Source organism: Prionailurus bengalensis, chromosome B1 (genome assembly GCF_016509475.1).
Source record: "Prionailurus bengalensis isolate Pbe53 chromosome B1, Fcat_Pben_1.1_paternal_pri, whole genome shotgun sequence".
Lineage (NCBI taxonomy): Eukaryota > Metazoa > Chordata > Mammalia > Carnivora > Felidae > Prionailurus > Prionailurus bengalensis.
In genome coordinates this window covers 35,011,815-35,143,993 of record NC_057344.1, presented here as the reverse complement: position 1 = coordinate 35,143,993, position 132,179 = coordinate 35,011,815, and the positions used below count along the sequence as shown (strand labels likewise).

At 44.8% G+C, this 132,179-nt stretch overlaps 2 protein-coding genes and 1 long non-coding RNA gene across 5 annotated transcripts; 2 read left to right on the top strand and 1 right to left on the bottom strand.

Annotated features, from left to right (window-relative positions):
• Window positions 1-28,822: 28,822 nt before the first annotated feature.
• Window positions 28,823-47,624, top strand: RHOBTB2 (Rho related BTB domain containing 2). The gene is made up of 10 exons (XM_043561621.1): window positions 28,823-29,456; window positions 33,495-33,696; window positions 34,385-34,488; window positions 35,006-35,191; window positions 35,820-36,841; window positions 37,154-37,272; window positions 38,930-39,080; window positions 42,561-42,649; window positions 43,469-43,574; window positions 44,880-47,624. Exons 2-10 carry the CDS (start codon window positions 33,505-33,507, stop codon window positions 45,095-45,097), a joined length of 2,187 nt encoding a protein of 728 aa, XP_043417556.1. The 5' UTR covers window positions 28,823-29,456; window positions 33,495-33,504; the 3' UTR covers window positions 45,098-47,624.
• Window positions 47,566-106,381, bottom strand: LOC122472264. Of its 3 annotated transcripts, XR_006294394.1 has the most exons (4): window positions 106,204-106,381; window positions 66,090-66,193; window positions 47,795-48,000; window positions 47,566-47,683 (listed from the first exon to the last, which is right to left on the bottom strand). It is a non-coding gene; the product is annotated as an uncharacterized LOC122472264 (long non-coding RNA). The 3 variants fall into 3 exon arrangements; XR_006294395.1 differs by having other exon boundaries at window positions 47,566-48,000; XR_006294396.1 differs by lacking the exon at window positions 106,204-106,381 and adding an exon at window positions 70,129-70,177 and having other exon boundaries at window positions 47,566-48,000.
• Window positions 106,382-106,441: 60 nt separating this feature from the next.
• Window positions 106,442-119,689, top strand: CHMP7 (charged multivesicular body protein 7). The gene is made up of 10 exons (XM_043561606.1): window positions 106,442-107,010; window positions 109,003-109,174; window positions 114,926-115,111; window positions 115,248-115,381; window positions 116,253-116,301; window positions 116,552-116,671; window positions 116,958-117,056; window positions 117,287-117,347; window positions 117,834-118,013; window positions 118,246-119,689. Exons 1-10 carry the CDS (start codon window positions 106,712-106,714, stop codon window positions 118,296-118,298), a joined length of 1,353 nt encoding a protein of 450 aa, XP_043417541.1. The 5' UTR covers window positions 106,442-106,711; the 3' UTR covers window positions 118,299-119,689.
• Window positions 119,690-132,179: the final 12,490 nt, after the last annotated feature.

The window sequence follows — 132,179 nt, the reverse complement described above, 5'->3', positions numbered from 1 at the left end:
AGGCCTCGTAAGTAAGTTCCCTTGCTTATCAAATCTGCCATCTACTACTCTAGAGTGGTCTGTCTCTTTCTTTCTCTCCTTGCCCTCCCTGTACCAAGGCTGGTTTCAGATTACACCCAGAAAGTTCCTGAGGACGTTGCAGAATAGCAATACTCGAAAGAGATGTAAGCAGGACCTTGAAGACAGGTTTGCACACTCATGTTCATCCAGGATTATCCACAACAGCCCCAGAGTGGAAGCGACCAAAGTGTCTATCCACAGAGGAATGGATGGACAAAATATGATATATATGATATATATTTATGATGAAATATTATTCAGCTTTTAAGAGGAAGGAAATTCTGACACAGGCTACAACATGAATGAACTTTGAAGACATGATGCTAAGTGAAATAAGCCAGTCACAAAAGGATAAATACTTTATGATTCCACTCATATAAGCTACTTAGAATAAGTACTCAAATTCATTGAGATGGAAAGTAGAACAGTGGTTGCCAGGGACTGAAGGGAGGGAAAAATAGAGAGTGTTTAATAGGTAAGGAGTTTCAGTTTCACAAGATGAAAAATGAAAAATATACACATAACTGTATATTTTAAAATGGTTAAGGTAATGGGGCGCCTGGGTGGCTCAGTCGGTGGAGTGTCCGACTTCGGCTCAGGTCATGATCTCATAGCTTGTGAGTTCAAGCCCCACGTCAGGCTCTGTGCTGACAGCTCAGAGCCTGGAGCCTGCTTCCGATCCTGTGTCTCCCTCTCTCTCTGCTCCTAACCCACTCGCATTCTGTCTCTGTCTCTCTCAAAAATAAACATCAAAATAAATAAATAATAAATAAATAAATAAATAAAATAAAATGGTTAAGGTACTAAATTTTGTGATACATATTTTTTACCATAATTTAAATAAATAAAATTTTAAGTTTATTTATTTGTTTATTGAGAGAGACAGAGAGAGCACGTGCATGCACACGAGCAGAGGAGGGAAAGAGAGAATCCCAAGCAGGCTCTGAACTATCAGTATGGAGCCAGACTCAGGGCTCCAACTCATGAACCCTGAGATCATGACCTGAGCCTAAATGAAGAGTCTGAAGCTTAACCAACTGAACCACCCTGGTGCCCCTAAATAAATAATTTTTTAAATTAAACACAAAATCTCTAAAAAACTATAACTATATTGGGGCGCCTGGGTGGCTCAGTCGGTTAAGCATCCAACTTCAGCTCAGGTCACGATCTCACGGTCCTTGAGTTCGAGCCCCACGTCAGGCTCTGGGCTGATGGCTCAGAGCCTGGAGCCTGCTTCCGATTCTGTGTCTCCTTCTCTCTCTGCCCCTCCCCCATTCATGCTCTGTCTCTCTCTGTCTCAAAAATAAATAAAAATGTTAAAAAAAAATTAAAAAGAAAACAAACTACAACTATATCTAGGTCAACCTTTAATAGGAAGCTCTTTCTAAACATATTAAAATAAGATCTACGTCAAACCAACACATACGTGAAGAAAGTTATAAAAATTTAATATGAAGGAAGTTTGGAATTTTTAAAGAAAATTGACTGTGGAGAGATACGTACATATTTAGTTGAAATAGTTTTGTATTTAAAAAATATCCATTACTGGGGAGGCTGGTGGCTCAGTCAGTTAAGCATCTGACTCTTGGTTTCAGCTCAGGTCAGTCATGATCTCATGGTTCGTGAGTTTGAGCCCTAGGTGGGGCTCAGTGCTGCTGGTGCGTAGCCTGCTTGGGATTCTCTCTCCTTCTCTCTCTGCCCCTCCCCTGCTCTCTCTTCCCAAATAAATCAATAAACTTAAAAAAAGATTTAAAAAATATCAATTATCTTCAAATGAATTTATAGATATAAAGTAATTCCAATAAAAATTTGTGAGTGTTTAGTGCAAGTTTAGAAAATGGGTCTAAATTTCTTTTGGAAGAAGTCAATACAGCAGAATTATCAAGAAATTTTTTGAAACAAATGTTAATGGGGTGTGGAAGGGAGAGAGCATGTCTTATTTATTTCTTTCCTGTAAAGCTAGGATAACTAAAACATTATGGTTCTGTTACAAGAATAAACAGCTCCATGAGACAGACATGAAAACCTAGGAGCAAATCTAAGTATGGGTAACTATTTAATACATAATGAAGTTGAGATTTAAATTAGGGAAGTACAGAGGATAGGATAATGGGCTATTCAGAATAAAAATTAATTCCAGACAGTTCAAGTCATTAAACATGAAATATGAAACTATAAAAGAATGAGGAAAAAATAATATAAAATATTTATATGATATTGGGGAGAGAAAGGCCTTGTTATGATTTAAAGCAAAGAATAAAGCCAAAAGCAAGAAATGGACGTCTGTTAAGAGAGAAAACTCTGAAAGTTCTGAAGGCCCATTTACAAGCGTAAAATTATTAAATAAACAAGATAAAAATCAAGCAACAAAGTAGGGGATAATATTTACAACAAATGACAAAAGATTAATACTCTTAATATATAAAGAGTCATTATAAATCAATATGAAAAAAGTACTACTGCCCTGAAAAATGAGTAAAGGTCACAAACAATTAAAAAAAAAAAACAAACCATGACTGGGGCGCCTGGGTGGCTCAGTCAGTTAAACGTCCAACTCACGCCCAGGTTATGATCTCATGGTTCATGAGTTTGAGGCCTGCGTCCAGCTCTGTGATGACAGCTCAGAGCCTGAAGCCTGCCTCAGATCCTGTGTCTCCCTCGCCCTCTGCCCCTCTCCCGCTCATACTCTGTCTCTCTCTCAAAAATAAAGAAACATTTAAAAAAATCATAATAAAAAAAAATAAATAACATGACTGAAACAATGCTCCTGCTCACTGGCAACAAAGATCGCAAAGTCGAAACTAGGTACATTTTGATGCATAATAAATACCAAAAGCCTTAACCCAGAAATTCTACCAGGAATTTACTGAAGGAAATGCAGCATTATTTGTCTTAGCAATAGTGAAACCATATAAGTAAGTTTAAAAGGAGGGCATGAGATTTTTTTTTTAACTAATTGTCTTTCATGTAGAAAATAAGCCATTAAAAATAATGTAAAAAATAGCAAGTGCTATGGAAAGATACACACACTTATATATAGTAGGGTCCCAGGAGGAACTTGAAGGCACACTCAAATTATTTGGGATGAATCAAGGGGGGATTAATAAAGGGGCTACTTAGAAAGGTGAGGGCAGGGTACGAGGGAATCCTAAGGGGTGGGTGGTGAAGTACAGGGCCTAGGAACAGCAAACTAGACCTCAAGGACTTTGGGGAGGGGAGGGTGAGGACTAGAGCAAGCTCAGGGAGGTGCTTAGGAGGCAGGATTCGAGGACACATTCCCCCTCAGGGTCGTGCAAGAGACAGTGAGTGCCTCCTCACATGTTTGTGCCAGAGGCACCGGCCTCACCCTATCCTAGTCCTGGCCCTGGGGGAGGAAGCTATTAAAGGAATCCAGAAGGAAGATCCTGTAGAAAAGTCTGCAAGGAGAGGAGCTGTGACCTTTAACAGGGGGCTGGAGGCAGCCCAAGGTGACCCACAGAGAGGCTGCCTGAGAAAAATACCTGCTCTCACTTTGCTCCCATCGTCTCATCTTCCTGCAAAGCTTCCTTCCTCTCACCAGACCCACCTGGAAGCCAGAGGGCAAGGCTGCTTTATAGTCGGCCTCCTCCGGGACAGACCACAGGACAGAGAAACAGTGGATCCAAGGGGGCACAGAGACTTCCATAGAACAACATAAAGTTAAGCAACACACAGGCAAGTTCCAAAGCACTATCTAAAATCTGATGCCCATTTTTACGTAAATTTTATTTAGTGGGATACCTGGGGTGTAAGATTACATTATGGTTGATTTTTAGATAGTTTTTGCTTTTATATGTATTTGATATTTTTAATGGAATGAATGTCATAAAAAGAAAAAAAGGGAAACATTCCAAAAACCGTATATAGGTTATGGCCTTAAGATGAAGTAAAAAGCCTCGATGAAAAAAGTCAAAATATTTACAGGGGTTGCTTTTGGATTCTGAGTGTGTAAAGAGAGGCATGGCTATTTCTGGGGGGCAAGCATGCAAGTTTTGTTTCTGTGTGTGCATCCTAATCCTTTTCTTTCTTTGAAAATGTCCTGAAGTGAATGTCTTGCTGTCATAAATCCAGAAGCTACACTCAATAAGTAGATCGGAGAGAGGAGAATAGATGGGTAGAAGACGCCAGAGGAGAGAGAAAAGAATCTCCATAAATAGCCACCTGTCCTTCATGTGAGCTGACATCTCAAGCTCACTTATATTTATCTAATGTGTAAAATGATATGATTTCTCCAGGCCCTTTTGCTCTAAAATTCCTTTTAAGGAAGAAACACAACCCTTTTCTAACAGACCTCATAACCTGCGGTCATGAGACAAGGCGGAGCAACCCGCGGCTTAGGAGAGTAGAGTACAGACACGGAGGAGGAGCTGGGAGCGCCACCTCCCTGCAGGCACGGGCATTACAGCTGACGGCTAAGGGTCCTGTTCCTGCTCCAGGACACGCTGTTCTCGGTGTGCCTTCTTCCTGAGGCCGTACGCTGACCGTCGCCGCTTCCTTCCCTGACCACTTAGAATTCCTGCTGACTGTCTTCTACAGTCTCCTGTCTTCTAAAACTACAACGCTTGCCGACAGAACTCCAGCGGAATCCACCTTCTTGCCTTATCTTTCCGTAAAGGTTGTTGAGATATGGTAAGACACAGAGACATGCAGAGGACTGTCCTCAAGGAAGAAGTTTATACTCACAGACCCCTGGAAACAGGAGCAAAGGCGCACCCACCATGCAGGGCCACACGGGGAAGTGCGAGTTTCCATCAGAAGGCAGAGGGAGCAAGGGAGAAATAGGGAGAAATGTGGGCGATAACTTTTACTATGGCTTCGTGGGAAAGGCAGTGCAAGGCCATGAAAGCAGATTGAAGATTGGCTCGTTGAATAATTTTGTGGACTCTAGGGCAGAGGGCTGTCCCTAGTCATCTGGTGCTGGACCCTGAGGCGATTAGGGCAGGGGAAGAATGGCCCTGAGGGAAACAGTCCTTTAAGAGTCTTATTAAGGAGGTGGTTGGGGGTGTGAGCTCTGGATTGGTTGGTTTGCATATGGAAGTGATGCTCGCAGGAAGGTCGTTTTCTATCTCTAGGAGTTAGCTAGACGTGGGAAGGGCTCTCTAGGATCAGCCAGATGTTAAAACATGAGAAAATCCAGCAAATCAAAAGGCATGATTAATACAGGGGTAAAGGCTCCACCCCCCTACCCTTGCCCTGCTTCCGGGAAAGCTCTGAAGGGCCACCCTAGCTCCACAGCTCCCAGAGGGCTCTGCCCAGGCCTTTGCGACCCTGCACCACACTCCAGCTTCTGACTGTACCCAGTCACTGCAATAGCTGTACTGTCTCCTGGAGATATGCTCACCCTATTGCCTCTGGGCCTTTGCACGTGTGTCTTGTTTGCTCTGTCAGGTGCTTCCTCAACACCCTTGACTTCTTCCCCCTGCCTGGCTAGCCCCCTTCTCAGCTTCCTGTCTCTTTTCAAGTCACTTCTTCAGGGAAGTCTTGATCCCCTGTCACCTCCCTTCATAGGCAGCCCTTACTAAATTATCCCTGAGTGAATAGAAAGTGAATAATGGTGGAGGCGCCACTCTTTTCATCATAGAACCCCCTCCTCTCCACTGAGGCAAAGACAGAAAAGCAAAGGAAGAGACCCATGGCGAGTACTGGGCCACACTGGTGGCTCCGGGGAGGACAGTGGGGGAGGGGAAGGCAGGGGTGGGGGGCAGGGTTAGAGAGGCTGCACCTGCGGAAGGAGGGGCGACACGGCAGTTTTTCTCCTCTTTCTTAGCTTCTATTCCTAAACAAAGACAGGCTTGTCCTTCTCTCCGCAGCCTCCTGGCCCACCACTTGGGACAGATGAAACCCACCCCATGCACCAGCTTTGCCTGGGGAGTCACTTCCTCACTCTGGGGCCTCCAGCCAGCTCTGATGGGAGTCATGTGATCACTTTGGTGTGCATGACAGCTCCCCAGAGTGATGCTTTGAGGGGTGACCTTGCTGCCCAGGACAGAACCAGCTCCTTGCGAGCTTGCTGATGTATGTAAGGGTTGGGCTGCTTCCTGGGCCTGGGGGATGGGGTGGGGTGGGGTGGGGCGGGGCGGGGGCAGGGGCACACTCGATTTTTCTCCACAGATATTTGGCCCCAATTTTCAGGCCCAGGTTACATAACACCTGAGGAGAACTACACTCCCCTGTCACCCACACCTTTTCCCTTTCTGTGGAGCATTTCACAAGCGCAGCTGCTTCTCAGAGAAGGTCTATTTTGGGAGCTGTTTTCATTTGACCTATATTAAGCACAGTCACAAGGCAGAGGCAAGTTGCGGGGTGCAGGGTGGCCTGCTTGCTCTTTGTGCTTTTTTAGTGTTACGGGTGAGAAAACCAGACAAGCTGGTGCCCACAGCTCTGGAGCTGAGACTCAAGTGGCCCAAGGATCTCACCACGGCATCAAGCTACAGAAAACTCTAGGCTCAGAGAGTCCACCTGTAATAGTGCAGCCCCATGGGGCTGCGTCCCCAGTTCACAGCTCTGATTTGCGTCCCCCTGAGGCCCTGCTAAAAGATAATACCTTAGTCACTGCAACAGTGGTCAGGGAAAAATTTAGGCTCCCTGCAGGCCCAGAATCTACCAGGCCAGGAAGAGTCCTGGCCTGTGAAGCGCACCCGGTAGAGTTGTAATTGGTCAAGCCCCTCCATAGGGAATTGATACTAATTGAATCACATGACCAGCAGGGGGAGAGAAAGGGCTGCAGGGAGCCATCTGGCCCAGGCACTGCACAAAATAGGTACCGCTTGGCGTCCCCTGCACTTTGAGGGCCTGTGGAGAAAATGACAACAGAAGTGATTAACTCGCTAAGTGCCCCATTTGCCCCTCTTCAATGGGGGTATCTCCTGCACCACCGTTTTCCCCCTTGCACCTCTTTTTGTCTTCCTAGAAGCAGAGGCCCAGTTCCACGGTCTAAAGCTCTGACCACGCTGCGGATCCCCAAACCTGCCTGTCTGGCACCTCCTCTCTCCTGAGGGTCCGGCCCATATCTGCAAACAGTTGTCCCACTGATGCATCACATTCAGAAATGCAAAGCAGAACTGCCCGCCTCCTCCACACTCACGTCAGCCCCCACCCCAGGGAGCTGCTGTCCGCCTGGTCTCCCACGTGCCCCACACGTGTCTGCCTTTGACAGGCAGAATGGACACCGACGGGGACTTCCCTAGCCAGCTGGCGAGATGCTGGTGTTGCATCCCCTCAGGACTGCGGGGAAAGAATCCTGGCTTTGTACTGTGCAGCTGGGCCTGTGCCCACACCCCTTGCAATCCAGTCAGCCAATGGCTCCCCTCAGGATGCCGAGTGGTCGTGCACGCCCTCCTGAGTGATCAGGTGACTCCCCCTAGAGTTGGGAAGCAGCGAAGGAAGTGGGGAGGCCACTCCCCTGGGAGAGCTGGTAGATGGCCTTGGTGAGGAGGGGGAGGGACAGAGAGAGGCTGTGGCAGCCGAGGTGGCTGAGGTGTGAGCCAAGTGCCAAAGTGAAAGGAAATTTTAAAGCTTGAGTTTTTGGCTTTGAGGGGTGGCAAAACTGGGGATGGAGGAGAGAATGGGTAGCACATTCTAGGCAGGGACACAGCCCTGAAAAGGAACAGAGGCAGGGTCAGGCAAAGCCCATCCCTCACACAGGGTACGTGGGATGCTCTGAGAACACAGCAAAGTGGGGGGTGGGAGAAAATGGTGGAGCCAGGTTGAGGAGGCTTGAATCCAAAGTATCCTTCCAGCTGGGTGGCCCCTTTCCTTCCTCTGATCTCTCTTCCCATTCCCTGGGACAGGACAAGTCCTGCCCCCCCCCCCCCATTACCCCAAGGGGCTCCTGGAGTGGGAGTGTGGAGGCAGTAAGACACTTTCTGCAGGCTGAGACAGAGACCGTGGTAGGCAGAGGATTGCGGACCACCCAACGGGTCTCCCAGGGCAAGGTCTCCGCTCTCCAGGGGCAAGGATGCCTGGGAGGTGGGAAAGCCACGACAAAACGACAAAAGGAAAGGACCATGAAAGCACAGCCAAGTAGAGGCAGTGGGGGGATTTGAGAAGAAAAATCCATTTTGCTTCATTAAGGAATAAAGAACAGGCAATATCATTTTCTACTCAATGAAATACTAAAAAGAAAAATAATGGGGTGGGGGGAGGGAGAAATCCCAAGAAGGAATAGTGTCATTTTCAGTTGGGGTAAATGTCAGAAGCATTGTTTCTGTTGATATGGCATTATCAGTAGAACACTTTTTTTTTTTTAAAGAAAAAATACATATCAAGATGCAAGTTCTCACTATTTGATTCAGTTTCTCCTGTTTCTGCTAATTTAGAAATGTTCCAGTGAAGAAATAAAGGCTCCTTTTGCACCAAAAACATGCTACTCAAAGGCAGGAAAATGACTTTTACCCCATAATTCCGGCACTCAAGAAACACTTGTTGAAAGAACAAATTTGCAAAGAAAGAAGGTCCTTGACAGTTATGCGTTAACTCCAGAAGAACTGGTTAATTCCATCATGGTGTATCCATTGGTGATAATATTAGGCAACTGTTAAAAAGGTATGGATTAAAAAAAAAAAAAGCTGTAAAATATATTTGGAGACAATTCAGGAACTATGAGCACCAACTGGGTAGTACATGATATGAAAGAATTTTTGTTAATTTACTTCAAGGTGATGATGGTTTTGTGGTTATTTATGTAGGAGAATGCATGTTAAAGTATTTCAGATTTCAGTATTCAGATTTCATAATGTCTATGTAGGAGCCAAGGACAGCTACCCTAAGATGGGCCCCTTTAGCATGAAGATGATTTTGAGTTAAAAGCAATCAAAACCAGGGGCGCCTAGGTGGCTCAGTCGGTTAGGCATCCAACTTTGGCTCAGGTCATGATCTCACAGTTTGTGAGTTCGAGCCCCGCGTCGGGCTCTGTGCTGACAGCTCAGAGCCTGGAGCCTGCTTCAGATTCTGGGTCTCTCCATCTCTCGGCCCCTCCCCTGCTCATGCTCTGTGTCTCTCTGTCTCTCAATAATAAATAAAAACATTAAAAATTTAAAGAAAAAAGCAATCAAAACTCAACAGATTCAGGAAAATCTCTTTACCTCCCCCTCAACTGCCTAAAAAGAATTTAGGTGGAGGAAGAGAGCTGTCACCATAGAGAACTACATTATGATGTGAACCAAGTGTTCTAGACAGGGAGGAACCTTGGAAGGCCTGTTTGATCAAAGTCCTGTGAGTTGTTTCTGAGTGGCCTAAGTTCCCCCCCAGACCCGCCCCCTCCACCACCCCAGCCAACATTGTTTACCAAACTTTTACTCTTTATCATCTTCCTGTGAATTGCATTCCTTCCCTTTGAAGTCCCAGACCCCTGCCCCTTTTCCTAAATTCAGGTGACAAGTACCTCATTCTGTCTGCCTGTCTTTGAAATTCCGTGTTGGTGTGGATTCCCCAAGCGTATGAAAAAAAAAAAAAAGGGATTTTCTCCTGTTAATCTGTCTCAGGTCAATTTGATCTTAGTCCAGCCTAGAAGGACCTCGAAGATGTTCCTCCCAACACCCACAAGTTATTTTGAAAAGTTTTGGCCAAAAAACCCCCATGAAAAATGTTAACAATCGTTAAATCTTGGTAATGAGAATGAGTATTTATCAAACTACTTCTTTTCAATTTTTCTGTATGTTTGAAAATACGTACAATAAAAAATTTTTAAATATTACGTATACCATACAACATGAGGCTAGAATCAAGAAAAAAATCTAGTATCTTTTAAGACTGATAAAAAAGCAAAACATGTATAAAAAGCAATAACATGGAGATAGAAGAACTGAAAAGAATTGCTACTCTGATGTTGAAATTATGGAAGACATCTTTTTTTGGATTTTTGGTTTTTTGAAGTAGGGTTCACGCCCAGCACAGAGCCCAATGAGAGCTCTGTGAATTCACAACCCTGAGAGCAAGACCTAAGCTGAGATCAAGAGTCAGACTCTTAGCCAACTAAACCACCCAGGAAGATACCTTTTATTTAACTTCCTTTTATGTTTTGTTATCTTTGAAAAGCATGTTTCAAAGCTATTTGCAATAAGCAACTCACTGCCTAACTTCCTGTATCCTTTATTTATTGTCATGATCTATATCCATGTTAGTATGCCTACTTTATTAGCCTTTTATGCACCAAGTTATTTAACACATCAACTTGCAACTTTGTGTTTCAACTTGAGTTACATTACCTTTTCTTTTATCACTGGCCTATGGGATTCAATAAAACAATTAAAATACTGTTTGTACCTTATGAAAAAACTACCCGCATTTATTGCTTTAGTGACATTTTACAGCTGAAGAGAAAGACTTGGCAAAACGTCTCCTTCTTTCTGTGCTACCTTTCCTCCCTCAACATTAACTGATTTGTTTATTATTTTGGTTAATAATTACCTTTTTTTTTTTTTTGCTTCTGCCCCTATCCCCTATAAAAAGTATTAACATACTTATTTTTTAAATCTGGAAAATACTAAAATATACAGAAAGAAAAATTTAAGGCCCTTCATTTCAACATCCAGAAATAACTAGTTTACATTTGGTGATATCTCTTTCCATGCTTTTTCTCATGTATGATTTTTTCTTTATTAGTTGAGATCACGCCGATAAACAACCAGGCATCCTGTGGGGTGTGTGTGTGTGTGTGTGTGTGTGTGTGTATGCAATAAACATTTAATCTTATGAATATATCATCAGTTCTTTAAAACCTCCCCTGTTGTAGGGCACTTAGGGCTCTAGACTGAATGTTTCCCCCACCACCACCCCATTCATATGTTGAAACCCCATTGTCTTTTTTTTCAAAAACATTTTTTAATGTTTATTTATTTTTGAGGTGGGGGAGGGGCAGAGAGAGAAGGAGACACAGAATCTGAAGCAGGTTCCAGGCCCTGAGCTGTCAGCACAGAGCCGGATGCAGGGCTTGAACTCACAACAGTGAGATCATGACCTGAGAGGAGGTCAGACGCTTAACTGATTGAGTGCCCAAAAACCTCATTCTCAATATGATGGTATTTGCTTTGGGAGGTGATTAGGAGCCCTTGGGAATGGCACTTGGGCCCTCTAAAAGAGACTCCAGAGAGATCAACGCCCCCTTTCACTGTTATGAGAACACAGAGAGAAGATGGGTGTTTACAAACCAAAAAACCACGAGACATGGACTTTTACTAGATCATCCTTCACATAAATCTTTTCCTGACTTCTGATTATTTCCCTAGATTTTGTTCTTAGAGTTTCCTTGGATCAAAGTATATGTGTTCTTTTGAGCCTCTTAATACATATGTAAAAGAGGGGAAAGATACTTTCCCTCTGCCTTTTAGGTTTAGTTGCTAAGCCTGCAATTAAACCAACAAAAGGCAGAGTAACAGGGGGAAAGGTTTTTTGGGGTACACGTGGGAACCAACAAATGAAGGGGCTGGCTTGTTAAGTGGTTAAAGTTAAAGGCTTATCTACCTAACTTATTAGGGAAAAGGGAAGGAGGAGAAAAGGCTTTTACAGGAAGAATAAATTTTTTGGTTGTTGTTGTTGTTTGTTTTTTTAAGAAAGACAATGGATTTTCAGAACAATCTCTTTCAGAGATAAGAAAGTTTGTGATGGTGTTTGTCTATCAGGTATGAGTTGCCTTTCTGTCTCCTTCAGGGCCATACAAATCCCCCAGCAAAGAGATTTCGGGTAGGTTTTATTTGATATATTCTGGGAATAGGTCTGCCCTGAAGAAAGAATTTATGGCAGACTTATTTCCCAGAGTCTGGTGCTTTTTGTCAGATAAAGGAAGCTCTGAAAGCCTTCTTTTTTTTTTTTTATTAAATTTTTTTTTAACGTTTATTTATTTTTGAAAGAGAGAGAGACAGAACACTAGAGGGGAAGTGCAGAGAGAGAAGGAGACACAGAATCAGAAGGAGGCTTCAGGTTCTGAGCTGTCAGCACAGAACCTGACACAGGGCTGGAACTCACGAGCCATGAGATCACGACCTGAGCTGAAGTCAGATGCTCAACAGACTGAGCCACCCAGGTGCCCCTGAGAGGCCTTCTTTATTCAACTGTTGCCTCTCAAATGTCTTCATGCATTAAATAATCTTTATTTAAAATAATCTTTAGGGGTGCCTGGGTGGCTCAGTCAGTTAGGCATCCCACTTTTGATCTTGGCTCAGGTCACAATCTCACGGTTCATAGGTTTGAGCCCCACCTCGGACCCTGTGCTAGTAGAGAGGAGCCTGCTTGGGATTCTCTCTCTTCCTCTCTCCCTGCCCCTCCTCTACCTATGCTTTCTCTCCTCCCCACCCCCCAAAATAACCTTAAAATAATCTTTATACCAACTCAGGGGTTCTGAGTGGGCCCTCACATATATAATCTGATTGTTTTTCAGAATTGTACTAACTTACACTTCCATCAAGCAGAGGGAGTTGAGTATTATCATTAAAAAATTCTTACTGATTTGATAGATTAAAAATTTATCTAATTTGTACTTTTTAAAAATAACTGAGGCTAAGCCTTTTTAAAAATGTTTGCTTCCCTATTTATTTCCTTTTAAAAAGGAAATTATATTTGCGTGTGCTTTGCCTATTCTTTTTTTTTTTTTTTTTTTTTTTTTTTGCTAAAATTCTTGCTGGTAAATGAAAATCCTTCTGGTTTTAAATGCTCAGTTGTTACATTAGAATATTTATGAGGACAAACAGTGAAAAAAATTGTGTATTTATCTTACCAGTGTGAAGAGAAATAAGAATTCATTTAATCGTCAAATTCCTTAATAATTCTAAAAAACAGAAGGGTCAGATCATTTCATCAGGACAATTTTGATTGTTATCCTAGCTAGCTTCAAAGTGAAAGTCTGAACTAATGTCCAATACCAAGTTTTTTTAAAAAACAAACTCTGTGGATATTTAAAATCAGAGCTCCAAATTCCAAGGAATCCAATCTTCTAACAGCTTTGTGTGATGTCCCCAAATACTTGAGAAATCCCAAATTACAACTTCGTGCTTCTGCATGATTACATTAAGTGCATCTCATCCCCTAGCTATGACCCCCAGACAACGTATAACATTGGTTCACGTCACCTATTTTTAACTTTCCCTTGTCGCCATAAGTCATCAAAAGAAAACACAGAATTGCTCTCAGCTGCTCCTTCTTCCAAGTGTGATACCTTATCTGCAGAGATTTAAGCCCCCAAACATTGTTCACATTTTAAACCATCTACTGACCTCTGAAATTTAGAAATGTATTTTTCAGAATTTGACTGCAGTAAACACAAAAGGTCTGCTTGGGAGAATACGTTTCTTGGTTACAATCTCATTTCCTATTGTAAAAGCTGATTGTCAGTGCCTGGCACCGTGCCCGCCGTAACTAATACAATAAATGTTTGTTGGCCGGAGCTGATTCAACCACGGATACGAGTGAACCATCTTTTTAACTCTGGTTGTGCTGACACGTACTTTTAACTGGATAGCTCACTAAAAGAAAGAGCGCCACAAGTCTGGCGAGTTACCCTACCGGGAGCTCATTCTCCAGCGGAAGCCTCCTGAGATGCAGTGACCTCCCCACCCCCACCCTCTTCTTTGCTTCCATGGAGCCTTGAGATGCTCTCCTCACTAGGGCTGGCCCTTCGAGATTCTTCCAAGTAGGCTGGTTTTGAGAGCTGAGTCTTTTGCCAGCCCAATTCATTCGAATTAGCCACTGTCCCTGCCAGGAATTCACAGCTGCAGCTGGTGCAGGCTCTTCCTGTAAGGTAGGGGGGCACCAGGGGGGAGCGGGGAGGGGGGAGGCGAGGATGGAAAGGGACCAAAGGTAGGTACCAACGATGCAGCCCCTTTCTCCTCCTACCTGCCGATGAAGCAGTTCTTATCTGCTCTCCAGGGTCTGCAGAACGAGCAGTAGGCATGCTCTGGCTGGCATGTGCTTATAGGAAAGCGCCAGGTTCTCCAGAGGAGTTTAGGGCCCAAGCTTGGCCCTGAGCCCAGTCAGCTGAGCTCCAGCTCCAGCAGCACTGTGCTGCTCAGCCCAGGCAGCCCAAAGTCTGGACCACTTCGTGCTCAGGTACAGCTTACGCTTCTGCCCACTCTCTCAACCCCAGGCCTCCCGACCGGGTTCCCAAAGGCCCCCTTCGAAGGTGATGTCCGTCGTTGGAGAGGCTAATCACTTGAGCCTGCCTGAGCATTTGTGCAGCCGAACTGGAAGAGAGACACCTTCCATTGCTCCCAGTGATCCCCAGCTCTGTTCTCTCAGCATTTCACCTAACCCATATGCGGGAAGAAGTCAGAGGCTGCTGGCTTGCGGCTCTTACCTTCGTTTCCATCATGCGGCCCCAGGGCGGCCCTGGGCAAGATGGCAATGCCTGTTTTGAAACCTCTCCCCGGTCTTCTGGCCTTTCCACCTGTTGGTGCAAGGCTCTGCTCCAGTATCTTCTTTCCAGCCGTCCATTACCCCTTCCTGCCTCTCCTTCATTCTCGAGTCTTTTTGATGTACCAAGGTGGAACTAACTACCTCACAAACTAGACTCTAGATTTTGTGCAAACTCCAGTCCATTGGTACAGGCACCATCTTTCTTGTGGATTGCGAGGCACCTTCTGGCTTCAGTTTAGAAATAATGAGTACCACCAGGGTGCCTGTGTGGCTCAGTCGGTTAAGTGTCCGACTCTTGATTTTGGCTCACAGTTTGTGAGATCCATCCCCGGGTGGGGATCTGTGCTGACAGCCCGGAGCCCTGCTTGGAATTCTTTCTCTCCCTCTCTCTCTGCCCCTCATTGGCTTGTGCTCTCTCTCTCTCAAAATAAACAAACAAACAAACATTGAAAAACAATAATGAGTATGGTGATTGGTTCGACTGATTAGCTCTCCCTGCCCCCTCCGTGGTGGGTATACAGACACCAGGTAGACACGTTGGCACTAATTTGTAGACTACTTTTATACCAACCCAATGAAATAGAGTTCGGATAGCTTTCTTTACAAAGAGCTGAAACTCTGGGGCTGATAATATGGCGATAGTAAAGTATAAGTAAAATGTGGGGGGGAAACAATTGGTGTTGGTGATAGTGATCATAACTATCTTTTTATTTTCTACCTCAAGGAAAAAAGGGTTTTGGTGGAGGCATGACTTATTTATCATCTAATAACTCATTTCACAGGGTTTTTTTTTTTTGGAATTGGAGTGGGCCCGTTTGGAATTCTGTTGGGGCATAGGGGCCCCTTCTTGATATGCTTATTCCAGGGGATGCACATGAGTCTCTTCCTGACCAAAGATGATCACCTGAAGAGTCTGCATGGGCAGGGTCATGGCCATGATCTTGCCAGTGGAGACCTCTGCTCCTGAAGAACCAGGTTGGGTGTTTGGGAGGCACACTGAACAATTTCAGAGGAGTGTGAAACACACACTCATTTTTCTTTATTTATTTTCTACTTCTAAATGTTCTACGAACCTATAAAGTCAGGAAAAATAAGATTTAAAAAAGGATAACGGGGTGCCTGGGTAGCTCAGTCGATTAAGCATCTGACTTCAGCTCAGGTCATGATCTCACAGTATGTGAGTTTATGTCCCGCATCAGGCTCTGTGCTGAGGGCTCAGAGCCTGGAGCCTGCTTCAGATTCTGTGCCTCCCTCTCTCTCTGTCCCTCCCCTGCTCATGTTCTGTCTCTCTCACTCTCAAAAAAATGAATAAATATTAATAAAAAAAATTTTTTAAAGAGGATAATGCTCTATGAATGGTGTTATATACCGATTATGTAGTTTAGATATCTGTATCAATTGGTGGCAAAAAAAATCTAAATTTTTCATATTTTTCAAGTTTTCTGTAATTATTACTATTTATTAATGAGCCCTTGTTAATTATTGTTAATCCAAAGAAATATTTTTAATGTTTAGTTAATTAATTTATTTGTTTTTGAGAGAGAGAAACAGAGCACAAGTGGGGGAGGGGCAGAGAGAAGGAGACACAGAATCGGAAGCAGGCTCCAGGCTCTGAGCTGTTAGCACAGAGCCTGACAAGGGGCTAGAACTCATGAACTGTGAGATCATGACTTGAGCCAAAGTCGGACGCTTAACTGACTGAGCCACCCAAGCGCCCCAAAGAAATATTTTTAAAATAAAGTACTGGGGCTTTTTTCTTAGCAAAAACCCCAACTGATAAATATCAATTACAAGAGAAAGATCTAAACAGGAAAGACAGGCTTAATGTGTTTGAGGAAAAATATAGAAAACTATATTTATCACCTTAGGATAAGGAAGGGTTTGTTAAGACAAAATATACTACCCATGAAAGAAAACTTGATAAACTGCGATATAATTAAAATGTATGTTCATCAAAAGCCACCATAAAGAAAGTCATATAATAAGCCACACTCCTGGAGAAAATATTTGTTGCGTGTATAGCTGAAAAACTAGAAATGTTTTTTGTATATTAAAATACATGATACTTAAAAATATATGTTAATATATAATATATAATATTTTTCATATAACTGAAAAATGTTAGTTCCAGACTGTGTAAATAACTCATACAAATTGCTGATGATAAGAAAATGACAGTGTCAAAAAAATGGGCAAAGGACATGAACAGGCACCTCACAGAAGAAACACAAATGTACCAAAACCAACGAAGATACACACTGGACCTTCTTAGTAATCAGAGAAACACAGAATATTACTGCTGAGATACCATTAGGCACCCCACAGAGAGTCCAAAGTTTAAATCTGAAAAATCAGGTGGAGATGAGAATTAGGAGCGGTTGGAACCCTTCTACACTGCAGGTGTTCTAGCCACTTGGGAAGACACTTCAGTGCAATCGTGTCAAGTTGAGCATGCACGTACCCCATCGCCTACCAATTCCATTTCTAGGTACCTACCCAATGAGAAATATTTGAACATATGAACGTGAACAAGCACGAGAATATTCAAAGGAGTAGTTTTCATAATAGCAAAAAACTGGACAGGAGAATAACATGCCATTGCCCTGGGAATTAACACTGATGTGAAAATGAAGGCATCATGGCCACACACATCAGGGTGACCATATCTTCGTAACATAAAGCTGAGAAAAGTCAAGTCCAACAAGATGATGCACAGACAGTATATCATTTCTCAAGGCTTAAAAACAAGCAAACCAAACAGTATATCTTTAGGGATGTCCACACAACATGATAGGAAATATTTTAAATCTTCAGGGAAATGTCAAACACCAGATGCAGAATAGGGGTCCCCGTGTGGAGAGATTCAAAGTGGGAATGAGGCGTCACACACGTGTGGCTTCAACCGTTCAGTGTTGGGTTAGACTTTTTAAGTCAAGTAAGGGGTTCACAGTTGTTTGGGTCCTTATTATAACCTGGATATGTGTGATTTTTAATGCACCATATATTATATCATTTAAAAATGTTCATGACTATAGAATGTAATATATGGGATATCCAAAACCTGTACGTGGAACTCCTTTGGTTTGAACTCAGTCTGACTTGGGATTCTAAACTCTTAAACTTATCTGGTCATGATGTATTATCTTATTAACAGTGCTTTTAATTTGAAAAAAATATTCTGATTATAATCATCGGTATGGGTATCAAGGTACAGACTTATTTCCTAACCCCACCCTTTACTTCTTCACATCTTCCCAAATGGTCATGGTCCCCCCAGTGTGGCTGAGTAGTGCCAAAAGCATGTTTTTTTAGCGCCCCCTACAAACAAGATTTACCCCAGCAGCGAGAAGGGTGTCCACCAGAACCCTAGGTGACATCTTTGCTGACAGGCCAAACCCCCTTGACCTGGCCCTTGGCTCTTTTCACTGCAGTCACTCTTTGAGGCTCGACAAAGGGGTGAGACCTTTGTTCCCTAAATACATTGAGGGTGTCCCCCAGCCCTGCCCCATGTACAGGCTCCCCGGGGTCAGCTGATCTGATTGGCACAGATCCCTTTACTTCTCAGAAGAGGAGCCGGAAGGGACACAGTGGGACTGTGAATCCTTGAGCCCTGGGCAGCTGTGGAAGATAAGAGATCAAGAACAGTCTGGGGAGGGGATGGGAAAAGCAACCAGCTTCTGGAGGAGTGAGGATATCACACAGAACCCAGGGGACCAAGGTATGCTACCGAGGCTTGCACCAGAGACCCAGAGGCCATGGTGATCCTCTCCCTTTCCTGCTGAGGCATCTGACGGGGACAAGTAGAGGTGATGGCAGACCTGGAAATGAATCCCAGCCCTCTCCACAATCCCAGCCAAAACCCACCCCTCCCATCAAAGTCAAAACAGGAAGATAACAGAGTCCCAGCCATTGTGAGAGCTCCACCAACCGAGTTATAAGGCCATTGTTCTTAGCGTTCAAAGTTAGGGGCTATCAACCTTTAAGACTCACAAAAGGGTAAACTGAGGTCCAGAAACCGATTCCAAGAAGCACGGTGGCCAGTCTAATTGCTCAATCTTCTTTAGTGCCGTGGCTGGCCAGCCGGGTACGTCTGACACTACAAGCTAATAGCTTTTCTGTTGTTTGATCTCTACCTGAGTGCAAATGAGCAGAAGCAGGAAGAAAGGCTTACTGCCCAGCAACACCCCCAACTCCCATCTTGCTTCTCCAGCCTCGCTTCCCTCTATACAGCCTCCAGCTCAGGTTGCCAGAATTAATCACCGGTAGGGTTGAAGCAACAGCGCTGTTCCCTGGCTTTAGGCCAGGCTCCCAGGATGTGCGTCAGAAAAAAACAGTGAGTGAAATTCCAAAGCCAAGTGAGTCACCAGGGAGGAGGAGAAGCCAGGACCATACTCAGAATGAGAGCCCGAGGGCAGATCAAATAAGGGCCCTGGGGGTCCGGGGCTGGGCCCAGATACCAAGAATGCTCGTCTGTCCAAAGATGGGAGTGGGGCCTCCTGCCCAGGTGGCTTATCTCCGGACTCCACACAGACCTGGATGAAGAGGGAAGTGACCGGGAGGCCAGCCTGCTAGTCCCACCCCTGGATACAGTAACCATGACCCTTACCTGGCTCCCCATAGGCTGGGCTTTGGATCCCAGCCCTTAAAATCCGTGTATTGTTTCCTCATGCATTCCCTCCCCCTGACCTGGCCCAGGACACTGCTTCCGGACAGGGAATAGTGATAGGCCAGCTGGGCCCCAGAGCTAAGGCAGCAGGTAAGTCTGTGACTCACGCCCCACCATCCCGAGACCACCCCTGGGCCCTTTTTCTGTGCCTGGGGGAGAGGAACTCCAGCTCTGGCTGCTCCCCCTGTCCTCACCTGGTGCCTTCCAGAACTCAGCACAATGAGCAGTACTCAGAATGGGATCTCCTCAGGAGGAGGGAGATGTGGAGGCAGAGGGAAGGTGGGTTAAGGAATTAGGTGTCTTAACTAGGGGTGTAGCAGCCTCTTGACTGTGGAGCAGCAACCCAAGGCAGCCAGTTCCAAGGCAGAAATTTTGTGTGTGGGGAGGGTGCGATTCCACATGCAGTGGGAGCATCAAGGGGCAGTGTCTACAGGTGCCATGAGCCAGGGCACACTTGGATTTCACTCTCTCCTTGGAACCTAGCCAGGAGGGAAGGGGTGCAGGGGTCTCTCGTCCTCCAAGAGCCCTTTTCATATGACTCCAAGCTGCCAGTGGCCAGGGTGGAGCACAGTAAATAAAGCCTGCGCTTCTGGGGCCACCTCAGCCCTCAAGCACGCTCTACCTCTGCCCCTCTCCAGTCTGAGGGGCCCCTCCCAATACCAGGGATGCTCCCCTGTGCTGGTTTTCCTGCCCCTGGCTTTTCCTCACTACTCACCCCAGGGCCCTGTCCAGCCCCTTGATCTTCCCTCCCCACCCCAGGAGCTGCCTGATCCTTCAGGCAGCGGGATCCATTTCTCCAAAAAGAAATGGAGCAGCATCCTTAACTCTAATCCTCGCCCTCTCTTGCCCTCGGCAGCCCAGTCTGGCCCTTCTTTCTAGTCACACCTGGCCAAGTACTCAGGCTTGCGCAAGGAAGGCCTTCCAGGGCAGCTGAGATCCCCCAGCCAGCCTCCACCTCCTTGCAAAGGAGTGGCCGAGTGAGGGAGCTCCTTTTGCTTTAGGAAGGGACGGGGCTGAGACAGGCTTCTTGGGGCCTGAGGATGTCCTGCTTGGTAACTCAGACAAGGGGCCGATGCTGAGAAGTGGGCGGCCGTGGGCCCTAGGGAAGGTGAACCGCACAGCCCTGGACAGAGCCCGGCCGAGGGGGGCTCTGTGAAGGGACCATTTAAGGCTCCAGCTGCCCCTGTTTACAGGTGACCTTTGCCCTGGGCTCTAATTGTATGTCTCCTCCTTGTGCCTTCACTTCTAGGGCATATTTCTTTCCCTCCAGCTGTGAAGCCCTGTCAGTTTCTCTGACATATATGAAATATATATATATATATATATATTCCATCACTGAGTTAAAAAGCCCATGCCTTGAGGCATGAAACCTTCCCACATTCTCTACTCCCTCTGGGGCAGGGGTTGTGGGGCGAACGTGGGCTGGGAAGGCTCTGAGGCAAGCCTCAGCTGGTCCATTACTGCTCCTCTGCCTTCTGTCTCCCTACAACGATCCTCTCTGATGGCAGAAAACATGTCACCTAATAAGATCACACAGTCAGAATCTCAAAATCGGTGGGGATCATCCACCAGAACCACCTGGTCTCATACACGAGTAAACAGAGGCCCACAGAGACAAAGTCTGAGGAAAGGGTGACAGCACTGAGTCTGACATAACCGTAAACTCCCTGTGTGACTTTGCACAGAGCTGTTTTCTGCTCTGGCTCAGTTTTCCCAACTGTAAGATTGTTATTTTGCTGTGAATTAAGAACAACCTATTAATGCTCTAAAATCAGAGCATCGGGGTGGTGGGGGCTCAGGGGCTGTGCTATCTCCTCCAAGAGGCTCTGGGCCTGCCTGCTTTGCGACCATGGACTGTCACATCGCTTCTTGAAGCTCCAGTTTCTTTCATCTACCAAGTAGGTTTAATAGTACCTCCCCAGTGGGGCGCCCGGGTGGTGCAGTCTATTGAACGTCCAACTTCCGCTCAGGTCATGATCTCCCAGTTCTTGAGTTCGAGCCCCACCTCAGGCTCTGTGATGACAGCTCAGAGCTTGGTGCCTGCTTTGGATTCTGGGTCTCCCTCTGTCTCTGCCCCTCTCCCGCTTACTCTCTCTCTCTCTCTCTCTCAAAAAAAAAAAAAAAAAAAAAAAACCACTAATAGTACCTCCTCAGAGGATTGTTTTGAACTGTAAATGAAGTAGTATGTTAGCCCAATACTGGGCATATAATAAATTTTTGATAAATTCTGATTATTATGATAAGCTTAAGCATCTTGATGGCCAGGATGGCATCATTATCATTTTATCGTCCTCCCAATCGCCAGCATGGCACTAGTAGGAGTTTAACACGCGTGTGATCAACAGAACAAAAGATAAGTGAATGAGTGAGCAGACAAACCTCAGTTTTGCCCCAGAGTCTCAGGGTAAGTAGGCGATGTAACTTGGGTTGCATGAGCCGGTCATGTGCCTTCGGCCTGGCAAGGCTGTTAGTGGCCCATGCCACCTCTGGCTGCAGCGTGGCCACTGGTCGGCCCACACAGAGGCTGAGTGTGGTCGGCACTCTGATCCCTCCTGGGACCACGGCTCCACGGTCCTCAGTTTCACGTGTACAAGATGGATGGTTTGGCTGTGAGCCAAAGTCTGCTCGAGCCGCTTGGCCACCTTAAAGGCTTTCCTGTCGGGGTGTGGAGATGGCAGCACAAGAGTCTCCTTTGGGGGCTGCCTCCAGCCCCAGAATTCCACCCACAGCTCAAGCGCCGGACAGCTCTTAGCACACGTCCTCTAGGAGAAAGAAGAAGGTGGGTTGGGAGAAAGGCAGCGGAAGCGGGGGTGAACTGTCCAAACTACCAGCCTAAGCTGAGGCATGCATTCAGTGGCCTTTCAGGTGCCCTGGACTGTTTCCAGGGGGCTGCATAGCAGCAACCGGCCACACCTTCCCATCTGCCCAGGAACCCATGCCACCGGCTATCTAAAGGACTGAAGCTTCTGTGGGAAGCTTCCAACTCGGAGCACCACCTCCTTCACCCTCTGTCTCTGTGTCAGGCCCCACCCCACCTCACTTCATGCCTTGCCCTGAGGGGCTACTAAACTAGGAATGGTCACACCCTGCGGTGCAATGCTTTGACTGACAGTGGTGACACTGGACTCTGTGACACTGGACTCTGTCCATAGCCACCCCCTTATTCAACCATGACCCTGGAAGGGGCTGCAATTTCCCAGGGTAGCTGGCTACTAACTCTGGCTGGTGGAGCCCGAGAGAAGACTTTTGGGTCCAGAGGAGTCCAGAGACAATGCAGTTGCCCTGCTGGTCCCTCACCACTGTCACCACCTCAGGAAAGCTCTGCCCAGCGTTCCCCAGATGCCTGTTCTGGGGAACCATCCAAAGCTGAATAATGCCCATGAGGGTCCCTGGTGCATTGCCTGTTCGCCAGCTGGCTGTCCTCCTATCTTTGACCTAGCCAGAGCCATGTGAGGATATTTTTATAGAAATTTCTGCCCAGGAGGTGGGGGGAAGGGAGAGGGAAGAATAGGGGAGGCAAAGGAAGGGAAGAACAAGAGGTAAGGAAGAAAGGAGAAGAGAAAGAATGCCATAACGGTGGGTAGGGTAGGTCTTTGGCTGATCCCAGACTTTGTGGAGGACATGGAGCTTTGGGAGCTGGGGGAATTCTCTCCCTCTGGTTACAGGAAGTCAGGGCCAGAGGCTCCTTAGATATCATCCAGGTCAACTACCTGATTTTCCTGAGAACTCCTAGGGGACGGGGACCCAGTTCCAGACTCCATTCCAGTGCCTTTTACACCATTTCCCTTCTTCTGTTGTTGGAGGTTCGAGTAAAAAGAGAAGGCTCCAGGGCTAGGACAGAGGGTGCATGGGTGCTCTGCAAGGTCCGGCCTGGAGCCTTGCAAGGGGAACCCAGAGTGTGGGTGAGGGCCAGGACTCTTCTGGGGAAGCCCCACACAATCCTTTAACCTGGTTCAAAAGCAGCTACGGCCCCCAAACTCCTGTCTGGTTACTGACGTGCTGCCATGCCCAGGGTGGGGTCCAAGTTCAGACTAAGCTGAGAATACTGAGCCTCCTAAGTATTTACTAAACAAACCCTGTCCTCTTCTTAGTTTTTAAGATTCCCTGTTCCATGCCGTGCATTCTTTTGTCTGGAAGCAGTAAATAAACAATAATACACATGCACAGTGGACCACCTCTGCAGGTCAACAGAAATCTTTTCCATCTCTCACATGGATTGTTATCCCTATGAGCTCTAGCAGAATTAGCTACCCAGGGAGAAAAGTGGGTCAGAGGAAAGGAGATAGGGGGCTCCTGGACGCCCATCTCCCCTGGCCTCCCTCTCAGCCTCCTCCCTGCCCCCCTCTAGAACACCGCAGCCACATGGAAACCCATGGGGAACAGTTGGGGCTTTTTATAATCTTTATTTGTTAACAGTTGAGGCTATTTTTTTTCCATGCTTGCAAGAGATGCCAATGCCTCATGAAAAAGTTGTGAAAAGAAACAAGTCTATTTTGGGGTGATCAGCCTCCTCAGAGCTTCTCACTTGCAGCTCTGCGGGGCTCCAGGAACGAGCCTGTCCTCTCTCAGAAGGTCTGCAGCCTGCTTGAAGTGAAGGATCTTGGCCCTTGGATGCACAGGCTAGGGGGTGCATTTTTGCCCCCCACTTCTAACTTTTCTGCCTATGAAACAGGACAGTAGTAACACCATGTAGCTTCTTTCTGCTGGAGGCCTATCTAGTGGTGGCTTCTGGTGTATTGTCCTGAGAAATCAATACCCCAGGAGACTTGGGGTGGATCATGCATTTTCCCAGTGGCATTAGTGGTGGTAGTATTTGCAGCTCTTAAAGCATATAAGCCAACAAGTGCTCAGGTTTCTCTGCTGAGCGAAGAGCTGCTTCAAAGCTGCAGTCTATGCTGCGTGGAGGCCTCAGCCAGCTCTGGCTTCCTAGGAGGCAGGGCTAGGGTGGAGGGGCTTGGGTGAGTGGGCAGAGGGGTGTGCATGCTCAGCTGTCTGCCAGCAGGGGCTGGCTGCAGCCTGGCCAGGCCAGACTGGGAGTAGATTCTTCAGCTCCTGGTTTGAGCATCCCCACCAGCACCCACACAGTGTGGTGTAGGAAGGTTGCAAGGGGCTGGGTGTGCTTTGAAGATCCCAAGCAGAATTCTCACTTGTGTTCCTTTCACTGCCTCACCTGTTTGTTCATTTTCTCAGGAGACCCACTGGGCACCAGGACCAAGGTGGGCATGGGATTTTCCAACCCTGGTAGGTTAGACTGTCAGAATTCCACATCCTCTGTGCTGTCTGATCACCATAGGGGACCTAGGTAGCATAGGCACAAGTGGGGGTTGAGTCCCACTTTATCCCTTCCCATCCCTTCTCTCTCTCTCTCTTTATTTTTAAACTTTAGTTAATATACAATGCAATATTGGCTTCAGAAGTAGAATTTAGTGATTCATCACTCACATACAACACCCAGTGCTCATCACAAGTGCCCCCCTTAATGCCCATCACCCATCTAGCCTATCTCTCACCTACCTCCTGAGTCCCCCTTTACACAGGGATACTGAGCATAAGTCTGTGACGGAGAGCAAGCAGAAATGAAGGAAGAGTTAGAGGGATCACAGAATCTCTAATCTCAGACCTGGAAGGGGCCATGAGAAGATCACCTGGCCATCCCCTGTCTTCTGGCAAGTAACATTATTCCAATGGGAAACTAGAGAGATTAGGTTCCTTGCCCAAAGTCACACAGCCAATTTCTGGTAAAGGGGAGACTAGAACCAAGGTTGGCACAAATTACTGCAATGGCTGCTCCTCTACTTTGGTTTTTTTTTTTATTTGGGACTCTTGGGGATCCTACTGTCCACATCCTTGCCCTTACTGGGCTTGGTGGGGAGCCTTCTCTTGCCTTAGCTTTTACCTTATTGTCCCCTGTCCCTGGAGGGCTGTCACACAGATGCCCCTCCATTACCCTTTAACCTGCTTCCAGAGGTATCCAACTGGCCTCTCCAAGCCCTCCCTAGATTATTCCTTATCTCTCCTAAAATTCTAGAATTTTCTTTGGCTGAACTGGTCCCAAGATTGTGACTGACCATTTAAGGAAGCTGAAAGTGGGAATCTCTGCCTCTTACTATGTTTCCAATTCCTCCCTCCTCGCTCCGCCCCCAAATATTTCCCTCTTCCGTTCTAAGCCTTTGTGGCCATCAGCTGATATTTTGCTGAATCCAATTTGGGTCAGGAGCTTCTTCAGGAAGAAGGATGGCTAATAAAACATAGGTCTTCCATGCTAGGAGCCCTTTTTAGATATCATTGCTGGATGAACCTGACCCAACCCTTGTACATGAGAAAACAGATTCAAAGACAGGAGGGAACTGTCTAACGTCGCATAGCTGTGTGAGGACAGAATCCAGGCCTCCTAGTGGACAACGGACTGTTCTTTTCAAATTACCAAAACCAGTTCAGAATGCACAGCATGGGATGGACCATGAACCCAGTTCTTGTCCCTCAAGGAGCCTCTTGATTCCCTGGGGTGGCCTCTGTCTTGGCCTCCAGGCTGAGTGTCTCAGCCCAGTGGGCCTGAACAGAAGGAGCCATACTCCTGCCCTGAGTAGATCCTCTGTTTTGGGCTGACTGACCTGGGCACTACTTTGGGTAACTTACAGCTATTTATTACTTCTCTCACAGTCTTCCCCTGGGCTGCCCCATTCACTTCTGTCCAGCCCAGCCAGGAGCCCGGAGGGAACACAGAGCAATGGCTACCCAAAGACAAGGCCAGTACAAGCTGTGGAAGACCTCTCTGGACAGCATGTGAGTAGCCACTGGGTGGTGTCAAGTCCCTCCTCATCAGGTTCCCCACCCAAACATTCATTCATCCATCAAGCATTTATTGAGTTCCTATTACATACTAGTTGCCAGACCAGCAAGAAGGAACCTCTTGAACAAGCATGGTCCCTTCTCTAAACAGTTCTCAGTACTCTGAGGGAGAGAGAGAGAGACCCAATGATAGAACATTGTGATTGGTATTATTAGGGGAGCACAGAAGAAGGGGAGGGAACCTTGCAGACTTTTAGGGAGTATTCATGGTAGGCTTTCTGGAAGAAGTGACATCTAGGCTGAGGCTTGAAGGATGAGTAAGCATTATCCAGGTGGAGGGATGGGAAGGAGAACAGTGTTCAGGCTGAGAGAACTGTTTGAGCAAAGGTGCAGAAGGGTTTTGTCTCTTGTGAGTACCTGGTGGTGTCCCCTGAGCCCTGGGCAAGGAGGCTGAGAGACTCTAGACTTTCCAGATTTGGCTCATTCACCCTGACCAGCTCTGCACGTTGAGATGCCTCTGCTTTTGCTCTCAGCTGGTCCCAAACACAGGGTGGCAATGCCATGTGGCCCAGACTGCACACTGCTGGTGAGGGGGCAAACTTTTATGTCAGAAGGGGTCACACAAACACAAACTTTTATGTCAGAAGGCCTGCAGAGGGTTGAGTGTTCCAGGAGAGGGTAGAGAGAAGAGAGACCAGTAGCCTACAAACCGTAGAAAGGCTGGAGCTGCCTGTGAAACAAATGGAACGTGCAGGGTGGAGGAGGACGCACCAAGCAGGGTCTGCAGAGCTTGGGCTGGCACTGAAGAGGCGCCTTCAGAGCCACAGAGAGAGGAGGGCTTGTGGCGTTGGCTGAGAGCCTGCTGCATGGGTGCCTTCTTGAGAACCAAGAAGGAGAGTGTTCTCCCCAGACTGGGCCTCCTGCTCACCAGCTTCAGAAAATGGCAGCTCGTGATGTCCTTGAGGAGGGTGGTTATGGGGCTAGTTGGAGAGGGTGCCTTGTGGGGACAGGCTCAAGGGGTTTACGTCACTGGGAAGGAGGAGTCACAAGAGGGCTTTGGTGAGGGAAGGGATGTTGGAGGAGGCTCTGACTGGGAATGCCGGAGAGGTGATGCTATCAGGGAGGACTCTCATTTCAAGAAAAGCTGAGAAAGAAGATTGTGTGCAAAAAGCAAGACAGGGAATTAAGTTGTTGTCCCTCAGCGGGAGATCCTGGCTCTGCCTGAGGCAGTTTGCCAAATGGGAACAGGGGTGCAATTTCATTTGGCCAGCCTTACACCTTTGAACCCCCACAGGGTAGCCCGGTTGGGCAGAGGCGTTCGCAGGCTCAGCTGGCTCTTTTCCCAAAGAGGGAGGAGGCATTGGCTCCATAGAGGCAGGCCTAGGCACCCATGGTTTTGGGCAGAGGGCAGTTCTGTTTTCCTTCTGTGTTGTGTGAAACGTGAAGCCAACAGGCTGGCGCTCTGGAGCTGGGTGGGGGCAAGCGGGTGTCAGTGGGAGAGGCCATGGCCTCTGTGGCACCCACATAGAGATGTCATGCTAGGCTGTCCTCTGAGGCAGGGACCTCTAGCACACAGCAGATGGGCTGAGGCTCTTCAATGCCAAACATATGGGAAGAACACACCTGTACATGGTTAAGTTTCTTTCCAACGCGTGTATTCCAACCAATACTTTCTGTTCTTATGGAGACTGAATCCTCACTAGAGGGGTCAAGCGGCACCCTCAGTCATTCTTAACCTCTTCTCCAGCTCTGGGTGGATTCAGAAGGAGCAGGGGTAGCATCTCCCACCAATCAGGCACTTATTGAATGAACATGGACCAGGCCAGAAAGCACATTTATCACAAATACCTTAATGGGCAGCTTCCAATTATATGCATTCATGGATGGAAAGCATGCTTCAGAGAATACAAAATTCATGTTTTATTCGGCTTTTTTTTTTTTTTTGGCAATGGATTTCTCTTCCTGATCATATCTTGCATAAACTAGTATTAAAGTGGATTTGCATTCTCAGAGCACAAGCTGGAGGGGGTTAGGTGGGAGGCATGTCAGTCTCGACTTTAAAAATTGTCCAGAGGTTATGACAAGATGGATCAAACTGGACTGAGGTGGCTGCTGTAATTATCAGTAGTCAAGATCATCATAATCAAACCAGCCTTGAACATATAAACTTCCTTTGGGGACTGCTCATATTACAGATGTCACCCCTTATAATCTCTTTGTTTTACAGAGGAGTAAATCGAGATGGAGAACTCAAAGGTGTCTTAGGCACTGTCTCTGGGGCTAGTGTCTTCATGGCATTTCTTTTAAGAGGTCAGAAGATACTGGTAAACTCTAGGTGGCAATAGGATGGGGGTGGGATGGAAGCAGAGACTGCTAAAGAGGAGGAGAAGATCTCGATGGGAAAAGATACAGGCGATACAGTGACCCACTCTAAAACTCATGTGCCACAGCAGTCGGAGGCACAGGCTTTAGCTGCACGGTGGTGATCAAGGGAGGAAGGCCCTCAAGTGCCAGGAAAACTCTCAAGCCAGAGTAGGGCCTGTATGGAAACGCTGTGTTCCTCTCCCCAGGGGCAAGGGGTGGAGGCCTGGGTTTAAGGGACAAGGAAAATATGTCAAGTTCCCCTTCCCTAACCGGCATCCCTTCCAGGGCTAAGATGCGTCTCAGAGTTCTTTGTCAGCCTCCCGGAGGAAAGGGGAAAACCCCGTGGGAGTCCAGCGAGGTATTGCCCCTTGCCAGGTAGAGGGAGGAGACCGCCACCGGTGGTGAGCCGAGACCCTCCCAGCCGCGTGCCTCCGGGCGGGGGGAAGGGAGGGAGGGCGGGAGGGAGAGAGAGGCCCCGCGGGGCGGGGCCGGGGGCGGGGCCGCAGGGCACCCAATCCCCTTCTTTCCCCGCCCCCTCCCCGCCCCCAGACCCCTTTCCACCAACCGAGCTCCGCGGTGGGCGGAGCCTGTCACGGCCGTCGCCCTGGGTGCGATTTTTTTCCCCCTTCTCTTCCTCCCTTTCTTTTTTTTTTTTTTTCCCTTTCCTTTTTTTGTGAATGAAAAAAGGAGGTCGTGAGCGGTCCCCGGGACTGCAGCGCTAGGCGTCTTCGCGGCCGCGCCTTCGGAGCGGGCCGGGCGCGTAGCGGCGGCGGCCTCGCCCCTCTCCTCAACTGCGCGTCGCTTCCAGCCTCCGCAGCCAGAGGACCCGCGGCGGCGGCGCGGCCCAGCCGCCCGAGGTCTGAGCGGCCGCGCACAGCCCACTCCGGCGTGCCTCCATGACATTGGGCGCCCGGGGCGCGGGGAGATGCTGATCCGGAAGAGGCAATGGCTGCAGTGCCGCGCGCGCGGCCGCTCCCGGCCCGCCGTCCGGCCTGGGCTGCTCTGTCAGAGTTTCTGATCTAGCGCGACCCGGGCCCGGAGCCTGTAGCAGCAGCAGCAGCAGCAGCAGCAGCAGCAGCAGCAGCAGCGCGGCGGCGCCGGCATCGTCCTAACTTGCACGCGCGGAGTGACCCCCAGACATTTCACTAAAATGAGCGTGCTTAGCAGGAAGAGATGTGTTCCTTACACTAGAAATTACCCCGTCACATGTAGTGGTGTAAGTAAATGATTAATTTCTGTTATGGCCGGGTTGCCAGCTACCTGGAAACGCGCCGCTTCGCCCTCCTGTGCCCTCCCGGCCCTATCTGCTTCCCTTCTGACATTCCCTCCGCTCCCCTTCTCCGCTTCGGTATAGCTTTGGCTGTTGGGGTCTCGGGGGGCGTGGGACTAACCTTTTCCGGGCTTTTCTAGGGAAAGGCGGATGACTTGATTGCCTTGGCGTGTCGTGGCCTTCCCCTCTCCCCATTTTTAAAATAAATTATTTTTATTTCGTGTGTGTGTGCAGAGCAGCGTGTCAGGAAAAAAGGTCCAGAGTGGTGGAAATGTTTCTGTTAAAAACCAATGGAATTTGGATGTTTTGCTCGCCGTTCCGGACATGTTTCTTTCAACCCAACTCCATTGCAGTCTGTGCATCAGAGTTCTGGCAAACTATGGGAGAGATGCTTAGCGTTGTTTGTTGATGTCTGAGTAGGCTTTTTCTTGTGTTTAGGTTTGCATTTTTTTGTTAATACGATCATTCAAGATCCCTTTGAGTCTTGCTGCCCATTGGATCTGCAGGAGGGATTCATCTCCCCACCTTTCCCAATATTACAATGTCAGCAACCCACTGGCAGCCTCTTTTAATTCCAAGGCCACCCTCTCTGGTCTTCTCTTCCCGATTCTCCCTTCGTAACCATCCTCCTCGATTTTTACCTTCATTTTCAGGATATTCCTCCCTTTTGCATTTTGTAAGATGCAGGATGTGGGATATTGGTTGCTAGGAGACAAGCCAGGCTCCCAGGGAGATTCTGTTGTTTCCTTGACAACCAGACTAGGGCAGCTACAGATGAACAAGCCTCCTATCAGCTGTGGGAGGGAAAGGGGGGCTTTTCTGGGCTCTGCAAAGAGTGTGTGTAGGGGTGTGGGGGTGGGACTGGGAGCCGCTGAGGGTTGTAGCTAATCTGAGCACACCTTGCCTTTTGGCCTGGCCTGAGTACAAAGATCTAGGAGAACAGTGGATAGGAGGCTGTTTGTGGAGAGAGGGACAGGGATCATGGGACAGGGTGGGGAGGGAGTATCTATGTGATTCTGGGATCACTGAAGGAGAGGAATGAATTGGGGGTTGTGATACCCAGGGCTGGATGGCAAGGAAGCCATAGTTTATGGTGGTTAGTCTAGAGGCTCGGAAAGAATGAGGATGTGGAAAAGTCTAGAGTCATTGAAGGAGAGTGCCAGGGAAACGGAAATTGAGAAGCTCATTGAATGGGTTGTATCATCATACATCAGCAATGGTACAGTAAAGTAGCAATATTCTAGAGCAAAAAAATTACATTACTGGTGGCTTTGGCATGCTGTCTCCAGTGCAGGATCCACCTTTAAGACGGGCCTGATTCGACTAAGAGTTTTGTCTGCTGGCTTAATTGGGCCAGTCTGTATCTTAAAAAGAGATAGAATTACATATATAGATATGTAATCTAGCATTATATAATACCAGATTACATAAGAAGACAAATACCTCCTTTCTGCCCAGACTCTCTTGGAACGAATTCACCACGATTTGGGAAACTTTCTTCCAAAGCCCTCATACCCATTTTCCAGAAGGGCAGACTGATGCCTAGAGAAGTGAAGTGATTTGCCCTTTCCTGGGTATGAAGTTTCCTAGAAATGAAGTCCCGCAGTCAGGACAGGGGTGGAGTGGGTGAAAATGGTAAAAATAAGGAGGAGGTCCAAGGACAAGCAGGGGAAGGCTGCAGAGCAGCTGAAGAAGGGATGAGGAGAGGCTGTCCAGCCTGAGTAGCACCCAGCAGGTCTGCTGTCTAAACTCACAGCAGTGTTCCTCTCCTACTTGTTGGTTGGCTGTCCCCTACTTAAACCTCGAGGTGCATGAGGTGTGCAGGGGTATTTTAATCATAAACTCTCTGATTTTGAACTTGCATTGCTCTGCTGGTGTTCTGGCATCCTCCTCGCCTTCCAGATGCTCCTGAATTGAAGAACTGATGCCCCTCTTCCATGCCTCCCCATCCCCCCTTCTGCTTACACACCCACATGCCATTAGAACCTAAATTTGAGAAGGAAGTTCTATGGGCTAGTGGGTTTTAGTCTCCTACAGCTAATCGTATTTGTATTTGGGATTTGGTCAGTTTTGTTCTTCAATTTATAGAACAGAAACTACAGCCCGGATGATTCCTTCCCAGTTGTCTGACTTGAGACCAGGAACCATCAAAGTGGGGTTCCTGGTCCTCAGCTCAGGAGAGAGCAGGGCGGAGGCAAGGTGGTGGTTAGAATAATGGCTGCCCCTGAGGAGGATGAGGTGGGTAGAGGAGGCAGGAGGAATCCTGCTGTGGAGAGCGGGGAGGGACTGCATGGAGACCCCTTGTTGTTTAGAGTCCAGTTCCTGTAAAATTCCAAGAAGGCGGGGGTGCTTGTCTCATTGAAAAGTCCTTGCTGCACTTTTTGCTTAGGTTGCTGAGATGTATCTACTCGCGCAAATCCCAGTTGCCATCGTTACTTGGATATTTCAGTTCTGCATTCCTGCAGGCTGGCATCCAGTTACAGCCCGGCAGGAATGGAGCTGCTTTGTTGCTGCTGGTGGCCTTGCTCTCTTGCTGGATGGCTCAGCAGTGAGGGCACCTGGACTGCCTCCAGGACTCTTATGAGCTCAGCCTTCCTTGGCCTAGGAAGGAGTCCTCCAGTGTGCTCCAGCCCCCGGCTGACTTCGTGCACCCAGGGACTGTGAGCAGGCCAGTGACCTAGGTGAAACTGAGTTTCCTAATAATGCCTGCCTTGCCCAACCCCATCCCCCTCCCCTCTCCCCTTTCCCCTTTCAGGAGAGTAGATACCACTGGGCGACTGCCACCCAAAACCCCCTAAGCCCTCAAGCTGAGGGGCCCTTCCTGGTGACAGCTTTTAAACACTGATATGACACTTCGACTACCAAAGGGCATTCTGTTTGTTAATTTGAGCCATCCCTCTCTGTGGGTGGATAAGCCCTCCCCCTGTGCCCAACACAGAAGGAAACCGAGGCAAGCATTTGCTTGGACATTCCGGTCCAAGTTTCTGGTCCTCTGCGTCTCCCAGCAGTCCCATCACCCATGCAGCCAACTGAGCGAGCACCCTTCCAGGAGCGCCAGCTGTCTGGGGGCTTCCAGCCTGAGAGCCCTCCTCTCTAGGAATGGGAAGTGTGGAAGGGGGCGTATCTCCCTTTCCCTGAGGCTGCCTGCAGGTGCTTTCAGGGCACACCTGAGTACGGGTGGCCAGGCCCCCTGACCATGGAGTATACAGTCACAGGCCCATGTTTATCCCCTCTGCCATCTCAAAACTGGGCCTGCAGCCGTGCGAGCCATCCAGGCAACATGACAGGCCCAGAGGAGGGGACGGGAGGCCCACGGGCTGCCCAGGTGCGTCCAGGAGCCTCTCCAACCCAGAGGGACTGGGAAGAAAAACTCTGGCATCTCCCTGAAAGAGGCTGAGGACTAGCATTGAAGGGGAGCCACAGACAAGCCAGGGTTTGAAAATCTACCACCAGGGAGGGAGACAGGCAAAAGTGGAGGCCAGGAGAGCTGCCACCCAGCTTTGACAAGTCCATTAAATTTTAAAGTGGCCCTACCCTCAGGCATGCTGGGAAGGGGTGGGGACCTGGCCGGGACTCTGCTTCTCTCAGCTGTTTGTTGTTCTGCTGCCTAGAGGAGGAGAGCGGATGATGAGTGCGCTTCCCAGGCGGACTCTCCTCTTCCTGGGAGAGTGGGGACAGGCCCGAGGCAGGTTCTGCCTAGGGTTCTCTCACAGGCCTCCCCCAGCCAGGAGCCCAGTGGGAGGATGGTGGCAACAGGAGGCAGACCAGTGGTTGATGTGGTGGAACCACTCCTCTCGGCCTGAATGGGCCCCCCGTTTCTTAGGCCCCACAGAACTATTGCCCAGATGGCTGCCTGCTCCTTTCTCTCCCTCTCTGCTCAAATGCTGGCATAGGGGCCGGTCCCGGCTGAGGAGAGCCGCTGGCCCTGGCCCTCAGGGGGCTGGTGTGTGGAGCCACCTTGACCACTATGCTCCTGTTCCTCAGGTCCCAATTAATGGATTCTGACATGGATTATGAAAGGCCAAACGTAGAGACCATCAAGTGCGTTGTGGTGGGAGACAACGCGGTGGGCAAGACCAGACTCATCTGTGCCCGGGCCTGCAATGCCACGCTCACCCAGTACCAGCTGCTTGCCACCCATGTGCCCACGGTTTGGGCCATCGACCAGTATCGGGTGTGCCAGGAGGTAAGGCTGCAAGGCCACTTGGCTGGGGGTCCCACCCTGCGTATCTGGGCTTCTTCCCAAACCATGGCTCAGTGTCTCCAAACTCGGCCGGGCCTGTGCTCAGCTCACGGAGGCCCCCGGGGATGGGGTGGAGGCAGCTGAAGAGGAAGGAGCCCCTGGAGAAAGGTCTGAGGTGAGCCCACCCCAGCGAAGGGATCCTTAACCATCTGGGGTTTGCCTGGCCGGGCTGGTGCCTAAGACCCAAGCTTTGCCTGGGACGCAGCATCTTGTATAATCACAGCCCCCAGTAATGGGGAGCACTGAGGGGAGGGAGGCGTTGGAGAGCTGAGGGCAGAGAGGAAGAGAGAAGCTGTCGGCCAAGACCAAAATCAGAGGCTTGTTATTTGCAGGTAAAGCTGGGAACGGGGCAGGCCCCCTGAGCTCCCTTCCACACCATGACAGTCGGCCCTCTTAGAGTCCCTTCCCGGCTGGCCGGCTTAGAGGCCGCTCTTGCCATTGAGTCTGCAGAGGTGGCCCCTGGATATAGTGCTGGGCAGGACACACAGACAGAGGTATTAGCTCTGTCCCTCCACCCCCATTCTGTCTGGGACCCTCAGGGCTGAGTTGGCACCAGCCTGAGCTGACTTGTGGGGGGCCCCTAGAACTATTGCCCTCGATTCCCACTCCTCTCCCCTGGCCCACCCCACAGGTGCTGGAACGCTCCAGAGATGTGGTAGATGATGTCAGCGTCTCCCTCCGCCTCTGGGACACCTTTGGAGACCACCACAAAGACCGCCGCTTTGCTTATGGGAGGTAGGTAAGGCCTCTGGTTGCCTACAGGAAGCCAAGTGGGTAGGTCCCTCTGCTTTCCTAAGGAGGGAGCAACACTGTGGAATTTAACCTGGGAGGAGGGAGCAGAGAAAACAGCATGGCAAACCCTCACAGGGGAGGCAGCCCGGGGTGGTGGAAGGAGCTGGGTTTGGAGTCAGGAGGCCAGGTTAGACTCTAAGCCTGCTACCTATCAGCTCTGTGACTATGAGCAATTAGGGGAGCTGTTCTAAATGATTTTCTCAGCCATGGTTTGTGAAATGGTAATTTCTAAACTGTAAGATAGCTGTGAGGTCAAAACGAGGGTTTTTGAAAGCTTTCAAATGCTACATTAGAAGTGCTGTCATAATGCATTCTGTGTAAAGTCATGTGAGCAGATACATATGACAGATGTGGGACTGTAGCATAGCGGTGGGGTGGGTATGTGTGTTCTCCCTTTTTCCAGGAGCAGGTAACCTACCACTAGCTTTCTCTGCCCATAACCTCACTCTGCCGCCCCCAGATCCGATGTGGTGGTTCTGTGCTTCTCCATTGCCAACCCCAATTCCCTCCACCATGTCAAGACCATGTGGTACCCAGAAATCAAGCACTTCTGCCCCCGAGCACCTGTCATCTTGGTGGGCTGCCAGCTGGACCTGCGCTATGCTGACCTGGAGGCCGTCAATAGGGCCAGGCGACCCTTGGCTAGGTGAGGGGTGTGGGTGCCCAGGGAGGGGGAAGAGGAAGACAGAGGGAGGGGGTGCATCTCCATGGCTCCCTGTTCAGCTCTGATGGAATCCACTCAGCCTCACACCTTACCCTCCGTTTGAAGCAAGCCATACAGGGGGCCAGAAAGAGTTCCCATTCATTCATTCATTCATTCATCCATCCATTCATTTATTCATTCATCTCTTATACCTTGTGTGGGTAATACTGGGCTAAGCACTATGGGAGAGAAGGTGAAAAAGAGGTAGTCTTTGCATGAAAGGGGCTTATGATCATGCTGAGAGATGAACTCGATGTTTGAACATGTTAAAAACCAATGTGGAACATTGTGTGCTCATTGCCAGAAGTTTCTGGCAGCGGGTGGGACGGGGGCTCTGGCAGAAATACGGAAGCCTTCCTGCAAGAAGAGGGGATTGGAAGGGGACTTGAAGGACTAGTAAGATTTGACTAGACAGAGGAGGAAAGGGCAGGAGTGGGGCAGAGACAGATCTTGAGCAGAGAATCTCCAGCCCCCTGGAGAACAGGCAGGCTCTGGAGAGCTGCCTCTCCCTGCCCCGCCCCTCCTCTCTTCCCCCACCAACATGTTTAGTTTTCCTTCTTGAACCTCCCAGGCCCATCAAGCCCAATGAGATCCTTCCCCCAGAGAAGGGTCGGGAGGTAGCCAAGGAGCTGGGCATCCCCTACTACGAGACCAGCGTGGTGGCCCAGTTCGGCATCAAGGACGTCTTTGACAACGCCATCCGCGCCGCACTCATCTCCCGCCGGCACCTGCAGTTCTGGAAATCCCACCTCCGCAATGTGCAGCGGCCTCTGCTGCAGGCGCCCTTCTTGCCTCCCAAGCCGCCTCCCCCCATCATCGTGGTGCCAGATCCCCCCTCCAGCAGCGAGGAGTGCCCCGCCCACCTCCTGGAGGACCCGCTGTGCGCGGATGTCATACTGGTGCTGCAGGAGCGGGTGCGCATCTTTGCCCACAAGATCTACCTCTCCACCTCCTCCTCCAAGTTCTACGACCTGTTCCTCATGGACCTGAGTGAGGGGGAGCTGGGGGGCCCCTCGGGGCCAGGGGGCCCCCGCCCAGAGGACCACCGGGGTCACCCTGATCACCACTACCACCATCACCACCACCACCACCATGGCCGGGACTTTCTGCTTCGGGCGGCCAGCTTTGACGTATGCGAGAGCGTGGAGGAGGGCGGGGGCTCGGGTCCTGCTGGGCTCCGCGCCTCAACCAGCGATGGGATCTTGCGGGGCAATGGAACAGGGTATCTGCCAGGGAGGGGTCGAGTACTGTCTTCCTGGAGCCGAGCTTTTGTGAGCATCCAGGAGGAGATGGCTGAAGATCCTCTGACCTACAAATCCCGGCTGATGGTGGTGGTAAAAATGGACAACTCCATCCAGCCGGGGCCCTTCCGGGCTGTTCTCAAGTACCTGTACACCGGGGAGCTGGATGAGAACGAGCGGGACCTCATGCACATCGCCCACATTGCTGAACTGCTTGAGGTCTTTGATTTACGCATGATGGTGGCCAACATTCTCAACAATGAGGCCTTCATGAACCAAGAGATCACTAAGGCCTTCCATGTCCGTCGGACCAACCGGGTTAAGGAGTGCTTGGCAAAGGGCACCTTCTCAGGTACGGATTGTGCTTAGGAACTGACTGCCAGAAGGCAGGGAAGTTCCCTCCAGTTTGCCTTCTCAAGAGTCCAGGTTGGTCTGATTAGCATTCTGAGTCATTCGTCTCAGCTGCTGATGTCCTGGAGATGTGGTGGCTCTGCTCCTGAAGCCTAGTCCCCCAAGCCTGAGAGCTTAGCCTGGTCACGTAGCACTCCACAGCCGTGGCTTCGGAAGGAAGTGGGTTGTCTGGGCACGGTGGCAATCTTTGGGGTTGGTTGTCCCACATTCTTTCACCACATCCTCACGTGATGCCTCTTCTCCTCCTGGACAGATGTGACTTTCATCCTGGATGATGGCACCATCAGCGCCCATAAGCCCCTGTTGATTTCCAGCTGTGACTGGATGGCTGCCATGTTTGGGGGGCCATTTGTGGAGAGTTCCACCAGGGAGGTAAGGCCAGGATGGGACTGGGTGGGAGGGAGAGCCAGACCTACACACTTTGCACCTGAGGCAGCTGCTATTTATTGGTACTTTCTTCGGCACCGACTGTGTGCTTGCTAACCACTGAGTGACCAACTCCAGAGACGTTTGTGATGAGATGGTTCCCATAGCCAAGGATTTTACGATATATTAGGGAATTATAGTAACATCTTCACTCTATGGTTTAGAAGGCACTTTTGATACATTATCTCCTGTATCACCTCACACATATGGCATAGTGTTCCCACTTTATAGGGAAAGTGAGGCCCTTGAGGAGTTCAGCGTCTGGTACAAAGTTACGTAAGTAGAAAGGAGAGGTTCGGACTTCGAGACTTCCAATTCCTTGGCTCTATACATTGTATTTTGCTTTCTCCCTAACACATGTGAACCAACTGGAAAAAGTTCTGTGTATCCTAAAATGAATCCATTATTTTTTTTAAGGTTTATTTTTTTATTTTTGAGAGAGAAGAGGGAGAGAGCATGTGTGTGAGAGAGCAGGGGAGGGGCAGAGAGAGAGGGGGACAGAGAAACTGAAGCAGGCTCCGTCTTGACAGCAGAGAGCCCATGTGGGGCTCGAACTCACAAACGGTGAGATCATGACCTGAGCCAAAGTTGGACGCTTAACCGACTCAGCCACCCAGGCGCCCCTTCTCTATTTTCTTTAAGCTCCCGTACCGTTAATTGTCCATCACTCAGCCTCGCAGTTAACAAGGTACAAGTTTGTGCAACTGCACAAGGTTCGGAGTATCCACACAGTTTTCTAGACTGGTCTGGGATTTCTTTCAAGTGTGGGGACCGGGTCTTGCACTTGCGCCAAATCGTCCCCACCCCACCCCACCCCCCATCCACACTGGTCCCTCAGTAGAGCTCACCAAACACTTGAGCGAAAGACTGCACTAGGACTAACACAGCATAGCGTCCTGTGACACAGAATAGGAATTTCTTAACATTTCTGGGAAGGAAGCCCTTCCGGAAGGCTAAGTGGAAGGATTGAGATGTGAGTTGGTCTCTGACCCTTGAAGCGTGAGTGGGATTGGCTTCTGTGAGTGTGAGACCAGGCGCTCCCCGGAGCCCCAGGGGCGGCCAGCCCTGCGCACTTCTGGGTACCATAGAAGCAGCTTCAAAGCTCCAGACGATTTGCACGCCGCCTGGGGAGACTTGTGCCTGATGAGAAAGCAGTTTTTGTTGCAGCACTGCTCTGAAGAGATCCCAGGGGCCCAAAGCAGCCTCTTCAGGCAGCCAGAGAGAAGCCGATCCCGCTCGCACTGCCCTCTGCAAGGCCAGGAGGGGCTGGGGTGTGGGTTCAGGTGAAAGGGAGGATTCCTTCAAACACCTTCCAAGCCAGCATGGCTTTGGAAGCATGCCAGTGAGAATCTAGGTCCCGTTAAAAGCTGTCAGAGCTCTGCTCACTGGTGCTGTCAGCACATGGGCTCTGTGCAGGGTTTTGCTCTGGGATGCAGGCCTTTGAGGGCTTCCCGAGTCGGTACAGGGGCAGCAGCGGGATGGCTGGCCAGCCTGGGGGAGCCCGGCCCGTGTGGGCCATGGCCTTTTGAGTTTCTCAGACCTGAGTTCCTCCTTCCCAAAAGCTGGACCTCACTGAGGCTCTCTGTCTTCCTTCCCCCTGCAGGTGGTGTTTCCTTACACGAGCAAGAGCTGCATGAGGGCAGTGCTGGAATACCTCTACACGGGCATGTTCACCTCCAGTCCCGACCTGGACGACATGAAGCTCATCATCTTGGCCAACCGCCTCTGCCTGCCACACTTGGTTGCCCTCACAGGTACGCGAGGATCTCCCTGGGGGAGAAGCCAGGGAAACCCCCAGAAGTCATTATTTTTTCTCTCGCCTGTCTCCTCCCAAGGGACAGGCTGCTAGCACCAAGGGAATGTGTTTACACCCAGTGAAATAAGTCGATGCGTATTGGGGTTTGGAGAGGACACAGATGTAAAGAAGTGAGAGAGACATGCTTGGTGGTGTCACATTGTAGGCTCTCCGCGAAGGGTTTTGGGCCCAACCGTCTTGTCTCCAGCAGATGACAGCGCCTGGTGTTCTCCCAGCTGGGTCTCACTCTGGCAAGCTCAAGTCAAGAGGAATAGAACGCAGTTCCTCACTCCCCATCCCCTCTTGGGTCCTTCTCCTCCTCTGCCTTCTTTCTTTTCTCTTCTCTTCCTTCTTCTCTTCCTCCTCCTTCTCTTCCACCTTCGCTTTCTGGTTCTTCTCCCAGAAACAGACAATAAACATTGACCTGCCTAGTTCCTTGAAAGACCATGAGAGCTCAGCTTTTAGAAAAGGCCAAATGCAGAGGTCCTCGGGATGGAGCAGGGCCTGAGGCAACAGGGACACTGAGCAGCAGGCTGTTGGGGGCCCAGGGGCTGCAGGACAGGAATGGTCCAGATGAAGGGGGTCTGGGGCCAGTGATGCAAGCAGGCAGAAGTCTCCCGTTGAGGTTGGAACTGGCATTTGTGCTGTGTTGGTGTTGGTGCCTGTGCTGGTGTTGATATCGGGGTTCACGTTCTTGGGCAGGTCAGGGGGCAGAGAGCAGGGCCTAAGATATTGAGCTGAGACTAAGGGAAGGACCTAGCATTGGAGCTGCTGGGGCACTGTACAGGTGATGAAGACTGGGACTTACAGATGAGGAAAACGGCAAAACTGTGATGAGAAATTAGTTATAAATAAGATGGGGCTTGGTCGTAGGGAGAAGGAAGAAATCGTCGATCAGAATTGGAATGTTAGGGGCGCCTGGGTGGCTCAGTCGGTTAAGCGTCCGACTTCGGCTCAGGTCATGATCTCGCGGTTCGTGAGTTCGAGCCCCACATCGGGCTCTGTGCTGACAGTTCAGAGCCTAGAGCCTGCTTCAGATTCTGTGTCTCCCTCTCTCTCTGCCCCTCCCCTGCTCATGGTCTGTCTCTCTCTGTCTCTCAATGATAAATAAACGTTAAAAAAAAAAAAAAAAAAGAATTGGAATGTTAGTTGGAAGCCTAGTTGGAGACACAGAGGGCTTTCGGGTGGGGAGCAAGAGAGAGGCTTCTAAAGATCACAGCTGAAACAGTAAGTCCACCAGGACTCCCTGTGAAAAGAGGTGTGGTCTTCACAGAGCACAGACAGCTCCCGAACTCTTGGACCGAGTAATTCAACTTTTTTGAAAGACTATCTCCAAAGAAATGACCCAAAGGCAAAATACGTATAAAGATATTTCTGTAAGTTTGCCTTATCATGGTGGGCAATCAGAAACAAGTGAGCCATCAAAAATGTTACACTGCACTGTCACATGGAAAGGCTTGTAGAAAATACCGTTGAATGACTCGTCCTGGGAAATGGCCCATAAACACTACAAAACATACAAGCATGTGTTGTGTATGTACCTTGTCACGGATTAGCAGCAAGTGTTGAGCGTGGTACAGTTGGTGATGCTTTATGTTTCATGAGGTATGCTTTCTATGAAGTTATTAATTCAAGCTTAAAACTTCTTATTGTTCAGTGTAACATAAATACATGAACTATATGTTTAGCTTCATGAATTATTATAGACTCAAATGACCCATATCAGGAGCTAGGCCCTTGCCAGCCACAGCAGAAGCCCCCTGCCTGTCCACCCGAGTGCCGGGTCCTTCTCCCTCCTCAGGAGTAACACTTTACCTATTAGTCTTTTGTAGGGTATTTTTTATGGCCTCACTGCCTTACTCTTCATAGTTTTATCTTCTAAGTGTGCACCCTTAAACACTATAGCATGGTCTTATTTTTTATATGCCTTTTAAGTTTCTTCTAATCTAAAGGTTCCTTGTCCATGATTTTTTTCCCCCCTTGCAACTTATCTATTGGGAAAAGCCCACTGATGTTCTAGAAAATCTAGATTTCACTGATTGGTCATTGGTTCTAGAGGCTAGATTAGATTCGTATTCAATTTTCTTTTGCTAAAACTACTTCATAGGTTGTTTTTTGTTTTGTTTGTCTGTTTGTTTGTTAAGATTTTATCTTTAAGTAATCTCTACACCCAATGTGGCGTTCGAACTCACAACCCCAAGATCAAGAGTCACATGCTCCACTGACTGAGCCAGCCAGGTGCCCCATTTCTGTTTCTCATCAAGAAGCTTTCTCTCTTTTTGCGATGTTAGCAGCCACTGAGTGTCAATGGGTCCGCTGACTTATTAGGTGTTGTGAAATGGTAATATTCCAATTCAGGCATTCCTTCTTTATCTGTTGGAATCCTTCTAAAAGGAGAGAAGCTTCCCTCCTACTTTTTGTTTACCGAGTAGTATGGTTTCATACAGGAGGGGCAGGTGTATGCTTGACTGTTTCCTCTTCACTGACCAGATTTCAAGATACATTTGGTTCCCATCACCTTTGGAGAGTGCCCCGTTAGTTTTTATTTTTAAGGATTACTACCAACTTTTAGATTTGAATGTACTTGATCGGTTTCAAATAATTGCAGTTACTTTATTAACGCTAAAGTACTGCACCGCACCTTTTGCCAGCAGGGATCTCTTCAAGTTGGCATCGGAGTGAGCTTTCTGGTTATGTGGAATGACAAGATGTTCCAGGTTCGTTTTGTACATTTCCTGCCCTGGACCTGGAATCAGCCATTTCTCTAAGAAGTCTGCTTCTTATAGGAAATGGTATTTCCAGGCTATAATCTGTGCATGAGGGATGCCCATTACCAATGTATCATTTCGAGCTCTTGTTTCTAGGTTTTTTCATGGACTGAGCTGGGAAGTATATTTTAAAGATACCTCATGAGTCTATACTGATACAGTTAAACTTCAGGATTAAGAGTGTTTACTTTTTCAATGTAAATGTTTTAACATAAAATGTAAGGTTAGTACACAATTTGTTCTAAAATCTAAATTAATACAAACACTTAGGTTTAATCCATAGTTCTAATTTGTAGTTCTTGGCAAAAGAGAGAACTCTGAGATTTACTGCCGTCTCCCGTCCGTGTCAATGGCTGGTTCCACTGGGGGCTTTTACCCTACATATATCAGACTACTGGGTGCGACATACGTAGTTTGAACAATTCTCTTACATGATCCTGACATTCACCTTCACTCCCCATCCCCACTGCACTGGGAAAGTCTTGCTGTAATCCCAATTTCCTCACTGGTGGGAGCAGACTTAAATTGGCTATGGCCTTTCTCGGCCTGTTGGGACTTCCACCTGGCCTCATCTCTCTTTGCCCTGCAGTGGGATCCCTGCTGGGGGGTATAAATGAGTACAAATCCATTCATGTGGTTCTTCGGCTAATTCCTGGCTGTGTGTGTCACAGAGCAGTACACAGTGACCGGGCTGATGGAAGCAACTCAGATGATGGTGGACATTGATGGAGATGTCCTTGTGTTCCTCGAACTGGCTCAGGTATGATGGCTGGGGAAGGGATCTCTCCAACATTCTTGACTCTGGGCTCTGTATGCTCATTGGCAGCGACTGGGGAAGCCTGGGAGGCGGTGGGCAGGAAGGGAGCCCATTTTTAGACTTGGTTCCCTGATTCGGCAGAGCCCGTCTCATCCTTCCTGCAAGAGGATACACTCTGACATGCCGAGAGGAGAGGCTGGCCATGGCGGGAAGGGACTGAGGCATCGTGCAACCATAAGGCAGGGGAAGGAAGCCTAGTCTCGCGTGTAGACATGGTTTCAGCCTGCCTTCGGTCATTGAGGACCCTTCCTCTAATATTAGCTGCCCACCTCCTCATCCCCAAGCAAACAAGCGAAATCTCCCACTTCGGCCCTCTGAGTGTAGGAATTCTACCACCAGAAGTTAGTTGATGAAGTTGGAGTTGCGGCTCTGAGGCATTTAGACGCAGCTGGGAAGGTCAGCTCTCTAAGCCTGGGTGTCTACACCTTAGTGCAGACTGCTTTGGTCCCTGACGGGAGGAGGGGGGCATCTCTGGGGTGGGATCTAAGGAGGACGGACACGGTAGGAAGGCACCACACACAGCTGTGGATGTCCTGGATGCTGGGGACAGGACAGAGGTGACGTGATGGTGGTGGTGGTGCCAAAGAGCAAAGTAAATGTTTTCTTACACTTTTGCGTGGGTTTGCCTCTCGAGATGGGCCCTTTACAACTGCAGGGCCATTGCCTGTCTACACCAAAGCTGTGGCTCTGAAGACAGCACTAGGTGTCTGTGCAGACCCTGCCCTGGGGTTCCAGCACAGATGCTCTCCTGTTTGTCCCCAGTTCCACTGTGCGTACCAGTTGGCCGACTGGTGTCTTCACCACATCTGCACCAATTACAACAACGTGTGCCGCAAGTTCCCGCGAGACATGAAGGCCATGTCCCCAGGTGAGCATCTCCCGCAGGACCTTTGCTCCACCCATCTGCTGAAGGGGCTTCAACCTGGGTCCAGATCTCTGACTCGACCTGAGGGCATCTGATGGCTGCCCAAGATCCTTGGGCTGAACTTGACCTTGCAGGTGGGGAGCAGCATGCAAAGGTGTATCCAGCCAAGCAGAGGGAAGCCCAGGCAAAGGGCAGGGCAGCTGGGGACGTCGAGTGATTCACTTAACTTCTCTGGGCTTCTATTTCTCACGAGTACAAAGAGGGTGTTGGACTTTCGGTGGTTTTCAGACTTGGGTTTTTTTGTGTGTTTTTTAGTTGTTTTGGCATTTTGGTATTTCAGACTTGATTTTTTTTTCTTCCAGAGTTGGTATTTTTCAGACAAGACTCCACAATAAGAAATGCATTTTATGTTGGGAGCTGGTACACATATAAAAAACTATACAAATTGTTTTTAAATGCTGCTCATGACCCACCACGTTGATTTCACAACCTAGAAAGGGCACAGCTTAGACAACACAGGTCCTGGTATCCTCTGAGGTCCCTGCGGTCCTACCTCTGCTTAATGAATGTCTCGAAGTCCTGGTGCCCGAAAGGAATTGCCCGAGCCCCGGGGAGAGATGTTTTGGCCTCCCCAGGTTCCTGCCAGCCATTTCTTCAGGTCTCCACGGGGCACCCTCCACGCTGTGGTGCCCTCCTCCCTGCTGCCAGGCTGTCCCTGCACCCTCCCGTCCTCCTACCCTTGGTCTCTCCTTTGCACCCTTGTGGCATTTTCTGTGTAGGGCACAGCTCCAGCCACATCACTGCCCTGGTCTAAACCTTGCATGCCCCCTCACGCCTTCCAGGATCAGTCCGAACCCCTCAGCCTAGCCTTTCCTTTAAAGGCTGACCCTCTTTGTACTCCTGCAGCCCTCCCTCCCGATGCTTCCCTCAGAACCCAGCTCCACCAACTACCTGTGCCATGCCCAGCACCCTGCTGCCCTCCTCCCTCCTCGTGCTCCGTCCCAGCCTAGTTCATTGCCAGGGCATGTGAAGCCCATCTGGGTGTGCCCTCTGCCTTTAAAGTGCAGCATAGTGGAAGGACCTTTTCCCAATGCTGTCGGCCCCACTGCTGGCATTCACTTTCTTCAGGAAGCCCTGCACCTGCACCGGGGGCTCTGAAGGCAGGGCTGATATCCGGATGGGGGCCGCTGCAAGTCCCCATGGCAGTGTGGGGGCCACCGCGGGCATCCCTTGGACACCCTCCATGCCCCAGCCCCCCTCTCTCCCCTTCTCCTGCCCTCTAACTATGGCCCTAATGTTCTGCTCCAGAAAACCAGGAGTATTTTGAGAAGCACCGGTGGCCGCCTGTCTGGTACCTAAAGGAAGAAGATCACTACCAGCGGGCACGGAAGGAACGTGAGAAGGAGGACTATCTCCACCTGAAACGGCAGCCCAAGCGGCGGTGGCTGTTCTGGAACAGTCCGTCCTCACCGTCCTCTTCTGCGGCCTCCTCGTCGTCCCCATCTTCCTCCTCGGCTGTGGTCTGAGATGCTGCCACCCTCTCCTGATCCCGCTGCTGTTCTCCCCACTCGCCTTCGCCCCTCTGCTCTTCTGCATCGCCCCCTCCACCTCCCAGGGACAAGGGGACCCGCATAACCAGGACCCTAAGGGCAGGGCTGTTCTCACCAGCCAACACAGCTCAGCAAGAGAGGAGGGGGGCCTTGTGGATCAGGACAGGGACCCCTGCGGGGGTCCCCAGTTCCAAAGCAGGGCAGGAGGCGGACGATTGCTGGGAGGTGGGGAGCAGGGAAGGAATGGAGAGCTCTGGCATCTGACTCTGGGTTGGAGAACGCTGGCACCCGAGCGAAACTCTCCCGGCCATGAGGCTATGTGTCTTGGTCTGCGGAGGCGGCCCCCTCCCAGGACGCGGCAGCGCGCAGGGAAGGTCCTGTCTCTCTTGGCCACTTTTTTCCATCAATGGACCTGAGGGTTGCAGATGTTTTGTGGGCATTTCCACACGGCGCCTACTCAGATCCTCACTGGAGAAGTCAGGGTAGAAATTAAGCCTCCAGCCCAACTCCAGGCTTCCACATCCTGGGGTGCAGCTGCCGAGGCCACAGGTGGAAGGCTTGCACTCTGCAGCCATCCCGCCCTCCCTAGGCGGTAGGCGTCTGGGCCTGATAAAGGATGGCAGAGACTGTTCAGAGCTTCAGGCCTCGGAGCCGTGCCTCTTGGTGCAGTGGGAAACCTCTCCCTCCCCCATCCCTCCCCACTCAGATCCTGAGGTGGAAACCAAAGGAAACAGCTGGGACGGGGGAGAGGAGAACGTGGGTGGTGGGGTCTGGGCGCAGCAACCCCAGGCTCTCCTGGGCTCCTCCTCCTGCCTCTGGTTAGCATGGCTTCTTAGCACGGTGGGGCCAAATTAGCAAAAACAAAAAAACAAACAAACCCCCAAACAACAACAAAATCACCACCAACCAAAACACTTTAGCCTCTCTATTCCCTCAAAGGAAGAAAAATACAAGAAGATCCTGTATAGCTTACGCACAGGGGCCTCCATGTTTGATGACATAGAAGTTTAGGTTGTGGAATTGATTCAGTGCCTGTCAGGCAAGGACTTGTCACCGGCTGTGACTGAGGATGCCCTGGCCCTGCAGGCTTGCTCAGAGGACAGCAAAAGTTCTGACTTAACATGCTGGGATTGAGGCTTCAGGGGCAGGGGCGGGGTGGTCTCAGGGCTCAAACGTGGCATTGGACCCCTACTTTGCCCATCTTGAGAATCAGTTATCCCCCTCGACTTCAGAGAGTGACTTCACAGGATGTGAATGTGTTGGGGGTTAAAGGTCAGGGGAAAGGACACCAACTTGGAGAATAGGAGTCCCTGTAATGAGCACAGGACATAACCTCACTTAGCGGTGGTTTGGGGTAAAAGGGAAGGAGGAGGCAAAGCAAGGTCAGTCCCAGGAAGAGAGGGACAAGACTGGAGGATTGTGGGGGTTAAGACAGCAGCTTGCAGCTCCATGGGGAAAAGCTGGGCCACAATTGACCTCTCCCTATTTCGTGATCCTGACCCATATTTCACCCCCACACCATTTTTAGACTTAAAAGTCAGAGTCCCGCTGATGATGGGTGGAACCCTGGGGTGGGCTCCACCAGCAAGACCCTGGCTTTAGGTCTGGGATCAAGCAAACCCAGAAACCGAGGAAAAGTCTGCAACAGCTTTGTGGTGCCAAGACCTAGAGATCTGATGGTAAGTCATCAGAAGAAGCAGGACGTGGCAGGTCTGGAGTGGCCATGACCTCTGTTGTCTGAGCTGCAGACTTCTCCAGAACTGTGGCTGCCTCCCCTTCTCTAGGCTGGCTGGCTGGCAAGCCAGACCTGTGCTCCTGCCTGCTGAGTTCTCACCCTTGGCTTCAGGGCGAGGTTGACTTGATGAGCCAACGAGCAGGGGCAGGAGGGAGTGTGCAAGGGGGGTGCAACTCTGCACCTTGGCTCTTGGAGAAGGGAGCCAGAGGTGGGGCCCAGGGCCTCCCAGGAACTCTTGATGAGAGGGAGGACAGAGACCTCACGTCCAAGGGGAGGGGAAATGGGTGTCTGCGAGCTTGCAGGGCTGAGCAGTGTGGCCCACTGATGAGGATGCAGGAAGGCCAAGGGGAGGGAAAGTCAGGGTGGCCCAGGAGGTGCAGGAAGCCCACAGCAGAGGAGCCACAGGACCACCCCAGCAACCAGGGTGGGCTCACCCCTCAGGGACCCGCTGCCTCTTCCTAGCTGCTCTGTGGGAACCCAGCAGGCCCAGGGGCAAGCCAGAGATGCCACCTGGGGAGGCTTGGGGGAGCCAGACCAGGGCTAGTGTCCTCCCAGGGGGAAGGGAGGGAGGAGGGGCTTAATTCCAGTCCCCCGGGAGACAGGAAGGGCAAGTCACAAGAACACACACCCCTGTACTTGTGTCACTCAAAGCTGCTTTAGTGGAGACTGGGAGGGTGGGGGAGAAAAAACACACACACCTCTTTTTATATAAGGTTTCATATTTAATTTGGTCATGAATTCATAAATACATGAGTATTTTGTACCTAATGGCCTTCCTTGTATTGTTTGATATTGTCCAACAACCTCTTCAAAGGTGGCACCTTCCCCTGGAGAGAAGCACGAAAGAACACCAATCACTAATGAAACACGTATCAAGTGCCTATTGAGCGCCAAGTGCCATTTGGACTGGATCGGCTTCGTCCTCTGACGCAGCTTACCTTAAATGAGTAAGCATGACAAACACTGATGAGGCTAATCCTTTGGATGGGCGCTCAAGTCCTCTTGGGAAAGGGACAGGTGAGCTGAACCTTGACTGACAAAAATTCCTGGCTCCTCCTGAAGATACAGTGCCCCACACAGAAGGGACAGCAGAGGCAGGAAACACTCGCGTCTTCCAGGAAAGGGAAGGGACAGGGCGGGGCCTCTGGAACGAAGTGGGAGAGAGACAAACAGCAAGGCTGTGAGGGTTGTGCCCCCACAGAACTCTACTAGAACACCGAGACCCTGGAAGTGCCCAGACGTTCAGGCGATTCCAGTTTGGGTCCAGCCATACCAGTCTGGGGACACACAGACCTTTGAGATGGAAAAAACCAAGAGCCCCAAGCATGACCTCTATAACATTATCCCGCCATGACTGGAATATAGATATGCTGGAAGGACTGGAGAAGGAAAATGGGGCTGAAGGGTTACTCCTGTGACCTGCAGTGACACATGACATAGAACCTATTTGCCACTCAGATCTAACCCATCCCCCGCCCCCACCCCATCCATAGGTGAGAAGGAGGCCCACGCCTGACTGCCCTCAGTATGTTTGGGAGCACCCAAACACAGGGCTGCATGTGGATACCACTTCCCCTCACTCTCCTTACTTGGAAACATCTGCCTAGAAATAACATAAATACTCATACAGCCACAAAATTATCATGTTGAAAAGAGTGGGCACTTTAGAAGTTTATGGTCGTCTAATCCTGGAAAGCGCTAACTGGGTATGAGGGAGCACCGAACCCACCAGTGCCATCCCTAGAAGTGGGCTTTTTCATCTTCCCCCTTTGTATTCCTCCTCATTTCACGGTGGCCTCCTCCCATTCAGGTGACTTGGGTAATCCAACTAATGAGTACATTTCAAAAGGTTCTTCATGCTCATATAAATCTATACAAAAATATAAAAACGGAAGATACACATCTTGTAGCCTTAATAGTTACACATAAGTAAATGCACACATCCGACATGACTGCATCTTACAATATAATAAATGCAAGTAAAACGTGCAACGCTGTTAGGAGGACAAAGTGCCACGAATTGAAAAGAATGCCACCCTAAAACAACGCGCAGTGCACATGCCAACTTGAGCAGGCATTCCTTGGAGATACTGCAGGTTCGCTTCCAGACCACCCGGATAAAGCAACAATCACAATAAAGCTAGTCAAATGAATTATTTGGTTTCCCAGTGCATCCAAAGTTATGTCTACACTATACTGTAGTCTATTGAAATGTGCAATAGCATTATGTCCAAAACGATGTATTCATTAAAAAATACCTTATTGCTAAAAAATGCTAACCATCATCCACGCTTCCAGCGAGTCATAATCTTTTTGCCGGTGGAGGGTCTTGTCCCTATGTCAGTGGCTGCCGACTGATCAGGGCGGTAGTTGCTGAAGGTCGGGGTGGCTGCGGCAATTCCTGAAAATAATACAATGAAATCTGCCGTGTTGATCGAGTCTTCCGATTTCCCTGCAGCCCGCGATGCTGTTTCATAGCACTTTACTCACAACAAAACTTCTTTCAAAATTAGAGTCAAGCCTCTCCAACCCTGCCGCTGCTCTATCGACTGAGTTTATGTCATGTTCTGACCCCTCTGTTGTCATTTCAAGCATCTTCACAGCATCTCCACCAGGAGTAGCTCCCACCTCAACAAACCATAGTCTTTGCTCATCCGGAAGGAGTAACTCCTCATCCGTTCAAGTCTGCTCACGAGACGGCGGCAATTCAGTGCCATATCCAGGCTCCTCTTCCAGTCCCGGCTCTCTCGCCGTTCCCCCCGACACACACCCACAGACACCTCCGCCACCACAGTCCGGAAGCCCTCATGGCCCTCCATGGGGGCTGCGATCGAATTCTTCCAAACTTCTGTTCATGTTGCTATTTTGACCTCTTCCCGTGAGTCACGAATGATCTTAATGGCACCTAGAATGGTGACTCCTTTCCAGAAGGTTTCAATTTACTTTGCCCAGATCCATCAGAGGAATCCCTGTCTGCGGCAGCCATAGCCTTACAACATGCATTTCTTAAATAATAAGACTTGAAAGTTGAAATGACTCCTGACCCATGGGCTGCAGAATGGATGCTGTGTGAGCAAGCACAAAGACCACGTTCACCTCATCGTCCATCTCCATCAGCGCTCATGGGTGACCCGTGCACTGTCAGCGAGCAGTGGACTTACAACACTCAGCAGAAGTGTGGTCATTCAGGCTTTGTTGTTCCATGTATAGAGCACAGGCACAGTGGATGGATTTAGCATCATCCTTATGGGCCCTCGGCCTTCCAGAATAGTAAATGAGCACTGGCTTCACTTGAAGTCACCAGCTGCCTGTCTTTTGAAGCTTTGAAGCCAGGCATTGACTTTGCCTCTGTAGCTGTGAAAGTCCTAGGTGGCATCTTCTTCCAACAGAGGCTGCTTCACTACGTTGTAAACCTGTTGTTCAGTGTCGCCGTCCTCATGAATTATCTGAGCCGGATCTTCTGGAGAACCTGCGGCAGCTTCCACATCAGCTCCTGCTGCTTCGCCTTGCACCTTGATGTCACGGAGACAGCTTCTGTCCTCAGACCTCGTCAACTAACCTCTGCCAGCCTCAAAAGTTTCTCCTGCAGCTTCCTCACCTCTCTCAGCCTTCACGGAATTGAAGAGAGTCAGGGCGTGCTGGATTAGGCTTTGGTTTAACAGAATGTTGTGGCTGGTTTGATCTTCTATGCAGACCACCCACATTTTCTCAGTAACAGCAACAGGGCTGTTTCACTTTCTTATCATTCATGTGTTCACCGGAAAGCACTTTTAATTTCCTTCAAGAACTTTTCCTTTGCATTCACAACCTGGCTAACTGCTCGGTGCGAGAGGCCCAGCTTTTGGTCTATCTCAGCTTTCGACGTGCCTTCCTCACTAAGCTTAATTAATCATTTCTAGCTTTTGATTTATTTTTTTTTTATTTTTATTTTTTTTAATTTTTTTTTTCAACGTTTATCTATTTTTGGGACAGAGAGAGACAGAGCATGAACGGGGGAGGGGCAGAGAGAGAGGGAGACACAGAATCGGAAACAGGCTCCAGGCTCCGAGCCATCATCAGCCCAGAGCCCGACGCGGGGCTCGAACTCCCGGACCGCGAGATCGTGACCTGGCTGAAGTCGGACGCCCAACCGACTGCGCCACCCAGGCGCCCCATCTAGCTTTTGATTTAAAGTGAGAGACATGTGACTGATACTTTCACTTCAACACTTAGAGGTCATTTTGGGGTTATTAATTGGCCTAATTTCAATAATGTTGTAAGTCAGGGAATATGGAGGTTCAAGGAGAGGAAGACAGATTGGGGAAAGGCTAGCTGGTGGACCAGTCAGAAGACACACACCATTTACTAATCGAGTTCACAATCTTATATGGGTGCAATTCATGGCACCCCAAAATAATTACAGTAATAACATCAAACATTACTGATCGTAGATCACTATAACAAAATTAGTAATAATGAAAAGGTTTTAAGTATTGCAAGAGTTATCAAAATGTGACCCAGAGATACAAAGTCAGAAAATGCTGTTGAAAAACTGGTACCAATAGACTTGCTCAACTCAGGGTTGCCACAAAACTTCAGTTTGTAAAAAATGAAATATCTTTGAAGTGCAATAAAGGGAAACATGGTAGAATAAGGTATGCCTATAACTATAATCCACATAGAATCTTACTGTACACATTACCACAGTTCACTTATCACACTCAACATTTCATAAAAATTATTCCAAGCACATTGAAAAAGTTCTAGAATATTCCAAGAGCTGTATGGTTTGTTTGTTTTAATTTAAATTTTAGTTAGCATACAGTGCAATATTGGTTTCAGGAGAATTCTTTTTTTTTTTTTTTCTGAAATTTATTGACAAATTGGTTTCCATACAACACCCAGTGCTCATCCCAAAAGGTGCCCTCCTCAATACCCATCACCCACCCTCTCCTCCCTCCCACCCCCCATCAACCCTCAGTTTGTTCTCAGTTTTTAACGGTCTCTTACGCTTTGGCTCTCTCCCATTCTAACCTCTTTTTTTTTTTTTTTCCTTCCCCTCCCCCATGGGTTCCTGTTAAGATTCTCAGGATCCACATAAGAGTGAAACCATATGGTATCTGTCTTTCTCTGTATGGCTTATTTCACTTAGCATCACACTCTCCAGTTCCATCCACGTTGCTACAAAAGGCCATATTTCATTTTTTCTCATTGCCACGTAATATTCCATTGTGTATATAAACCACAATTTCTTTATCCATTCATCAGTTGATGGACATTTAGGCTCTTTCCATAATTTGGCTATTGTTGAGAGTGCTGCTATGAACATTGGGGTACAAGTGGCCCTATGCATCAGTGCTCCTGTATCCCTTGGATAAATTCCTAGCAGTGCTATTGCTGGGTCATAGGGTAGGTCTATTTTTAATTTTCTGAGGAACCTCCACACTGCTTTTAGAATTCAATGATTCATCGCTTCCATACAACACCCAGTGCTCATCACAACAAGTGCATTCCTTAGTACCCATCATCCATATAGCCTATCTTCCACTCCCCTCCCCTCCATCAACCCTTAGTTTGTTCTCTATCATTAAGAGTCTCTTGTGGGGACACCTGGGTGGTCCAGTTGGTTAAGCATCCAACTCTTAATTTCGACTCAGATCATGATCTCACAGCCTGTGGATTAGAGCCCCAAGTTGGGCTTTGTGCTGGGCTCTGTGCTGATGGTGCAGAGCCTACTTGGGATTCTCTCTCTCTTTCTCTCTGCTCTTCTCCTGCTGGTGAACATGCACTAGCCTGCTTTCTCTCTCTCTGTCTCAAAAATAAATAAACATTTTAAAAAGAGTCTCTTGTGAAGAGCTGTATGCTTTTGAATTAGAATTTCTTCAAGTATTCAAGTACACCTGTCACTAACAGATGTATTCATCAAGTATCTGCTCTTTCTTCCAGGCTGGTGTCCACTTATACTTCCCCTTCAAGTAGAAAAGGCAAAAAGGGAAGCTCAGATTCTTAAAAAGAGTCTTTCCACTCAGGACACAGCAGAGCCTGTCCCGCCTTCTTCATAGATGCACTTTCTGGGGCCTACCAGGCAGTCCTGGATTCTCTGCAGTAGGGTGTTTATTGAAACATCCTGCCTGGTTTTGTTGAGCCAGGTCACCAGCATTTCATACAAGGCACCCTGCATGCCTAAAGTAAGAGCCCTGGCCGCAGGGATCTCATTGTCCTGGAGGTCCATCTGCCGCATGAGTAGGTTCCAGGAATTAAAGAACACAAGTTTGCAAAGTCATCATAGATGAGTTTCAGCCTAGGTTGGGTGAAAGCCACAGAGACAGTGAGTTGGGACACATTTCAGAAAGGACAGATGATATGCAGTCAAGCCTAGACCCAGGAGTGGAACCTAATGAGCTCCCCCTGCTGGTGAGCCTGCTGTTCTGCATTCCTTATGGGCATCCCATCAGCAGAAAATCAGGCCACACTGCCTGGGCCTCACCTGAGCAGGAGGCCCTGGGGGAGTCAAGGTCAACAGATAATTCTGCCCTAAGGCAGGGCTGATTGCCCATCTGGGAGGATAGATGGGTTATGGAGTGAGAAAGCAGAATGTGGTAAGAGTCAGAGGGTAGGACAGCCTGTGGGAGCAACAGGTCCTCAAAGGAGGGAAACTACATGGATCGTGAGAGGGAGGTCCCAGGACTGCCCCGGCACCTGTGCACAGAGCTGACACCACACTCTGAACCTGTGCTAAAGGACGCTCAGCACCCCTGCCTGACACCTTCCATGCTCCAGAGTGCAGGGCTGTAGGGTGAAGGTGTTTCACAAGCACGAGGAAGGACATGGCTCAGCACGGCCAACCGGCCTGGGGCTGGTCCCAATGGGCCAGGTGCCCTCATACAGCCAGCCCAGAGCCCCCAGGCCACTTTAGAGAGCCAGGGTCAGTGCAGGACAGATGAGGCCTGAATCCACCCAGGACCTTATTGTGGGCAGCAAGCAGATCCTGATAGTCTCATGCCAACGGGTCCTGGAGAAACTAACTCACTCTGTGCACTTAGGGTCCACTTCACAGCCTAGAAGACAGGGGGCATTCACCTTAGCAGAGGGGAGGGCCCTCTCTGCCTCATCTCTCTCCACAAGGATGGTGGGGGGACATGGTATGGGCTGGGGGCCTCAGACACTGAACAAGGAGCCCCTGGGACCTGTGACAGGGAGGGGGCATTCCAACTCTGGGGAACCCTTAGGGAGGGGAGAGAAAAGGGGGGGAGGGATGAAGTGAAAATAAACACAAAATCTCTGTTGGGTTCTGCTCTGACCAAAGCTGTATAAGCCCCCAACCCTTTCCTCCTGACTCTTGTCACTCATTCAAGATACTGACCACCTCTCTGTCCCAGCTGGGGGCCCTGAAGACCTGAGGAACCAGCTTGCCATCCTGGACATGGTCAGGGAACCCAAGACAGGGCTGGTGGTGGGCAGCCTCAGGCCAGTGGTCACTGGCTCCCCATGGGCCAGGTACTGGACTCTTGATTGACACACTTGAGGTTGCTCCTGAGGGTGCAGGGACTGTCCTGGACCATCCCATCGGGCACCTGAGTACAGGCACAGGGAGGGATCTGCAAGGGAAGGCTGGAAAGCTGAGGAGGAAGGGGAAGCAAGCTCCAGGGGCCCAGTGTCCCTGACAAGAGAGTGGGGGAAGAACAGCCTGGAGGGCCGGGTCCCCTCACTCCCCCTGTTTGGGTGGGGAGGGATCTGGGCCTGTGCGCTTCAATCCCTAGGGCCCTGTTAAGTGTTCAGAGTTGCACCTTCAGGAAGGAGCTGGGCTTCCTTTCAAGACCTACACGGAGCTTCCCTGGGCTGTAGGGGGGTCCCTGTGAAGGGGAATCTGTCCAGGTCAGGGATCAGAAGCCCCTTTGTTCCCAAGCTGAACCCCATCCTCCAGTCAGCCTTAGTGCAGGAACTTCTTGTCCCCCACCCGTTGACTGTTCCTACAATCACAGCCAGAAATGCAGTGTCAGAGAAGAACAATTACACTTTGCCCCTGAATCCAAAAAGTGGGGAAGAGATGCATCTTAAAGAGGGAAGGGGGCCTGGGATGAGGAAACTTTGGGAGCTACAAGCTTGGTCCTACTATGACTTTGTAGGCTGTGGCCACGTTTGTCCTCGTCGGCCTTCTCCTGAATAATGAAGTGTTAAAAATGAATCTTATGATTGAATTGAAATAAAGATGAACATAAACCAGGTCATACTCTATTCAATTTTTTGTTTCATATTTCAAAAGGAAATAAATCATCAAGTGCCCTAAGAAGCAGTCTACTGTGCCCAGTGGAAAACTCAACTGGCCAGGAGGAAAAGGTGCTGAGGAGGTGTGGGAAGGTGCCACTGCTGGGGGCAGTGTGGGGCCATGCAAAAAAAATGGACAGACAGGGGCCACTGCAGGCTCAGGGAACAGGGAGGTGGTGAGGGGATGGCAGGGCTGCATGAAACCAGGATGGAGAAAGGGGTACAAGGAAACTCGGGTCTTCTGTGGGTTAAGAGCCCCCGAGGCCCCCACATCTCACCTAGTGAGCACTTCTGACAGAACTCAGGAGAATCTTTTCCAAGAAGAGTAACCAGGTTTGCATGGACACTCCATGCCTGTGGTCCTGCTGCATGGATTTAACTGTCTCATCTAGAGACAAGGGATAAATATTTGGTGACGTTTCCCTCACGACCCTCAATCCTTCATCACCACTCAAACCCTCTTCCACTCAGCTTGACTCAGTTGACCAAGTAATTTGAGGGAGCCATTTTCTGCAGCAACATACATGGGGCACACAAAGGACAATCACCACTCACCTGTCACTAACAGATGTATAAAAAGTACGACTCTTCATTATTTATTACATCAGGATTGGGGTGAAAAATCTGTTAGATCACAGGATCGGTAGCAAGAGATGGGGCTCCAGCTGGAAAGGAGACCTTGGGTGGTTTCCCCAAGCCCAGCCCTACTGGAGAGGCACAGGGCCCTGGGCTGTGAAGGCAGAGAGAGCCCCGCACCTGCCACGAGCACAAGGCATGGGGCTAAGTAGGGCCTGGCCCAGGCCCAGGCCCACCTCATAGCTCAAACCTAGCACTTTTCCACTTGGCCAAGCCTAGCTGCACCTATATAGCTCCAATGATGAGCTCTGTCCAGCTGATGTTCTAGAAGATTTCCCTACCAGGAGGCATGCGTTATAAAAGTAATTTCTGTTTTTATTTTATTTTATTTTATGGAGCTAATGCATCACTGTATAACAGGGCATGATGGAGACCCAGTTGGAATCCAGGTTTCAGGTTGGCCATGACTGCCATGCAATTACCACCTTGCATCCACCTCTGGGAGTGGGGCCCACAGGTTCTGTGCCTGAGTGACATATTTGCAGGGCATGCAGAAAAGGGAGTATTCGAACAATTGGTAAAACCCACTCCTGTGTGCATGTGTTACAATCTCTCTTCTCTTCTGATGCATGGGTCCGGGAAGGAGGGGAAGCTGGTGAATGAATCCCCACAGGATTCCCGGAGGCTGGCAGTGCTGGTTGGGCACTCAGCTTTTGGTCGCCAGCGGAATCTGAACAAGCAACTCTCCTGCACTTGACCATGGTCTTTTTGATCCTGCATCTACCATGTACATTAGACCAGCACCGCCAACACAAGTACATTACAGGCCACACATTAAATTCAAATTCATAGTTACCACTCTAAAAGAGTACAAAGAGAGAGGTCAAATTAATTTGAACAATATATTTTTCAACCTAAAATAACCAACATAGTATCATTTCAATATGTAATCCATATAAAACATTCAGATGTCTTACTTTAATATTTCACTCAAAAAATAAAACCCATGCTCCCTACATGGTGTCCAGGGTATGTGATCTGCCTCTATCTGTCCTTCTGACTTCTTCACCCTCCACTCACCCCAGCTGCCCTCCAGCTTTGCTCAAAGAAGCCCAGTCCCTGCACTCAGGGGCAATAGTTCCTGGGGGGCCCTCTTAGGACCTCTCCCTGGCTCCCTGCACCAGAGACAGTGGCTCTGTATCAAAGTCACCATTCCCATCTGTCTCTGTCCCATCCGTCACCCAATTATCCTTGGGGTTCCTAGTCTCTGTCCCATCCGTCACCCAATTATCCTTGGGGTTCCTAGTATGTTTTAACTGACACATTCTTCTGTGTGTCTGGATGCCACCCCAGAAGGAGAGTTCCAGAAAGCAGGGGCCCCATGTCCTCCACTAACACAGTGCCTGGCACACAGGAGACATCCAATAAACACCAGGGAAATAAAGGACCAGGACCTGCAGGCATCAGAAGACCAGAGGGACACGAAAACAAGGGCAGGGTAAGGCTTGGAAATCAGTCTTCCAATGTACCTGCTGGACACAACCCCTCCCAGGGGCTGGGCTCTCATCTCTGTGGGGCAGCTAATTGCCCTGCAGAATGGCTGAGGAAGTTAGGGCCTGTGGGGACAAGGCCAAGGGGACAGGCATGAGTGGCAGCCAGACTCTCCTCCCTCTTGGGATGCTTCTCACATTCTCTCCACCCCAGCCAAAAAAACCAAACAGACTGGGACCTTTCCTCCTGCTCTATACTCTCTTTCTTTTGTATTCATGTTTGTCCCTTGGCCTTCGGTGCTAACAAGTTAATTTCACACCAGAAAAATTTTTCCAGTATTTTTTTCTCTTGTAATACAATAAAATGTATTTATTGCAGAAAACATGGGCAAGGAAAGTTTTTATAAGAATATGAAACCACATGTGATGTCCTCAATTAGAGACATTATTTTGTTCCTTTTAGTTGTTTTATTTGACCTTATGTGTGAATTCATTTCCTCTTTCTCTCTCTTGCACACACACACACACACACACACATACACACACACACATATTTACATTTAAGGGTTATATTATGGGTACACTTTTTAAAAATCAGGACATAGAGGGGAACCTAGTGGGCTCAGTCAGTAGAGCATGTGACCCTTGATCTCAGGGTCATGAGTTCAAGCCCCACACTGAGCATGGAGCCTACTTAAAAACAAACAAACAAACAAACAAACAAATAAATATCAGGATATGGGATCACATGTTAAGTAACGAACTTCTGACTTTAACCTGACAAGCTCACCCCAAAGGAGCTTGCCAGTGTCTCACAAAATACCAAAGAGTCATACAGAAGAAGAGAAAATAGCAACACAGGAAATTGGGTCAGGGTCTCTCTGTTCAAAATGGCATCATGAAGATAGCCAAAGAAATATGATAGGAATAACTAGTAATGTTAATGGGTTTTTTGTTTTGTTTTGCTTTTTGGGGGAGGGGGGAGAGAGAGAGAGAGAGAGAGAGAGAGAGAATCTTAAGCAGTCTCCACGCTCCGTGCAGAGCCTGACATGGGGCTCAATCTCATGACCATGAAATCATGACCTGAACCAAAATCAAGAGTTGGACACTTAACTGACTGAGACACACAGGTGCCCTTTAATGTTAATGTTCTAATTTTGAGGGTTGTACTGTGGTTACAGGAGAGAATGCTCTCATTTGTTGAAAACATACACTAAAGCATTCAGTCATTGATCATGTCAACAGCTCTTTTCCAAATGGTTCACGACAAGGGTTTTTGCAGTTTTTGGAACTTTCCTTTAACATGAGAGTGTTTTAAATTAGAAAGTTAAATTAAATGAAAGAAAGAAAGAAAGAAAGAAAGAAAGAAAGAAAGAAAGAAAGAAAGAAAGAAAGAAAAGAAAAAGTTAAAAAAAACCAACAGCTTATTTTGAGCCCAGTTCAATCGACTGTATCTAAACAAGGTAAAATGCAGACCTCTCCCACATAAAGCCTGCCAAGCATTTGGTGACATCTAAGCTCCAGTGTGTCCCTCATGTCCTCCCTGTTCCAGGCTGAGCCTCCTCTGAGTCCAGGGAATGCGGGGTCTCCTTTCTCTTCTCCCATAATGCTCTTCCCTCCTGTCTTTCCCGGTTCTCCTCCTCAGACTCTTTCCCTCAGTACTTTTTTATGAACATTTTCAAGAATTCAGTAGAGTTTAAAGACTTATATAATGAACTCCCATATATTCGCCACCTAGATTCTATAACCAAGATTTTGCCAAATCTGCTTTACTCCATATTTCTTTCCATATCCATCCCTCTGCCCATTCATCTGATGAAATTCAGTTGTAGATATCGGTACATTTCTCTTAATACTTCATCATATATTTCAATAACTAGGGTTCAATATTTGTTGACAGTTTTCTTCATGGTAAAACTTACAAAGAGAGAAATGCCCAGTTCTTAAGGGCACCACTCAAAGAGCTTTGAAAAATGCAATCGTGTGTGTAGCCCAAATGCCCTATGAGGTCATTGTACATAAGCATTATTTCAGAAAATTGCCTCATGCTCCATCTCATCCTAATCTGCCATATGACTGCATGAGAAAATGGTCTTTATCAGATGTCCTAACATAATAGGAGCATTTAGCATGAACGGGGGATCCAATGTTGTTAAATGCTTTTTCTGCATCCTTTCATCTATTCATATAATTTTTCCTCTTATACTGTTAATATAGTGAAAAACACTGATTAATTTTTCAAATGTTAATCCAACACTTATTCCTGTGATTAACCCCAGTTGGCTGATATGTTATCTTATTTAAATATTGCTGAATTTAGTTCACTTTGGTTCAGGATGTTTGCATCTAATTTCAGGAGGGATATTAATTAGTATATTTCTTCTTTTGAAATGTTTTGTCAGGTTTTGGCATTAGGGCTGTGCTGGCTTCATAAACCACTGAAGAACTCCTATATTTTCTGAAAGAATTTGTGTAAGATTAGTGTTACTTCTTCCATAAATATTTATAGAATTTACCAGTGAAACAGCCCAGGCCTACAGTTTTCTTTGTGGTAAGTTTTTAAATAATGAATCCCAATTCATAACTAGGTACAAGATAATTCAGATTATATTTTCATTTTGTGTCCATTTTGCTAAGTAGTATTTTTCAAAGAATTTATACACTTTATCCAAGTTGTCTCATTTATTGGCATGAATTTCTTTGTAAGACCCCCCTTTTTAAGATTTTATTTTTAAGTAATCTCTATGCCCAATATGGGGGTCAAATTCACCACCCCAAGATCAAGAGTTGCACATTTCACCAACTGAACCAGCCAGGTGCCCTAGATCCCCTTGATATCATTTTAATGGATGCAGAATTTGTTGTGACATTAATCATTAATTCCTGATACTGGAATTTTGTGTTCTCTTTTTTCCTTTGTTAGTCTAGTTAGAAGTTTATTACTTTTGATGATCTTTCAGAAAACCAACTTTCCATTTTGTCAGTAGTATTTTTTATTGTTTGTATCTGTGACATAATGGAAGCATGTGGGTGTGTGTGTGTGTGTGTGTGTGTGTGTGTAGTCTCTACCCCTAGTTCCTGAAACAGAGATCCTGGAACTTTTATGACTTCCTCAGTGATGGGGGCGATAGGAGTGTCTTTTTTTCTGATGAGGCCACTCTAGGTGGGCTCCAGGACAGCTTCTGGGTGAAAGCTGGTCACTGAAAGACCAAGCCATGATTAGAAGTTTGAAACTTTCGGCCCCTCACCCCCATTCTCTGGGGAAAGTGAGAGGGGTAGAGATTGAGATAATAATTGACAGTGCACTGTGTGAGTAAGCCTCCATAAAATCCCAAGAGTATGGGGTTCAGAGAGCTTCTAGGTTGGTGAACACATCCATGTGCTGGGAGGGTGGTACATATCAACTCCACAGGGACAGAAGCTCCTGCACTCTGGACTCTTCTGGACCTCACCCAATGTACTTTATCTGTCTACTCATTTGTATCCTTTATAATAAATCGATAAACATGTTTCCCAGAGTTATTTAAGCTGTTATGGCAAATTATTGAATCTGAGGAGAGGGTCATGGGAACCCCCAATTTACAGCCAAGTCAGACAAAAGCGTGGATCACGTGGGAGCCCACTGCTTGTGATTGATGTCTGAAGTGGGGATGGTCATGTGGGACCAAGCCCTTAGCCTGTGGAGTCTGCACCAACTCCTAGTAATCAGTGTCAGAATATTCTATTTCACTGATTTCTATGCTTGTTACTTCACTTGGTTTAAATTTATATTTATCTCTATGGCTGATTAATGCTGATCTTGAGGTCACAGATTTTATATATTTCTTCCTTTCTTCTTAACAGGTTTAGTGAGATATAATTCACACAATTAATAATTATGATTCTTTATATAAATCACTCATTTAAAGTATACATTTCAATTGTTATATCTAGAGGGTTACACAACCATCACTAGAATCAATTCTGGAATATTCTTTAACACCCAAAAGAAACCATTAGTAATCATACTCTGTTGCCCCAACACTCTGTCCCTTTAATAAAGGCACTGAAAGCTATACATTTTAATCTGATTGCTGGTTTTCACAGCATCTGACATATTTTGATGTGTTATATTTTCATTGGCATTTATTGAGAGGAGTTTTTAAAGTTCCTTTTCTTCTTTGAATCATGGATAATTTAAAAGTGTGTTGCTTGATATACAAATTTTGGGGGTCTTCTTAGATATTGTTACTCATTTCCACTTTAGTTTCATTGAGTTAGAGAATGGTGCTTGTATGATTTCATGCGCTTACATTTAATTTAGACTTGTTTTATAGCCCAGGACGTGGTATATCTTAGCCAATGTACCATGGTCACTACAAAAGAATGATTCTAAAGTAGATACTGCAAATGTGCTCTATGAATGTTAATTAAATCAACCTGCTTTATAATGTTTAGATTTCTTATGACTCAATGAGTTTTCATGTAATCATTCTATCAATTGTTTATAAAGGGGTGTTATAATCTCCCTTTCATTCTGTAGATTTTTCCTTCATGTAGTTTGAAACTGTATGAGTTACATATACATATATGATTATTATGACTCCTTGATGAATTAGTCTTGTTAATATTACAAAAAATTCACTCTTACAAAGCTACAGAAATCAAAATGGTATGGTATTGGTATAAAAACAGATATGGCATAAAAACATGGACCAATGGAATGGAACAGAGAACCCAGAAATAAACCCAAACATATAAGATCAATTAATTTACTACAAAGGAGCCAAGAACATACAACGGAGAAAGGGCAGTCTCTTTAATAAATAATATTGGGAAAACTGGACAGCCATATACAAAAGAATGAAACTTGATCACTATCTCATACCATACACAAACATTAACTCAAAGTGGATTAAAGACTTTGAACATAATACCTGAAGTCATAAAACTCCTAAAGAAAACATAGGTGGTAAGCTCCTTGACATAGGTCTTGGTGATTAGTTTTTGAATCTGACACCAGAAGCAAAGGCAACAAGAGCAAAAATAAATAAGTGGGACTACATCAAACTAAAAAGCTTCTTCACAGTAAAGGAAACTATCAAGAAAATGAAAAGGCAACCTACCAAGTGGGAAAAGATACTTGCAAATCATATATCTGATATAGGGTTATTACCCAAAATATATAAAGAACACATACAACTCAATAGCAAAAATACAAACAATCCAATTAAAAAGTAGACAGATAAGCCCCACATTGGGTGAGCAAGAGTCCTGCTTTGGGTAAAACACAAGCCCTGGGTGAGACCCGCTTCTCTCTCTCTCTTTCTCTCTCTACCTCTGTCTCTCTCCCTCTCTCTTTATCTCTGACCCTCGCTCACTTACGCCCTCTCTCCCTCTCAAAAAGTAAAATAAAAAGTAGAGCATCTGAACCACCATTTTTCCAAAGACAGAGACCAACAGAGACATGAAAAGATACTCAACATCACTAATAGAAATGCAAATCAAAACCACAATAAGGTATCACCTTACACCTGTTAGAATGGCTATTATAAAAACAAACAAACAAACAAACAAAAAACAAGAAATAACAAGAACTGGCAAGGAAGTGGAGAAAAAAAGAAAACCCTTGTGTACTGCTGGTGGGACTGTAAATTGGTGCAGTCACTATGGAAAACAGTATGGAATTTCCTTTAAAAGTTAAAAATAGAAGCAACATATAATCCAGCAATCCCACTTCTGGATATTTCTCCAAAGAAAAGGAAAATGCTAAGTTGAAAAGACATATGCACACCCATGTTTGCTGTAACATTATTTACAATAGCCAAGACATGGAGGCAACTTAAGTGCTTATTCATTGATGAATGAATACAAAATTGAGGTACGTATATTATCTTGTATACATATCATGTATATATATAAATCCTGCCATTTGTGATCACATGGCTGGACTTTGAGGGCATTATGATAAACAAAATAAGTCAGAGAAAGATCAACACCATGTGATCTCACTTATATGTGGAATCTTAAAAAACAAAACAAAACAAACTTACAGACACAGCAAACAGATTTGTGGTAGCCAGAGGTGTGGTAGCCAAGGGGGATGGATGAAATGGGTGAAGATGGTCAAAAGATATAAACTTCCAGTTATAAAATAAGTCCTGATGGTGTAATGTACAGCAGTGTGACTATAGTTAACAATACCATATTGCATATTTCAAAGTTGCTAAGAGAGTAGACCTTAAAAGTTCTCATCACAAGAAAAAAATTGTAACTATGTGTGGTGATGGATGTTAACTAGACTTATTGTGGCGATCATTTCACAATATACACAAATATCAAATCATTATGTCATACACCTGAACCTAATATAATGTCATGTGTCAATGATCTCTCAATTAAAAACAAAACAAAAACAAAACACCACCACACATGCAGCAACCACACATGGGCCTGTTGCTGCTCTGGAGCCACTGAGTCCCCAGACCCCTTACTCTCCTGCTTTGTAAAAACCATTTCACACTTACTCTTCTCCTCCAGCACCTCCTCACTGCTTTTCAGTCTCAGCAAATGACTTTACTTCTTAACCTCAGGGAGAAAGTAGCTCTCTGTAGAAAACTTCCATGGGCTCCATTCAGGGAATCTCCCCACGCATTTGGCTTCAGTGTCCACACCCTCTGCCTCCCCTTCCATTAGGACAAATCAAGTTCCTTCTTTTTTTCTCAGGATATTCTTTGTCTTGAAGTCAACTTCATCTGACATTAAGATGGCCACAGCAGATTTCTTACCTCTACTATTTGAATGGTATATCTTCTTCCATCCTTTTATTTTCAATATATCTGTGTCATGCTTTTAGATTGTGTCTTTAGGGATGCCTGGGTGGCTCAGTTGGTTAAGGTTAAGCATCCAGCTTCAGCTCAGATTGTGATCTCACGGTTAGTGAATTTGAGTCCTGAATTGAGCTCCCATTGGGCTCTGCACTCACAGAGCCTGCTTGGGATTCTTGCTCTCTCCTCTCTCTCTGCCCCTCCCCTGCTCACTCTTTCTCTCAAAATAAATAAAAACTTAAAAAAAATTGCATCTCTAATTGACATTATATAGTTGGTCTCACTCTCTCATTCCTCTAACCTCTTCTACTTTTGAATTGCAGTGTTTATGGGATTTATAGTAAACATAAAAATTAATATGGTTGAAATAGCTGTATAAGTTACCATTTGTTTTGTTTGTCCAGTATTTCCCCCCCATGTTCCTCCTTCCCTGCATACTTTGATGTTAATTATTTTTTAGAATTCCATTTTATATGTGTATTGGCTTTTCATCTATACATATTTCCATCATCTCTATTTTTTTTTTTTTAATTTTAAGTAGGCTCCATACCCAGTTGGGGCTTGAACTCATGACCCTGAGATTAAGAGTTGCATGCTGTACAACTGAGCCAGCCAGGTGCCACTATACATATTTCCATCATGAATATACAATTGGTATAGGTAGTAAAATACACGACCTTAATTGTTTTCAGTCTATTGACAGGCTCTTAAAAAGAGATTATTGAGGAATAATTGACATGTGATAAACTTCACATCATTAAATTACACAATTTGATAGATTTTGACATATGCATCTGTGAAATGCCACCACAATCAGCCTAATGACCATGTCATCACCCCTAAAGTTTCCTCTTGCCCCTTGATAATCCTCCCTTCTGCCCTGACCCTTTTGGACCCAGGGAACTATTGATCTACTTTCTGTCACAATAGAATAGTTTGAAGTTTGTAGATTTTCACATAGGTGGAATCAGAGAGGATGTATTCCTTTCTCTCTGTTTTCTTTCACTCCAAATTATTATTTTGAAATTCATACATGTAGTTCTGTATTTCAATACTTCATGCCTTTTCATTGCTGAATTTCATAGCATAAAATTAGTGTAAAAAGTAAGAGACTTACAAGATAGATCAATTCATTACCGCTTCCCATTCTTTTTGCAGTAGATGTTCTAGGAATTGCCTATATACATGTTATAAACCACACAAACAATGTAACAATATTTGTATATATTTTTAAGAAATTAAGAGGATATAACAGTCCTTTACATTTGGTTCATATTTTCTATTTCTGGTGATCTTTCTTCCTTTCTCAACATGTACATTTCCATTTGTTGTCATTGTTCGACCTGAAACCTTCATTCAGTCTTCTGGCAATGAAATGCTACTACTGTCTCCAAAATCACATTCATAGTTCTAATTCTTAAGCCCTTTTCTACCAATTTACTCTTTGACTTTGTTTTTTTGTTTGTTTATTTTTGAGAGAGAGAGCGTGAGTCCAGGAGGTGCAGAGAGAGAGGGAGACAAGTGGGCTCCACGCTGACAGCAGAGAACCCAATGTGGGGCTTGAGCCCACAAACTGTGAGATCATGATCTGAGCTGAAGTTGGATGCTCAGCTGACAGAGCCACCCAGGCGCTCTTTGACTTTGTTAATGACCTCTGCCACCTCTCAGGTTAGGAAACCTGGGCTACTGAACTCAATTCATCCCCTGCCAGTGTTATCATAATTGTTTCCCTCACATCAGTGTTACTTGCCACTTTCCTTTTCAGGCTGATACAACCTAAACACTTACCCTAACCACTAAGACATGTACCAAATGCTCCTCAGGGCACATCTGAGTTCACACATCTCGTCCCCCATCCAAAGAGCAAACAATTTTATTTTTATAAACAAATATCTGTAATGGTGCTAGTGTGATCAGGGCTCACCCACTGAAAAGCTGACACCTGGCTCCTGGAGCTCATGGATCTGGGCAGTTCCTCTAGATGATATTCACTGACCTCTTTTCTATCCTCAACCTACCTGTCATATTTCCCACCACCCACATTAAATATACTCTACAACAGGACAAGATCATGTCAGTGTCAGTACAGAGAATTAGAGCCCAAGCCACCCACTCACCTGGGGAAGGCATGTCTTGAGCCTGGTGATCAACACTGTAGAAGGAGCATCAGTGACATGACATGGGCCTTCCTTTCCTTACGAAAGATCCAGGTCACAGGGAGCTGAGGCAGACACACAGATAACAAGGTTGACAACAGTGAAAAGGGCTTGGAGGGGTTGCCCAGGCAGAGGTGACAATGCCACGGGTGTAGGGACACTAGTGGACATAGAGGGGAAAGTCCACAGGAACAGGATCAGACAAGAGAGAAGTCAAAGTAATGGGCAGAGTAGAGGATAAGCCATTCTAGTTTGTGGTTATCTCTGCTTCTGGAGACCGAGAGTGTAGCCAGAGATCGACTGTGCCAACCTGTAGACGTCGGCTCATGGTTCGGTGTATGTATAAGAGAGGGAGGCAGAAAAACAGAGCTTGGCACATGTTAAGTGCTGTTTGTAAGTACATGTTGTGACTGGTATAAACATTAGCCACAAGGTTGACTTTAATTAAAATCACATCCTCCAGGCCAGCAATATTATAACCTGGGATCTTGCAACAACTCTGTCAGAGTCCAAATACAGGTGAATAACATTCCCCACCACCATCGCAGCCTCTCTGGAGATGGGATAAGGTGAGGATGATGAGACCCCATGCTATTTTCCTTTAGTTATTTAGGTCCTTGATCTCATCTCCTCCACCACACTGTGAGCTCCCAGGACTAGGATAAACATGGGTCATTTGTTTCCCTCCCCAAGGGCCCAGACTTTCCCTGAGTAAAGGGCTTGTTAGCTGCTTGGCGGGTTAATAAGAACACCTTCTCTTAGGAAACAAAGAAGGTGAGCCTAGGGATGGCCTTGTTGCAATCCCTAAGGAAAGTTTCCAGGCTGCAGCACAGGGAGGGGACCCAAAGGGAGCCCTGTGACTTCTGTTGAGGAGACACAGGCAGGAGTTCTAAGAGGCTGAATGCAGTGCAGAGGGCTGGAGAAGATGCTGAACAGAAAGTGTTCTGCAGATGTCCAGTGTCTGGATGTGTGCTCATCTGTGCATGCATGACAGGGACCCACCCAGGCAGAGAAGAGACCATCAGAAATCAGCAGGCTAGACAAGGGTTGAGGCTTGCCCAGGTCTTGGAATTGTTTTTGCTCCCATTCATCAGAATGGATGAACTGCATAAAGGGATGCCAGCTGGTTATCAGAAGTTTATTATTAGAGTCTTAGTAGTTAAAATTAGCCCAAGTAAGGTAACTGTATCCCAAGCCATAAAGTTTAAAAGGGTATCAGATGATCCAACTGATACTCAGTTTTCTTAATTTTGATGACAATAATACCCAACATTCTTTAAATGAATACTACAAAGTTCAATTCCCAACAAAGTAAATTTAACAATGTCTACTATTTAATAAAAAATTACCAGACATCAAAAATGGCAAAAAAAAAAAAAAATCTCCATAAACAGGAAAAATTCAATCAATAGAAACAATCAAGAAAAATAAGAGAAATAATGGAATTTAAATGAAGAACTTAAAACAGCTAATCTAAATCTTTTAATATTCTTCAGTGTATTAAATCTCCTGAATACGATCAGGAGGAAATGGCTGGTATTAAAAACATCAATGAAACTTCTAGATATTAAAAAAGTACAATGTCTGTAATTAAAGATACACTGAACGGGATTAACAGCAAATTAGATACTGCATAATGTCAGTGAGTTTGTAGACAGAGCAATAGGAAGACCCAAAATGAAACAAAGAGAAAAAATAAGGGAAAAATGAACAGATCCTATATTAGCTCTGAAATGGTATCAAGGATTTAACATACATGCAATTGGAGACCCAGTAAAGAGAAAAAATGGGCAAAATATTTGAGGAAATAATGGTTCAAAAATTTTCCAAATTGGATATAAATTATAAAGCCAAAGGTCTAAGAAATCCAACCAACTGCAATATAAAGAAAACCACACTCTGATGGTTAATTTTATGTGTCATCTTGACTGGATCACAGTGTGTCCAGATATTCAGCTAAATACTATTTCTGTGTGTGTCTGTGAGGGTGTTTCCATATGAAACTGACATTTGAATTGGTGGCTCAGTGAAGCAGTTTGCCCTCCCAAGGTGGGTGAGCATCATGTAATCTTTCGAGGTCCTGACTGCTAAAGCTGTGATGTCCGTCTTCTCCTGCCCTTGGAACTTCTGGTCCTTAGGCCTTCAATCTAAACTAGACTCTACATATTGGCTCCTCTGGTTCTCAGGGCTTCAAACTCTGACTGAATTAAACCACTTGCTTTCCTGGTTCTCTAGTTAACTGTCATCAGATTGTGAGACTTTTAAGCCGCCATAATTGGTGACCAGTCATCTGCAGCCCTCAGAAGCTTTTCAGAAGCTCCTGCCTCCACCTCAGGGAGCCCATACCAAGGGGCCAATACAAGCAGGTGGCAGCCACTGCCGGGGTGGAAACCATGTGGCCCTGTGACCCTGTCAACATCATAGTGACTGACACCTCCCTGAGGATGTGATTTGAACTCCCACACAGCCTCACAGAAGTGCCCACACAGCCCTCAGCAGTTAACAAAGGGCCCTGCAGGCTTTCTTCTCCTCCCCATTCTACACTTGAAGAAGCAGGGCCACACCAGGCTCCCAAAGCTGGAAAGGAGCAGAGCAGGGCCACTGTGTCCAGCTCCGATATCAGAGCCCATTCAGCCTAACTGAGCCTCTGAGCCTCTGAAGCTCACAATTCCTACTGTCATAGAGAGAGGGAGCTGGAAGGAAAAGACCTAGAATAGAAGTGGGACCATTCTAGCACATGCAGAGTAAAGACGCAGGGTTAGGAAAGAGCTCAGCATTGGGTCCCAACTGATGTAATCCTTCCAACAGCCCAAGGACATGGGTGACATCTCATTACAGGTAGAGCTGTGGCCAGTAACTGGCCCCAGGTGACATAGTTCAGGTGAACGACTGGGATTCCACTCCCCTGCCACCTAATCAAGGTATTTTGATCATCTTCTCCCAGAAATCTCATGGATCCTTGTAAACCTCTGTTAGCACCAAGGAATCAAAACCACAACGGTAGTGCATCATTTTGTACCTCTTAGACTAGCAAAGAATGAAAGTTTAGTGTAACAAGGGTAAAAGGAATCAGGCACAATTATGCATTCCTTTTTTTAAAATTGAGAGTTATTCTGTGGCTTAACGTGATCTATTCTGAAAAATGTTCCATGTGTACTTGAAAAGAATGTGTATTCCACTGTTTTTGGACAAAATGTTCTGATATAGCTGTTAGGTCCACCCGGTCCAATGTGTCATTCAAAGCTACTGTTTCTTGTTGATTTTCTGCCTGGATGATCTATCCCCTGATGTAAGTAGGGTGTTAAAGTTCCCTACTATTATTGTATTACTGTCAATTTCTTCCTTTATGTCTGTTAATGGTAGTTACACGTATTTGGGTGCTTCCAAATTGGGTTCATAAATATTTACAATTGTTACAACTTTTTGTTGGATTGTTCCCTTTATCATTATGTAGTGTCCTTCTTTGTCTCATTACAGTCTTTGTTTTAATGTCTGTTTTGTCTGTTGCAAGTACTGCTACCCTGGCTTTTTTTTTTAACGTTTTATTTTATTTTATTTTATTTTATTTTATTTTATTTTATTTTATTTTATTTTATTTTTGAGACAGAGAGAGACAGAGCGTGAACAGGGGAGGGGCAGAGAGAGAGGGAGACACAGAATCTGAAACAGGCTCCAAGCTCTGAGCTGTCGGCACAGAGCCTGACGTGGGGCTTGAACTCACAGAGCGTGAGATCATGACCTGAGCTGAAGTCAGACGCTTAACCGACCGAGCCACCCAGGCGCCCCTACCCTGGCTTTCTTTTCACATTCATTTGCATGGCAAATATTTTTCCAACCCTTCGCTTTCAATCCACATGGGTCTTTAGGTCTGAAGTGAGTCTCTTGGAGACAGCACATAGATGGGTTTTGCTTTTTAATCCATTTCAGTCCTTCTATGCCTTTTGATTGGAGCATTTAGTCTATCCACACTTAAAGTAATTATTGAGAGGTATATACTTACTGCCATTTTGTTACTTGTATTATGGTTGCTTTTGTAGTTCTTCTGTTCCTTTCTTCTTCTCTTTCTTCTCTCTTCCCTTGTGGTTTGATGGCTTCCTTTATTGTGCTTGGATTCCTTTCTCCTTGATTTTTGCATATCTATTATAGGTTTTGAGTTTGTGGTTAGATTAGATTCATATATAATGTATAGCAGTCTATATTAATTGATGGTCACTTAAGTTTGAGCCCATTCTAAAAGCACTAAATTTTATTACTCCCCCATCATATTTTATGTATATAATGTCACACTTTACTTCTTTTTATTTTGTGGATCCCTTGACTGACTTTTGTAGATATAATTGAATTTACTGCTTTTGTGCTTTAACTTCCATATTAGTTTTAGAAGTGATTAATCTACTACTTGCATTATATATTTGCACTTACCTATGAATTTTTTTCCTTTTATAGCTTTCTTACTCCTGATTATGAACTTTTGTTTCCACTCAAATAAGTCCCTTTAACATTTCTTGTAAGGTTGGTTCAGTGGTGATGAACTCCTTTAACTTTTGTTCGTCTGGGAAACCCTATCTCTCCTTTATTCTGAAGGATAACCTTGCTGGGTATTCTTGATTGTGGCTTTTCTTCCTTTCAGTACTTTGAATATCATGCCACTCCCTCTGGCCTGCAAAGTTTCTGCTGAAAAATCAGCTGATAGCCCTATGGGGTTTCCCTTGTATGTAACTGTTTCCTTTGCTGCTTTTAAAATTCTTTATCACTACTTTTGCCATTTTAATGATGTGTCTTGGTGTGGACCCCCTTGGGTTAAATTTGTTGGGGGCTCTCGGTGCTTCCTCGATCTGGATGCTTACACTTATGCATGTGTGATGTGAGTGTAAAACTGGAACAACTTTCTTTTGGAGAAGAATTTACCGATATAAAAACAAAATCCTAAAATCATTTTTCACATTAATACAAGTGTAATTACTATCATGACGTTGGAATTAGCAAAACCAAAACCAGTGTATAATCTAAGCAGCTATGCATAAAAGGGAAGAATAAAATAATCTTTGGTTCTATCACGCAATAAAATACCACTGTTTAAAAAATGAAGATAAATATGAATGTACTGACATAAAACAGCTAATGTAATTTGTTATTAGCTTTAAGAAGTGCATCTTAAATGCATAGAAAAAGGCAAGACTTATGGGAGGCTAACAGGCATGTTTGGGCTTACATTCCCCAAACCATCAAATCCAGATTTTTGACCTTGTCTACATAGGTCATCCTTACATTTATCCTGGAGTAATACAGCCTTACTAAAATAAGCCATTCATCATGCAGTGTAAACACAGGCCCTACCTAATATAAACTGATATTTTAAAAATAAATTCTGAAATATTACTGCTTTTCTGAATTTTTTGCTGATTTATTCAATGAAAACATTTACAATTTTATGATTTCTATAACCTTGATTTGGGTTTGTCTTTTTTTTTTTTTTTTTTTTTTAGTGTAAAAGTAACCTTGAAAAGGGTAATCGGCTGGAGTTTCCACTAACTTGGAAAATAATTCCAAGTATGCATATATTTCCATAATAAGTGTCTTCAGGATGCACATCCTTACCAGTTTCATTCTCAAAATCAAAATCAAAATCAAAACAAGAGCTTCACACCAGCCTCCTAAACTAAGATAGATCTTGGGTCCTGCTGTATGATTATTGGTGGTTTACCTTGTGAACCCTGTATGCATTCCTATGGATGGAAGTGACTGGAAAAAAATCAGTAAATTGCTCACAGTGGCCACTCAGGGGAACTGAATCAAAAGTAGGTGGGAAAGTTGCTTTTCTGTAAAAATTGATTGGAAAAATAGACACAGTTTGCATGTTTTAGAATTTAAACTGTTAACCTTAAATATAAAACTATTAGCTATTTTACCAGCAAAAGCTGGGTTTATTTGAGGATAACAGATAATTGCAATCCAGAACAAGAAAGCCAGGGTAAAACCATAGGCAGCTTCTCCCAACAAAGTTGGAGAATGCTCTTTTATAGAGGAAAGCAGGAAGTTGGGAAAGTTCTTATAAATGCAAAGACTACTGGAGTAAACTGGGAGCTGAAAGTATAGTGGCTGTCCATCAGTTGTGGCTCTCATTGGCTAGGCTGGTGGGCTGCCTTCCATCCTCCTACTGGAATAGTGAACTACTATCCACTTCAAGGTCTGTCTCTTCCTGTTGAGTCTGCAGTTAAGGAGGAGTGGTAGGGCATGAGAGTTTTTCTGGCTGAACCTCCTGACTCCATTTTAGTGAGGTTTCCCTTTATTAATTTTCACCAAACAGAGGCATAAAGAAAAAAGGAAAGGGAAAGGAAGAGAAAGGCCACATCAATTCTTGCTAATGTCAACCTAAAATTGTCAAGAAGCAATAATTTAAGCAAAAGAATTTATTTAGGATCAAAGAATTGCCATTCTGGGTACACATATTTGGGTAACAACCCAATAATGTTCCACTAGGGAGCAAAAATTAGGGGTTTCTAAAGACAAAAAGAAAAAGTTGTGTTTGTTGCCTACAAGAATTTTTATTGTGTTGAAAGGACTTCCACTAACTCCATTTTTACCTCTGTCTGTACTTTCTAATTGATTAAATTCTTTCCAGCTTATCTTTTTCTGCCCCAGCTTATCTTCTAACTTCCCACTGGCTAAGCATCCCATGGCAAAAACCAATCTACCCCTCAAGCAATAAAGACTCCATGTGATTGACTCCAAGAAAGTGATGGACTTGACCTTTACCACAGGCATGAACATATCCACTAACCTTTGTCCACATTTTCTTTACAGAATTTTAAGCACTTTGGGGACTGTTTTGGGGACACTAGTCACTACCTTCCTAGTGTTGGGTCTCACTGAAATAAATTCCTTTCTTGTTTCACCACTCCCGGTCTCTCTGCCTTTCGATTTTGTTAGCAGGGAGTGGCTGAATCTTGCACCCTTGGGCCACAGCTACAGTGTTGGTGCCAGAAAGCTAATCTTGGCTAAACATAATTGGTTCCTAGGGCTATCAATAAGCAAAAGTCCTTTACTATAACAAGTTGTAGGTGTTCTTGCAGAATCCTTGGAATCTTTGCAATTTGCTCCAGTTAAAAAATTCATGGTTCTACCTACTAAGGATTATAAGGAGGTGCATCTCCTGAAAGGCCTTCTAACTCCATTTTAAAGCCCCTTGACATAAGGGACTCCATTTTATTTCACCTTTCACACAGTGGAGTCTTCCTGGATTCTGGAATTCATTCTGGGGCAGCCAGACCTGCTTGGGACCAGGATGCAGGGCGGGGGGGAGGGGGGGGGTGTTAGTTCTTCTCTCTATGGGTCCAGGTAGGTTCTGCTGCCCAGAAGGCTGTTCCCCAGGGTCTGCCCACTATTGGTCCTGCCCTGACTCGCCTTTGCTGCTGATGACTGGGGCAAGCACTGCCACCACACCATGTCCCCCACTCCCCCTGCCAGCTCCTGGCCACCAGGCCCACCTTCCTGGGCCAGGAACCACGGTGGGGGCTCACCAGCAGCAGGACACTGAAAATGAGGAAGACAACGGTCCTGGCGCCCCAATGTGGAGGCCTGCCCCCCACCCTCCTGAGTTGGCAATGGCATCTGGACTCACATTTCCCTGGGTGTCCAAGGCTGTCAGTGTGCTCTGAGTCCCCACTGCTCCAAGCCTTTAAGGAGTGTTCTTTGTCCCAGCCACTCAGCCACCAGGCACCTGGCAGTCAGGAGCTGCCTCTATCCCCATGCACTGTTCTCTGTGGGTTCTATGTGAATGCCAGGAACCCATTGGCCTCACCTACTTTCACACCAGTTGGTATTACCCAGTCAGTGTGGGGCCAATTGGAGGTGCTGCACCTTCTGGTCTGAGCAGGGAAATTAGGCTCAAGGTCAGCATTCAAGGCCCTTCCTGTTCTAGACCCCTTCCTAGGGCCAATGTCTCACCTGTTCATAAACCCTGAACTTCCTCCCTTCCCCTACCATTTTCTGCTCACTCTCAGCTTCTGCTCCTCATTGACCAGGTGCATGGATGTCACTTATCCAGAGTCACTTTGCAGCTCTGTCCCAGTGTGAGGCTTCTCAGTCAGAGGCTTGATCTTAGTATCTCAATAGGAGTTGCCTGGCATAAAGCAGATGGGTGATTGGAATGGACACAGAGGCAATGACTTGTGGGTTAGGAATTCAGATGGCCAGTAGGCTTTCACATCTCCCCAGTCACCACTCTGTACATTTGGGTACTTCCAGGTCCATCATCTGTCTTTCAGGTTTTCATGTTCTCATCTCAACTTTACAGCACCTGCTTAAACAAACTGGAAAAACCCACTTCCGCCTTTCTTCTGGATTTCCTTCCCTGTTAGACTGTTTAAAGCTCTTGGAATGTAGAACTGCTGGTGACTAACTGCCATATGAAACTCAGTGGGCCAAGAAGGGGAGTCCCCTCATGGGTCAGTCTCTACCAGTTGTCCCCACTCAGCGCTCTGCTGGGTCCAAGTTGGTGGGGGTGGTGGGGTCCAGTATTCTCAAGGCCACACAAGTCTAGATCCTGCTTTTGTAATGCTCACAGAGTGATTTAAGGGGTGGGCAGGGGGTAGGAGAGAAGGGAACCCAAGGAAGCTTCCAGCTCCACTCATATCAGTTTTATGTGTCCCAGGATAGTAGGAGTTCAAGTTTGTTTTTCCTCATACATTTATCCAGCTGTTCCAACATCATTTATTGAAAAACTTTCTTTCCCCATTGAATAGTCTTACTACCTTTGTTGAAATTCAATTGACCATCTATACGGTCCATTCCTGGACTCTGTATTCTGTTCCATTGATCTATTATGTGTATCAATATAGCATTGTCTTGATTACTGCCAGATATTTTTCTTAATCTATTGAGCTATTATATGACTTGTGTCCTTTACTAAAATGATAAATCAAATTGATGGATTTACATCAATGATGAGTGAATAAAGAAGATGTGGTGTATATACATATATATATACAATGAAATATTAATTTGGCCATAAAAAATGAAGTTTTGCCATTTGGGATGACATGGATGGAGAGATTTTCACTTGCCAATATGTCCTTTATACATATTGCTAGATTTGATTTGATGACACTTTCCTAAGGATTTTTTTGTGTATCTTTTGTGAGGGATATTGGTCTATACTTTTCTCTTTCTCTAATGTCTTTGTAAGGTTTAGGTATCAGAGTTATGTTGGCCTTATAAAATAAGCTCAATTTTCTTGAGAGTTGTTTAAGATTGGTATTATTTCTTCCTTGCTTTCATTAAACGTTTGACAGCATTCACCAATGCCACCAGCTAGACCTAGAAGTTTGTTGTTTTTGTTTGGAGGAGTGTGTGTGAGAGAGACGGTGGGGGTAAATTTTTAATAACAAATTCAAATACTGTAATAGAAGTGGTGTTATTCACATCTTCTATTTCTTTATGTGTCTATTTTGACAAGTGAAGTTTTGAAAGGAATTCGTTATCTAAGTTGTCAAATATATTGGCATAGAGTTGTTCACACTATTCCCTTGTTATCTTTAATGATCATAGTGATAGCCTTTTTTTTATTCTGATTTTAGTAATTTGTATTTTCTCCTGATGAATTTTGTTAGAGATTTATAAATTTTATTAATCTTTCCAATAACTATGCTACCTATGTTAATTTTCTCTGTTTTTCAGTTTATTCTGTTTTTTACTTCATTGATTTCTTCTCTTTATTACTTTTCTTCTACTTATCTTAGGCTTACTTTGCTCTTCTTTTTCTAGCTTTTTAAGTAGCAAACTAGATAACTGATTATATTCCTTTCTTTACTAATTTAAACATTCACACTCTGTAAGACTTGCTCTAGCTGCTTCCCATAAATTTTAATACATTACATTATCATTATCATTCAGTTGGAAATACTTTCTAATTTCCATGTAAGTTTCTTCTTTGACCCAAGGGATTATTTAGAAGTATGCTCTTTAAACTCCAAATATGCTGGTCTTTATATATCTTAGTGCTATTGATTTCTAATTCAGTTCCATTGCAATCAGAGAATGTACTGTGGTACAATTTTAATTCTTTTAAACTTGAAACTTGCTTTATAGTCTAAATATGGCTTACCTTAGTGAACGTACTATGTGCATTCAAAAAGAATGAACATTCTACAGTTGTTGGGTATAGTGCTCCATAAATGCTAGTGGGATCAAGGTGATTGATGAATTCTTCACATCTATGACTTTACTGATCTTTTTTCTGACAAGTTGTTTTATGAATTGTTGTGTAAGGGGTATTAAAAATCTCTGTGACTGTAGATTTGTCTATTTCTGCCACTAATTCTGTCAATTTCTGCTTCACGTCTTTACTCTGTTATTAATCACATACATATTGAGTGCTACGTCATTCTGATGAATTGACCCTTTTATGAGTATTTATCCCTCTTCACCTTTGCTAATATAGGCCCTATATTGAATCTACTTTATTTGGCATTAAGATAGCCACACCAAGCTTTCTTATGCTTACTGGTTGCACTGTATATCATTTCCCATCTTTTACTTTCAATCTATCTGGGACTCTGTATTTAAAGTGTGTATGTTTTAGACAGCTTATAATTTCAGCTTGCTATTTTTTTTCAGAGAATTTCAGTCATGTGATTAGTGTTTATTCTAGTTACATTTATTGCTATGGCCATATTTGGAAAATATGATCTGCCATAATTTTTCATTTTATTTTTTCATATATATATATATATATATATATATATGTATATATACACACACACACATAGATATGTATATATGTATGTATGTATGTATGTATGTATGTATGTATTTAGTGAGAGAGAGAGAGTGCATGTGCAAGCAGGGAAGGGGCAAAGAGAGAAGGAAAGAGAGAATATCAAGCAGGCTTCGTGCCTAGTGCAGAGCCTGATGTGGGACTTGATCTCACAACTGTGAGATCATGACCTAAGCTGAAATCAGAGTCTGACACTTAACCAACTGAGCCACCCAGGTGCCCCTTGCTTTTTTCTTAAAGGATATTTTCACTGGACGTAAATGAATAATGGGGCAATAGGGGCAATTGTTTTGTTTTGTTTTGACCACTTTTGAAGATTCTGGGCTTCAGGGTTTTTTTTAGTCAGTTTTCATTCTTCTGAATGCAAAAAAATTTTTTTCATGCACAAAGTTTTCTCTTTGTCATTGACTATGATGTGCACAGGTGGTATTTTCTTTATATTTATCTTTCTTTGGGGTTTTCTGAGCTATTTGAATATGTAAATTGATGTTTTTCACTACATTTGATAAAATTGCAGCCAATTTTTTCTCATTTGTTAAGCCATTTCTTCTAACTCTCCAAATTCACATATATTGCATGATATTGCCCCCCCCCTCCCACCAGGTCACCAAGACTCTGTTCCTTATTATCTCTCAATTCTTTTTTGCCTCTGTTCTTCAGATTGAATGGTTCCTATTGATCTCTCTTCAAGTTCAGTCATTCTTTCTTCTGCAATGTTCAAACTGTTAATAACATCCAACTAAATTTTTCATTTCAGATAATGGAATTATCAGTTCTAAATCTTCCTTTTGATTCTTGTTTTATACTTGCCATTTCTGTGCTGAGATATTCTATTTTCTAATCATATTGACAATCTTTTCTATAGACTGAACATATATTTTAAAATCTCTTCCTAGGGGCACCTGGGTGTCTCAGTTCGTTAAGTATCCAACTCTTTATCTTGGCACAGGTCATCATCTCACGGTTTGTGAGTTCAAGCCCCATGACAGGCTCCTTGCTGACGGCGTGAAACCTGCTTAGGATTCTGTCTCTTCCTCTCTCTGCCCCTCCCCTCTTCTCTCTTGCTCTCTTTCTCAAAATAAATAAATAAGCTAAACTAAACCAAACTAAAATAAAATCTCTTGCTAAAAGCGATTCTATTATGAATCAGAGTTAAGAACCACTGGATAGGAATAAACTCAATCTGGAAGGAAGAGATATATAATGGGGAGTACCAATAGCAGACAATGCTAAAATGTTTATTAGCACTGCACATAATAACTTTATAAATATTTATTAAGCATTGATTATATACCAGGCATAATATACAAAGATGAAAATATGCTGTACTTGCTCCAAGGGACTTGCAATCTAGTAGGAAGACAGTAAAACAACTATAATAAAATGTGGTATTGACGTGACATATTAAAAATGCTCAGGGGCGCCTGGATGGCTCAGTCAGTTGAGCATCCGACCTCGGCTCGGGTCATGATCTTGCAGTGTGAGTTCGAGCCCTGCGTCGGGCTCTGTGCTGACAGCTGAGAGCCTGGAGCCTGCTTTGGATTGTGTGTCTCCCTCTCTCTCTGCCCCTCCTCTGCTCATGCTCTGTCTCTCTCTCTCTCTCTCTCTCTCTCTGTGTCAAAAATAAAAATAAACATTAAAAAAATTTTTAAATGCTCATATCACAAAGGAGTTTTTTTTTTTTTGAGAAGAAAAAGTAGGATAATCAGGAAGAAGAATGTGGGAAAGGAGAAGGGAAGAAAAATGAACACAGGAATGTCTCACACTTTATTTATAAAGAAGTCTTAAAGGGGGGGTGCCTGGGTAGCTCAGTCAGTTGGGCATTGGACTCTTGATTTCATCTTAGGTCATAATTCCAGGATTGTAGGATTGAGCCCCACATCCTTTCTCTCTCTCCCCCCACTACCCCTGTCCACACTATCTATAAAAAAAAACAAGTCTTAAGAGAAACCCAAAAACAACAGAGGATATAAAGATAAGGATAAGAAAGAAAATTATAGCCTCTGACACCAAAAGCTATAGCAAACAGTAAACACATTCTAACTCCTAGCCAGATAAAAATAAAACCTCACACTAAAGGCCTATTTAGCTCAGTTCCTTTTACCCAGTATATCATGTTCAGTTTTCAACAAAAAAAAAAATCAAAGACAGCATATTAAAAGACAAAAAACAGCAAGAGTTTGAAGAGATAGAGCCAGCACCAGAATGAGAGACCAATATGGCAGAGATGTTGAAATTGCCATACAGGAATTTAAAACAACTATGAATAATATGCTAATGATTCTAGGAGAAAATTGGACAAATTGCAAGAACAGATGGGAAATGTAATCAGGGAGATGGAAACTAAGAAAAAAATTAAAAATAAGAAATACTATTATAGAAATGAAGAATGCCTTTCATGGGCTCATGAATAGACTGGATATGACCAAGGAAAGAATCAGTAAGGTTGAAGAAATGTCAATAGAAGCTTTTAAAACCAAAGCAACAAGAGGAAAAAAAAAAAAAGAATGAAAAGGCCAGAATGGAATACTGAAGAACTGTGGGACAATTAAAAACAGAGTAACATACACATAATGGAAATACCAGAAGTAGAAGAAAAAGAAAAAGAACAGAAAAAATATCTGAAGCAGTAATAACAATAGCAATATAATAATAATAATAATAATAATAATAATAATAATATAAATATTAATTTGGGAAACAAGTTTTCCCAAATTAATGATAGATAGCAAACCACATACCTAGGAAACGCAGAGAACACCAAGCAGGATTAAAAAAAAATTCTATGTATAGGCATATCATACTCAAACTGCAGAATATGAAAGAAAAAATATTAAAAGAAGCCTGAGGGAGAAACTGTCTAACCTATAGAGGAGGAAGGATAAGAATTATGATGACTTTCTCTTCAGTAACCATGCAAAGAACGTGGAGTATAATATTTAAAGTGTGAAAGGAAAAAACCCACCAACCTAGAATTTAGTATCCAGCAAAATTATCCTTAAGAAGAAATGAGAAATGAAGGCCTTCTCAAACAAAAATTGAGAGAACTTGTTGCCAATAGCACTGACATGCAAGATATACTTTAAAAAATTCTTCAGAAAGAACAAAAATGACTTAGGTCAGAAATTCAGCAGTAATGGGGGCCTGGGTGGCTCAGTGAGTTGAGTGTTTGACTCAGGTCATGATCTCACAGTTTGTGAGTTTGAGTCCCACATTGGGCTTGCCACTGTCAGCGCAGAGCCTGCTTTGGATCTTCTGTATCCCTCTCTCTCTGCCTCTCCTCCACTTAAGCATGCGTCTCTCTCTCTAATAAAGAAACATTTTTTAAAAATCTCTTCATAAAAAAAAGAAGTTCAGCAGTAATGATAACTTTTTAATGAGTGAAATAAATGAAGGCAATGTTACGAAGGATGGGAGGGAGGAAATGGTACTACACTGCTATACTTGCTGTACCTGTGAAGTGACAAAGTGTTATTTGAAAAACAACTTGGACTAATTTTAAGTGAATATTGTAAACTTAAGTGCAACTACTAAAAAAAGTAAACAAGTAAGTAAAATATATGCTAACAGAGGATAAAAAATGAAATCACATAATATGCTCAGTGAAACTCACAGAAGCCAGGAAAAGAGTAGAAGTCAAAAACAAGAAACAAAGAACAAAGGCTATGAATAGAGAACAGTAACAAATATGGTAAATGTTAATCCAAGCATATGAACAATAATTTAAAACGTCAGTAGTCTAAATACACCAGCTAAAAGAGACTATCAGGGTGGGTAAACACAAACAACACCCAACTATATTATGTCTTCACAAAAAAAGAAAAAGAAAAAGAAAAAAGAAAGAAAGAGAAAGGCCATTTAGACACAGAAAAAATAAAAGCATAGAGAAAAATACATCATGCTAGCACTAACACTAGAAAGGTGGAATACCTTGATTAAATTCAAACAAAGCAGACTCCAAGTTAAAGAGGCAATATATGACAAAAAAAAGGTCAATTCTCCAAGAAGACATGACAATCCTTAATGTGAAGCATAATGTCATATGTGAGGCAAAAACTAATAGAAATACAAGAAGAAATAGATGAAGCCACTATTACAGTTGAATTTCTCAACAGCCCTCTTACAGTAATGGATAGATCCATCAGGCAAAAATCAGTAAGGACATAGCTGAACTCAATAACATCAATAAACCGCATCTAACTGATATCTATAGACTACTTGATCCAACAACAGCAGAACATATATTTTTATCAAGCTCATATGGACATTCACCATGATAGACCACATTCTGGGCCATAAAACATCCTTTAGCAAATCTGAAAGAATAAAAATCATACATACCTGCTTTCAGACAATGATAAAATGTAACTAGAAATGTATAACAGAATGATAGATGGAAACCCCCAAATACTTGGAAATTAAACAATAACCTCTAAATAACACATGGTTGATAAAAACATTAATAAGAGAAATTGAATATTTTAAACTCATTGTAAATGAAATAAAATGTATTAAAATTTGTGGTATGCAGCAAAAGCAGTGCGTAGAGGGAAATTTATGGCAATGGCTGCAGATATTAAAAAGAAAAAAATCTAAAACAATAGAATAAGAGTCCACCTTAGGAAATGAGAAAAAGAGGAGGAAATTAAATTCAAAGTAAGAAGAAAAAAATAAAAATCAGAGCAAAAATCAATATAATTGAAAATAGGACATCAATAGGGGAGCCTGGGTGCCCAGTCAGTTAAGTCTTGATTTCTGCTCAGGTCATGATCTCACAGTTCATGAGATTGAGCCCTGTGTCAGGCTCTGTGCTGACAGCAGAGAGCCTGCTTGGGATATTGTCTCCCTCTCTCTCTCTGTCTCTCTCTCACAGTTCATGTGATCGAGCCCTGTGTCAGGCTCTGTGCTGACAGCAGAGAGCCTGCTTGGGATTCCCTCTCTCTCCTCTCTCTTTCTCTCATTCTCAAAATAAATAAATAATCATTTTTTAAAAAAGAAAATATAACGTCAATAAAGAATATCAACAAAACCAAAGCTGGTTCTTTGAAAATATCAATAAAATTGACAACCTCTAGCTACACTAACTTATGAAAAAGAGGGGGAGGTTGAGGGGGTGGGAAAAGAGGAAGAGGGAAAGAAGACACAAACTACAAATATCAAAAAAGGAAGAAGGGCTCTAACTACTGATTCCAGAAGCATTAACAAAATAAAAAAATGTTTTGAACAACTCTATGCCCATAAGTTTGATAACCTAGATAAAACGGACCAATTTCTTAAAAGACAAAATCTACCAAAACTCACACAAGGAAAAATAGAAAGTCAAAATAAGCCTATTTCTATTAAAGAAATTGGATCAATAATTAATAATCTTCAAAAACAGAAAGCAACAGGCTCAGATGGGTTTAATGGTGAATTCTACCAAACATTTAAGGAACAACTTATACCAATTCTCTACAATCTCTTGCAGAAGACAGAAGCAGAGAGAATACTTACTAACTCATTCTATGAGACCAGCATTACCCTAATATAAAAATCAAACAAACATGTTACTAGAAAGGAAGACTACAGAACAATATCTCTCATGAACATAGATGTAAAATTTTTCAAAAAAATATTAGCAAATTGAGTTCATAAACTTATAAAAAGAATTGTACACCATGACAAAGTGAAATTTATTCCAGGTATACAAGGCTGGAGCAGCATTTGAAAATCAATTACTATAATCTATCACATCAGCAGGCTAAGGAAGGAAAATCCTATGATTGTATCAACAGATTCAGAAAAGAACATCTGACAAAATCCAACACCAGTTCATGATTAAAACACACACACACACACACACACACACACACACACAAACTCTCAGCAAACTAGGAAGAGAGGGGAACTTGACAAAAAACATCAACCAAACAACTAGATATTTTCCCACTAAAATCAGGAACAATGCAAAAATGTTCACTTATATTCAACATGGTACAAGAAATCCTAGCTATTGCAATAAGACGATAAAAGGAATTGAAAGGTATACATATTGAGAAGGAAAAAATAAAATTTTCTTTGTTTACAGATGACATGATTGCCTACATAGAAAATCTGAACAAATCAATAGAATCAGTAAAAGAATCCCTAGAAGAACAAGTGATTATAACAAGGTTGCAGGATATAAGGTTAATATTAAAAGTCAATTGCCTTTTTTGATACCAACAATGAATACAAGGAATGTGAATTAAAAACACAATATCACTGGGGCACCTCCATGGATCAGTTGGTTAAGCACCTGACTTCAGCTCAGGTCATGATCTTGTGGTTTGTGAGTTTGAGCCCTGCATCAGGTTCTGTGCTGACAGCACAGAGCCTGGATCCTGCTTCAGATTCTGTGTCCCCCTCTCTCTCTGCACCTCCCCCACTCACACTCTATCTCTGTCTCTCTCTCTCAAAAAACAATGAATAAACATTAAAAATTTTTTAATAAAAAAAATACAATACCATTTATACTAGCAACTCCCCCTAAAAGAAAATACTTAGATATACATCTTAAAAAAACAGTATGGGGGCGCCGGGGTGGCGCAGTCGGTTAAGCGTCCGACTTCAGCCAGGTCACGATCTCGCGGTCCGTGAGTTAGAGCCCCGCGTCGGGCTCTGGGCTGATGGCTCAGAGCCTGGAGCCTGTTTCCGATGCTGTGTCTCCCTCTCTCTCTGCCCCTCCCCCGTTCATGCTCTGTCTCTCTCTGTCCCAAAAATAAATAAAAAAAAAACGTTGAAAAAAAAAAACCAGTATGATCTACATAAGTGAACCTACAAAACTCTGATGAAAAAAATATAAAAGCCAAATAATAGAGAGATATTCTATGTGCACGGATAGGTAGACTCTATATTGTCAAGATATCAGTTGTTTCCAATTCAGAAAACACAAAGATCTAAAGGAAATCAGGAAATCAATACATGAACAAAATAAAAATATTTACAAATAAACAGAAATTATAAAAAGATCAGTATACACAAAACACCACATACAGAAGAATACTCAAAAACACAAGGTACATTCTCCATGATAGACTATATGTTAGGCCACAGAACAAGTCTTAATAAATTTTAAAGACTGAAATCATACAAAATATCTTTTTTGATCACTTGAAAGGACACTAGAAATCAATAGCAGAAGGAAAACTGTAAAATCCACAAATAAATGAAAATTAAACAACACAATTTTAAACAATCAACGGGTCAAAGAAGAAATCACTAGGAAAATTAGAAAATATCTTGAGACAAATTAAATAAAAGGCACAATGTATCAAAATTCATGGGATGCAGTGAAAGTGCTAAGAGGAAAATTTATAGTGGTAAATGTTTATAGTAAAATATTTTTACTATATTTTATTACAAATATAGTAAAATTTTATAGTAAATTTATAGTAAAGTTACTATTACTATAAACATTAGGATCTAAAATCAATTTTCTAACTTCACACCTTAAGAAATTATAAAAGGAAGAATTAAGCCCCCCAAATAGAAAAAGAGTAGAAAATAGAGAAACATTAAAAACAAATCCTAATGAAACCCGAAATTGATTCTTTGGAAAGATCAACAAAGTGGATAAACCTTTAGCTAGACTGACTAAAAAGAGAGAGAGAGGACTCTACCAAAATTAGAATGAAAGTGGGGTTGGGGCGCCTGGGTGGCTCAGTCGGTTAAGCGGCCGACTTCAGCTCAGGTCATGATCTTGCGGTCCGTGAGTTCGAGCCCCGTGTCGGGCTCTGTGCTGACAGCTCAGAGCCTGGAGCCTGTTTCTGATTCTGTGTCTCCCTCTCTCTCTGCCCCTCCCCCGTTCATGCTGTCTCTCTGTCCCAAAAATAAATAAATGTTGAAAAAAATAAAAAATAAAATAAAAAATAAATAAATGTTAAAAAAAATTTAGGGGCGCCTGGGTGGCGCAGTCGGTTAAGCATCCGACTTCAGCCAGGTCAGGATTTCGCGGTCCGTGAGTTCGAGCCCCGCGTCGGGCTCTGGGCTGATGGCTCAGAGCCTGGAGCCTGTTTCCGATTCTGTGTCTCCCTCTCTCTCTGCCCCTCCTCTGTTCATGCTCTGTCTCTCTCTGTCCCAAAAATAAATAAACGTTGAAAAAAATTAAAAAAAAAAAAAAAGAATGAAAGTGGGGACATTAGATTATAAAGACATAAAAATGATTATGAGTACTATGAAAAATGGTACACCAACTAATTGGATACATAGGTGAAATGGACAAATTACTAGCAACACAAAACCTGCAAACATTAATTTATTTTAAAAAATTGAAAAATTGAATAAACTTAGAACTCGTAAGGAGACTGAATCAGTAACCAAAATCTCCAACAAAGAAAGGACCTGGACCACAAGGTTTTACTACTGAATTCTACTACTCAAGGCAATCTACAGATTCAATGTGGTTGTTATCAAAATCCCAATAATGTTTTTCACAGAAATAGAAAAACCCATCGTAAAATGGATGAAATTTCAAGGGGCCCCAAATAACCAAAATAATATTGGCAAAGAAGAACAAAGTTGGAAGATTCATAGTTCCTGATTTCAAAAATTACCACAAAACTACAGTAATCAGAACAGGGTGGTACTGGCAGAAAAAGACATATAGACCAATGGAATAGTGCATCAAGCCCCCCCAATAAGCCATCATTTATACTGTAAAATATTTCAACATAAGTCCTATGATCATTCAATGGGGAAAGGACAGGCTTTTCAATAAATGGTGCTGAGCAAACTGGATATCCATGTGCAAAAGAATGAAGCTGGACCCTTACCTTACACCATATATAAAAATTAACTGAAAATTGATCAAAGGCCTAAACATAAAAACTAAAACCTTAGAAGAAAATGGGAAAAAACTTCATAACATTGGATTTAACAATGATTTCTTGGATATGATACCCAAAACACAGATAACATAAGAAAAAATAGATAAATTGACTTTATCATAATTGAAAAAAAGTTTTGCAGCAAAGGACACCATCAACGGAATGAAAGTACAACTCACTGAATGGGAAAATACAGATGTGCAAATCATATATCAAATAAGGGGCTAATATCCAGAATACGTTTTTAAAAATAAAAAAACTCTTACATCTCAACAATTAAAAAAAACCCCAATTTTAAAAGTGGTTAAAAAATATTAAAAACAATTTTTAAATTTATTTATTCTTTTTAAGTAGGTTCCATGCCCAACATGGGGTTCAAACTCACAACCCCAAGATCAAGCATCACATACTCTACCAACTGAGCCAATCAGGTGACCCCCAAAATAGATAAAGAACTTGAACAGACATTTCTCCAAAAGAGATACACAAATGCCAATGAGCACATGAAAAAGCCCAGTATCACTAATTATTAATAAAATGCAAATCAAAACCATAACAATGTACCATTTCATTTCTATTAGGATTACTATTATTTAAAACAAACAAAACAAAATAACAATGTTGGCAAATGTACAGAAACTGGAACACTTCTGTACTGCTGGTGAGAATGTAAAATGGTTGTAGACACTATAGGAAATAATGTGGCAGTTCCTGAAAAAATTTTAAAATAGAATTATCATATGATACAGCAATTCCACTTCTAGGTATACACCCAAAAGAATAAAAGCAGGAACTGAACAGATATTAATACACCCATGTTAATAGCAGTATTACTCACATAAGCAAAAAGGTGTTTCAAATATCCATGAGCAAATGAATGTATAAACAAAAACACACAATGGGATGTTATTTAGCCTTAAAAAGGAATGAATTCTGACACACGCTACAACGTGGAAGAAACTTGGAGACATTATGCTAAATTAATAAACCACTGGTAAAGACAAATACTGTCGGATTCCACTTATACGAGATACCTAAAGTAACCAAATTCATAGAGAGACAGAAAAGAGGACTTTGGTTATCAAGGATGTGGGAGGAAAAAATGGGTAGTTACTGTTTAATGAATATAAAGCTTCAATATGGAGGATGAAAACAGTTATGAAGATAAATGAAGGTTCTGGTTGCGCAACAATATAAATGTACTTAATGCCACTGAAATATACATTTAAAAATGGTTAAAATGTTAAATTTCATTTGTGTACATTTTACCACAATTTTTTAAAAAAATGATGAGCTCATACAGGAGTAGGTTGGGCTTCTAATCCAATATGACCACTGTCCTTATTATAGGAAGCCGTCCTTATGAAGACGCAGAATATAGGGAGGATGCCAAGTGAAAATGGAGGCAGAGATCAAAGTTATCCTACTGTAAGCCTAGGAACACCTAGGGCCACCAGAAGTGGAAGAGGCAAGGATGGATGATCCCTTAGAGGCTTCAGAGGGAGCCTGGCCCTACTACTACCTCAATTTCAGACTTCTAGCCTCCCAAACTGTGAAAGAATAAAATTCTATTGTCTTAAAGGAAAAAAAACATATTTCCATGAGTCAGTAAATACTGTATATAAATATGTAAAGCTTCTTACCTTGCCAGAAAGTTATGGACTGGATGTTTGTGTCCCTCCCCCAAATTCGTATGTTGAAGCCCTAACCACAATGTGATGGTATTAGGAGGTGGGGCCTTTGGGGGTGATTAGGTTTAGATAAAGTCATGAGGGTAGAGCCCTTGTAATGTGATTAGTGTCCTTACAAGTGGTGGACGAGACACCAGAGCTCCCTTTCTCCATTTGTGTACACCAAGGAAAGGCCATGTGAGCACAGAATGGGAAGGCAGCTGTCTATGAGTCTGGTAGAGGGCCCTCGCAAAGACTCAAATCTGTCAGCACTTTGATCTTGGAACTCCTAGCCTCCAGCAGAGTTAGCCACACAGCCACCCAGTAATACTTTGTTATAGCAGCCAGAGTAGACTAAGACAGTGTCTACTTTAGAAAAAGCCACATCATGAATCAAGCTGATTGCTGGCATTGCACCACATGCAGTTGCTTACACTTTCTCTGAGACTGCCAAAACTAAAAAGTAGAATACAAAGAAAATAAACGATATAGCTACTTATATAAATACTGTGTCTAAAAGGTAAACCCAAAACAAAGTATGCAAAAAAGCTGAAGATTGTGAGCTGTCACACCTGGACCTGTTCCTTAGAGGTCTGGTGTACAAACCGTTAGTGATTTAGACCGAGACACAAGGATCCACCTTTTCGAAATATGGAAAAACATTCCCAGTCAGGGAACATGTGGTGATAACCAAAACCAGCTTTTATGTTGGTGAATACTTCTCTCTTCTCTCCTCCCACACCATTCCATTCCTCACTTCTTAAAGGTTAATTTTCTCACTTCTCAAAGGATGAACGTAGTCCAAATGGAAAGAACTCATTGGCAATTTCATGTCTGAAGTGTAAAATTCCATCAGGGTTCATGTGTTGGATGGGTATCTGTTGTTGAGTGATTGTTTCTGGTAAGGTGGCATAAGGATGGTTCAAGACTTTTTCAGAGATATTTACTTTTCCTGTTTATACTCTACTAGTCTGTACCTTGCTTGAAGAGGTGATTTTAATGGTTCTGACTCTTTGTAATTCCACAGAGCAGTGAATCATGCTGAATGTTTTTAGGCTAGAAAATGATTGCAGGAAACTCCCTGGTCATTTTCCTAAGCACTGAATTATAGGAAATAAAAGATTTCTCGTAGAACAGAGCAGTTTTAGCTTCACGACAACATTGAGTGAAGGTACAGAGTTCCCATATACCTACCCCTACACACACACAGCTTCCCCACCTATCAACATCCCACACCAGAGTGGTACTATTTGTTGCAATCAAAGATCCTACATCAACATATCATTATCAACCAAAGTCCATAGTTTACATTAAGGTTTGTTCTTGTTGTTGTACATTCTTTGGGTTTTGGCACATATATAATGACATGTATCCACCATGATATTATCATACAGAATAACTTCACTGCCCTAAAATTCCTGTGCTCCTATTCATTCCTCCCACCCTCCCAACTCTTGGCAATCACTGATCTTTTTTACCATCTCCACAGTGTTGCTTTTTCCAAAATGTCCTATAGTTGGGCTCATACATTATGTAGCCTTTCCAGATTGGCTTCTTTCACCTAGTAATATGCCATTTAAATTTCCTCCATGCTGGGGCACCTAGCTGGCTGTCAGTAGAGCATGCAACTCTTGATCTTGGCCTGTGAGTTCAAACCCCACCCATGTTGGGTGTAGAGCTTACTTTTACTTATTTTATAATATTTTATTTTTGAGAGAGAGAGAGAGAGTTGGGGAGGGGTAGAGAGGCAGGAGGGACAGAGGATCTGGAGTGGGCTCTGCCGCTGACAGCAGAGAAACTGATATGGGGCTTGAACTCACAAATGGTAAGTTCATGTCCTGAGCCGAAGTCAGACACTCAACAAACCAAGCACCGAGTTGCCCATGTAGAGCTTACTTAAAAAATTTTTTTCCTCCATGTCTTTTCATGGCTTCATAGCTCATTTTTTATACTGGTGAACAATATTCCATTGTCTGGATGTATCACAGTTTATTTATCCAATCGCCTACTGAAGGACATTTTGGCTGCTTCTAAACTTTGGCAATTATGAATAAAGCTGCTATAAATAACTATGTGCAGGTGTTTGTAGGGACATACATTTTCAACTCATTTGGATAAATGCCAAGAACTGCAGGATTGTGTAAGAGAATGTTGAGTATTGTGTGAAACTGTCAAATCGCCTTCCAAAATGGCTGTACTATTTTTGTATTCCCATCATCAATGAATAACAGTTCCTGTGACTCCACATCCTCACCAGCATTTTGTGTCACTAGTATTTCGGATGTTCACCATTCTAACAGATGTGTAGTGAAATCTTATTGTTACTTTAATGTGAAATTCATTAACAGCATACGATATTGAACACCTTTTCATATATTTATTTAATCATCTATATATCTCCTTTGATGAGGTGTCTGTCCAGATATATTACCCATGTTTTAACTGTATTATTTGTTTTCCTATAGTTGAGCTTTAAGAATTCTTTGTATATATTGATAACAGTTCTTTTTTTAAATTTTTTTTCTTTTTTTAAAATTTTTTCAATATATGAAGTTTATTGTCAAATTGGTTTCCATAGATAACAGTTCTTTTTCAGAGGTGTCCTTTAAAAATATTTTCTCCTAGTCTGTGGCCTATTGTCTCATTTTCTTGACTATCTTTCACAGATCAACAGTTTTTATTTGAATGATATCCAGCTTTTTTTTTTTTATCATGGATTGGTGTTATATCTAAAAAGTTATCACATCCCTAAGGTTATCTAGGTGCTGAATCTCACAAAATCATTTTCTGCATCATCTGATACAATCATATGATTTTTTTTTTGTTTAGTATGTTGGTATGGTGGATTACATTTAATAATTTTCAAATATTGAACCAGCCTTGCATATTTGGGATAAATCCTACTTGGCTGTGGTGTATGATTCTTTTTATGTGTTTTTTATTAGATTTGCTAATATTTTCTTGGGGGTTTCTGCATCTTTTGTGAGATAATTGTCTATAGTTGTCTTTCTTGTAATGTCTTTGTCTGGTTTTGATATTAATGTTGGCTGTATAGAATGAGTTAGGAAGTATTCTCTCTGCTTCTATCTTCCACAAGAGATTGCAAAGAATTGGTATAAATTTTTCCTTAAATGTTTGGTAGAATTCACCAGTGAAACCATCTGGATCTGATGTCTTATGTTTTTGAAAGTTAATTTTGATTCAATTTTTAAAACAGATCTAGGCCTGGAGTGCCTGGGTGGCTCAGTCAGTTAAGCGCCTGAATTTTGATTTCAGCTCAGTTCATCTCTCACAGTGAGATCAAGCTCTGTGTCAGGCTTTGTGCTGACAGTGGGGAGCTTGCTTGAGATTCTCTACCCCTCTACCCTCATAATAAATAAATAAATTTTAAAAAAATTCTTTTAAACAGATATAGGCCTATTCACTTTGTCTATTTCTTCTTGTGTGTGTTTTGGTAGATTGTTTCTTTGAAGGAATTGATCCATTTTATCTAAATTACCCAATTTATGAACATATGGTTTTTCATAGCAGTCACTCATATCTTTTTAATATCCATGGGGTCTATAATGGTATTCCTTATTTCTGATATTAGTAATTTGTGTCCTCTCTTTTTCTTAGTTTGGTTTGAGATTAATAAAAATAAATCTCTTCATTTATCTTTTCAAAGAACCAGCTGTCGGTTTTGTTGATGTTCTAGGTTGATATCTTGTTTTCAAATTCACCTATTTCTGCTCTATTTTTTTTCTTGTGCTTACTTTGGATTGAATTTGCTCTTCTTTTTCTAGTTTCCTAAGATGAAATCCTAGAGAATTAATTTTAGATTTTTCTCCTTTTCTAATATATGCATTTCATGCTATAAATTTCTCCACATGCATGGCTTTTGCTTCATCCCACAAACTTTGGTAAGTTGTTTTTTTCATTTTCATTTAGTTAAAAATATTTTAAAATTTCTCTTGAGATCCTTTCTTTGACTCATATGTTAATTAGAAGTGTGTTGTTGATCTCAAAAGTATCTGGGGATTTTCCAGATAGCTTTCCATTATAGATTCCTATTTTAATTCCATCGAGTCTGAGAGGAGATACTGTATTATTTCTATTCTTTTAAATTTGTCAAGGAACGTTTTTGTTGTTGTTAAGGTGTGTTTTATGGCCAGGCCATGTCTATGTTGGTGAATGTTCCATGTGAGCTTGGGAAGAATGTATATTTTGCTGTTGGTGGATAGTCAGTATCTATTCATAATAGCTACCAGTTGATTGATAGTGTTGTTGCCTTCAACTATGCCCTTACTGATTTTCTGCCTAATGGATCTGTCCATTACTGGTAGAGGGCTATTGAAGTATTCAGCTATAATAGTGGATTTATCTATTTCTTCTTGCATTTCTGTTGGTTTTTGCCTCACATATGTTGACACTGTTGCTAGGTGCAAACACATTATAGATTGTTATGTCATTTTCAAGAATTGATCCCTTTGTCATCATGAAATGCTCCTTCTTATCCCTGATAATTTTTCTTGCTCTGAAGTCTGGTCTGTCTGAAATACTGCTGCTCTTACTTTCTTATTAATATTAACATGTTATATCTTTATTCCTTTCTCTTTAGCCTATATGTGTCCTTATATTTAAAGTTGGTTTCTTGTAGACAACAAATAGTTGGGTCTTGTATTTGAATCCACTGTGACAGTCTCTAGCTTTTACTTAGTGTATTTAGACTACCAATGTTTATTGATACAGTTAATACCTACCATATTTGTTACTGTATTCTACTCATTGCCATTGTTATCTGTTCCTATTTTTGTCTTCCACTTTTTTCTATCTGTGGTTTTAATTATTTTTATATTATTCCACTTTCTTTTCTTAGTATATCAATTATACTTCTTTTTTGCTTTTTTCACAGTCACCCTAAAATTTGCAAGATACATTTACAACTAATCCAAATCCATTTTCAAATAACACTATACTACTTCACAGGTAGTAAAAGTACCTTATAATAACAGAGTATTTCTAATTTCTTAAACCCTCTCCCTTGTATCATTGCTGTCATTCATTTCTCTTATACATAAGCTGCAGTCACTGAATTTACTGTTTTGAACAAACTGTTACCTGTTAGATAGTTAAGAATACTGGCTCAGTCAGTGGAGCATGTGACTTTTGATCTCAGGGTTGTAAGTTCAAGTCCCATGTTGGATGTACTTAAAAATAAAATCTTTAAAAAATTTTTTAAATGAATAAAAAAAATGAAATTTTTAATTTTACCTTCACTTCTTCCTTCTCTAATACTATTCCTTTTTTTAATGTAAGTCTGGGTTTCTGACCTGTATCATTTTCCTCTTTTCTGAATAACTTCTTTTAACATTTCTTGCAAGGCAGGTCTACTGGCAACAAATACCCTCAGTTGCTGTTTGCCTGAGAAAGATTTATTCTCTTTCACTTCTGAAGGATAATTTTTCTGGGTATAAAATTCTAGGCTGGGGTGCATCTGAGTGGCTCAGTCGGTTGAGCGTCCAACTTTGGTTCACATTGTGATCTTGTGGTTTGTGGGTTCGAGCCCTGCATCTGGCTCTGTGCTGACAGTTCGGAGCCTGGGGTCTGCTTTGGATTCTGTGTCTCCCCCTCTCTCTGCGCCTCCTCCACTCACTCTCTGTCTCTCCCTCTCTCTCAAGAATAAATAAACATCATAAAATTCTAGGTTGGTATAGTTCTTTTCCTCTCAATATGTTCAATATTTTATTCCACTCTTTTTCCTTAAATGCTTTCTGAGAAGAAGTCAGATGTAATTTTTATCTTTGCTCCTCTATAGGTAAGATCTTTTCTTCATCTTTGTCTTTCTACAGTTTGAATATGATATGCATAGATGTAGTGTTACTTTGGCATTTATCCTTAGTGTCCTCTGAGAGTCTTGGATCTGTGGTTTGGTATCTGACATTGGTTTTGGGAAACTCAGTCATTATTACTCCAAATATTTCTTCTATTACTTTCTCACTTTCTTCCTCTTCTTATATCCCATTGTATGTATACCATACTTTTTGTAGTTGTCCCATAATGTTTGAATATTCTGTTCCTTTCTGTTTGTTTTTCTTTTCTCTCTACTTTTCTGTTTGGAAGTTTCTGCTGACATATCCTTAAACTCAAGGATTCTTCCCTCAGCCATATCTAGTATACTAATGAGCTCATCAAAGCCATTCTTCATTTATGTTAAGTGTTTTTGGTCTCTAACATTTCTTTTTTATTATTTCTTATAATCTCCATCTTTCTGCTTATATTACTGACCTGTTTTTGCATGTTGTCTGTTTTTTTTTCTACTAGAATTCTTAGTTATTTTAAATTGATGGTCTGATAATTCCAATCCCTGCCATATCTGACTCTGATTCTGATACTTGCTCTGTCTCTTTAACCTGTGTTTTTGTTTTGGGTTTTGTTAGGTTGCCTTTTAGCATGCCTTATAATTTTTTGTTGAAAGCAAGACATGATGTACTAGGTGAAATAATAACATGTGGTAAATAGGCCTTAGTAATGTGGTGATAAGGTGTGGGGGGTAGAGGAAACTGTTCCATAGACCTATGATTAGGCCTCAGTTTTATAGTGAATCTGTGCCTCTGGATTATAAACTTCACAAGTGCTTCTCAGTAGCCCCCTTCCCAACCTTCAGAGGGACAGGATGGCTAGAGGAAGTGCAAGTTGGGTATTTTCCTCCCCCAAGTCAGTTCAATGCTAATAAAACCCCAATAGAATAGATTCTGGGAAAATACTGTCTCTAAACTGTGGCTAGTTCTAGGGTGTTGACAGTTTGGGGAGATCCAGTAAAATCAGGAAGGAAGGGGTGGACCCAGAACACAAGGCATACTCTGACTGGGGGTAGGGACTCTACCCAACTTTCCCAGCCTAGAGCAGGATCATATCTATCCTGGGCTTGGTACTGCATCTAATGCTTTGCTGGGATTAGACCATTCCACTACCTCTAATTTTAATTTCCAGCTGTTGTGAATTTCCAACAAAGTTCAAGCTTTGCAGCAAAATTTCAAGCTGTGTAATTTCCAGCAGTTCTCAGGGTCTACAAGAATCATGACCCTAAAAAATTCAGAAAAGGATGTATAATTTTTCATGATATAAGGCAACAAAAATTACAATCTAACGTCTAGAGGTTTGTAAAATTAATTTTGCCCACTGTTGGACAGGAGCTTAAATCCCAGGAACAACAGGAGTTCAGCATTATTGATGAATATTAGCTTGACCATTTTGTTTTCCACCATGATAAACATCGACAAAGCAGAGATTTTCTTTGTCAGTGGACTGTGTAGAATATACTACCATTCTCTTATTCTCTGTTCACCATAACTTCTTCTGATATCCAGGTTAAATATTGGAGAAGTGTGCCTCAGGCCAGGAACTGATCAAAAGAATAATCTCAAAATGTCCTCTTTTCCTTCCAAAGAAGAATAATCTTTCCCTGGAAGGAATTCAAAAGAAATGAGAAGGTGTAGAAGAAAGATGCAAGTCCCATGAAGCTCAAGTCTTGAAGCAGCTTGCTGAGAGGGTAAAACATGAGAAAGAAGTGCTTCAGAAAACAACAGAAGAGAACAACAACTTCAGTCAAATGTCCTACTCTGGTACTGGTTCCCAAGGAAATTTTTGCTTGTAGGTCTCTGCTCCACTATGTTGTGATTCTGTTTTTCTATCTGTCCATTTCTCCAAACTTTGTTGTAGTAGTTTGTCCTTTGGTCTCAATTCTCTGATGGATCTAAGAAGAGTTGTTGAGTTTTAGTTTGTTCAGCTTTTTACGTGTTGTTAGGATACAGTGATGACTTCCAAGTTACTTACATGCTGACTGAAAATATAGAGCTATTTAAAAGGGAGGAAAAGATGGCAGCAGAGTAAGAGGACCCTAGGTTCACCTCATTCTACAAATGCAACTAGATAATTATCAAATCATCTTAAATACCCCAGAAATTGGCCTGAAGACTGGCAGAACAAGCTCTACAACTAAAAGTAGAGAAGAGGCTACATCAAAGAACATAGGGGGATGCCTGGGTGGCTCAGTCGGCTGAGCATCCGACTTCAGCTTAGGTCGTATTTTGTGGTCTGTGAGTTCGAGCCCCATGTCAGGCTCTGTGCCAACAGCTCAGAGCCTGCAACCTGCTTTGGATTCTGTGTCTCCCTCTCTCTCTGCCCCTCCCCTGTTCATACTCTGTCTCTCTCTCAAAAATAAAATAAAAACAAAAAATTGAAAGGAAAAAGAAGGTAGGAAGCATAGAGATACAGTTTGGGAGAGAAACAGATCATGGCTACCACAATGGGGAGGGAAACATGGTTGTGGAGAAGGGCAAGAGATGGAATAGCACACAGAAGAGTGCACGGGGGAAACAAATCCTCATAGCAATTGGCTTGGAAAGTGAGAAGGGCCAAATTTCATGAGTTCTTACAACCAGCAATGCTTAATGCCTGGAGCTTTAAAGCTCAGATAGAGCCCATAGCGCATTGGGACTGCTTTTGGAGAAGAAGGCAGGACAAAGAGCCTACGGACACACAGCATGGAAACAGCAATCTGAAGAGCACCTGGGGCATACAGTGGGTAGGTTATTTGCTCAGCTCAGAGCAAGTCCCAGAGAGGTAGCATTTACAGAGAGGCCCCCTCCAGGAACAAAGGAACTGGCAGGCACCATTTCCCTCCCCTACCTCTCAGCATAAGCACAGGGCCACTTGCAGGAACTAGTGTAGAGAAGACTCCTTGCCTACACCAAGCCCCACCTCCCTACACTCCGGTGAAACTGCCCATCCCAGTTAGGCTTGCCTGAGTCCCAGTGCAGCAGGTTCCTTCCTCCAAAGACCCGCCCAAATCCCCGCCACAACACATTTCCTAATGCAGAAGTTTTGCAGGGCCTCAGTTCTGGTGGCAGTGGTGACACGTCTCATCTTACAAGCAGACTAGAGCACACCTAGTTAAAACCCATCACATTCAGGCCAGGAACCAAACACTGCCCACGAGAGCAAAGAGAACCTCTGCAGGGTCACCTGGGTGGCTCAGTCAGTTGAGCGTCTTTGGCTCAGGTCATGATCTCATGGTTCATGAATTTGAGCCACACGTCCAGCTCTGTGCTGACAGCTCAGAGCCTGGAGCCTACTTCAAGTTCTGTCTCCCTAGCTCTCTGTCCTTCCCCCCACCACTCTCTCTCAAAAATGAATAAACATTAAGAAAAAAAAATTTTTTTAAAAAGAGAGCCTCTGCAGATGACTGACCTGAAGGATAAAGTGGCCAAGACACAATAGCACAGCACATGCAGCACACATTGGAGACACTTCCTGAAGCACCAGGCCCTGGGAAACAGGGGTCACTACACAGCAGGGCACTACAGGTCCTCTTCTTCATAAGACAATTATCCTCAAGAACAGGAGATGTAGCTGATTATCCTAACATATAAAAGTAGGCACAGAGACTTAGACAAAATGAGAAGACAGAGAAATTAGTCCCAAGTGAAAAAACAGGACAAAGCCACAGCCAGAGATCTAAGTGAAACAGATACAAGTAAAATGCCTGATGGAATACTTAAAGCAATGATCATAAGGATACTCACTGGACTTGAGAAAAGAGTGGAAGACAACAGTAAGACCCTTAACCCAGAAATAAAAAAGAACCAACCAGAGACGAAGAGTACAATAAACAAGTTTCGAAACACTTGATGTAATGAACAGCAGGATGGAAGAAACAGAGGAACGAATTAATGATCTAGAAGACAGGGTAATGGAAAGTAATCAAACTGAACGAAGGAGAGAAAAAATATGCACAATGAGAATAGACATAGGGAACTCAGTGAAGCTATCAAATGTAATAACACTGGTATTTTAGGAGTCCCAGAAGAAGAGAGAAAACGGGGTAGAAAATATACTTCAAAAAATAATAGCTGAAAACTTCCCTAATCTGGGGAAGAAAACAGATATCCAGATTTAAGAGGCACAGAGAACACCCAACCAAATCAACAAAAGAAGATCCTCACCAAGACATATTGTAATTAAGTTGGAAAAATATAGTGATAAAGAAAAAAATTGAAAAGCAGCAAGAGAAAAGAGAACAGTAACACAGGAAGGTAAACCCCATAAGGTTATTAGCAGGTTTTTCAGCAAAAACATTTTAACCCAGAAGGGAGTGGCATAATATATTCAAAGTACTGAATGGGAAAAATCTGCAGCCAAGAATACTCTATCCAGCAAGGTTTATCCATTCAGAACGGAAGGGAAAATACAGTTTCCTAGATGAACAAAAACTAAAGGAGTTCATGACCACTAAACCAGCCCTGTAAGAAATATGAAAGGGGATGCTTTGAGTGGAAAGACCCAAGTAACAGTATCAAGAAGGAAACATAAAATTGGAAAAAATGAATATTTCTGTAAAAATCAGTCAAGGAACTCACAAAATAAAAGGATATAAAATATGACAATATATATCTCAAACATGGGGAGGAGAGGAGTAAGGAGTGAGTTCAAACTAAAATGACTATAACTTATAATATAGACTGCTATTTGCAGAAGATGCTATATACAAACCTAATGGTAACCACAAATCAGAAACCACTAATCAATGTGTAAAGAATAAGAGAAAGAAACCCAAATATATCACTAAAGAAAACCAGCAAACCATGAAAGAGAGAAAGACAAGAAAGGACCAGAGAAAATCTTCAGACACAATCACAAAACAAGTAATAGAACAGCAATAAATAGGTATCTATCAATAATTACTTTGAATATAAATGAACTAAACACTCCAATCACAAGGCATAGGGTGACAGAATGAATAAAAACAAACAAACAAAAAAGATCCATCTATGTGCTGCCTACAAGAGACTTATTTTAGACCTAAGGACACCTGCAGATTCAAAGTGTGGGGATGGAGAAACATCAATCATGCAAATAGATGTCAAAACAAAGCTGGAAAAACAATACTTATATTGGACAAAACAGACCTTAAAACAAAAAGACAATGGGAATGCAATCTGGTGCAGCCACTCTGGAAAACAGTATGGAGGCTCCTCAAAACTCTGAAAATAGAACTACCCTATGACCCAGCAATTGCACTACTAGGTATTTATCCAAGGGATACAGGTGTGCTGTTTCAAAGGGACACATGCACCCTAATGTGTATAGCAGCACTATCAACAATAGCCAAAGTATGGAAAGAGCCCAAACGTCCATCGGTGAATGAATGGATAAAGAAGATGTGGTATGTATGTGTGTGTGTGTGTATACACACACACACACACACACAATGGAGTATTACTCGGCAATCAAAAAGAATGAAATCTTACCATTTGCAACTACGTGCATGGAACTAGAGGGTATTATGCTAAGTGAAATTAGTCAGTCAGAGAAAGACAAAAATCATATGACTTCACTCATATGAGGACTTTAAGAGACAAAACAGATGAGCATAAAGGAAGGGAAACAAAAAGAATATAAAAACAGGGAGGGGGACAAAACATAAGAGATTCATAAATATGGAGACCAAACAGAGGGTTACTGGAGGGAGTGTAGGAGTGGGTATGGGCTAAATGGGTAAAGGGCACTAAGGAATCTACTCCTGAAATCATTGTTGCACTATATGCTAACTAATTTGGATGTAAATTTTTAAAAAATTAAATTAAAAATTAAAATAAATAAATAAATAAATAAATAAATAAAACAAAGAGACAAAAAGGACAATATAATAATATACAAATAAGCCACTCGTTAGATTTGCCTCTGAGATATTTTTTTTTTAATTTTTTTTTCAACGTTTATTTATTTTTGGGACAGAGAGAGACAGAGCATGAACAGAGGAGGGGCAGAGAGAGAGGGAGACACAGAATCGGAAACAGGCTCCAGGCTCTGAGCCATCAGCCCAGAGCCTGACCCGGGGCTGGAACTCACGGACCGCCAGATCGTGACCTGGCTGAAGTCAGACGCTTAACTGACTGCGCCACCCAGGCGCCCCTGCCACTGAGATATTCTATCCAAATGTCTATGCAGATGATAGTGTATGTCTGGACATACTTCAGAACCATTGGAGTCCAACCTATGACGTGTCTTCTAGTTTAACATCCATACAGTCGCTATTGGATGAACCCAATCCCAATAGTCCAGCAAACAACTAGGCTGCTCACCTGTACCAGGAGAACAAACAGGAATATGAAAAACGTGTTTCTGCATGACTGTTGACCCGGGTGCAACAAAAGAAGAGGCTGGTCAAAAGAAAAATATATACTAATGTGTTTGTCACCTTCCTATTCTTCAGTGTCATTACATTTACTTTATTAAAAGGAAAATAGTTGTTAAAAAGGGGGGGGGGCAATCCAACAGGAAAATATAACAATCATAAATATTTTTGCACCCAACATAAAAGCATCCAAATACATAAAACAGTAACAAACATAAAGGAACTAATCAATAATAATACAACAATATTAGGGGACTTTAACACTCCACTTACATCAATGAACATATCATCTAAACAGAGAATCAACAAGGAAACAATGCCTTTGAATGACCCACTGGACTAGATGGACTTAACAGATATATTGAGAACATTCCATTCCTAAAGAGCAGAATACACATTATTTTCAAGTGCACATGGAACATTCTCAAGAATATATCACATATTAGGCTACAAAACAAGCCTCAACATATTCAAGAAGATAAAGGTCACACCACAATGTATGAAACTAGAAGTCAACCATAAAAAAAAAATATGGAAAGGCCATAAATACATGAAAGTTAAATAAATGCTGCTAAACAATGAATGGGTCAACAGGGAAATATAAAAATAAATTAAAAAGTACATGGAAACAACTGAAAGTGAAAACACAATGGTCCAAAACATTTGGAATGCAGCAAAGGTGGTTCTAAGAGGGAAGTTTACAGCAATACAGGCCTACCTCGAGAAGCAAGAAAAATCTCAAATAAACAACCTAAACTTACACCTAAAGGAGCTACCAAAAGAACAACCAACAAAACCTAAAACAGCAGAAAGATTAGATCACAAATAAATGGTATAGAAACTAAAAACAAAACAAAACAAAACAAAACAAAACAACAAAAACAGAATAGATCAATGAAACCAGAAGGTGGTTCTTCAAAAACAATCAATAAATTTGATAAACTTCTAGCCAGACTTGTCAAGAAAAAAGAGGACTCAAATAGATAAAGTCACTAATGACAGAGGATAAATACAAAAATATAGAAATACAAATAATTATAAAAGAATATAAGAGAAAAACTATATGCCAACAAATTGAACAACCTGGAAGAAATGTATAAGTTTCTAGAAACACATAACCTACCAAAACTGAAACAGTAAGAAATAAAAAATTTGAACCAGCAAAAAAATTGAATCAGTAATCAAAAAGCTCCTGGGGTGGCCTGGGTGACTCAGTTGGTTAAGCATCCAACTTTGGCTCAGGTCATGATGATCTCATGGTTCATGGGTTTGAGCCCGCATCAGGCTCCTGGGAGCTGCTTCAGATTCTGTCTCCCTCTCTCTCTGCCCATGCTCTGCTCATGCTCTGTCTCCTTCTGTCTCTCAAAGGTAAATAAATAAACGTTAAAAAACAAACAAACAAACAAACAAACCTCCTAACAAAAGTCCAGAGCCAGATTGCTTCACAGGTGAATTCTAACAAACATTCAAAGAAAAGTTAACACCTATTCTTCTCAAACTATTCCAAAAAATAAAAAAGGAAGGAAAACTTACAAATTCATTCTATGAGGTCAGCATTACCCTGATACCAAAACCAAATAAAGACACTACAAAAAATAAATAAATAAATAAATAAATAAATAAATAAATAAAAGAACTAAAGGTCAATATCTCTGATGGACACATATAGATGCAAAAATCCTCAACAAAATACTAGCAAAGCAAATCCAACAATACATTAAAAAAATCATTCACCACAATCAAGTGGAATTTATTCCTGAGTTGCAAGGTGGTTCAATATTCAAAAATCATCAACGTGATACGTCACATCAATAAAAGAAAGGAAAAGAACCATATGATCATTACACAGACATAGAAAAAGCATTTGACAACGTACAACATCCATTCGTGGTGAAACCTCAATGACTAGGTTTAGAGGTAATATACCTCAACATAATAAAGACTGTATATGAAAAACCCGCAGCTAACATCTTTCTCAGTGGGGAAAAACTGACAGCTTTTCCTCTAAGGTCAGGAACAAGATAAGGGTTCCACTCTCACCACTTCTACTCAACAGAGTACTGGAAGTCCTAGCCACAGCAATCAGAAAACAAAAAGAAACAAAAGGCATCCAAATCAGTAACAAAGCAAAACTTCCACTACTTGCAGATGACGTGATACTACATATAGAAACCCCTAAAGACTCCACCAAAAAAACGGCTAGAACCGATGAACAAATTCAGTAGTCACAAGATACAAAAATCAATGTACAGAAATCTTCTGTTGTATTTCTATACATTGAATAATGAAGCAGTGGAAAGAGAAACTAAGAAAACGATCCAATGTACAATTGCGCTAAAAAGAAGATACCTAGGAATAAACCTAATCAAAGAAGTATAAGACCTATACTCTGAGACCTATAAAACACTGAGGAAAGAAATTGAAGATGACACAAAGAAATGGAAAGACTTTCCATACTCATGGATTGGAAGGCTGTTAAAATGTCTATATTACCCAAAGCAATCTACACATTTAATGCAATCCCTATCAAAATACCAACAACATTTTTCACCGAACTAGAGCAAATAATCCTGAAATGTGTATGGAACCACAAAAGACCCCGAGTAGCCAAAGCAATCTTGAAAAAGAAAAGCAAAGCTTGGGGCACCTGGGTGGCTCAGTTGGTAAAGGATCCAACTCTTGATTTTGGCTCATGTCATAATTTCATGGTTCGGTTCATGGGATCGAACCCTGTGTTGCCCTGCACTGTGACTATTGGTGCACAGCCTGCTTGGGATCCTCTCTCTCTCTGCCCCTCACCCACTCGTTCTCCCTCTCTCTTTCTCTCTGTCTCTCTCTCTCAAAAATAAATAAACTTAAAATTTTTTTAATAAATAAATAAATAAAATGGAAGAGTGGAAGAGAAGACAATGAGCTTAAAAAGGGATAAATTATTTGCAGCGAAATTGAACAATTTCACAAATGGTTACTAAGGCATTCTAGAAGATTATAGTCATCAACAGGTAGATAGCAACAGTCTCCTGTGATTTGCATGCTTTGAAGAGAGAAGCAGGGGAGTTCCCACAGCTATAATTGCTCTAACCACTCTGTCTGAGCATGTTGGCAATTAAATTTAGAGGCATTTCAGCTCAAACTGGCTAAAAAACAAGTAAATCGTTCAAATAAATAAAAGGTTCAACTACTGTATTAGTACATTATATTTGGATAAATGTTATGATATAAAGGATAGATCCTGATGATATTATTTCTTCAAACTCATGATTTGATTACATTCATTCATTTATTCATTCAACAAACTGAGTCCTTAAGATGTGCACACACTGTGCTAGAAACAAACACAATTAAGAACAGTCCCTGCCAGCAAGGCACTTAACCTAGTTAGAGAGCCAGGCACATAAATGGCAACTTAGGAAAACAATGTGGGACATGGAATGATAGACAGGTACACAGGGTACAGAAAGATAAGAAAAGACACCCAATATAGTATGGAGCAGGAAGGAAGGAAGAGGAAAGAAAGAGACCAAGAAAGGCTTCTAGAACACAGTGGTACCTGAATAGAATATTAACAAGTCTAGCTACTCCTCCTATAAATCTCATAGATTATGAATAATGTATTTTCTATTCCTCTTTTAGCCAAGTTCTAAAGGCTGTGAATTCAAGAGATGAGAACTAGAAATAACTGGATAATGTAGGAAGGCAGGCATATTTTCTACAGAAATAATGAGGCCTCCGCAAGCAAGCAGTAGAGGTAACATGTAGCTTTATAGAGGTGTTGCAGGGTTTAAAGCCTCTGCAACGTTTGTGCATTATAGCAGGAGTAAGGCTGCTTAGGGGTCTGATCAAAGACATACTGGGGCACCAGTAAATAAATACCACTGCCATGAAATGATATGGTGATGTTTCGGTGGCATTCTGTTCTTCAGACTTTCCAGGACTAAAGAGCTTCTGCAATCGCTCACATAGCTACAGCGGATATTACATTTAGAATCAGAAAGTGGGCGCTAGAAAAAAAGTCAAGATCAGCATGTAGAACCTTTAATTCACAGAGGAGGAATCTGCAAGGAAACCTGCATGCCTGAGGTCATTAGGCTACTACTGAGATGAGACCAGGATGCAGGTCTAGGTCATTTATTTATTCATTAAAAAAATTAAATGAAATCTAAGTGCCCAGGCTATTTGCTAGGTACAGAGTAAGAAACTTATACTCATCGATACGTCCCTACTCTCTCCCACCCAACCTCCTACCACAAATATCATACAGTTTCACTCAGAAATACTTTCAATGTCTTCAAAATATAAATACTTTTAATAAAACCTACATATCATTCCTTAATTTGCTAAATACCATCAAATATCCAGTTAATATTGGAAGTGCTAGTCATCAAAATGAGTTTTTATGATTATTTATGCAAATTGGATCCAAATTGGATAGAAAACATTGTACAATAAAAGTTTCTTTGTTATCATTATTTGTTGAGGAAATAAGGTCTTTAGCTAGTAGAATTCTCCAGTCTAGATTTTGCTGATGGTGACCTTAGTTTTCATTGAACATGTACCTCTACCTTCCAATTTTTTTTTTTTTTAACTTCCATAAACTAGTACTTAGATCTAGTAGCTTGATCACACTCAGGTTCAATTTTTTGACAAAAATACTTCACAGGTGGCTCTACGTACTTGCTATCATATTACCTCAGGAGGCATGTAATTAATGTCTGGTTGTCTTTCTGTGATGTTACGATTAATCAGCAGGTGTTGCCAGACTGATCCATCCATTCTAAAATTCCAAGGTGCTATGTTAGATAGATTGTTCAGACGAGGCCTTTCTGAGGAAGTGACTTTTAAGCTGTGACTTAAAAGATGAAAAGGAGCCAGTTGTGCAGAGTAAATGGGAGTGTAGCAGCTGGAGGCCCTGAGATGAGAAAGAGCTTGCCATATACCTAGTCACCCCCTCAGGATCGGCGGAGCTTTTCTTTCTATTCTCCATTACTTCCAGTAGCCCCCCAATCTCCAAAAGGTGGAAGCAGAGAACCCTTGGCTTATAGGTGTCAGGAACCCAGTGGCCCTTTCAGGTACAGGTGGCCCCAGGTACGTAATGTTGCTCTCCTGAAAATGCTTAGGAGCAGGACTATTTTGACTTAGACTCAGAGACCTAGATGAGAAAACAACCTGGTTTCTCTCGTGACACAAACCAACCAGCCATTTTACTGAGCATGATGGCACAGCAGAGATGTGGTTCTTAGGGTACAACTGGGCACTAAAGAGGTAAGGATAGATTTTAACCAGTAATACTATTACAATAGGGAAAGTGTCCAGTGCAAATTTTACTTACCTTCCTTATACAGAGGTGACTAGGCCTTTCAAAGGGAAAATAAGGGAATAGGCAAGAGAATGAGGGGGTCTCAGTAGAGTCAGGGCAGTGATAAGTTACAAAAAGCTAGAAAGGGAGGTGATCCCTGTGAAACCCGTCTGGGTTTGCCAACTGACTTGTAGAAATTAGAGTAACCTTCCTCTTTCCACAGAAGCTGGGAGACAGGGTCAGACAGTCAAAATTTTTGACAACCTTGTGTTTTCTGAGGCAGCACTTTGAAGAGGGCTAGGGTTATCCTAGGGATATGGCCTTGAGCTGTTAGAAACTATGTTTGTTGAGGACTTTGTAGGCCAAGGGTGACAGGCCTAGTCAAGAAGAGGGTTCAGAAGAACCCATCTAGAGTGTGGTCAGGGAGAGACTTCTTGTCAGTTGTTATAAATATCAAATGAGATATTGCCCTGAAAATGTTTGAAGAAATATAACACATCAATATCAGTTGACACCTTAATTCATATAACCAATCCTATCCCTTCCCCTCCTTCAAAATGCTTATTGAAATTCTTCCCTACAACTATGTTCCAACTACTAAACATCCTGCCATTTGGTGATAACACCTATTCTATGTACTATGTGCTAGGTACTTTACCTACATCATAATATTTCCTTCAAACAGAAAAGTTAGGTACTTGACCAAGGTCACACGGCCAATGAGTGGCAGAGCCAAGAATCATACACAACTCCAGTGATTGTTACCCAGTTCCATTAAACAAGAAACTCCTTACATCTTTCAAACCGTTCAATTAAAAAGAAAATCTATATATTCTTAACACACTGGACATGTTCATTGCTCACAAGATTTTTTTTGTAAGAATCTTATCATGCATGTGAGCTCTCATTCATTCCAACAAGATTCTGAGATATTAAACGGCAAGGGTCAAGCTGTGCACCTTCTAGTTTATGAAGTATTTCTTCAGCACCGCTATGTATCGTAGCACCATATTTAAGCCATTGTCCTGAGAGAACTAGGGAACGGGCTACAGAATAGTAAATGCTAACTGTACAGTCCAGGAAAGAGATCAACAACGAGTCAGGACAGTTGGGGAAGGTTTCAGGGAAGATTAGAATTGAGCTCCATCTTGAGGATCAGCAGGATATTGGCCCTGAGAAAGAAAAGAAGGGCACTCCAGGGCAGAAGGTGGGAAGCAAGAGTAATAGAAGCTCATATATCTTTCAAAATCAGTATATACATCGTCACAGAGCTTGAGTGACCGACAATTGTGCATCCGCTGATATTACCGTAAAAGGAAGCTGTCTTGGAAGTTTAAGTGTCTGAAGTAGAAGCTGGTCGAGCAGCGGCGTACTGTGATTCACCAGCGATCCTGACGCCTCTGGCGCCCCTTAGCGGGACCCTACAGTCCCACTACCTGAAACCACAATTTAGACGCATAAGCATTAGCCTCTCTATAATGTTTCGCCAAACTCTATGATCAGTAGGGGGCGGGACGCGCACCTACCCGCCGCGCACGCGCGAAGCCCTTCTTTCCGCACAAAGACTGTGGGAGAAGGGGTCGGCGCAAGCGCCTTGAGCCTCTCAGAAAATAGGGTCATCATCACGCCTCCTGGCGCAGGGAGGGCAGAGAGACGCAGGCGCTTGAGAAGGCGCGGGACTTATTTCACGCTAGGGGTGGCGATGACGTAATGACAGAGGAGGAGGTAGTCAAGGAACGGAAGCCGGGAGGGAAGTAGGGCGGAAGGGGAACAGGGTCGGGGTTGTGTTCGGAGCCTTGGCGGGGCTGGGGTTCCGATGTGGTCCCCGGAGCGGGAGGCCGAGGCCCCAGCCGGGGGAGACCCGGCGGGCCTACTGCCCCCCGAGTGGGAGGAGGATGAGGAGCGCATGTCCTTTCTGTTCTCCGCCTTCAAAAGGAGTCGCGAGGTGAACAGCACCGACTGGGACAGCAAGATGGGCTTCTGGGCTCCGTTGGTGCTGAGCCACAGCCGCCGCCAGGGGGTGGTGCGCCTGCGTCTGCGGGACTTGCAGGAGGCCTTTCAGCGCAAGGGCAGTGTCCCGCTGGGGCTGGCCACCGTGCTGCAGGACCTACTACGGTGAGGGCGGGCCCGGGCAAGGGGGCGGGGGTGGCTCCCTGAGGGTACCGCGCCCATGCCGGGGTCTGGCCCGCAGAAGCAGGTCTGTGTGTGTTCAGTGGGCGAAGGAGGACGAGAAGGAGGCTGTGTTAGGGGTGTGGAGGGAGAGGGAGACGGGCATCTGGCAAATTGGGGGTCCAGGATAGTGCGATTAGATTAGATCCAAACGGTGGGAGGAGAAACCTACCTGGCAGAAGTGACAATGACTTGTCTGGAGTGGAATCCCGTTGTGTAGTTATTTTGTAGGGGCTTCCAAATTTGAATTACCCAGGACAGAAGGTCTTTGAGATAGGATTTACTGAACTAAGGAAGGCAGGACTAAAAAGAAGGCAGTCGTGGGGAAGAGGTCTGTGGGGGATCTTGCCAGCAGCCCCCAGCACAGGTCATGTGTCTGGCCTGTCTTGGCTTGTCCTTGGCACGGGCTGTTTGAAGCAGAGGACACAAAGGAGGTTGAGGGCTTCACCGAGTACCTTGGTGCTCTGAGAAGGGCCTGTAGGTGCTACCTGTGCGACAGGTGCAGGGTTTGGGAGATACCTGAGGCGATAGCATGGATATCTAAGGTACCTCACTTAATAGTATGCAGATACTTTGCATATCATCTCGTTTCATCTGACCTCCTCAGCAGTCCTGCAGGCGAGATGATAGAATTATCCTCAGCAGACAGAACAGGAGACTGAGACTGAGGTCGAGCGATTTACTCAGGTTTATACAGCTAGTTCGATGAAATGCCAGGACTGGACCCCTACTCTCCTGATTCTAAATAATTTGCACATCACATGGTGCATATACTGAGAGCAGCCTGGCTAGCGTAGTACCTCCTTCAATGAATGAAGAAGAAAGTCAGTTTTGATGTTGCTTTGAGTTTTCTGCACTTCCTGATTTATCTCCCCGGTACCTTTCCATTGGCTGACATTGGCGGGACGAGCCGTTTCTGAAACTTCTTTTTTCTGAGAAAGCGTACTGTGCAAAGTTTGAGTTCCTGCCTGAAGCAGGATACGGAGGAGAACATAGCTTAAGTTGGTGAGGGACAAGAACAGTCTGGACTTCTTTATTGCGGTAGGACCTGTCCCTGCCTCTTGCCATCCAGAGACCTTTAAGACCTTGATATCTTCTCTCCCGGCTACTGGCACTCTGCTGACGTTTCCTGGTGCTTGATGGGGTCTGGCATCCAGAGAATTTTTGAGGAAGATAACTCTCCATGGAAGCAGCATAACATAGTAATTAACAGCTTTGCTTGAGGGCCAAGCGTTCTGGGCTCACACCCTGGCTGTACCACTTGCTAAATTATGTACCCCTCTATTTAAAGCTTCAGTTTGACCAAGTATAAGATGGTGATGATATCTGTAGTTAGGTTTCTTATGAGGATTTGAAATCCTATTCCTTATGTAGTCCGTTAGCATAGTGATTGGCCCATGGTAAGGGCTCAGTAAATGTAGCTGCTTATTACCAGTACCATAGAATGCTTAGGTCGTATCTCCACCCTAGCTCAGGAATAGCAGAAAACCTTTTCTCTGAACATCTTTGTGTATTTCCTCATGTCTTGCATTGACAGTAATCCATTACTGTTACTGTCATTTTATCATATTGAACTTCATTTGTAAACGAAGGTCTCAACATAGGCCTCATAGCCTGCTGTGCCTCTGCAGCCTTAGTGGAGCACTTGCCCTTTGGAGCCAAATTATAGTTCAGAGTTGGCCTCTCTCACCTCGGTCCCTCCATTTTCTCATGAACTAAAATGCCAAGGACGACATCCATCTCACAGAGTCGTCAATGGTGCTGACAGCTGGAGCAGAAACAATGCTGCTCATAATAGCTGGCATGGAGTAGGTACCTGATAATGGTATTTATGATGGTGATGATCAGATTTCTCTCTCGGGGGAAGAGGGTAGGTGGGGACTGGAACTGGACATTGCATCAAGCCTACTACATGTCCTTTTCTTTCTTTGCCTGCAGCCGGGGGGAGCTGCAGCGGGAGTCAGACTTCATGGCCAGTGTAGACAGCAGCTGGATCTCCTGGGGGGTTGGAGTCTTCCTGCTGAAGCCCCTCAAGTGGACTCTTTCCAACATGCTAGGGGACAATAAGGTTCCTGCTGAAGAGGTGCTCGTGGCTGTGGAGCTGCTGAAGGTGGGTGCTCAGAAGGGAGAGGTGATGACCAGATCCTCCACATTCCTGTGTCTATCCTTAGAAAAAGAGCATATCTTTTTTTACATGATGACAGAGTTGATAACTGACCTTTTGTAGCATTATTTAGTTGTTAGTTGGACTTGTGCATTTCAAGGGTGATACTCTGTCTAGGAATTGTCCATAACATACGGTTGATTATTTTCTGTATGTGTAGAAATTAGTGATAAGCTAAAGTGTAGAAAATTCTTTGCCTTCTGTAGTTTACTGGCAAGAGTTTCTCAGGATTCCTGAGGACCTTGTGACTTCAGCTTTGCCTTCCCTTAAATCAGCACACCAAGTTCAGATTTCCTCTTCTGTGACTACACCCTTTCCCCTTCCAGCTTACCGATGGCCTTAGTGATGGTCACTGAAGAGGCCACCAGGCCTGTGGTCCCTTCATGCCCTCTTGGTCGGTCAACTTCCTCCTGGCCTGTCTTCCCTAGCCAGCCTCCAGCACGCACCCAGCTTCTTGCGGCTCCCCCGGTCCACCCCAGAGACACCAGCACTTGTACTGCCTTAGACCAACCCCACAGTCTGCCATCCCTGCCAGACAGAATCACGCTGTCACCAAGACTGGGGTCCCCTTCACAGTCCCCAGCTCCAGGAGGGCCCTCACAGCCACTCTTCAGCCCAGTTTACTAGTCCTTTCCCAGCCTGCACTCACGTGCCTTCCATTCTCCCCTTCTGCGACTCTGCTGACAGTTCATTGAGAAGGTAGGATCTCCTGTCAGACCTTCAGCTTTCTGTCCTACATCCAGTTTACGGTCTTCTGAGCCTTTCTTTCTCCCTAAGCTCAGAGGATGAAGTGTCCATCCTCTCTTCCACGTGTGCTCTTGAGTCTGTCCCTACCCTGCTGTCCCCTTGTCCCATCAGCTAGCCTCTTGATCTGTACATTCTGTCTCCTATCTCCCTCTTCTTCCTCAGCCTCGAAACCCGCTCAGGTTTTTCCGATCACAGAATGACTCCTGTGTGGGACCCGGCCGCTGCCTAGTTAATGCTCTGTCTCTCTCCTTCTTGACCAAGCTTTGTTGTCACCACTTCCTCACCTTCCACACGCTCTTTAATGCAGTGCACACCACTCCACCGAAACCGACTGAACACCAGGTAGCAGAAGTATGCTGTAGACAGTACTTACTTTTTTTTTTCTTTAATGTTTATTTATTTTGGGGAGACAGAGTGCAAGCGGGGGAGGGGCAGAGAGGGAGGGAGACACAGAATCCAAAGCCAGGTCCAGGCCCTGAGCTGTCAGCGCAGAGCCCGACGCGGGGCACGAACTCACGAACTGTGAGATCATGATCTCGGCCAAAGTAGGACGCCCAACCAACTGAGCCATGCAGGCGCCCCGACAGCACGCACTTTTGAAACTCACAGACCAAGCCCAACCTCAGGACCCTCGCATAGTCCCGGAGGCTTCCACACAGCCGGAGCCAGCTCTCGATCTTCATCCCTTACCCCAAGAGAGGCTCTGATTTCTTGTCACCTTGACAGACTCCCAACCCTCTCTGCCTCAGACTGAGGTGGGGATCTCCAGAATTTGCCACCTCTCCTTGTCTCTCACCATTGGACCGAGCAGCATGCTTCAAAGGAAGGGCTCTTCCTCCTTTCCCACCCACATGGTTATCCTCCCACCCAGCGCCCTGACCTCCAGGACTTAGCCAAGGCCACACAGAAACCACAGGATGGTTTGCGTGGTTCTGGGCCAAGCTCCGTTCCTCTTTGCAGGCTCTTACCTCAAGTGTTTTCCAACTGGAGTAAAGGGAGGTAGACCCATTTACCCCCACAGATGTGGTTTAGGATTCATAGTCTTTTGAGAGCAAAGGCAGAAAAGGGGGCAGGAATGGAATAAATAACCTAGATCTTCCAAGAACCAACAGTACTTTTTAACCACAGTGCCGTTTAATCTTACTTAAGTAGAAAAATAAATCTAGCTCTGCACCGACCTGGTTCTGTTAAGTCTATGCCCAGTTTACATCACTAAATAGAGCACTCAACACTTAAGCTCATTCTGTAACATATATGGTAACTTCACTGTCTTTTCCTGGGGTGGAATCTTGTGTTAATGTGTGAAACTGAAGGGTCTTATCTGGATATTTTTTTTAAAACAAAGTCTACTTCTGAGGTAAATTGATTTTTCCCAAGTCTGGCCACAGAAAGCCAATAACTTTTTATTTGATTTGATAAAAATAACCAAAAAGTAAAAATTGCCCGTAAGTTTTGCTATTTAAAATAATTATGCAAGGAAATGAATGTTTCCTTTCTGTTCATCCCATTTCTGTCTCTTTGGGTACATTCCTTTCTGTTCATGTGGGCACACACATGCGTGTGTTTGTGTGTTCACATATTTTCTTACTGATCCTGTCTCACACTGTTACTTTCTCTCTTTTTAAAAAATTTTTTTAACATTTATGTATTTTTGAGGGAGAGAGAGAGAGACAGAGTGCGAGCAGGGGAGGGGCAGAGAGAGAGGGAGACACAAAATCTGAAGCAGGCTCCAGGATCTGAGCTGTCAGTACAGAGCCCAGTGTGGGGCTTGAACCCATGAATAATGAGATCATGACCTGAGCCAAAGTCAGACACTTAACCTACGGAGCCACCCAGGAGCCCCCACACCGTTACTTTCTCTTTTATTTTATTGTTAGCATTTAATGCTTTCTAAAAATGTTATTTACTTGTTTACTTGTTTATAATCTGTCTCTCCTACCAGATAGGAGATGTTCCATTGGCCCTGGAACTCTGGGAACGGTGCCTGCTACATAGTAGAGAGTCAATAAACATATGTTGAATAAATAAATGAACATGCCCATACGTACAAAAATATGTATGCACATACGCTCCATTTTTTTCCAGAAATAGAATCTTACTTTATTTATTGGTCTGCAGCCTGCCTTTTTTTTTTTCTTTACACTTATTAGTATAAGTATCTTTCCCTATATAATATAGATGTACTTCATTCCTTTGGATGGCTGCATAAAAATCCATAGAAGTGCCACAATTTATGCAATAGTTATGTCCACACAGATGGACATTTAAGTTATTCTAATTTCTCTGTTACAAAAAAAAAATACTTTGACAGCCTTGTGTGTACATCTATGTGCAGTACTTCCATTTTTATTTTTATGGATTTCTAGAAATGCTTATGCACAGAAATTGCCAAATTACTTTTCAAAAGTTTGTGCTAATTCACACTTTCATTCAAGTGTTCAGTGTCCCCACATCCTTGCCAGCACTGGATAACATGAGTCTTTTACATTTTGCTGGTACGACAAATAAAAATGATATTTCCTAGTTCGGATTTGAGCATCGTTTCCCCTATCTGCTGGCCATTTATGTATCTCCTTCTGTGCGTTGCCTATTTATATCCTTTGCCTGTTTTTTATTGGATTGTTTGTCTTTTATATTTATAGGAGTTTTTTTATGTATTAGGAGTAGATATAATATAGTTAGCATTAAGGATGTAAATATTGTTTTCCAGTCTCTTGTTTGCTTTTCGTTTTTATTTATGATGTCTTTTACCATATAGAAGTTTCCATATTTCTATAGTCACATCTCTAAAATTTTCCTTTATGGCTGCTGAATTTCTGGTCTTGCTTACAAAGTCATCCTCTACTTCAAGGTTAATTAGATTAAAAAAAAATTTTTAATGTTTATTTATTTTTGAAGGAGAGAGACAGAGAGTGAGCAGGGTAGGAGTAGAGAGATAGGGAGACACAGAATCCAAGCAGGCTCCAGGCTCTGAGCTGTCAGCACAGAGCCTGATACGGGACTTGAACTCACAAACCATGAGATCAGGACCTGAGCTGAAGTCGGACAGTCAACCAACTGAGCCACCCAGGCACCCCAAGGTTAAACTTCCTCAATTTAAATTTCGGTAATTTGGCATTTGTTTTTGTGTATCTGGTGAGGAAAAACTATTTTCTTCCAAGTGGATAGCCAGTTTTAACCTTTATTAATGTTGTTTACTGTTAATCTGTTGGTTGGATACCACACTGTTCTTACTACGTAGCTTTATAGTAAGCATTATTATTTGACAGGGCAGGTAAACCAAATGAAAACTTTAGTTTCTATCTTTTTAGACTCTTCTGCTGCCTTTGACACTATGGACTACTCGCTTGTTAAAATTTTCCATTTCTTTGATTTTATTGTCATTACACTATGGGTTCTTGGTGGTGCTCTGGGTAGCTCTTACGAGTTCCTTCATCACTTAAACATTGGTCTTCGTTCAGCTTATTACTTTGCTTTCTGAATTTCCTTGGGTAACTCATTTACACTTGGGATTTTAATTACCTTCTATATGCTTGAGGACCTTCAGAGTCCTTTCATATATGTTCTGTTCTGGTGTCTCCCTTGAGCTTCAGATTTGTACCCAATTATCTGCTGTATGTATCTTCTTGAATGTACCTCAAGCATCCCAAAAAACGTGTCCAAAATGGAATGTTTTGTCTTTCCTGTAAAATATGCTTTTCCTTCTGTGTTCTTGCTATTAGTTAGTTAATAGCATCACATCCACCTTGTTACTCATGCCAGAGCCCAGGAGTCATCCCAGACTCGTCTTTCTCCTTCCACCCCATGCCCAGGTACCATGGACTGCTTGTTTTATCTTCTGAATTCTTCTTGAACCCATCCCTTCTCTGTCCCTACTGGCATTGCCCTGTTCAGTCTCTCCTAGTCTCTTGCATAAATGGTCTCTCTGCCTCTAAGCCTACCTCCTATAACCCACCCTGTCCCACTTGTCAGCTAGATCTGTTACTCCAGCCTTGGTATTTCCCTTCCATGACTACCCACCATCTGCAGATAAAGGACAGCAAAGAATCTGCTGCACCTTCTGTAAGAGAGAAGTGCTTCTGCTCTCTCTCCCCTTCCTGTCCCCTCCCATAAACACCTTATTGACTCATACTCTATGCCATTGCTCATGACCGTCCCTCTTCCTAAGATGCTCTTCACACCTACCTCACCTAGGGACTTACTCACCCTTCAGAATTCTGCTCAACAACCATTTTCTCCCCCAAGCAATCTCTGAACTCCTGGGTATTCCTTCCCTACATTTCATAGCACTTTGTGCCTAATTCAGTAAATATTGTTTGCAGAGGACTGAGAGCAATTTCCATGTAGGAGGAACACGGTGGCATTGTTTCTTGAAACTTCTATTTCTTAGGCTGTTCACAAAAACCCTGTCCTACCTGGTTGTCACATACTTCTCTCTTGAGACGCATTATAGACTCAGTAATGCTCTTGTTTGTAGTGTCAGAAGTTGGCATAAAAATGGAAAGACCAGCATTGAAAGGGAATACAGACGCCATCTCATCCACCTTCTTCAGTTTGTGAGAGGGATGCTGAGGACCCGTGAGACTGACTGGTGCAGGGCCAGATAGGCAGGGCCTAAAACCAAGCCTCAGGTCTCAGTCATGGCCGCGCCAGCACACCACACTTCCTCCTCCTTCCCTTGCCCCTCGGGAGACACAGAAACATAAAGTCCCAAATGGATGTGCAGGGACAGAGATATCATGTACCTCGTTTCATCCATATACACCAAATTTCCTCCAGGGTTTAAAAAACACAAATCCTTTTTCCTTTTCCAAAGCTGCTACTTCAGGGAGGGCAGGACCAGCCCTCCCTGCTCTTGTCCTGCACGATCACGGTTTGGAAACATGGGGTCGGGACTCTGGGCTCCATGAGGAGTGGCCAGGCCCATAAGCACATTCGCCTTCCCTGCAGGAGAAGGCCGAGGAGGTGTATCGTCTGTATCAGAACTCCCCTCTCTCCTCCCACCCTGTGGTGGCCCTGTCCGAGCTGAGCACCCTGTGTGCAGGCTCCTGCCCGGATGAGAGGACCTTCTACTTGGTGTTGCTGCAGCTGCAGAAAGAGAAGAGAGTCACGGTTCTCGAGCAGAATGGGGAAAAGGTATGGAAGTCCAGTTGTTCATCCAGTGACTCCCCAATGGCTTATTAAGTGTATACTGACATGCCCACCAGCATTCCTGCCTGGGACTTCTCAGCATTCGTGGTAGGGGCCCTAGTAATTTGTCCCTGTCCCTCAGATTGTGAAGTTTGCCCGAGGGCCACATGCCAAGGTCTCTCCTGTCAACGACGTAGATGTTGGGGTATACCAGCTGATGCAGAGTGAACAGCTGCTCTCACGCAAAGTGGAGTCCTTATCCCAGGAAGCAGAGAGGTAACTACCCCTGAGCTGAGCACCCTCCGACCCCCACCCCTGGCTGGCCCTCAGAGCCAGCAAAGCATTGGTGTCTGTGGGCTCTTTTTTTTTTTTTTTTTTGAGAAAGGTTTTTTTTTTTTTTTTTTTACTAATTACAAAGTACTAACTGCTCAATGCAGCAATTGTGCAAAATAGAATATCATAAAAGAGAAAAAATGAATTTTTATTCTTCCCCCAGAGATTACATCTGTTAGCATTATGTTTATGCACTTCCATGCCGGTATCCATTTAACCAGTGTTCGTCGAGCCAGGCCTTAACTTAGGGACTTGGAAATACAGTAGTGAACAAGACAGGTCTCTGCCTTCCAGGGTCTTTCTGAGGGATTCCTGCTCTTCCCCTTGGATGGCCATACAAGGCATCCCTGCTAAAGGCACATGAACACTTCTCCAAAAAGTAGGCTATATGGACATTGAATTAAAATGCTGTCTCCTTCTTACAGCGGGAGAAACCCAACATTGTGGGACAACCAGGGACTGTGTCCAAGGTCATTGTTGGTGTTAGGATTTGATTCCTTATCTCCTGGCTTCCGAAATGGGAATCTGTTGTTAAGGTGTCTTGTTGGCACATTCTCTCTCCCCGTGGGCTGAAACAGCCTATCCTCAGTCAGTTTGCCTTTCTTGCACGCATATGTTCAAGTTTATGTCTCAGCTTGCTGCAGGAGTGTGCCAGTGGGCTGTTGGGCATTATTTTTCTAGCCTTTGGGTGGAATGGGTTTGATTTTCAGATTTGAAACTACCTTACCTAAGTGGGGCTCTTAGGGACTTTTCAGGACACTACCACCCCCATCCTATGCCATGGTCCTCTTGATCTGTCCCCTGTGTTTCATAGGTGTAAAGAAGAAGCCCGCCGGGCATGCCGAGCAGGAAAGAAACAACTGGTAAGTTTTCTCTTTTCCCCTCCAGCTGTGTACCTGTGCCCTGGGCTGGCAGTGGGAGGTGGTGTCCCAGCGGTTCAGAGCGGAGCTTGGGTCTCGGGGGGAAGAGTCTGCAGGTGGTCTGGATACCACAGCTTGTTTTACAAGTGAGAGAGGAGGAGGCCTGAGATGGTCTTATCATGTGGGAAAGGCTTCCTCTGGCCCACCTAACTGACCCTGACCAAGTCTCCATGCTCCCATCTCCCCCGTCCAGGCACTGAGATCTCTCAAGGCCAAGCAACGGACAGAGAAGCGCATTGAAGCCCTTCATGCCAAGCTGGACACTGTTCAAGGCATCCTGGACCGGATCTATGCCTCCCAAACAGATCAGATGGTAGTCACTGCCCCTCTGCTCCAGTACCTGGGTGGTCTCTCCGGGATACGTTCCTCATTCCCTCTACTGTGGCTTTGATGTTTGGAGGAGGCCTGGGTTTTTTCAAGATATGGTTGGGATTTTGCTTCTCCTGTTGGAAAGTTTTGGCCTCGGTGAACATGGGAGGAATCAAGTGTGGATGTTTAAAACAAACAAACCCCCAAATTATCTTTTGGAGATGCAACACTATTGTATGTATTTTGCCCATTGTTCTTCATTTGCACTGATAACTTTGCTTTCTGTTTAGGTTTTCAATGCCTATCAGGCCGGGGTAGGAGCACTAAAACTCTCTATGAAGGATGTCACAGTGGAGAAGGCAGAGAGCCTTGTGGATCAGATCCAAGAGGTACAGGAAGGGGCCAGGGAGGAAAATCACAGGAGGAAGTAACTGAGGGCAGGTGTGACTTTGCTATACTTCATCCTTTCCCAAACTTGACTCTTTACCTTGTGAATTTGAAGAAGATTTTTTGATTCTCAGATGGGGCAGCATTACTTGGTAACCCTGAACATTGAGACCAAAAGACAGACCTTCGAGATGCCGCTCAGTGTTCAAGGCCTTACGCTTTTCTCTTACAGCTGTGTGACACCCAGGATGAAGTTTCTCAGACTCTGGCGGGTGGGGTGACCAATGGCTTAGGTGAGTTGACATGACAGTTCTTTTCTTTCTTCCTTCCTAAGAGGCCTTCACTTGTTTGTGCTGTGATAGTTTTGATCACAGATCCACTTTTCCTGGTGCAGGCAGCACTCTCCTCTCTCTGGGGCTCCTTCGTGGCAGTAGTTAGAAGGAACTGTCATCCCCCTTGGTAGGCTATACTGTTGACCCCTCTGGACTGCAGTAATCTTGACTCATTAGACTTCTGAATGGAAGATCCTTCTTCAAGGGCAAGGGAAAGCAGGGTTACTTCTGTGGTGTTAGCAAAATATACCCTCTAGGTGACTTAGCTCTGTGTGTGGGAAGAATATTTGCTTGAAGGCACCCTCTTCCTCTCAACTCACAGGCTTTTTTTTGACCTACAAGGAGGCCTGGACGTTTTTGCAAAGCTGAGCTTAGTTTTGCCTTTACTCAATCCTTGACTCATCCTCCCTTGGCTTTATGTGTTCTCATGTCATCTTTTCTTTGCAGATTTTGACAGTGAGGAACTGGAGAAGGAATTGGACATCCTTCTTCAGGATACCACCAAAGAACATTTTGATCTGCCTGAAAACCCCCCTGAGACATTTTATACCAACAGTGTGCCTAACCCTAGGATCTCGGACGCTGAACTTGAAGCCGAACTTGAGAAACTGTCCTTATCAGAGGGAGGTAGGGAACTGTATTCCCAGGATTGCTGGTGGGCACAGGGCCCTCTGGCTGACGGTAGCCAGGCACGGGGTTGGTGAGTCGCAGCCCAATTGCTCAATTTGCCAGGGTGCCAAACCCCATAAGGGAGTTGTGGGCTCATTATTTATATTAAGACTCAATCCTTTAAACACTGGGATGCTTTCACCTTAAAGATCCACCTGGCAGAGTATTCAGTCATTTCTTCTCCTTGCAGGTTTGGTCCCAAGCAGTAAATCTCCAAAAAGGCAATTGGAACCGACTCTCTAAAGCCATTCTAGGACCCTCAAGTGAAGGACCCTCATGTAAAAGAGAGACCAGGCTTGTGTGTGTGTACATAGTTATTTAAATGAGAAACTCTCAGAATTTGTTGGGAAGAGGAGGAAGGAAAACTACTCTGATTTATCTGGATGCTACCGCTTACTACAGGACAGATGTAATTTCTGGAAGCGTGCTCCCAAGGCGTGCTCCCAGCTGGTGTCATGGACCTGCCTTCTCATCTTTATAGTGCCACAATTTATACAGTTCTGTGTTTGACCCGTCGTCTCTCATAGCCTGCAGTTCTTGCCATTGGCTCCGTTAGGTTTGTCTTCACCCACCAGCTTTGTTCCAGCCAATGAAGGTGAAAGAGTTGCAGCCTTGCCAAATCAAAATCAGTCCCTTCTCCCTGCCCCACTGTTTTCTCGAGGACTCTGTAAGGTTGGGTAAACAACGTGTTCCAGTCTCCCTCTGGTTTCCTTGGTATTGAGAAGAATGAGAATCTAATAGCTGCCACTTGGTGGAGAAACATACAGTGTGAAAGGTTGTTGTCCTGTGGGGTCACTGGCCAAATTCTCCAGGTGTTCAGAGAAAGAGGTCACCCCTGAGTGTCAGAATCGTGACAGCTGGAGAGGGGGCTTGTGTAGTTGGTGGATGCTGCTGCCTCTTCCGTCTTACGCAGAAGATCTGCTGACTGGAGAGTTATTCTTAGTCTTTTGAACTTGAGGGGGAGAAGCCCAGGTGACCGTAGGGCCCCAGGTGTCCAAACTCCATATGTTCTTTTAATGAGGCATAATCTTTGCCTTGCCCCCATCCTGGAGTAACTTCCACATAACTTACATGTGTGTGTCAGAACAAACCACACAACCGCACGCCTCCCCTTCTTGAGCCTGGCACACAACCATGGGTTCTTGGTTTGAACTTCAGAAGCATTTCACTTTGTAGCCCACTGCTCAGGGCAGGGGATCTGAGCCAGGATGTGCAATAGAAACAGAAGATTGTGGCCTTCCGCCATGTCTGCTGTGTGCTTCCCCGGTCCTGCGCTATACCTGTCCTGCCTCCTGAAGTCCTATCTTCCTACTTCCTTTGATGCATTGGGGAGGATGGTGCAGGGGGGCAGACAGGAAAGTCTGAATGTTCTGGCAACGGGGAGGAGAAAGGAGGACAGCCACGCTGCCACTCTGCTGCCACAGTACAAGTATTTCTGCCTGGAGCCCTTTGCCCTGTCCCTCCTCCCTGAGGTGCTGTAGAGCCAAGGGAATTTGCTCCAGGCCAGGAGCATGAATTCCTGTTCAGCATTTTCTCTCCTACTTGACCTTGGTAAACTGAAATGTTGGGGGTGAAGAGAAACAATCACTATTTTTTCTTTTTTATCTGGTAAATAATTAAAAGAAAAAATCCGAGTGCTTGTCCTTGTCTCTTTTTACATCGTATGACGTTTCTTGTGCTGTCACGCCTCCCTGCTCCCACTTCCAGCAGACGCACACGCTTCAGGCTGCAGGAGAATGTGCAGTAGCTGCTGTGTGAGCACCGAGCTGCCATAAGCTGGGCAGGAGGCCTGGCCGCTCTCACACGGATGCCCTTCTGGGGAAGAGGCATTGTTTGAATGGCCTGGGTTCAGGGCCTGTGCCATCATGTTAGCCATTATTTTCCATTGCCTGTTCTCTTCTAATGGCCCGATTCCTCTGCCTGTGTGATTGTACCATACTTTAGGCCTGTATCTGTTATGTGCCTGGTGTTTGCCACGGCCCTGGGGGACACAGGCTTTGAGGCCGAGTGCAGAGCTAGGAACAGGCTAGAAGGTCTACCACAGCACTGGGTTCACAGCTGTGGGTGAGTCAACACACCCAGAGCAGAAACGGCTTGGACAGAGAACACGATAAAGATAAGGCCAAGTTCTCTGAGGGAGGCATGTCGTAGGGAACCCCCGGTCAAACTGAGTGAGCTGGACTCTGTGCCACTCATCTTACCCGGTCTCATGTTACTCTTTCCCTCTCATGGGCCTGAGCTGCTGTGCTGGCAGAAATGACAAGATGTTGAGTCTGGGTTGGTTCAGAGTAAAAACAAGGAGCCACGGGCTGGCGGTGGATGTGTTTCCACACGAGGTCCCTGTGGGGGCCCAAGTCTTGCATCAAGATTCTCTTGGAGGAATGGGCTTGGTTTATTAAGGGAACTGGTGAGTTTTCTTATACGTGGAGCTATGTCCGACCCAGATGAATCAGGCCAGACACTGCCCTGTTGAAAGTGGAGTACCCTTCAGGGTACAGATAAAGGGCTGAGGAAGTTCTCAGAATAAATTCTCCAAGCGGGTGGACTCAGGGACGGCTTCATTGAAGAGGGGACATTCAAGCTTTCATTTCCCTTGGATTTTTCTTGGGCGTTCAAAATCTTGTAAAGCAATCTAGGAGTGCTGAAACATCTACCCGTCATTCCGCTGAGATCAAGTTCAGAGAGAAAATACGAACCAGGTAGTGACCGGTCCTGACAGAATTAGGAAACCTGGTTCCGGTTCTTGCCTCAGCCACAAACTAGTTGTATGGCTTTGGACACACGAGCCTCTCATTTCCCATCTGTAGGATAGAGCAGACAGACCAGATGGCTCCTGAAATTCTGATTGTCTCAGTCTCCCTGTGTATGGTCTGCTTCTCCTTTCTCCTGCACACCTGCTGCCTGGTGACAGGAGTCTGAGCAGTGGGTGCCACAGTGAAGCCAAGCCTGGAGAAGTGACTAGACAGTTCTCAGTCACTGCCAGCTGGGCAACAGTGTTGCAGTGTGCAGAGTGAGAGCAGGTATGAGGAGAGGGGAAGAGTACACATTTGGGGAGGAGGGAGGAAGGGGGCGGGCACGGCCTCAGCCTCTCTTGGGCCTCCCTGAAAGGGGCTCTTAGCCTGTGCCCTGGGACCTGGGGGGGGGGGGGGGGCTCTGAAGTCAGACTCCTACTGTGAGAGGCCTGACTTACCACTGCCTGCCTGAATGGCTGAGAGTCCAAGGTTGAGCAGCTCCTGCCCCCTGCCCTGCTCCCAGGAAGAGGTCACGATATCGTGGTTCCATCTGCTGGAAATGTCATCAAGGCAATCCAAAAAGAGAAAGAACAACAAAGCTGTAAGAAAGATGAGGCAACTGGGAAAGCTGTTGACTCACAAGGAATCCAACCAAAGCATGGCTCTGAGGTTTGTAGGTAAGCTTGGCAACCTTTCCTTTTAAAGTATTTGTTTTCCCTGCCAACGTCTCGTTTTTATTCAAGTTGCAGCCACTCTTCAGGGAAAGCGTGGGTCCTTTTCTCCTCCTGCACAGAAATGATATACAGTCACAGACACCTGGAACAGGAGAGCTGGAGGAGCCTCAACAGGTGTAGGCAAAGCCTCTGTTTTACAGATTAGGACACTGAAGCTTGGGTGACCTGCCCGAGGTCACAGGGCTGGCAGAGGAATTTAGGTTGTTGACTTCTAATTCAGAATGCTCCCGGTTAGAACAGGCTACCCTTAAAAGCACACTTTCAAAAACCACATAACTCCAAAAGGACTTCCTGTGTTTGCTGGTTGGTGTGTATTAACACTTTGGGTTGGCAGAGGAGTGTCCTCCAGTTCTCAGTGCTACAATTACACAGACTACTATCGATGGAAAGTTGCCTCTCGAGAGATACCGGCTGGCCAGTTTCCAATTTTTAGGGAAGCCAAGGACAGTCTTCACATTGTTTCTCTGCTGCTAGTGACCGCAGAGGTAACTCTCCTGACTTATATCTTGTAGCCAGCACATCAAACTGTGCAGAAAACAAATCCCAAGCACTTTCCGAAGGAGCCAGACTTAGAATCCTTGTAAGATAGCCAATGCTGCAATTAGGTGACTGGGTACCCCCAAAAGTACAGTGTGAACTGCAGTGTAGATCTAACCTCGGCTAGTGGATTTTTATCCCTGTGAATGGTATAATGAATGTAGGTTGGCTTACTGGGTTAGCACATAGTGAGGTAGCCTAGGATAATAGAAACTTCTTTAAATTATACATGTTAAAAGAAAACTTAGCTATTCAAAAATATCATGCTGAAGTCCTTAACCCAGGAAAGCTAAAAATTAATCAACAGACTCAAAGGGTGTGTCTCTTAGGTGTGAGCTAACAAATTAGTGGAGGGAAGAAGGACATTTTAGACAGGTTCCATGCCCTCCAGGTACTTAAAGAAGAGTATCTTAGTATAGGTACAGAGGAAGAGTGTCTTAGTTCAGATAATGCTACAACAACAACAACAAAACACAGGCTAGATGGCTTATAAACAACAGATATTATCACTTGCAGTTCTGGAAGCTGGAAGACCAAGATCAGAGTGCCTGCATGGTCTGGTTCTGGTGAGGGCCCTCGTCTGGTTGCAGATGGCCACCTTCTTGTATCCTCACTTGGTGGAAAGAGGGCAAAGGAACTGCCTGGTGTCTCTCTCACAAAGGCACTAATCCCATCCATGCAGGCTCCACCCTTATGACCTGATTACCTGCCAAAGTCTCCCCCTACTCCCCGACCTCATAGTACCAGTATACTGGGGGTTAGGATTCTGACATATGAGTTTTCAGGAAGACACAAACATTCAGTCCATAACAAAGAGAAATTCCAAGATGTTTGCATAATGAAGGATTAGTACTGCCCTAAGCATTTACAGAGCAGGACTTGGATGGGTCAGGAACAGAACGCCCAATCTTAGACTCTAGCTCCTATTTTAATGCAACAACAGTAACAAAAAAGCAAAAGCTAACATTTATTGGGTACTTATGGTCTTCTGGATACTATGTATTACAGACTGGGTTCTCCAGAAGCAGACCTGGAAAAAGAGTTTGGGGTATCAAGGATCACCACCCATGAAGGGAAAAGAGAGGAAGAAGATTAAGGAGAGGAAGAAGTTAATCAACAATGCAGGCCCCCCAAAAGCCTTGGCCACTCTGGAAGGGAATTCCAGAATGAGTATTGCCCATTAGTGTCCCATGTCAGGCAGAAATGGCCAGGACTTCATCCATCATCACCCCTCTCCCTCGGTTATCAGATTCCTCTGGAAAGGGGGTGACCTCAGCTAGGGTGGCTCTCTGCAGCTGGGGCAGCCCCTGAAGGAGCTGATAGCTGGCTGGCTGATGGTTGACCACAGCTGGGCAGCAAACCTTGAAGGGAGGCCTGGGCAGTGCATCTCCATGACTACCACATTGTGCTAGGCTCTTTGGTTTGTTTTGTTTTCTAAAGCTCTTTCTTTTATTTCTTTTTATCTTTTTATTTTTTTGAGACAGAGAGACAGACAGAGCATGAGCGGGGCAGGGGCAGAGAGAGAGGGAGACACAGAATCCAAAGCAGACTCAAGGTTCTGAGCTGTCAGCACAGAGCCTGATGCGGGGCTCAAACTCATGAACTGTGAGATCATGACCTGAGCTGAAGTCAGACGCTTAACTGACTGAGCCACCCAGGCACCACTGTGCTAGGCTCTTTGAATGGATTTAATCTTCCAATGAGACGGGCAGTTATTTCACAAATGAGTTAATGGAGGCTTAGAAATGGTAAATAAATGGTCCAAAGTTAGCAGTGGATGATTGTAATATTGCTATTTATAAGAAGACATATATAGTTGGCCTTCATCCCTGTTTCTGGTGCAGAGATCCTAAAACCCTAGGAATTTCCTAACTGTTGTGAGCAATAAAGGGGTCTTAACCAACCCCCTTTCAGCCACACCTGAGTTTATGTTAATGAGATGACTTTTGGAAAGCACCTAAGGATGGGGGCTAGGTACCAGAAGGGCCAAACTTGTGATTAGAGTGTTGAAACTTTCAGTCCTTACCCTGTCCTTCTACCTCCGGAGAAGGGGGGTGGACCTGATGACTGAATGTGATCACCAATGGCCAATGGTTTAATCAATCATGCCTATGTAATGAAAGCTCCACAAAACCCCAAAAGGATAGGATTTAGAGAGCTTCCAGGTTAGGGAACCAGAATGCTTCCACATGTCACCATGCTGGGCCCTAAACTCCACAAGGCTAGAAGCTACTTCGTTCAGGACCTTGCCCTGACTGTGGATTCGTGTCCTTTAATATCCTTTGTAATAAACTGATAGTGTAGCAAGTCAAAGTGTTTCCTGAGTTCTGTGAGCTGCCCTAGAAAATTAATCAAATCCAAGATGGGTATCGTGGAAACTTCTGATTTATAGCCCGCTGGTGAGAAATACAGTTAGTTGAAGTGGGGCGGTGGATGGGGTGGTCACCCTTGCTGGACCGAGCTTTTAACCTGTGGAATCAGATACTACCTCCACCTATGCAGTGTCAGAATTGAGTTGAATTGTACAACACCCAGCTGGTGTCCATGAATTGGTGAATAGTGTGAGGAACCCTCCCCCAAGCCCCCCCACAGTGGCATTGGGGGTAGAACCCGTTTTAATGATGGCTAGGTACATCTAATTTCTGCATTTTTCTTTTACTTTTCCTCTTTCTGTTCTTATGCCAGCTAGGGTGAAGGTTGGCTCTCACCCTGATCATCTTACCAATTTATGAAACTCAAACACATACAGTCTCCATTCTTGTAAGTTGACTGCAGCTTTCCAGATTTCCTATGAATAAGTCCCTTTGATTAGGAGAGCACTGGAAGAGAAACTTCCAGAAACCAGAACTGAATTTGTTTTTGTTTTCTATTTACCATGAGCACTTACTAGAACTTAGAAACGGGCCGGGGCGGGGGGGTGGCTTTTCAGGATGGATCCAAATCCAAGCTGTCTTTACCAGTTTCCAGGATTGGAAGCGAGGGGCAGGCATCATCCTGGCCATTAATGAGAGGACGACAGGGGCTGAGGTGAGAGTCCTTATAGCATAGTTCTAATTCGCCGCCAAATACTGCAGACATGGCTTTCAGGTGTCAGGCCCCTGCAGATGCCTCCTTCATCTCAGAAACACCACTGCAGCAAGAGTACATTTCTTCTGGTCCTTCCGAAGCCAGCGAGGGGCTGCGGAGGGGAAAAGTGACCCTTGAGAAGGAAAGGTTTCAGAGATACGGTCCGGAGATTTTGTTGAGAGTGGGTGCTGTGGACTCCAGTTGCCTCCTTTGCGCAGGAGGCCCGGAGAGGGCGGGGCTCGGAGGGGCGGGGCTCGGAGGAGCGGGCTCGGAGGGGCGGGGCTCGGAGGGGCGGGGCTCAAGCTTCCTGAGAGCTGCAGTGCGCGCCGCTGGCCCTCGGGGAGATCCGGTTCTGGCTCCTACTAGCGCTTTTTCTGGGACTGTGTCTACGCAGGCTGGGAGAGGAGCTCCGGCCTCTGGGAGCGAAGGTCGGCGCCCCGGGGGGAAGGAGGTGAGAGGGACTACTGCGCCCCGGGAAAGCCGGCGGGTGGACGCCTGGCCGCAGGGCTTTAGAGCCGGGAGCGCGGGGTGCCGGGCGCGGAGAGCCGTCCGGCGATAAAGTCGGGGGAGGACGCCATGTCCGCTGTCTTACGGGATTTCTGCACCTCCTGGCTGGGTTTCTGCCTCCACGCGTCCCAGATAACGCTTCTCTCTCCAGCCGGTTTCTTGCACCCAGATCCTTCGTGTCTTCACCTCCGTCCACAGGCACAGACACTGGGCCCTTCCTTAGTCACTGTTTGTGGCCTGTCTGTCGCCCTTTTCCGACGCTGGGAGGAGCCCGGGAGCCACTGACCGAAACCTCCCCGCTAGCTTCACAGGATAAAGTCTGGGACATCCAATCTTTGCCCTATGCGGAGACCCGTCCCCTCTTCCAGTGGCGGGATCCTGCCCCTGGCACCTCTTCAGCGCCGGGAGAAAGACCCCCACAGAAAGCCAGGGGGTATTTGTCTGGTTTGGAAGGCTGGTGCCTCTATCCTGGCCTCACCACCTGACCCTTGTCTCAATTCAGCTCTGTTCCAGAGTCTCCAGAACTCCCAGCCATTAAGTCTTCAGGGCGGTGCCAGAGGTGACTGAGGTCCCCGTTCAGCAGAGGGTAGGGGCAGGGGTGAAGCAGGGGGGTGAAGAGGCCTCCTATGGCTCCTCATTGCTTTTATTGTGCTGAGAAATGTTCATTGTGTGTGCTGCCACCCTGAACTTTTGCTACCTGTGCTCCAAGGTCACCAGTGTCCTTGTTTTCTGCCTGGTCATCTTGGACCTTATGGTGGTTTTGCCGGTGATGCTCTAGTGGCCATTGCTTTAGCCTGGCTGATGTCAGTTCTTATCTCCTTCATCTCTATATGGCTGCACTCTGGCATCAGCAGGTGGGGCAGGTGGCATAGGGTGGAACCTCACCTATCCATACAGAGCCCCCTATGTGGATGCAAAGATGCAACCCCAGCCTCAGATACACCTATGTAGTGGCCTCCTCGCTGGCCAGCTTCTATATCTCTGTGCTAGTTATCCAGGTCACCTATAGTCACACTTTCCACCTCACCTGTTGTTCTGTGCTGCAGCTGGTGAGTGCACCTGGCTGTAAGGGGCGGGGGGCCCATGGGGCCCTTATCAGCACCTGTCCTTTTGCCCCCCCCCCCCCGCCCTGCTTGTTGGGAAGACACCTTCAGCATCTTTGGGTAGTGGGCTGGGCTAACTCAGCCCTCTCCTGTGGCGTATGCATTTAACGGGGAGTCTCACTCCTGGGCTGTGGCTGCTGCCCCAGGTTCTCTCAGCTGTGGTGGAGATGGTCATCTTCAGCGATGAGCCAGTGTCCTAGTGCAGGGACATGCCCTACATGAAGGAGAGTGCTGCTGCTCCTCCCGTGGGGGCCCCCATTCTGTAACCAGATCCCCTGGTTCTAGAGGATGAGTTGACAGCGAGCCTGGAGGAGGGTCCTCAGTGAAGAGGGCATTGTTCCTGGAGAAGTTCACCTCCTGCACTCCCATATGCTCTGAGCAAAAGGCCGAAGCAGGATGTTATAAGGCGAGCCATGGAACCAGCATGTGGAGTCTGGAAGACCAAAAGCTGAGGAACTGAGAGGCTTAGGTTATGGTCACCTCTGCAGTGTCAGGGATGCCCTGTGGGTTCTACAGGGCGTTTTGGTATCATGTTTCTGGACTCTGAATCACAAGACTATCTCTGAGTTTTCCCTTTTGTTGCTGTAACCAGTTTTCATTATATGGCATCAAGGCAGTCCTCAGTCCAGAGTCTTGTTGGACGAGGCATATAGCCCTTGATCAAAAATATCTTTTCCGATGCCTCCAGGCCTTGAAAGGAGTCAAAGTCTTTTGTGCCACAGCGAACACATGAGCTTTATATGCAAATATTCTTTGGGGGCGGCAATGCACTGTGTTATATTTACACTACAGTGTAAATGACTAAAGACCGAGAAAGTGGACAGGATGACGTGAAGGAAAGGGTCTGTGCGTGTAAGCAGACAGGGTGGAGAAGCAAGTGAATTGAGACCCTGATAAAAAAACTTTATAATTTGGCCGGGAGCTGGTTCTGCCTAACAACCTCTTTCCTTCATTGCTGCTGGGGTGTAGCCTGCAAACTGGGTTTACCACTGGGGATGGGTGGTAGTGATAGTGATGATAGTATTGGCGGTAATTGGTGGTAGTCGTAGGGGTATTGGTGGTGCCTGGTGGTGACAGTAATGACGGTGATGGTGGTAGTTGTGGTGGTGACGGTGGTGGTGGTGGTGACGGCGATAGGGATGGTGGTGGTGCTAATGGTGATGATGTTAGTCGTAGTGGTGGTGGTGGTGGCAGTGGTGGTGATGATGATGGCAGTGGTGGCAGGGGAAGGATAATTGGGTGGACCTAGGGGTAAAACCATCAGAGGGTAGGCTCGGTAGTCAGAACTCTGTAAGTTAATGAACCTTTCAGGCCAGAATTCCAAGGTGACACTCAGAAGGGGAGTCACTTCCCTGTGAGTGAGAGACCCACAACAAACCAGGAACCTGGTGCCATGACTCATAGTCTGTTTGGGGCCATCTGGTCTAAAGGCAGCCCCAGTGTCCCAAGGTCTCTTCCTGGCCAGGGGGCATGGTTCCTTTGCAGCTGCTGGTATCCTCCCCCAACATGCACGGAGCTGCAGAAGCTAGTCTTGAAGCATACTTGGCTAAGCTGTAATTCTTGATTTGCTCAGTAGCATACAGTTTAGTTGGCCAACTAGTCCCTGGGGGTACTTATGGGAATGAGTCAATAAGCAGGTAAGAGAAGAGGACCGTGGAATATGGGGATGCCATAGCAGGAGGCATGCTAGCAGTGCTGGTAGGCTAAGAGGACCTGAAAGGTGGCTGGAGGTCACATTTCTGAGGCAAACGCTGTGTGTGGAGTAACTTTTCCCAATGCCGGGCGGGGAGCAGGCTGAGGGCCCCCAGAGCCAGGTTCTGGGTGGACAGCTTGGGTCCGTGCTCAGCCAGGACCCATGGTCACTAAGTTAACATTATGACATCCTTCCCCTCCAGCATAGGGTAGAGGTAGGGTAGGCAGGATGGAGTGGCCTCTTCTGCTTTTGTTCAGAAATTGTTTTGGATGGCATGACCTAGTGACAGCAGCCAGACCTGTGATGTTGTGGCCTTGGACCCTGGGTCCATAGCCAGAGGTGGTCAGAAAAGGCTTTGATCTGGCTCTTTCATTCTGGAGCTCCCAGAATGCTTCACCTGCACATAAGAGGGCTACGTGATGGGGGGGGGGGGTCCCCGTCCCATCTCTACCAGTCTTTATGTGCCACACACTGTGCTAGATGCATTATATGGGTCATCTCATTCAGTGTTGGTTACTCAGTGAGTCCAGAAGTAGTATTATCCACATTTCACAGATACAGAAACTAAAATAGAGGGAGATGGTTAAGCCATTTGCCCAAGCTCACACAGTTAACAAGTAGCCACACCAATATAGTGTGACCCTAGCACACGCCCTTGTAACCACCATGGTGGGACAGTGGGATAAAAAGGAGTTTGGGGATGGAATACCTATTTTGTTTTCAGCTATTTAATAAACTACTGGGGACCTGCTTCCTTCTTATGTTTATGTGGGGATTTCCTCTTTCTGTACACAATACAGACATGCGGCCCCAGCCTGGCTCTTCTGTTGTTCCGTGGGCAGAGATGCGTGTCTGTTGTCACTGGGGTGGGTGGGTGTTGGCAGCTACCCTCATTTTCACTCAGGGACAACTGTGCACTGGCTTCCCATGTGTACAGGGATGTGCCAGCATGACCCAGTGTGGTTAGGAGACCAGGCATCTGAGTTCTGGCTCCATCATTACCTGAAGGTGTGATGTAAGGCAAGGCATGTGCCTTTGCAGAATCTTTTTCTTTGTGAAGAAATGACCCAAGGGAATAATTCTTTCTGTTTAGCCTACCTAAAAAGTGAAGCACTGATGACCAGCAAAGAAATGGGAGCTGTGTTAGGGCTTTTTGAAAGTATCAAGTGCTCCACAATGAAAGCTGTCATGAAGGTAGAGGTCTTCCAACTGTCCCCTCTGGAATCAGGGCTCTCTTCCCCAAGTGGCTGGGCCATTGTTTGGGTCCATGGGCTGGGCCCTTTAGGGGGTGGGGACAGGTTGACCCAGGGCCTGGTGGAAGGCTGCCAGGAGAAGGGGAAAAGGGAGCTCTTGGGAATATTCCAGCCCCTTGAGGGTCTGGGGCTTCTTGAGCAAAAAGAGCCTGGCTTGGTGTAGCAGCCGTCAGTCCAGGCTGGCGGGCACTGAAGTGATGGGGATAGTGTTGAAAAAGCCTGGGATTTTAACTCTTTCCTGGGGGACGGAGATTGCAAAGAGCTGGCCCCAGACTCCAGGAGGCTTGGTGGCTTTGGGAGGGCCTTCCCTGTATCCCAGGCCATCTGCTTCTCCTCGCAGCAGACACAGTAACCCAGAAACAAACTGAGCAGTGAGGAGGAGTCCAAGTGGAACTGAGGGCTGCTGGGGGCTTTGAGTTCAAGTCCTCCAAGGGCTTGAACTCTGACTCTGGCTGCACCTCTGTGAAGCTAGCTATCCTCACCCAGTCCTCACCCTCCACACCCTGCCCTGATTCCCCTGCTTTCTGTCTCCCTGCTTGGGCTCAGGACCTAGTTTGTTAACTGACTCTGGAAACTATTTAGTGCCTTGTCTTTGCCTGGACAAAAAGGCCCTTGAAGCAGGCAACGTGCTTTATCCTTCTCTTATCCTCACCTTGATGTTTCTATTCAGAAAGCACCAGAAAGATTGATTAGAAAGCATGGTGGGGGCCAAGCTAGGCACTGGAAACTGGAAAGACGGCTGTGGAGTGGTCAGCACAGAGCCAACAGAGTTCCAGGAGCCACTGAGCTCTCAGAGGAACCCCAAGTATCTTCTGTGCCCACTTTCTTGCCTCCTCTCCTTTCCAGGGAGTTAAACTGGGGCTTCTAGAGGAGGAGACCGTGGGGTTTGAGTGCTGGCTCTGCCATTTATTGGCTGTGTGACCTTGGGCAAATCACATAGCTTCTCTGTATTTTGATGTTGACATCTATAAAATCGTCCTAACATTGTTACGTGAATTACATGAGTTAAATTATGTGACAGGCATAAAGCGGGCCTGGTAAAAGAGTATGCCATGTCAACATGCCTACGCTCCCAGACCTTTGTTAAATAAAATCTTGTTGCCTCCAGGAGATCCATCCTAGGACCTTGTGTTCCCTTTGTTCATTTGTGGAATTCTCCTTTCTTGCTGGTGGGTGATGGGGGTTGGACGCCCTAACAGGCAAAGCCGATGTTGCATTTTGGTTTGTTTTAAGTAGTGCTTAAAACTGCTTATGGGGATGAACGGTCGCTTGCTCTCCTTTACCTCTTTGTGTCCCTCTGGTTTGTGCTGATAGACTTCAGATTAAAAATAAAGATCTACATAGTCAAATATTGACTCGTCAAGAATGTAAAGACGTTTTAAAGAATTATGCAAATGAGAGCCTAGATTTCATGAAAAATTTGTAATTTTCAACTGGTTCTTACACAAACATCTGTAACGTGTTGCAGCTTCCCTTCCAAGGGTGGGCTGGGCTGGGTCACGTGATCATCTTGTGTTTGTATTATACATTCTTCCTGTCATGTTTTCTTTTGTTTTGCTTCATATCCTCAATAAAGCAAAAGAGGTACAATTTTCCATTTGCCATCCTTTACCAATTTTTCTTCACTTGTGCTTCATGTTGGATGAAGTTTTTATATAATTATTATTTTTTCCGTGATGATTTGGAAGCTATAGATTATATTTCTGCTCTTTCAATGGTTACTCTCAAATTTTTAGCATATTGATTTAGCTATATACCCTTTTTTCTAACAAATTCTAAAATTCTTCCTTATCTCTGTCTTTTCCCATTCAAGAATGTTAAAGATGTTCTAGCTACAAAGAGAATACCGCCCTTGGCCATCTTTTTTATTATTTTCAAGAACTTTCATGTGGCTTGAAGAAATCAACTTTTTATTGTGGAATGTTTCAACTATAATATTTGGGAAAATAGTGTATCTGTCACCCAGTTTCAATAATGATTAACATTTTAGAGAGAGAGAGAGAGACAGACTGCGAGCGGGGGAGGGGCAGAGAGAGAAGGAGACACAGAATCCGAAGCAGGCTCCAGGCTCTGGACTGTCAGCACAGAGTCCGATGGGATCATGACCTGAGCCGACATCAAGAGTTGGACACTCAACTGACTGAGCCACTCAGGCGCCTCTGTATGTTTTTCTTTTTAACAATTCCTCCCTTTTGATCAGACTCTCAGCTAACAGAGATGTGATAAAAATCGAAGGCATTAGCACCACTCTCAGCTACTGCTTTAAAGTTCTCACAGCTTTTATTGTTCCTTTGTGTGGTAGCCACGGGTCATGTTGCTTTGTTTTATTTCTGTGATATTTACAGGTTGTGACTTTAGGTTTCCATTCCGTTAAGTCAGCCATTGCTTTGTTCCTTTCCTGCCATTCTGTTCTTAGGGAGATCATTTGCATGGTGATTAGTGGCTGTGAACATGCATTTAAAGCTTTTCAGAAAATACAACACACTAGGGAGATTATTG

Bases quoted from the DNA above. Each gene is read 5' to 3' on its own strand.
- RHOBTB2 (XM_043561621.1), top strand. From the start codon at position 33,505: ATGGATTCTGACATGGATTATGAAAGGCCAAACGTAGAGACCATCAAG. The intron at 39,081-42,560 runs GTACGCGAGGAT...TGTGTGTCACAG, and splicing joins ACACTTGGTTGCCCTCACAG to AGCAGTACACAGTGACCGGG. The intron at 43,575-44,879 runs GTGAGCATCTCC...GTTCTGCTCCAG, and splicing joins CATGAAGGCCATGTCCCCAG to AAAACCAGGAGTATTTTGAG.
- CHMP7 (XM_043561606.1), top strand. From the start codon at position 106,712: ATGTGGTCCCCGGAGCGGGAGGCCGAGGCCCCAGCCGGGGGAGACCCG. The intron at 115,112-115,247 runs GTATGGAAGTCC...CCTGTCCCTCAG, and splicing joins TCGAGCAGAATGGGGAAAAG to ATTGTGAAGTTTGCCCGAGG. The intron at 118,014-118,245 runs GTAGGGAACTGT...TTCTCCTTGCAG, and splicing joins ACTGTCCTTATCAGAGGGAG to GTTTGGTCCCAAGCAGTAAA.